This window comes from Anomaloglossus baeobatrachus, chromosome 4, assembly GCF_048569485.1.
Source record: "Anomaloglossus baeobatrachus isolate aAnoBae1 chromosome 4, aAnoBae1.hap1, whole genome shotgun sequence".
In the NCBI taxonomy this organism is placed as follows: Eukaryota; Metazoa; Chordata; class Amphibia; order Anura; family Aromobatidae; genus Anomaloglossus; species Anomaloglossus baeobatrachus.
The window spans coordinates 450930228-451052123 of record NC_134356.1 but is presented as its reverse complement, the minus strand read 5'-3'; the positions used below and the strand labels follow the sequence as shown (position 1 = coordinate 451052123).

The following is a 121896-nucleotide window of genomic DNA, read 5'->3' as shown; positions in this document are numbered from 1 at the left end:
CGTTGCGTAATATCATGCATTTACGCTGCATTTAGTAATGCAGCGTATATGAATGCGTCCTGCGTCTATGTAGATTGTGCATAATTCGTGTGCTTGTTGCTTTTTTGAACGCAGTGATTTGGATGCTAAAACTTTGACCCAAATCCATGCGTTCAAAAAATGCAGCATGTCAATTAATTTGTGCGCTTTGGATGCAGCTCCCGCTCTGTCTCCAGAGCGCATGAAATCGGCATCCATTACGCAGTGTTTCTGCAGTGATTTGAAGCAAACATGTGCTGCCAAATTGCTGCAGAAATTTCAGCACATGTTTTTTGTTCCTTTACATGCGAACAAAAATTTACAGAAATTTGTTCCTGTACATGCGAACAAGCCCTTTGACAGGATTCAAGATGGGACTGAACCAAGCCAGTTACACAAGGCAAAATGACAATGATGCAACAGCACAAAAAGGGAAAAAAACAAAAACAAAAAAAAAAACCAGTAGCAGAATCATGGTAAGCGCAGGGATTTTTTTTTTTTCCAAACTACAAGTACTCTTTAACACTAGAACTACTGGACTCGTGACACCTATATAGAAATACATGGTGCAAAGTAGTCAAAATGAGTACCTCAGTAGTTCTAGTGTTAAAAGGCTCTGTAGAGCCTGTTCTGGTCATACAGGCATTGTGTACTGCTGCAGCCAGATTGCCTGAAAAATCAAGCCTAGGAGGCTTGCTGGGGATCCGAGTAGCACTGGTTAAAAAGGTGAGTTTTTTTTTTTTTTTATAAAAAGAGAAAAAAAATAAAATTTTTCGTGACCATTCATTTCAAACTCTTTGTGAAAAATAGTGGAGACCTATCAAGCCAAATGAGCCAGAATTCAAAATAAATAAAACCAGATCACACTACTGTTTTCCATGACTTGCACCAGATTCTGTGTGTTTCAGACACTATCTGGATGATGTCAAACCACAACCCACCATAATATGTGGAGCAGGTTAAGGCATCTGTCACACGTCAGTCAGAAAAACACAAGTTTTTTCACTGACATGTTAAAGATGCATTTGGCCCTCCGTCTGCTGCAATTGTGGCACATGTGTGTTCTCAGTGTGCTATCCGTGATCGCACACGGAGTTCAGGCACTCCTATACTCACCTGTCCCTAGCGCTGCTCTCCGTGGTGCTGATATCTCCCACACTGCTGTCTCTGGCCGCCGCTGTCTCCCCTCTGCTGTTACTTCCGGGTTGCAGTGCAGTGCAGTGCAGTGCATATTCATGAGCGTAATTAGACGGCCTGGAAGCAGGAGACAGCAGCAGCCAGAGACAACATCGCTGGAGACAGTTGAGTAGCAAAATCATTTTAATTCACAGGCATGTGTTTTCTCTAGTACGTGTCATATGTATCATATCATTGTGTGGTCCGTGTGACAGTGATGCCAGAGAAAAACGGACATGTCTCCATGCGTAACAAATGGACACGCGTGTACGCCGCACAAAAACACGGTCAGTGAGAAATCACTGATGTGTGTGCAAACCTATTGATGTTATTGGGTCTCCATATGTCCGCGATTCTGGTACGTATAAAATCTAGCACATACGTACCAGAATCCCTGACGTGTGAAGAGGGCCTAAGACAGTATAGTCCAAGTGTGCACAAAGTAGATACTCAAGGGTTTTTTTGGGGGAAGAAGGGGGGGGGGGTTAATGTGACAGTTTTTTTTAAACCAAAAGTGGATGCAGCAAGATAAAGGTTAGCTTAAAAAAAACAAAAAAAAACAACAAAAACAAACACAAAAACAAAAGAATTCATGGCTAGAAAGATTTCACCATAAACTTGCAAGATATGAATGCTTAGCCGAGCCCATGTTCTCTATGGCAAGAAGACAGTAAACCACTTCAAGACACCTCTGGCAGTTACTTATCAAGAAGAACAAAAGGATCGGGTCTTAAGCTGGTGTCACACATAACGACGACGACAACGACGTCGCTGCTACGTCACCATTTTCTGTGACGTTGCAGCGACGTCCCGTCGCTGTCGCTGTGTGTGACATCCAGCAACGACCTGGCCCCTGCTGTGAGGTCGCCGGTCGTTGCTGAATGTCCAGCTTCATTTTTTGGTCGTCACTCTCACGCTGTGACACACACATCGCTGTGTGTGACAGCGAGAGAGCGACGAAATGAAGCGATCAGGAGCCGGCACTGGCAGCTGCGGTAAGCTGTAACCAGCGTAAACATCGGGTAACCAAGGGAAGACCTTTCCCTGGTTACCCGATGTTTACGCTGGTTACCAGCCTCCGCTCTTGCTGCCAGTGCCGGCTCCTGCACTGTGACATGTGGCTGCAGTATGCATCGGGTAATTAACCCGATGCATACTGTAGCAAGGAGAGCAAGGAGCCAGCGCTAAGCAGTGCGCGCGGCTCCCTGCTCTCTGCACTGTGACATGTAGCTGCAGCACACATCGGGTTAATTAACCCGATGTGTGCTGCAGGAGAGCAAGGAGCCAGCGCTAAGCGCGGCTCCCTGCTCTCTGAACATGTAACACAGCGACCTTATGATCGCTGCTTCTGCTGTGTTTGACAGCTAAGCAGCGATCATAACAGCGACTTACAAGGTCGCTGTTACGTCACCGAAAATGGTGACGTAACAGCGACGTCGTTGTCGCTGTCGTTTAGTGTGACACCAGCTTTAATTCAAACTGCGAAATCCTTATCTGTCCGGGCATGATTTCTTGGCAGAGAGTCTATAGACCACCAATATAGCTTATGTAGTTGGCCATTTCCACAAACTCTAATCTTATCTGTATGGGAGGAGTGGCGCCCTAAGAGAATACGTGACTTATTAAAACACCAATTTCTTAATAAATTAACTAAAGGCCCCGTCACACTAAGCAACATCGCTAGCAACATCGCTGCTAACGAACAACTTTTGTGACGTAGCAGCGATGTCGCTGTGTGTGACATCCAGCAACAACCTGGCCCCTGCTGTGAGGTCGTTGGTTGTTGCTGAATGTCCTGGGCCATTTTTTAGTTGTTGCTCTCCCGCTGTGAAGCACAGATCGCTGTGTGTGACAGCGAGACAGCAACAACTAAATGTGCAGGCAGCAGGAGCCGGCTTCTGCGAAGGCTGGTAACCAATGTAAACATCGGGTAACCAAGAAGCCCTGTCCTTGGTTACCCGATATTTACCTTCGATACCAGCCTCCGCCGCTCTCACTGTCAGTGCCGGCTCCTGCTCTGTGCACATGTAGCTGCAGGACACATCGGGTTAATTAGCCCGATGTGTGCTGTAGCTAGGAGAGCAGGGAGCCAGCGCTCAGTGTGCGCTGCTCCCTGCTCTCTGCACGTGTAGCTGCGTGCGCTGGTAACCAAGGTAAATATCTGGTTGGTTACCCGATATTTACCTTAGTTACCAAGCTTAGCATCTTCCATGCGGCGCTGGGGGCTGGTCACTGGTTGCTGGTGAGCTCACCAGCAACTCGTGTAGCGACGCTCCAGCGATCCCTGCCAGGTCAGGTTGCTGGTGGGATCGCTGGAGCGTCGCAGTGTGACATCTCACCAGCAACCTCCTAGCAACTTACCAGCGATCCCTATCGTTGTTGGGATCGCTGGTAAGTTGTTTAGTGTGACTGGACCTTAAGACATCAGACTGAAGAGTGAAAAAAAAAGTATCCAGACTCATTGTAGAAAATAGATTTATTTAGATTTTAACTTGTAGGCACTGTAGGGTGACAACGGTTACATTATACAAAGCTGGTGCAGTCAGTTTGTCGTCTACAGAGCAGTAATTTAGGTTTAGTTTGCAGTTATCCACTGCTTAGACATGGACATCTCCATGGTCATCTTATTCTCAGTTTTAGGATATGGAGACCATCTGGCCATTTTTCATTTGTTTTTTATTTAATTGCATGCAGTTTGTTGGCCAAAAGTCACTTTTGTCTCTAACAATGTTGCACCGTTTGGCTTCTACAGCCTCTAGGTATCACATAGAAAGCCGACTGGATTTTGTAAATGAGCGGATTCTGGCAAGGTCTGTAACACTTACCACTCTTCTCCTGAACAAACCTAAGCTGATCTAATACCAGGGGAATGGGAAAAAAGGTTACAAACTCTGGGGTCAGAACAAGATCACAGAGAATCGCTGGCTGTATACAGAGTTGTGATACATGGACACTATAGAAGACAAAAGGGTCCAAATTAATTAATGTAGCCCTTTCGAAAAAATGATTTCAGCTAACAAATGCATACATTTGAGGTTAACAAAAAAACCCCCAAAAATACAAATATTGACCCATATGGTGTCCATATTTACCATACTTAAGAAAACCTTGTAAACGAATAGCTAGCATGCCGGGATGGCCCATCATGAAAGGCAACAATTCGTGTCTTTAAATATTTAAAAAGCATCAATTCAGATACAGCCAAATGATTGAAGTGAATTGGATTTGCCATATTATAGACTAGTGAAAAACACTGGTACATAACATGGCTTCTGCAGCAAAGAAAGAAAGCCACTGACAGGGACCATGTACAAGAGGAGAAGAAGGAATCAACATATTTTACATCTCGAGCTGTTCATTACTATAGATTGTGTTTTATAGACATATAATTCATTCCACGTTCCAAATTCAGAGAAAAAAAAAAATTCAGCCTCAAATAAAAAGATCAAGCATTAAGTAAATCAGTTTTCATGTCTGAATATATATATATATAGTTATGTACATATATATGTAGAATTTCACAGTCTCTTGGTGGAAGTGGCATAATGTGGAGTGCTGGGTACAACCACCAGAGCTAGAACTTTAGAGAGATGATTAACTCTTCCCCAGAGAAGAAAACAAAGGGGACAAAGGTAATAGTCAAAATTGTAAAAAAGGCAGAAGTAATTGAATCGGGATCCTCAGTTTCCCTGGAATGCCCCCCTTGCGGCTGAGGTTGCAGCTCCGGCAGCGGCGTTTTGAACTGTGCGATTGGTAAAGATGCCCTGTGAAAACTCTTCTTGTGCTTTCTGGAAATTTGCACCCGTTCTGCGATACATTGAGTGAACCTGTGGAAAACATATGAGGATTGAAAGCTAAGTAACAAACATATTTTTGATTCATAAAAATACTCTGGGTTGTCCCACAAAATGCATTGTAATTAATGTATCTCAACAGTAAGAATGAGCTCCTCAATTGGATACTTTTGTTAAACGTATACTGACAGGACATCATGGGATTGCAGATGCTGCTTTCTGTGAGGCAAAATATTTCCTTGTTTGTTTTCAAAACGTCTTACCGCACAGAAAACAGCATTGACAATCATATGCTGTCCTGTCTGTACACTTTTTGTGTCCTCCCCTAGCCTGGAGATGTGGTATGAGAATACCATGTTGCTGTATGGTCAACTATTGGAAGTAGCAATCCTAAAAGTCAAAAGTGACCCTTAACGAGCCTTGTCATATGACTTAGGATTTATGCCAGATCAGAACCTCAATTTGCAGACACAGTATTACGGGGTGATTGCCCCTCGTCAATGCAAAGTATGAGATCTGATCTGGCTGTATGAGAAGCTATAATGGGGTCTAGGGTTTAGGATTGCTACTTGCAATAGGTAAGATTTCCCCTTAGACCCTCATGTCTCTATAATCACTACTATATTTTAAGTTGTGGGAGCTTCTAGAAACACTTCTATACAAAATAATTGAAGGCAGCACTTTTTAAAGATGCTATGCCATTTTGAATGTGGATATTTATGAAGGACGTCTGTAGCTTTTTTCCCCTGTGATGTCTTGGAGGTACCGTAATTAAGTAAGTATTTCGCATTAAATCATCCTACCCATTTTTGGTTAAACACATGCCAATATAAATATACAGAATATTGAACTTCTAATTTGGAAGAAAAAGCTGCTCCAAATCCTAGAAGATGTAAAGTTCTGGACTTGAAGCTTACATCTGTTCAGAATTCACTTTTATGACATGTTCACTCGGAACATATAATCTGGATTTCCTGCTGAATGTGCAAACATAAAATCTGCAGCATATTACAGTATTGGTGGAAAGAAATCTGCAGTAGAAATTGACCTGTGGTGTTGATTCACAATTCGCAGTATAACAATATTGCAGATTTTCTAGTTTGCAGTACATATAGTAAAGTGCAGCATGTGGACTGTGGCCTTGAAAACGACTCCTGTGCTTTTGATTGACATGGCTACGCATATTAATAAACACACTTGTTCACATAAGATCGTGCTAATCAATAAGTCTGGGCCAGAAACTCAAAATATGTTTTGCTCCCTGACGAAGAAGAGCAAAACGTACGTTGGGGTGAGGGGGGACGCACAGAGCTAGCTACTATTGGTAAGCAGTAATTTCATCATTTATACACTGGCTATACAAATACTATTTGATTAGGTACAAGCAGAAGCACTTTGCTAGTGGATAGTTTGCTATTGGTACCTTAGCTTGCTGATTATACTGGCTGTGGATGCGGTGTCGGCCCTCCTGTTTTTATATAGCACCGGCTAGTTTTAGCAGAATTTATTTGAATATGTTTTTATTCTGATTTTTAATTTTTGAATAAATAAATAATATTTTTATTGGGCATAATACTCTGTTTGGTGGCTTGTTTTGCACAACCAGGTATCTTTATTTGTTATGGCTAGGTATATGTAGCATACCCATGGTCATGTGAATCAGCAGTGTGGTGTATGGGCTTAAGAAGGTTTACAGCAGAAGAGTCAGGACACTTCTATGGTTTCAGGAACGGACAGTGCACACTTGCCTGATCATTTGTATGTGGCACATCTTTAATGCACACTAGTTGGCAACATAGTGATGTTTAAACTTGACTCCATAAGACTGCTACAGCTCTGCCGGCCATTTGGTGGGCTCAAATGTGCTGACAGATGCTCCTTAGATGTTTTCGTACAATCGTTTTCTACAGGAGCTGCAATGCTGTTTTCACAAAGAGTCCAGGCGGCCATACAGCTCAATCGCCATCACCTGAACGCTACTTTGGCCACCAGATAATATTCTGAACCCTGCTGTACACTGTCATGTTTGGTTCACTATGTGATGTAATGAGTATAACGTATTGCAGACTTACCCTCTTCAGCAGGAACAGAGATAAGGCCGCACTCACAGTGAAGAACGCTGCCACAATCATCATTATGACTGCAACTGCGGTATTAGTATTAACCATGGTTAATGCTATTATCCAGCCACTGTAATGAAGCAGAAAGATGTGACATGAGTATGAGGAATGCACTAGAGCAGAGAGCGGGGAGAAGAACGTCAGTCTCACCTGTCCCCCCAGTGAGGGATGCCAACTGCTTGTATGATATAAATGATGATCTGGCAGAAGAAGATGATGAAGAATGCAAAGAAATTGAAAGAACTGTCTGTTCTGTAAAAAAAATAAAAATTGTATTAGTTTGAGCATCTCCTAGAGCAGCCATGGTCCCAGTGATCAGGGGCATATTGTTGTACCTATAAAATAGCTGATACACAGAAAGAAAAAAGTGGTGGCTCATTTGTACACCATATTGGGAGGTTATCTCACAAATAATCACTCAAAGTCCCTTCAGGTGTACAATACAGGATCATAGGGACTCGCAGAGTTTTCGCAGTTTAGCATCACTACTGAGGACATTATGATACGCTCATCGCTCACTTTCTGCTCCACTATCCGATGTAGCATACAATTTACACCTTCTGAACTATTAAAGTGACTGTTGGCACAGAATGACTATTCACATCAAGTACAGGCGCTCAGGACATGATTGGCCTCTATCATTTAAATCCACCTTCCGGTTTTCCATCTATCTTTGCCCTTTCATGGCTCTATGAAGCCAGAGCCGTCTAGCACAAGAGGGGAGGGTGGAGATAGAGGAAAAACAAGCAGATGAGAGGGTGGATGTAAAGGATTAGCCTCGCGGCGGAGCTCAGAGCGCCTATACTTGGTTTGAACAGTCATTCTGTGCTGATAGAGACCATTTTAGGTTGTAAACATAAATATTTATCTGTTAGAACCCTGTTTTCCTGTTGTTTGGACTCAGGAGGGTCTAACAGAATCTTGCGTAGCCAAACTGTCTATTGAAATGGAGGTATCCTACACTCATGCATATGAAATTGTAAGTGGTCACCTTCCGTTCCTTCTCCCATTGCTATAGGATTCTACAAGGGAGTGACCTACATTGTCTGTTATTGCCTGGGTCAACATCAATGATCAGAAAACGTATGTAACTCTGCTACCCAACAAATAGGTGTCATTCAGACATCAGTTTTTCATTTCCATGTTCTGTCTATGGTTTTCTCAGGTAGAAAAATTACCCATTATAGTTGATGGGGCTATTTACATGTATGGGTCTTTATGCGGATCATGTGCCAATGCAAAAATCTTGGGACAGTGGTCAGTTTTTTACTGGCATCACGAATGAAAAGTGTCAACACAAGCTTGGTTTGTAAAAATCACAGACAGAACATGGATAGCATCAGTGTACCATCTGTAATTAAAATTGGAGTGTATAAAAGAAAATTTGCAATGTATTATTCATAAGTGAAAAATCACAGATTAAAAATGGATTGTAAAAACTGATGCACTGATCAAACTTGGATCAAAAACACTGATGACATGAGGACACTGATGTCTCAATGAGGCCTTGGAGAGTGATAGCACCTTTCCACCTTCTTTCTATCTCGAAATTCCTCCATCTCCGGTAAAGCCAGGGCTGTGAATTGAGGGAGCTGGAGGTAAAACAAGTAGGTGGGAAGGGGTACTGAACGCTTGGCCATGCCAAAAGTTGACCAAGGCCTTGTGCTTGGTATAAACAGTCATTTTGTGCTGACAAATTCCCTCTAAAATGTTCTTGTCTAGAGTTTATCCCCTTTATAGGTCTATACATTTTGTTGATGGCATCTTTAACAGCTTTAATACATTTTGGATGCTTTAGTTTAAAATTGCATAAAAAGCAACACTTTCTTTGTCGCTCCATTGGGAGACCCAGACAATTGGGGTGTATAGCTTCTGCCTCCGGAGGCCACACAAAGTATTACACTTAAAAGTGTAAACCCCTCCCCTCTGCCTATACACCCCCCCGTGCATCACGGGCTCCTCAGTTTTTATGCTTTGTGTTGAAGGAGGCACACATGCACGCAAGCTCCACAATTTAGTCAGCAGCAGCTGCTGACTATATCGGATGGAAGAAAGGAGGGCCCATAACAGGGCCCCCGGCATGCTCCCTTCTCACCCCACTCTGGTCAGCGGTGCTGTTAAGGTTGAGGTACCCATTGCGGGTACATAGGCAGGAGCCACATGCTGTTTTCCTTCCCCATCCCGTAGGGGCTCTGGGTGAAGTGGGATCCTAACCGGTCACCAGGCACTGGGACCGTGCTCCCTCCGCAGCCCCTGGGGGAATCTGCTGGACAGGAGACCGGGTATCGTCAGGGACAGGCCCTGCTCCTCTGAGGTACTCTGTGTCCCCTTGGGGACGGCGCATAGAGCGCCTGTGTAATGGACGCTGCAGCAGCTGCTGGGTGTGTTTGTGCGCCGGGACTACCGCGCTGACCGCGCTTGTTTGCCGGCCGCGCTTATAACTTTACTCCCCGGCTTTTGCGGCCTAGTACCGCATACTCCCGCCCCCGGGCCTGCCAGTCAGGGGTAAGGGCGGGACGCTGCACTGGACGTCAGCGCTGAGGGCTGGAGCATACTTAGTATCCTCCTCCCCCCTCACTGAGCACCGTGGGGCACCAGATTCCCGCACTTTCTGAGGCACGCCCACGGCTCCCTCCTCCTCTCAGAACGCTGGCAGCCATTCCTATCAGCACTTCTGACGCTGGAGAACTTCAGAGGGGAGACAACACCGAGCTCCACAGCTCTGGGAGGCCCAGGCAGGGAATCTGGTGGTCACACAACCGCTGAGGGCGGTCGGTAAGCCGCACCTGTTACTAGGTGCTGGCCCCCCTGGGTGCCGAAAGTGTATATTTATATGCTTATATTGTATACATTTACTCTGTACGGCCGCACTATTTGCTTTTGGCTATATACCCTCTCTGATTGCTCTAAGAGGAGACAACAGCATGTCGTCCGCAAAAAGCAAGGGTGCCAAGGCACAGGCTTACTTTGCAACCTGTACCTCATGTGCGGCTATGCTACCTGCAGGTTCCACCTACCCTCATTGTGTGCAATGCTCGGCCCCTGTGACACTCACTCAGCCGGAGCCTTTGCCACTGGTGGGACCCTCGGCCCAGGTGGAACCACCTGCTGCCACTGTCCAGGTGACAGGGACAGAGTTTGCAGTATTCGCTGACAAACTTTCTGAGTCTATGGATAAATGGTCTGCTAAGATACTAGAAGCTTTGCAGTCCAGACCGGTAACACAGGCCCCGGGCACTGTTGAATCATTGACCCCAGGCCCCCCTCGGTTGGAGCAGCAAAGTGCTCCTGGGGTGACTCATAGGTCCCACGGTGAGGACTCCGACACGGACCGCAGTCCCAGACCGGCTAAGCGGGCTCGCTGGGAGCTTCCCTCGACTTCATCACACTGTTCAGGGTCTCAGCATGAGGACTCTCTGGAGGATGAAGCGGAGGTGGCAGATCAGGGCTCTGATCCTGACGCCGCTCTCAACCTTGATACACCTGAAGGGGACGCCATAGTAAACGACCTTATAGCGTCCATCAATCAGGTGTTGGATCTTTCTCCTCCAGCTCCTCCGATTGAGGAGTCAGCTTCTCAGCAGGAGAAATTCCATTTTAGGTTTCCCAAACGTACACGGAGTGCGTTTCTTGATCACTCCGACTTCAGAGATACAGTCCAGAAACACCGAGCTTTTCCAGATAAGCGCTTTACTAAGCGCCTTAATGACACACGTTATCCCTTTCCCCCTGACGTAGTCAAGGGTTGGGCTCAGTGTCCCAAGGTGGATCCTCCAGTCTCTAGACTGGCGGCTAGATCCATAGTTGCAGTGGCAGATGGTGCATCACTCAAGGATGCCACTGACAGGCAGATAGAGCTCCTGATGAAATCCATCTATGAAGCTATCGGCGCGTCCTTTGCTCCGGCATTCGCAGCCGTATGGGCACTCCAAGCTATCTCAGCTTGTCAGTCTGAGATTAATGCAGTCACACGTGCCTCTACTCCGCAGGTTGTGTCCTTAACCTCTCAGGCGTCGGCGTTTGCGTCCTACGCCATGAATGCTGTCCTGGACTCTGCGAGCCGTACGGCGGTAGCATCCGTCAATTCGGTGGCAGTCCGCAGGGCCATGTGGCTACGTGAATGGAAGGCAGACTCTGCTTCCAAAAAGTTCTTAACCGGTTTGCCATTTTCTGGCGACCGCCTGTTTGGCGAGCGATTGGATGAAATCATTAAACAATCCAAGGGAAAGGACTCGTCCTTACCCCAGTCCAAACCAAACAGACCTCAACAACGGAAGGTACAATCGAGGTTTCGGTCCTTTCGGCCCTCAGCCAGGTCTCAATTCTCCTCGTCCAACAGGCCACAGAAGGGTCAGAGGAACTCTGATTCATGGCGGTCTAAGTCACGTCCTAAAAAGACCGCCGGAGGAACCGCTCCCAAAGCGGCCTCCTCATGACTTTCGGCCTCCCCAAACCGCATCCTCGGTCGGTGGCAGGCTCTCCCGCTTTTGCGACGCCTGGTTGCCACATGTCCAAGACCGATGGGTGAGAGACATTCGGTCTCACGGTTACAGGATAGAGTTCAGCTCTCGTCCCCCGACTCGTTTCTTCAGAACATCTCCGCCCCCCGAGCGAGCCGATGCTCTTCTTCAGGCGGTGAGCACTCTGAAGGTAGAAGGAGTGGTGATCCCTGTTCCCCTTCAGCAATGGGGTCACGGTTTTTACTCCAACTTGTTTGTGGTGCCAAAAAAGGACGGATCTTTCCGTCCCGTTCTGGACCTCAAACTGCTCAACAGACACGTGAAAACCAGGCGGTTCCGGATGGAATCTCTCCGCTCCGTCATCGCCTCGATGTCCCAAGGAGACTTCCTAGCATCAATCGACATCAGGGATGCTTATCTCCACGTGCCGATTGCACCAGAGCATCAGCGCTTCCTGCGTTTCGCCATCGGGGACGAACACCTTCAGTTCGTGGCACTGCCTTTCGGCCTGGCGACAGCCCCACGGGTCTTCACCAAGGTCATGGCAACAGTGGTAGCAGTCCTACACTCTCAGGGACACTCGGTGATCCCTTACTTAGACGATCTCCTTGTCAAGGCCCCCTCTCGGGTGGCATGCCAACACAGCCTGAACATTGCTCTGGAGACTCTCCAGAGATTCGGGTGGATCATCAATTTCCCAAAGTCAAAATTGACACCGACCCAATCGCTGACATATCTCGGGATGGAGTTTCATACTCTCTCAGCGATAGTGAAACTTCCGCTGGACAAACAGCGTTCACTACGGACAGGGGTGCAATCTCTCCTTCGAGCCCAGTCGCACCCCTTGAGGCACCTCATGCACTTCCTAGGGAAGATGGTGGCAGCAATGGAGGCAGTTCCATTTGCGCAGTTTCATCTGCGTCCACTTCAATGGGACATTCTCCGCAAATGGGACAGGAAGTCGACGTCCCTCGACAGGAACGTATCCCTTTCTCGGGCAGCCAAGGCCTCCCTTCAGTGGTGGCTTCTTCCCACTTCTTTGTCGAAGGGGAAATCATTCCTGCCCCCATTCTGGGCTGTGGTCACGACGGACGCGAGTCTGTCAGGGTGGGGAGCGGTCTTCCTCCACCACAGGGCTCAGGGTACCTGGACTCAGCCAGAGTCCTCCCTTCAGATCAATGTTCTGGAGATAAGGGCAGTGTATCTAGCCCTAAAGGCGTTCCAGCCGTGGCTGGAAGGCAGGCAGATCCGAATTCAGTCGGACAACGCCACGGCGGTGGCATACATCAACCACCAAGGCGGCACACGCAGTCGGCAAGCCTTCCAGGAAGTTCGGCGGATTCTGCTGTGGGTAGAAGCTACAGCCTCCACCATCTCCGCAGTTCACATCCCGGGCGTAGAAAACTGGGAAGCAGACTTTCTCAGTCGCCAGGGCATGGACGCAGGGGAATGGTCTCTTCACCAGGACGTGTTTCAAGAGATCTGTTGCCGCTGGGGGAAGCCGGACGTCGACCTAATGGCGTCCCGGCACAACAACAAGGTCCCGGCATTCATGGCACGGTCTCAAGATCACACAGCTCTGGCGGCAGACGCATTAGTTCAGGATTGGTCGCAGTTTCGACTGCCTTATGTATTTCCTCCTCTGGCACTGCTGCCCAGAGTGTTACGAAAGATCAGGTCCGACTGCCGCCGCGCCAATCTCATCGCCCCAGACTGGCCGAGGAGGTCGTGGTACCCGGATCTGTGGCATCTCACGGTGGGTCAACCGTGGGCACTACCAGACCGACCAGACTTACTGTCTCAAGGGCCATTTTTCCATCTGAATTCTGCGGCCCTCAACCTGACTGTGTGGCCATTGAGTCCTGGATCCTAGCGTCTTCAGGGTTATCTCAAGAGGTCATTGCCACTATGAGACAGGCCAGGAAACCAACGTCCGCCAAGATCTACCACAGGACGTGGAGGATCTTCTTATCCTGGTGCTCTGATCAGGGTTTTACTCCCTGGCCATTTGCCTTGCCCACTTTTCTGTCGTTCCTTCAATCCGGAATGGAAAAGGGTTTGTCTCTCGGCTCTCTTAAGGGACAAGTCTCGGCGCTCTCTGTGTTTCTTCAAAAGCGTCTAGCCAGGCTTCCGCAGGTACGCACGTTCCTGCAGGGGGTTTGCCACATAGTCCCCCCTTACAAGTGTCCGCTAGAACCCTGGGATCTGAACAGGGTGCTAACGGCTCTTCAGAAACCACCTTTAGAGCCAATGAGAGATATTTCTCTTTCACGCCTTTCGCAGAAGGTGGTCTTTCTAGTGGCAGTCACATTACTTCGGAGAGTGTCTGAGCTAGCTGCTCTGTCATGCAAAGCCCCCCTTCCTGGCGTTTCACCAGGATAAGGTGGTTCTGCGTCCGGTTCCGGAATTTCTCCCTAAGGTGGTATCCCCTTTTCATCTCAATCAGGATATCTCCTTACCTTCTTTTTGCCCTCATCCAGTTCACCAATGTGAAAAGGATTTGCACTTGTTAGATCTGGTGAGAGCACTCACCAGCGTAAAGGGTCGCAGGCTTCCAAGTCAACCTTGGCTCGGTGGATCAAGGAACCAATTCTTGAAGCCTACCGATCTTCTGGGCTTCCGGTTCCTTCAGGGCTGAAAGCCCATTCTACCAGAGCCGTGGGTGCGTCCTGGGCATTGCGGCACCAGGCTACGGCTCAGCAGGTGTGTCAGGCGGCTACCTGGTCGAGTCTGCACACTTTCACGAAACACTATCAGGTGCATACCTACGCTTCGGCAGATGCCAGCCTAGGTAGGCGAGTCCTTCAGGCGGCGGTTGCCCACCTGTAGGAAGGGGCCGTTTTACGGCTCTATTACCGAGGTATTCTTTACCCACCCAGGGACTGCTTTTGGACGTCCCAATTGTCTGGGTCTCCCAATGGAGCGACAAAGAAGAAGGGAATTTTGTTTACTTACCGTAAATTCCTTTTCTTCTAGCTCCTATTGGGAGACCCAGCACCCGCCCCTGTTCCCTTCGGGCTGTTGTTCTTTTGTGTACACATGTTGCTCATGTTGAATTGTTCTTTTGGTTCATGGTTTTCAGTTCTCCGAACATCCTTCGGATTGAATTTACCTTAGACCAATTTATAAGTTTCCTCCTTCCTGCTTTTGCACCAAAACTGAGGAGCCCGTGATGCACGGGGGGGTGTATAGGCAGAGGGGAGGGGTTTACACTTTTAAGTGTAATACTTTGTGTGGCCTCCGGAGGCAGAAGCTATACACCCCAATTGTCTGGGTCTCCCAATAGGAGCTAGAAGAAAAGGAATTTACGGTAAGTAAACAAAATTCCCTTCTTTTCATAGTATCATGTACAAGATACTTATTGAGCGCTATGTGTACAAGTACAGGAGGGAGCAGGAATCAATCTGGGCTGACTTTTCTCTTGGGAGTAAAGATGGCCATATATTTGAGATTTTCCATTCACAGGCCCCACAACCACTGATTCTACGGTCACAGTAAACTGGCAAAAGGGGTGTGCAGATTTCTTGTAGAAAGAATGAAAATCCAAAACTGTGACCTCTTTAGTGTCTGGAGTAATTGCTCATAACTTATCTCTGATCCTACGAAATGGCCAGGAAAAGCAATGGACTGCAATAAAGTGTATGGCCAACATAGATTGGAAAATTCTCTGTGAACAATCATAATTGGAAATGTATTTATTAGGAAAACAATAATGTCGTGTATGAAGAAAAATAGTTACCTGAATGCCTTGTAGATTGGCCGGTACCAGCATATAAAGGCACAAGGTGTAAATAAAATAAACCACAGGATGGATAAGCCAAAATCCACACCACCATTCGCAGAATCGGCGGTGAAATATGCCAAGCAAGCCAGAAGGTTAAGTAGAAGTGTGACCGCGTGAACTGGAGAAAGAAGCACAGTGTTCATTTCAGCATGTATTAACTCTTCTCATATCTACATCATGCGACATTTCAGGAGATTAGTTTCGTGCGCACACCACATGCATTCAGCACAACGTCTCTAATAAACAGATATACGGCTTGTAATCTCTCTCTGGGCCAGTAGGTATAGACAGGTAAAGAAATTACCTTCATCAGATCAACAAACATGGAAAATCGTCCTAAGACCTCGATAAATCATGACTGGTTCATTTGCATTGCTCTTTCGCTCACATACACAGAGCCGGATGTATTTATCTTAACATTTGAGTGGAAACTGTGGGGCACCATTATTCCTAGAACTATAGAGGCTTGGACTGGCCCTCACCCCTTATACATGGGCAGTAGTTGGCACAATATACTTCAACGACTGTACATACGAAAGCAGGATATCATCATTCATTTAACAAATACCCAGAGTAAGATTATATAGAAGCAGTAGTACATGAATGAAGGTAATGTGCTATTCGCATGTAGCTGAACAGTGGGCCCTTAGAGTCAACGTTCCTAGTATGCCCTTGGCACTCTAGTCTGACACAGATTCACTAGAAAACCACTTTTGCCTATTCATATCCCAGCTTTCCCTAAAATTACACAACACGCGGGTGAGATTTTCAACCCCATATTCTGCAGCATTGTACTTGGTAAAATACTACAGTGGTCAAAGTACCAAAAAAGTGCCCAGTGTGTCTGCGGCCTATAAAATTGGGAAATTTTATTCTGAGGACCATTAAAGGGGTTGTCCACTTGCAATATATTTCAAACACCTTGAAAGATATATAATCACAACTTATTAATTCACTTGACTTAACAAGGACTGTCCTGGGTCCAGCGATTCCATATTCAGTTTGGAAGATTAGAACACCTTTGATAAATACAAGTATAAATCTCTCCTATGGCATCTACAGAATCCTGAATTTAGATTTAGGCAGTATCGGCAAATGGGTTAAGCAACGCTTGGCTGTGAATACGATTGCTTGATGCTGGCCCAGATTTCCTTCTCTTTCTGAGCCATCTACCTAGATCAGATACAAAACATGTATAAAGTTGACATTTAGGTACTTACACATCCAGAGATAGTACAGCATTTTACATGTGCGCTGATAATCAGCTGGAATGTCTGCTGAGAAGTCCTGGTAGAAGCATGGTTTGATGGGACACTTCGAAGGAAGCGGGGGCCAATTGTTCTGTCTTACTGTAGGAGAGAAAGTACATCAGGTGGGTTTATTAAATTGCTTAACCCCTTTGCTTATAAGAATATCAATAAAAATCCTCCTCTGAGAGCCGCAGCCGGTCTGTTCCGATCACTGCTGCCAACCATTTTGACGCTGTTAATTACTGGCACCAGCAGTTAAATGAAGCAGTTGCCAATGCATGTGCACCAGCTGCCATTGGCCTCCTGTGATGCAGCTTTGGGGTACAGAGGTCCCCAAAACGAGATTTAAATGAAGACAAGGAGGCAAGGCAGACAGAATTATTACATTGGACTCGACCCACAAAGTCCATCACCGATGCTGAAGCCTGTGCAAAAATGACAATTTCTTAAGGCTTGTACAAGGATTATTCTGCAATCAACCTTTGGATTTCACAAATAAAAGTATCATTTTAATCAGCATCCCAGTGCCATCATGACACTGCCTCTACTTTATAGGACAAAAACCTGGTGGTTGGTTTCCTTTTAAAACACAACAGCTTTTAAAACTCTCCATTAAAGCCTAGAGAAAAAAAAAAAGTCACCCAAAAAAAACCCCAAAATAAACCCCACACTGTTTAATAGCAGCTACAAGTTTTAAGTGGGCATGCGTTTTTCATGAATTCACATCCAATTTGCTTGAACTGTTAAGTGTATCCAATTTTCCGTATCATTTATGCAACTTGGCAACATAGCCTTATGATGATGTTCTGCATAAAAAGCCACACAGGGAATCTGCAGAAAATAATCCACATGTGAACTTACTCTAACAATATAGCACATTCTATCAAATATCTGAAGTATAATAAAGAAAGAGGTGACCATTGTGTTACCGGGATCACGCACAACACTGTACAGGAGCACACAAACCTCAGCATACTTACAGTTAATATTTACATTCGTCATTTCTTTTTCTTTCCTTTCAATCTCGGCTGCTTTCCGGTCCAGCTCCTCTTGTTGCTGGAGAAGGCTGGCTTGTGCTGCCGCTGCTACTGCCTGTAGTGAGAAGAGGACAGGAGATGTGGACAGCAGCTTTACTTTATCACCGGAGTCTGATATGCAGATAATAGGCAGCCATTTACCTACTGCGAGCTGTATGCTCCCAATAGGATCTAATAGTGAAAAGACTATGTTTATGTTGGGGATTTCAAGTGGCCACCTGGGGTGTGCACGTGGCCCATATAAGCTGGATGTACAGCCCCCCCAAGCCGCAAAAGGAGGCAACATAACATGGTGCAACGCCCTGGAATAATGCTCCTACATGCCGAGGGATCTGCCCTGCTATAAATAACAAAATTGTTAATCAATTTTCTCCTCTTATAGGGAAACTACAGAACCGTTAAGGGTACTTTCACACATCCGGATTTTTGCTCTGCGGCACAATACGGCGTTCTGCAGAAAAACCGCAACCGGCTTTTGTAACGCCGATTGCGGTTTTTTTTTGCATTGACTTACATTAGTGCCGCATTGTGCCGCAGGGGCTTGCGTTCGGTCCGGTTTTTGCCGCATGCGGCAGATGTAGCCGATGCGGCGGCCGGATCGAACGTTCCCTGCAACGTTTTTTGCTCCGGCAAAAAACACCGCATCGCGCCGCATCCGGCCGCTGCGGCGCATTTTTCAATGCATCCCTATGGAGGCCGGATGCGGCGCGATGCGGAAAAAAACCGCATCCGGTCGCCGCATGCGGTATTTTCCACTGCGCATGCTCAGTAGCATGCCGCAACCGGAAAAAACCGGACCGGCCGCATGTAAAAACTTATGCAAAGGATGCGGTGTTTTCACCGCATCCGTTGCATAGTTTTCACAGCCGGATTGAGCCGCAGGGCTCAAACCGGATGTGTGAAAGTAGCCTAACAGTTGTCATTTGTCGGTACATCTAAATCCATGTATGGGCTCTTTGTATTTCCCTATGTGATTGCCAATTCCTAATTTGTTTAGTTATGTACACATAATAGCAGTCTCCTCCTCCCTCTGATAAACTGATGGGCAGATCGAGTCTGGTCCATGGTCAGGTCAGTAGTCGCTCTTTGTGAGCTCTACGAATCTCTTACCTTCCCGGAACCCCGATGTGGCTTTTGATTGGCCAGACTGGCATGACATTATTATTGCAGTATGATACACAGATGACAAGGAGCCGGCCCGGCTAGTTATAAAGCCACATCGGAGGTCTCAGAAAGTAAAGGCCCAGTCACACTAAACAACGTACCAGCGATCCCAACAACGATACAACCTGATAGGGATCGCTGGTAAGTTGCTAGGAGGTCGCTGGTGAGATATCACACTAAGCGACGCTCCAGCGATCCCACCAGCAACCTGACCTGGCAGGGATCGCTGGAGCGTCGCTACACGTGGAAGCATGCTGCGCTTGGTAACTAAGGTAAATATCGGGTAACCAACCCGATATTTACCTTGGTTACCAGCGCACACCGCTTAGCGCTGGCTCCCTGCACACCTAGCCACAGTACACATCGGGTTAATTACCCGATGTGTACTCTGCTACGTGTTCAGGCAGCAGGAGCCGGCTTCTGCGGACGCTGGTAACCACAGTAAACATCGGGTAACGAAGAAGCCCTTCCCTTGGTTACCCGATATTTACCTTCGTTACCAGCGTCCGCTGCTCTCACTACCAGTGCTGGCTCCCTGTTCCCTGCACACCTAGCCACAGTACACATCGGGTTAATTACCAGATGTGTACTGCAGCTACGGTGTGCAGAGAGCAGGGAGCCAGCACTGATAGCTAAGAGCGGCGGATGCTGGTAACGAAGGTAAATATCGGGTAACCAAGGTAAGGGCTTCTTGGTTACCCGCTGTTTACCGTGGTTACCAGCGTCCGCAAAAGCCGGCTCCTGCTGCCTGCACATTCAGTTGTTGCTCTGTCGCTGTCACACACAGTGATGTGTGCTTCACAGCGGGAAAGCACACTAAGCAACATCGCTAGCAAGTTGTGCCTCAGCAGCGATGTTGCTAGCGATGTTGCTTACTGTGGCGGTACCTTAAGGTATTCACAGATCTCCCTTTGAGTGGCCAGAGATTACCAACTTTACCCATGTACTGAACTCCCGGGAATCGATCCGACCATCACTAGTGGGGAGTCTGAAGACGACAGCATATGACATAGCTGTAGAACAAGCGCTTCTTCGGCAACCAGCTATCTCTCTTCTGACTTTCCAAGATGAAGGAAGCTGTGAGACCACCATACATATCTAATGTCTATGGGAGACATTACTGCTGGTAGACCGTAAAAACCGGAGCTGCGCTTAAAAACCCAGATGTACGCTACGTATAATACAAATATACCTGCGGAGACGGTTCTATGGACGGCTGTAGAACAGCAGGCTGAGAAGGCATCACGGGCTGAACCGGCACAGTTTTCTGATTTGTTGTCTGTAGGCAAGCATATATATGTATACATTTAAAAACTACATTAATAGACAGAAATACCAATCAGTTGGTTGTACGAAGAAACAATGGACTCCGCAGAGTTGCGTTTATCACCCAATTGTTTTTTTTTTATACATTCCAAATGGCTGTATTCAGAAATGTATATCATACGGGACCAGCTAGGTAATCTCAACACGCCTTACATTCAATAAAATTTGATACAGTGCCTTGCAAAAGTATTCAACCCCCTTGAATTTTTCAACCTTTGCCCACATTTCAGGCTTTAAACATAAAAGATAAAAATGTTATTGTTCTGGTGAACAATCAACAAGGTAGACACAATTGTGAAGTTGAACAAAATGTATTGCTTATTTTAAATTTTTGTAAAAAATAAAAAAAATGAAAATTGGGGCGTGCAATATTATTCATCCCCTTTAAGTTAATACTTTGTAGCGCCACCTTTTGCTGCGATTACAGCTGCAAGTCGCTTGGGGTATGTCTCATCAGTTTTGCACATCGAAAGACTGAAATTTTTGCCCATTCTTCCTTTGCATATAGCTTGAGCTGAGTGAGGTTGAATGTAGAGCGTTTGTGAACAGCAGTCTTCAAGGGAACCTGTCATCAGAAATTTGTCTTTCAACCTAAATGTTTCCCCCTCTGCAGCTCCTGGGCTGCATTCTAGCAAGGTTTCTATACTTTTTGTGCCCCCTTTTAAACCAAAATAAATACTTTATAAAACTGTACCTTTCGGTTTGAAAATCTTGTAAATTATCCATGGGGGCGGGCCGTGTGGCGTCCGTTGCTGTATCTTACGCCGTCCCCCATGCTCCAAATCATCCCTCAGGACGCCGCCCACTGCGCCCGAGGTTCCGTGCACGCCGGGACACCTAGTGACGTGGTCGCAGGCATGAGAGTATGGGCGGCGCTGTGATTGCATCGCAAGTGCCCGCCCATACTCTCGTGGGTGCGCTCTCCCCTCTGTACGTCGCTCAGATCCTCTCTGCTTCTCCTGTAGTGGCCTGCTCCGCTCCTCCCATCTATTTCCTGCTGCAGGGTACGATGGGAAAAAGGTGACGTCGGGCCGGCGCAGAACGCTGGAGGCAGTGGGGAAAGGGCGGGCACGAGAGTATGGGCGGGCACTTGCGATGCAATCACAGCGCCGCCCATACTCTCATGCCTGCGACCACGTCACTAGGTGTCCCGGCGTGCACAAGACCTCGGGCGCAGTGGGCGGCGTCCTGAGGGATGATTTGGAGCATGGGGGACGGCGTAAGATACAGCAACGGACACCAGACGGCCCCGCCCCCATGGAGAATTTACAAGATTTTCAAACCGAAAGGTACAGTTTTATAAAGTATTTATTTTGGTTTTAAAGGGGGCACAAAAAGTATAGAAACCTTACTAGAATGCAGCCCACGAGCTGCAGAGGGGAAACATTTAGGTTGAAAGCCAAATTTCTGATGACCGGTTCCCTTTCAGCTCTTTCCACAGATTCTCGATTGGATTCAGGTCTGGACTTTGACTTGGCCATTCTAACACCTGGAAATGTTTATTTGTTAACCATTCCATTGTAGATTTTGCTTTATGTTTTGGATCATTGTCTTGTTGAAAGACAAATCTCCGTCCCAGTCTCAAGTCTTTTGCAGACTCCAACAGGTTTTCTTCAAGAACGGTCCTGTATTTGGCTCCATCCATCTTCCCATCAATTTTAACCATCTTCCCTGTCACTGCTGAAGAAAAGCAGGCCCAAACCATGATGCTGCCACCATGTTTGACAGTGGGGATGTTGTGTTCAGGGTGATGAGCTGTGTTGCTTTTACGCCAAATATATCGTTTGGCATTGTGCCCAAAAAAGTTTTGATTTTGGTTTCATCTCACCAGAGCACCTTCTTCCACATGTTTGGTGTGTCTCCCAGGTGGCTGGTGGCAAACTTTACATGACACGTTTTATGGATAGCTTTGAAAAATGGCTCTCTCTTTGCCACTCTTCCATAAAGGTCAGATTTTTGCAGTGTACGACTGATTGTTGTCCTATGGACAGACTCTCCCACTTCAGCTGTAGATCTCTGCAGTTCATCCAGAGTGATCATGGGCCTCTTGGCTGCATCTCTGATCAGTTCTTGTTTGACATTACATTTTTGAGGGACGGCCGGGTCTTGGTAGATTTGCAGTGGTAGGATACTCGTTCCATTTAAATATGATCGCTTGCACAGTGCTTCTTGGGATGTTTAAAGTTTTGGAAATCTTTTTGCAACCAGAACCAGCTATAGGCTATGTGCGCATGTTGCATATTTGCATGCAGTTATGCTGCGATTTGCACTGCAGCGTAACTGCATTCGTCCTGCGTCCCCAGCATAATCTATGAAGATTATGCAGGAGAAGTGCGCACGTGGCGTATTAGAGCGCAGTGCTTCGGCTGCTGCCCGAAGCACGCGTTGTAAGAAGTGACATGTCACTTATTCCATGCGCTCTGCATGCATCCCCCGCTCTGTCTATGTGAGGGGCTGCACTTAGAGCGCATGGAATCGGCTTTTGTTTTTTTCATTAGGGACTCTTTCTGCAGCGATTTGAAGCGCACGTGTGCTGTTCAAATTGCTGCAGAAATTTCTGCAGGGACAGAACGCTACGTGCACACATAGCCTTAAACTTCTCCACAACAGTATCACGGACCTGCCTGTTGTGTTCCTTGGTCTTCATGATGCTCTCTGTGCTTTAAACAGAACACTGAGACTATCACAGAGCAGGTGCATTTATACGGAGACTTCATTACACACAGATGGATATTTATCATCAGTCATTTAGGACAACATTGGATCATTCAGAGATCCTCAATGAACTTCTGGAGTAAGTTTGCTGCACTGAAAGTAAAGGGGCTGAATAATATTGCATGCACCACTGTTCAGTTTTTTTTATAAAATTTTAAAATAAGCAATAAATATCATTCAGCTTCACAATTGTGTCCCACTTGTTGTTGATTCTTCACCATAAAATTAAATTTTTTTATCTTTATGTTTAAAGCCTGAAATGTGGGAAAAGAATGAAAAATTCAAGGGGGCCGAATACTTTCGCAAGGCACTGTATATATATACACGACAAATGAGCCCTGTATACAAAGAATGGCTAATTCACTGCTAACATGAAAATAATAATGTGAATGCAGAGAACCAGCTAATAATAATACAATCCTCTGCCTTGTGGCATGTGAATGAGGAGCTTAAAACAACATTACCCACCAAACGGGAATTTTCAGAAAAAGGGTTGAATTCTTCCAGGTTCCCATGGCCGCCGCTGGTGATTTGTGTGACTGCAGGATCCTAGAAGAAAAACAAATGGTATATAAAATAATAATAATGATAATTATTATTCTACTGCGCTACTGGTCAAGAAGTTATCCAATGGAGATGAAGGTGTTGAATAAAGAGCAGTTTTGTTATTTTACTTGTTTCGGAGATGAAGAAGCAACCTGATCAGGAAAAAAAAAACCCGCAATGATGAAACTGTTTGGTCAACTCTAAAATGCATAGAATAATAAAACTGCTCTTTGTTAAACACCTAATCTCCATTGGATGTCTTATTGATAAGTAGCGCAGCAGAATTCTCTGTATAGCCTTTCCATTATTGCATTTACTACTGGTTTTATTCCAGTACATGGAACAGCAGCCACTGGTATATTTACCTGCATAGGAGCAGTATCATAATATTTTTAACATTTTAATGTCTAAGTGATTCTCTATTGTACGTTTGTTGTCAGTTTTTAAACTATGCAACAACTTTGCATCGATTGGTATTGCATGCTGGAAGGGAGTGGTGAAAGTGAACAATCCCAGAGAAGGCTGTAAAGAAAAAGCACCATTGGACTGCAAGCAGAGATTTCACATAGTGCGCTCCAGAACAAACAAGTGTGAATGGCTCTACAATGGATGATGGGGTGCAAAACAGAAGAAAGCAGCAGAATCAGGGTGACTTGGAATTTTTTTTACCAGGTATTTAACAAAAAAAAAAAAATTTAAGTGATAAGTCTCTAAATCTGTATACAAATTATGATGTCAAACATTTACAGTCATATGAAAACGTTTGGGCACCCCATTAATGTGAACCTTTTTTCTTTATAACAATTTGGGTTTTTGCAACAGCTATTTCAGTTTCATATATCAAATAAATGATGGACTGAGTAATATTTCTGGATTGAAATGAGGTTTATTGTACTAACAGAAAATGTGCAATCCACATTTAAACAAAATTTGACCGGTGGAAAAGTATGGGCACCCTTATCAATTTCTTGATTTGAACACTCCTAACTACTTTTTACTGACTTCCTAAAGCACTAAATTGGTTTTGTAACCTCATTGAGCTTTGAACTTCATAGGCAGGTGTATCCAATCATGAGAAAAGGTATTTAAGGTGGCCACTTGCAAGTTGTTCTCCTATGTGAATCTCCTATGAAGAGTGGCATCATGGGCTCCTCAAAACAACTCTCAAATGATCTGAAAACAAAGATTATTCAACATAGTTGTTCAGGGGAAGGATACAAAAAGTTGTCTCAGAGATTTAAACTGTCAGTTTCCACTGTGAGGAACATAGTAAGGAAATGGAAGAACACAGGTACAGTTCTTGTTAAGCCCAGAAGTGGCAGGCCAAGAAAAATATCAGAAAGGCAGAGAAGAAGAATGGTGAGAACAGTCAAGGACAATCCACAGACCACCTCCAAAGACCTGCAGCATCATCTTGCTGCAGATGGTGTCAATGTGCATCGGTCAACAATACAGCGCACGTTGCACAAGGAGAAGCTGTATGGGAGAGTGATGTGAAAGAAGCAGTTTCTGCAAGCACGCCACAAACAGAGTCGCCTGAGGTATGCAAAAGCACATTTGGACAAGCCAGTTACATTTTGGAAGAAGGTCATGTGGACTGATGAAAAAGAGAATTTTGTTTACTTACCGTAAATTCTTTTTCTTGTAGTTCCGACATGGGAGACCCAGACCATGGGTGTATAGCTAGCGCCTCCGGAGGACACACAAAGCACTACACTCAAATGTGTAGCTCCTCCCTCCGGGCTATATACAGCCCCTGGATGACAATCTACCCAGTTCAGTGCAAAAGCTGAAGGAGGACATCCACCCATAAGTAGAGATAGAGTAAAACTCGGCAAAACCAGAACTCTGTCTACTAACAACAGCCGTGAAACACACGGAACAAAAACTGCCAACAGGCAACAGGGAGGGTGCTGGGTCTCCCATGTCGGAACTACAAGAAAAAGAATTTACGGTAAGTAAACAAAATTCTCTTTTTCTTTATCGTTCCTTCCATGGGAGACCCAGACCATGGGACGTTCCAAAGCAGTCCATGGGTGGGAAATAAACTAAACTGAGAAGTAGGCAAAACCTAACTTCACAAATGGGCGACAGCCGCCTGAAGGATGCGTCTGCCCAAGCTCGCATCTGCCGAAGCATGAGCATGCACTTGGTAGTGCTTAGAAAAAGTGTGCAGACTGGACCAAGTGGCAGCCTGACACACCTGCTGAGCCGTAGCCTGGTGTCTGAAAGCCCAGGAGGCACCGACAGCTCTGGTCGAGTGCGCCTTAATCCCCGGCGGGGGAGGCACCTGAGAACACTGGTAGGCATCGGCGATAGCCGACCTAACCCAACGAGCCAGGGTCGGTTTAGACGCCGAGAGGCCCTTGCGCTGACCCGTGGTTAGCACAAAAAGTGAGGTGCACCGCCGAAAAACGGCGGTGCGAGACACATAGATTCGGAGCGCCCGCACCAAATCCAAGGTGTGCAACGCCTTCTCAAAGCGATGCACAGGGGCCGGACAAAGAGAGGGCAATGAAATGTCCTGGTTAAGGTGGAAGGAAGACACCACCTTAGGGAGAAAGTCCGGAGTCTGACGCAGAACCACCTTGTCTTGGTGAAACACCAAAAAGGGGGATTCCGAAGAAAGCGCAGCCAAATCAGAAACTCTCCTGAGAGAAGTTATGGCTACTAGAAAGACAACTTTCTGTGAAAGTCTAGACAAAGGAACTTCCCTGAGAGGCTCAAAAGGGGGTTTCTGTAAGGCCGTGAGGACCAGATTAAGGTCCCAGGGATCCAAGGGCCGTCGGTAAGGAGGGATGATGTGAGATGCGCCCTGCATGAAGGTGCGCACCTGAGCCAGTCGGGCGATACGCCGCTGGAACAATACCGACAAAGCCGACACCTGTCCCTTAAGGGAATTGAGGGACAGACCCAACTGCAGACCTGACTGTAGAAAAGACAGGATGGTCGGCAAGGCGAACGGCCAAGGAGCATGGCCGGAAGAGCGACACCAGGACAGGAAAATTCTCCAAGTCCTGTGGTAAATCTTAGCCGAGGAAGACTTCCGAGCCTGAGTCATGGTGGAGATGACCTCAGAGGGAATGCCTGAAGCCGTCAGGATCCAGGACTCAAGAGCCACGCCGTCAATCTGAGAGCCGCAGAATTCTGGCGGAAGAACGGACCTTGAGAGAGAAGGTCTGGGCGGTCCGGGAGATGCCACGGCACCTCTACGGACAGGCGGAGCAGATCTGGGTACCAGGCTCGCCTGGGCCAGTCCGGAGCAATGAGTATGACTCGACGGCCCTCCATTCGGATCTTGCGCAGAACCCTGGGCAAGAGAGCTAGAGGGGGAAACACATAGGCCAGACTGAACTGAGACCAATCCTGAACCAGTGCGTCTGCTGCGAAGGCTTGAGGATCGTGGGAGCGAGCCACGTAAACCGGAACCTTGTTGTTGTGCCGGGAAGCCATTAGATCTACTTCCGGAGTGCCCCACTTGCGGCAGATCGATCTGAACACTGACGGATGCAGGGCCCACTCGCCGCCGTCCACGGTTTGACGGCTGAGATAATCGGCCTCCCAGTTTTCCACGCCTGGGATGTGAACTGCGGATATGGTGGACTTGGAGTCCTCCGTCCACTGGAGGATTCGTTGAACCTCCAACATCGCCAGACGGCTGTGAGTTCCGCCCTGGTGATTGATGTAGGCAACCGCTGTCGCGTTGTCCGACTGAACCCGAATGTGCTTGCCCGCCAATAGGTGGTGAAAGTCCAGGAGAGCTAGAAACACAGCTCTGATTTCCAGCACATTGATCGGGAGGGCTGATTCGGACGGAGTCCAAGTGCCCTGTGCTCGGTGATGGAGAAATACCGCTCCCCAGCCGGAGAGACTGGCATCCGTGGTGAGGATCACCCAGGACGGAGTCAGGAAGGAACGTCCCTGTGACAGGGAGAGGGGCTGAAGCCACCACTGAAGGGAGTTCCTGGCCTGTGATGACAGAGCCACCAGCCTGTCCAAGGAAGAGATCCGCTTGTCCCAACAGCGGAGAATGTCCAGCTGCAAGGGACGCAGATGGAACTGGGCAAAGGGAACCGCTTCCATGGACGCCACCATCTGACCCAGCACCTGCATGAGGTGTCTGATGGAATGACGGCGGTGCCTCAGCAGAGAGCGCACCGCCAGACGAAGGGACTGCTGTTTGACTAAGGGCAACTTGACAAGTGCCGGCAGAGTCTCGAATTGCATCCCTAGGTACAAAAGTACCCGGGTCGGGGTCAGAGTCGACTTGGGGAGGTTGACAAGCCACCCGAACTGAGTTAGCGTGGTGACAGTGAGAGAGACACTCCGCTGGCAGTCTACACTGGATGAGGCCTTGACTAGAAGGTCGTCCAGGTAAGGAATCACTGCCAATCCCTGGAGGTGCAGGACCGCAACCACTGCTGCCATGACCTTGGTGAACACTCGAGGGGCCGTGGCTAAGCCAAAGGGAAGAGCCACGAACTGGAAGTGTTCCTCTCCGATTGCAAAGCGTAGCCAGCGCTGGTGTGAGACCGCAATAGGCCCATGCAGGTAGGCATCTCTGATGTCGATGGATGCCAGAAAATCTCCCTGGGTCATTGAGGCAATGACCGATCTCAGAGATTCCATGCGAAAGTGCCGCACCTGAACATGCTTGTTGAGAAGCTTGAGATCCAGGATGGGTCGGGAGGAACCGTCCTTTTTGGGGACTAGAAAGAGGTTTGAGTAGAAACCGCTGAACCGTTCCCGGGCGGGGACCGGAACAATTACACCGTTGGCCTGCAGGGATGCCACGGCCTGAGAGAAGGCGGCGGCTTTGGAGCAGGGGGGGGTGGACAGAAAAAATCTGTTTGGCGGGCTGGAAGAAAAAGGTATCCTGTAGCCGTGGGTGATGATATCCCGCACCCACTGATCGGAGACGTGTTGCAACCACACGTCGCCAAAGTGGGAGAGCCTGCCACCGACCAAGGACTTTGCTGGCGCGGCCAGATAGTCACGAGGAGGCTGCCTTGGTGGCAGCGGCTCCTCCGGTCTTTTGAGGACGCGGCTTTGCGCGCCAGTTGGATTTACGATCCTTGGCGGTAGTGGACGAGGCCGAGGGCTTAGAGGATGACCAGTTAGAGGAACGAAAGGAACGAAACCTCGATTGGTTCCTGACCTGGGCAGGTTTCTTGGCTTTAGTTTGTGGAAAGGAAGTACTCTTCCCGCCAGTAGCCTCCTTAATTATGTCATCAAGCTGTTCCCCAAACAGCCGGGACCCAGTAAAAGGGAGACTCGCAAGGTACTTCTTAGAGGAAGCGTCCGCTTTCCACTCCCGAAGCCACAAGATCCTGCGGATCGCGAGGGAGTTAGCGGAGGCCACTGCCGTGCGGTGAGAAGCCTCCAGGATGGCAGACATGGCGTAGGATGCAAAAGCCGAAGCTTGAGAAGTTAAGGCATCCATCTCAGGAATAGAGTCCCTGGAGAGGGAATGAATCTCCGCCAGCGAGGCAGAGATAGCCTTAAGAGCCCATACTGCCGCAAAAGACGGGGAGAAGGAGGCTCCTGCCGCCTCAAATACAGACTTGGCCAGAAGGTCAACCTGGCGGTCAGTGGGGTCCTTAAGAGAAGTGCCGTCAGCCACAGCAACGACTGTGCGGGCTGAGATTCTGGACACCGGAGGGTCCACCTTTGGGGACTGGGCCCATTCCTTAACCACCTCTGGTGGAAAAGGAAAACGGTCATCTGAACTACGCTTCAGAAAGCGTTTGTCAGGACAGGCCCTGGGCTTGTTAACAGTGGTCTGAAAGCTGGAGTGGTTAAAAAACATACTCCTAGGTTTCTTAGGAGAGGTAAACTGGTGTACCTCTACCAGAGAGGGTTGTTCCTCTGACTCTTGTGGGTTGAGGTTCAGTACGGAGTTAATGGACGTTGCATCACCCTCAGACAAGTCAATGGGGTACATAGAGGCAGCGTCTGAGCCCACAGCAAGTGAATCCTCCTCGCCCTGCACCTCGGCTTGTGAATCAGAGCCGTGGGACGAGGAAGGAGAAGGGTCCGTGCGTCTCAGTTTAGGGGGACGGGGTCCTAGGACCTGCTCTGAGGGCTCTGCAGAGCTCGGAGCCGCAGAGACACCCTGAGAGGGAGGCTGATGCATAGACAGCAGCGTCCGGGACAGCTGCCCCATGGAGTCGGCAAACGACTTGGAAAGAGCTTGTGAAAAAGATGCTACCCAAGCCGGGGGTTCAGCCACCGGGGCCGGAGCAGCCGGAGGGACCCCTGCGGAGGCTCCAGGCTGAGACACAACCATATTAGCACAGGTATCACAATGTGGGTATGTGCTTGGCTCTGGCAGAATTAGCTTACAAGCAGTGCATATAGCATACATGTTTGCAGTCTTGCTCCTAGTGACAGACATGCTGCTGTGGAGGAAGTTCTGCAGCCAGATACACTCCTGTAGAAAGCCTGAGAGTGTAATAAAAAGTCCACAACCAGGGGTTGTGGCTTACCAGCCCTGCTCTCTGTGTGTCCTCCGGATTTCACCGCTCCCCTGTGAAGTGTCAGCCTTCCAGATAGTGTGCAGCTGCAGCTTCCAGCGCTTCCCAGTGTGAGAAACGCTGAGAAAATGGCGCTGGGAGAAGGAGGGGGGGCGTGTATAAGCCCAGGAGCGGGAAACACAGAGGGCAGAGAGACACAGGGAGGTAGACAGGGGAGGGGACATCTCCCTAGAGAGGAGTGCCCTCCCCTCTGCTGGTCGGGCGGTGGGCGGCGCTGTATGCAAAACATGCATAGGAAGCCGAAAACGAAACTAGGCCCAAACTGAAGCCGGGGCCTAGATTTTAAAGTGCGGCCGACGAGCAGGCACCGTCGGCGCGGTTCTCATGGAAAATTCCCAGAACCGGCCGAAATTAACAGTAACGCTAAAGCACATACTGTCCCCCTAATAAAAGTGCCCGGGACCCCTGAAAAAAACGTCTCAATACTTAGCTTTGAGACGCAGGGCCATGTCCCTGAGTGGGGGTTAACGCTCCTTCCAGCAGGGACCAGACAGGGCTGCGGATGGAGACCGGTCTTCTGCAAGCAGAGAGGACCGTGATGGCTCCCACTTCAAACAGAGCCTCGACAGAGGATGCGAAGGAGCTCGGCATGTGAAGGCTCCAGCCTTAGTAAAATCAACCTTAACAGCACCCCGCAGAGTGGAGCGTGAAGGAACATGCCGGGAGTCCAGACTGGACCCGCTTTTCTTCCAAATCTTTAAAAATTAAAATAAAAAATATCAGGAAATGAAAATGTGTGTGATCCTCCTGGAACACAAAGCGTTGAACTGGGTAGATTGTCATCCAGGGGGTGTATATAGCCCGGAGGGAGGAGCTACACATTTGAGTGTAGTGCTTTGTGTGTCCTCCGGAGGCGCTAGCTATACACCCATGGTCTGGGTCTCCCATGGAAGGAACGATAAAGAAACAAAGATTGAGTTGTTTGGTCATACAAAAAGGCGTTATGCATGGAGGCAAAAAACACAGCATTCCAAGAAAAGCACTTGCTACCCACAGTAAAATTTGGTGGAGGTTCCATCATGCTTTGGGGCTGTGTGGCCAATGCCGGCACCGGGAATCTTGTTAAAGTTGAGGGTCCATTGGATTCAACTCAGTATCAGCAGATTTTTGACAATAATGTGGAAGAATCAGTGACGAAGTTGAACTTGCGCAGGGGATGGATATTTCAGCAAGACAATGATCCAAAACACCGCTCCAAATCTACTCAAGCATTCAGGCAGAGGAACAATTACAATGTTCTGGAATGGCCATCCCAGTCCCCAGACCTGAATATCATTGAAAATCTGTGGGATGATTTGAAGCGTGCTGTCCATGCTCGGTGACCATCAAACGTAACTGAACTGGAATTGTTTTGTAAACAGGAATGGTCAAATATACCTTCATCCAGGATCCAGGAACTCATTAAAAGCTACAGGAAGCGACTAGAGGCTGTTATTTTTGGAAAAGGAGGATCTACAAAATATTAATGTCACTTTTATGTTGAGATGCCCATACTTATGCACCGGTCAAATTTTGTTTAAATGCGGATTGCACATTTTCTGTTAGTACAATAAACCTCATTTCAATCCAGAAATATTACTCAGTCCATCAGTTATTAGATATATGAAACTGAAATAGCTGTTGCAAAAACCCAAATTGTTATAAAGAAAAAAGGTTAACATTAAAATAGGGGTGCCCAAACTTTTTCATATGACTGTATATATTCAATGATAGGAGTAATTATACAAAACAATGCCAATATATCATTCATACTTCAAAGAGATACTGGTCCTGCTACAGAAGTTGATATATGAAAATGAGTGAAACCGCAAACTATTTCCTAAAATACAGAATGATAGTAGTGATATATTTGAAGTAGGGGGGAGGGGTTGGAAGGGTCAGTAAACCAAAAGAAAAGCATGTTCTGCAGCGTGCGGCCACTCCCTGCATGTTATAACAGGTTTGCCACTGGATGATTCACATGTGACCTAGTGACAATGTGGAATGGAGATATAGCACATACTGTACCTGAATTCAACACGTAATAGTATCCTGTGATCTTACATGTGTATAGATTATTAATTAAAAACATTACTTACTAAAACGTCAATACAGTATATACGATTGCAGTTTTAGTCTGACAACTCCTTTGATATTAAACTTCAATTACGTTAAGGCACCCAGCATTAATAAAGAAACAGAGCAATAAGCATTAATCCTCATTTACATAGTTTGGTCGTAGTTGCTCCCCTTTTAGGCATACAGAACTTTCCTGCCATCCACAAAACCCAAACTAGTCCCTTCAACGTGAAGGATTGTTCATCATGACGGAGCTCCACCGCACCAATGGCCGTATGCGACTGCAAACTGTTGAAATTAATCGATAAACGGACATGGGGCGCTGCGCAGGTGAGAGCTACAACGGATAGTAACCCTTCTAAAGGTGGTGTCACACACAGCGACAACGACGTCGCTGCTACGTCACCATTTTCTGTGACGTTGCAGCGACGTCCCGTCGCTGTCGCTGTGTGTGACATCCAGCAACGACCTGGCCCATGCTGTGAGGTCGCCGGTCATTGCTGAATGTCCAGCTTCATTTTTTTGTCGTCGCTCTCCCACTGTGACGCACACATCGCTGTGTGTGACAGCGAGAGAGCGACGAAATGAAGCGAGCAGGGAGCAGGAGCCGGCGTCTGGCAGCTGCGGTAAGCTGTAACCACGGTAAACATCGGGTAACCAAGGGAAGACCTTTCCCTGGTTACCCGATATTTACCTTCGTTACCAGTGTCCGCCCTAGCTGCCAGTGACGGCTCCTGCTCTGTGCACATGTGGCTGCAGTACGCATCGGGTAATTAACCCGATGTGTACTGTAGCTAGGAGAGCAGGGAGCCAGCGCTAAGCAGTGTGCGCGGCTCCCTGCTCTCTGCACATGTAGCTGCAGTAGACATTGGGTAATTAACCCGATGTGTACTGTAGCTAGGAGAGCAAGGAGCCAGCGCTAAGCGCGGCTCCCTGCTCTCTGCACATGTAGCACAGCGTCGTTATGATCGCTGCTGCTTCTGCTGTGTTTGACCGCTAAACAGCGATCATAACAGCGAATTACAAGGTCGCTGTTACGTCACAGAAAATGGTGACGTAACAGCGACGTCGTTGCTGCTGTCGCTATGTGTGAACCCAGCTTTAGGCCATGTACACACGGCAAAAATGTATTATCAGCAAATCCAGCGTGGAGTCTTTTCATCAGTGAAAACTAATCCCTGAACCATTGTAATGGTTAAAACCTATATCCGCAGATATAAAAAATGGATGTCACTAGGATGGTCGGTGTCGAGTCAGAGTCTGTTTTTCTTTCTTGCACCCACTGACTTGTATTGGCGAGTCTTGCACGATTTCGGCATTCATTCACAGCATACTGCGACTTTTTTCTCACACAGAATTTGGATGAGAAAAAAAAAGCTGATTAACTGATCTGCCTCATTGACCAACATTGGTCCGAGTGCAATGCGAGATTTTCCCTCATTGCACTCGTCCGATTCATACGCTCGTGTGAGCGAGAGTCAAGATTTAGGCTCAGATTTCTTTAGCTCTTTCCTGAAATGACTTCCTGTGGAAAGGTGGCCATGTTGACCATTAGGCTGGGGCCACACGGGGCACTAGTGCGATGCTCGCATGACACTCGGCTTGCGCTGGCAGCACAGCAGGAGCAGAGTGTCATGCGAGTATCCCTGCTACTGCGGTCCGACTGTGCGAGCAGACCTCAGCTGTGGGGGGCGGCCCGGCTCTCAGGAGGGGAGGGGCGACAGGGAGGAGGAGAGGGAGGGATTTATCTCCCTCTCTCCTCCGTAGCCGGCTATTGCGATTCTCGCTCTGCACGCGTGGTACACTGGTGTACCACGAGTGCAGTGCGATTTTTCTCTCGCCCCATTCCCTTGAATGGGTGCGAGAGAAAAGAGTCTCGCATTACAATCGCAGCATGCTGCGATTGTTTTCTCGGTCCGATTAGGGCTTAGAAAATAATCGCTCATGTGCGCTGACACACAGGATAAAATTGGTCCGAGTGGAATGCCATGTTTTATCGCACTCCACTCGCACAGATTTTCTCGCAGTGTGGCTTAGGCCTTAGGACAAGGACACACTGCGAGTAAAATAGCCTGAGTGGAATGCAATAAAAAAAAAAATAAGTAATCGCATTCCACTGAGACCCATGTTACTCTATGGGGCCATTCACCTCTTTGATTATTTTCTCAGTCCTAATCGGACAGAGAAAACAAATTGCAGAATGCTGCGGGTGGAATCCGACCCGTATTCACTCGCACCCATACAAGTCTATGGGTACGAATGAAACATCACACTGCACTCAGATGAAACCAGAGTGCAGTGTGATAATATCATCAGCTCATAATGGAGGAGATAGGGAGATTAATCCCTCCCTCTCTTCTGCAGCTGTGCTGCGATCTCCTGATCGGATCACAGTGGCATGACCCTGCTTACATTGGCAGCAGAGTGGGAGTCGGGGGTCATTAGTCTAACGCATCCGATGCCCTTGCATCATATGCCATATGCTCGTGTGGCCCTAGCCTTAATCTTTGCCTCTGGAGGTGCATTTCAGCCATATTATAATGTGTTATATAATAGAATAATCCGCTATAAATATGATGAATGTTATTTCCAGTGTAAATTTTACAATAAAAATAAAATAGAAGTTAGATATTAGTACCTTGTTAGTGCATTAAAAATATTACATCCAAAATATATTAAATATATTTTTGGGGATTAAAATATTAAAAGCACAGGCCTAGAAAAAGACTAAAGATCAAAAACAAAAAAAAAAAAACCAAACAAAAAACAAAACTTATCGGTTTTAAGGCCCCGTCACACACAGAGATAAATCTTTGGCAGATCTGTGGTTGCAGTGAAATCATGGACATATTGTTCCATTTGTACACAGCCACAAACCTGGCACTGATTGTCCACAATTTCACTGCAACCACAGATCTGCCAAAGATTTATCTCTGTGTGTGACAGGGCCTTTAGATTTCTATTTTATAGCTGTTAGATCAGATATCATGTGAATGTTATGGCCAGAGTACAGACTCTACCCGAAGACCTTATCACTCCATGTAATGTTTACTCACTTGGGCGACAGTGTGATGACTTCATGTGCTAAACTTACATGATAGATAAAATGGCTGGGTACATGTACGCATCCGGGGAAAGTGTGTGTTGTACCAGCTAAGGCTCATTTATAAGTTTTATTTTTCAATTAAAAACAAAAAAAAAAAAAAAATCTCCGAGCTTGTCCTACCCATTAGCCAATGAAAACCACACAGCTTTATACAACACAACTTATCAAAAAAATAAACTAATTTTTATGGACACATTGGGAATGGATAATAAATCAGTACAATTGCAAAAGTGATTAAAGTCCACAGCCCATAATTCTGATATGAAGACATCAGCTGCATTCCCTGCAAACTGTAAGATAGGGAGAATTGCAATTAACTGTAGAAGGGTCTTCAGCCTCAAACAAAATCACAGACACCTTAAAATTCGGGGGGTTATTTCTTACAGACAAGGCAAAAAGTGCCCGTCCGGGAATTTCTGGACGGTTGGAAGCCCTGGTGAACTGCTGTTAGAGGACTGATATTATGGTTTATTACCATAGCAAAATCCAGAAAAGATGGCAGCATGATAACTCAGTGGTTAGCACTACAGTCTTACAGCGCTGGGGTCCTGGGTTCAAATCCCACTCATCTGCAAGGAGTTTGTATGATCTCCCCGTGTTTGCATGGGTTTCCTCCAGTTTCTTTGGTTTCATCCCACACTCCAAAGACACAAAGATAGGGAATTTAGATTGTGAGCCCCAATGGGGACTGTGTTGCTGATATATGTAAAGTGCTGCGGAATATGTTGGCGCTATATAAAATAAAGATTATTATTTTAAAATTAATTTACATTTAGTGTTCCTAGCATATAAAAACATCTATATAGCCCCTGTACTGCTGGTGACGCTATTCTATACGGCATGGTTCAAAGCAAGAGCTGTCCCCGTCCCCCTATGGCAGCTGAGAATATAATCCCCTCTTATTTTACATGCAGATCTGTAACATGGAATCCAGTTTAGTGAAGATATATGCTGTGCGACTTCCAAGATATGCACTCCTAGTCTTGAGACATTGGTTGTCATTTTTGGCCCCAAATACATCAAAATGGTGAAAACAATTTATGAATTTGGTGCAGTCTCAAGAATGGGCTTCCTTCCTGTCTCAACACCAAAGGGGAACTAGAGCAAAGCTGTGCCAAATTTTGCACTTTTAAAAAAGTCGCAGTTGATGAATCAGGCGAAAACACTTGAAACTGCTGGACTTCATCCACAAAAGTGGGAAAAAAAAAAAATCAGGCGGACACATACAAAATAAACGTCAAAAAGGAACAAATGGAATAATGAATAGGGTGCAAACAAAAAGGCACAAAACTAGACAAAAAAAAAAAAAAAGTTGTAAAGACAAAGATGAATTAGGGCCTTAGGGGGCCATGTGCAGCGTCCATATCATTATGTAGATACTGAGCATGGTGACCAGCAGCGCTCGGCACACAGGGGCACACACATGGCTGTACCCGGAGCATCAGGTGGCACCATACTGTGGTAGCAAATGTCATAACTCATTTCATTTAACAGTAAGGTAAACAAATTGTAAAAAAATTTTTTTTATAATATATACAATAAATGGAATATTTGTGGGTCAACCATATTCTAATTGGAAATAGTTATCTTCTGGGAAATGGGTGTCAAGCTTTGCCGGGGTAGACTAAACGCCTATTTAAAAAGCACACTTGCTATTCTTGGACTCTCTGGGAAGAAGAATGCAGTTTCTGACCTTTGCGTTTGATGAAGCAGAAAATAAACTTTCGGAGTACATGTAGACAAAGGCTTTACCTAAAGTACCGGGGTGGGGCGTAACCAGGATGTTGCTTCAGTATGGCTTCAGTCTGCTCAATCGCAGGACTGTTAAAAGGACTCGTTTAGGCTAGGATCATTAGACCTACTGTCCGCTGAACACTGTCGGGTTGGCAGTTGTAATACCCAAAAAACAGAATTCTGACCCAAACACAGATTAAGTGTTTATTATTATGAAGCTGTCGGAATATCTTGACATGGTCTGGCTTCCATCCAGGTACGGTGATCTTTATCAGACGTGCTCAAAAACATGGCAGACCAGATTCAGAGAGAGCAATAAAAACTTTAAAGAATGAATCTAGCCCCACAGAGAGAACAGATTGTGTGGCATCAAGAGACTGCCATTATTGTGGATAATTGAGAGGAGGAGCTGTGGAGAAAATAAAGCGCAATCGAGATTTGATGTTGTTTCTATGGTCCTGAGGAAGGGAGCAGAGCTCCTGAAACGCGTAGACCTGTGCTACAATAAAGCCACATCAATCCTGATCTCCATTTTGTGATCATTGGCGCGGTATAGAAAACCTCTTTTTTTCTACAATTGTTCTCTATTATTGTGGATAATGCATGCAAGATTTTTTTTGTAAAGACCATCGCATAAATAAAGAATATATGTTTAAAAAAAAAAAAAAAAAAAAAATAGTGATCAGTGAAAACGTACTCATGAAACACTGATGGTAAAAACTAACAAAAAATAAAAATCAAGTTCTTCCGTAACCTGAGCTGCCCTTCTGGTCACACGATCTGTGGCTGAATATCCTCCGACCTCCTGTGATGTCACGTCAGACTCTCCCAGAGATCGTGGCTCTCGGAACTGAAGGGCGTGCAGGGCTCCCGGCAAGACACAGCTCCCCCCGTATCTCCATGTATACAGTAGGGTATATACATAAATTCTCTAAGTGACACACTCAGATTTGGATTTCTGTTTAATTGTAGCAGATCAAATCCACTGTATGTACAGCTAAGAACTTGCATGGGTATGTTACATTTCAGTACTACTACAAAGTCATAACACAAACTGTGCCTTGCTCCCTCAGATAAAGGAAATATTTTTCACGTAGAAACATATACATTGTAATACAGTACCATACAAATATCTAGTAACAATGTATATATATGGCCTTAAAGGGGATCTGTCAGTAGGATCCACCCTTTTAGATTCACATTTCCACTATTTAGTATCCTTCACAATCCGCCGCTTTGAGAAACAACGCAATCCGTTTGGCGGATTCCGTTGTTTCCCATAGACTTGTATGAGCGGCAGACTGTGACTGATGATCTTGCGTCTATATGTCCTGCATCCGTGGCACACAAAAAAAAAATAATAAATAAACGTTTATACTCACCTTTCCTCGCTCCATGCAGCATGGCTCCTCCGTTTGTACCGGCAGCGCTGTGTGGAGCCGGCCACGATCCCTGCAGCATCACAATGTCCTCTTGTCTGTGCCGGCGCAGCTGTGTGGACACGTGCGCACAGCGATGACGTCATCGCTGTGAGCACCACTAGTCTCCACACAGCGCGGCCGGCAGACAGGAGGACGAGCGATGCTGCAGGGGGAACGGCAAGTGATTCACTGCACCCCGCGCTGATGATGATGCGTGGGGAGCAGTGAATACAGCCGCACATGATCACTCCAGGCTGTAGTTGCCAGGGGTGATCATGCGGCCGGCTGTTTAGTAAGCACGCATCCCCCGCCCACCTGTCAGCGCCGGCTTCAGCGCTGAGAGATGATGGGCGTGCATATGTAATGAGCAGGCCCACGTGGTCACGGCAGGCGCTGCTGACCCGCTCCACCCCCATTCCCCATAGCCCTACATTCAGACCTTAAGACGCACCCCCCACTTTCCCCCAACATTTGGGGGGGCGGGGGGGAGTGCATCTTATAGTCCGAAAAATACGGTATTCAAATCAATGTCTTTCTCGGCGGCCGGCTGCTGTGAACGATCAGCTGATGAAACTGCTACTGTGAGCGATCAGCTGATCGCCCGGCGGCCGGCTACTGTGAGCGATCAGCTGATCACCCGGCTACCGTGAGCAATCAGCTGATCACCCGGCGGCCAGCTACCGTGAGCAATCAGCTGATCACCCGGCGGCCGGCTACCGTGAGCAATCAGCTGATCACCCGGCGGCCGGCTACCGTGAGCAATCAGCTGAGCCACCCGACGGCCGGTTAAACAATAAACAACGAATTGTTGTTTTGCAGCATCAGTCACATCAGTTGTATCACTAACTGCAACGCATCCGTTGCATCAGTCACACAACTGATTGTGACGGATGCAAAACAACGGAAGTATGAACATAGCCTAAGTTGCTTATATGGACACGAAGGTCATAGGAAGCTGAATAAAGTGATATCTTGATATTTGTGATCCGATGTTTATTTTTAATAAAATCTGGAGTTACCAATCTAAGACATGTAACTAACACAGAACAAAACAACTGAAGTTTGTCTTAGGCCCCCTTCTTAAGTTTGTTTAAATTAAAACGCATGAGTGGCACGTTCAGTTTTGACCAACCGTGTGACACATATCGGGAAAAAAAAGAAAACGCATGACACTGAAATTAATGTTTTTTTTGTGTGTGTTTAAAATGTGCAAAGATAGATTTATTTTGCAGGTATTAGCCAAATAAATAAACAAACATTGTAGGGTCCCCCTGTTTTTGATACCCAGTCAAGGTAAAAAGCAGATAGCTGCGAGCTGATATCATCAGGCTGGGAAGGTCATGGTTATTGGACTCTTTACAAATCTGATATTCTTAAACTGGGAAGGGCCCAATAACTATGGGCCTTCCCAGCCTTACAATAACAGCACGCAGCTGTCTGATTTACCTGCATTGGTTATTAAAAATGAGGGGGGGGACCCTACATTTTTTTCTTTACAAAGCTACCGTGTTTCCCCGAAAGTAGGACCCCCCCGAAAGTAAGGCAGGGTGGGGGTTTCGGGGGGGTCCGCCAATGTAGGGCACCCCCCGATTGTAAGGCAGGGTAGCGGGGGCCCGGGAATGTAAGGCCGCCTATGGGTGGTGGTCGCGGCGTAATGTAATGTAAGGCCGCATATCTCACCGGCCTGCGGCGCGTCCCGGGTCACCGCTCTTCCTGCTCGCAGCTGATTGGCCGATCAGCCTGTAAGTCACAGGCTCCCTGCTGGCCATCAGCTCGAGCTGTGATTGGCCAGTCAGCCGGCTCGCAGCTGATTGGCCGAATCAGCCGCGACGTCACCGCCTGCAGGCGCTCGCTCCGATTGGTCCAGCGTCCCCGGCATCAGATACGTCAGCCCGGCACCGCAGAGGAGATCGAAGGAAAGTAACGGTAAGTTCCGAAACTCTGTGTGTGTGTGTGTGTGTGTGTGTGTGTGTGTGTGTGTGTGTGTGTGTGTGTGTGTGTACGGTATGTGTACGGTATGTGTATGGGTGCCGTATGGGGCTGTATGTGTCAGTGTGTGTGTGTGTGTGTACGGTACCGGTACGATATGTGTGTGGGTGCCGTGTGGGGCTGTACCGGTACCGTATGTGTCAGTGTGTGTGGTGGCAGAGTGGGGGGCAGAACCACTGTATGGGGAGGCTGCAGGGGGGAGGATGGGGTGGATGCCGGATTATGAAACAATGGGGAGGCTGCAGGGGGGAGGATGGGGTGGATGCCGGATTATGAAACAATGGGGAGGCTGCAGGGGGGAGGATGGGGTGGATGCCGGATTATGAAACAATGGGGAGGCTGCAGGGGGGAGGATGGGGTGGATGCCGGATTATTATTTTTTCCAATGTAAGGCCTCCCCCGAAAGTAAGGCAGGGTGGGACTTTTGGGGGTAAAATTAATGTAAGACAGGGCCTTACTTTCGGGGAAACACGGTATTAACCAAACAAATTTAATCTACCACTCCATCATCCTCTCCCCCTCATCTTTAAACACTTAAAATTCAGTAATTCATTGAATGCATTTAATTCTGGTATGTTTCACACGGATGTCATCTGTTCGTTTAAGTGTTTTTCATAGACCCATAGACTTCTATTGGAACCGGTCATCCATACATATGATAAAAAACAGACACGTCTCCATGTGGATCACAAGGACAAACATGTGATTCACATGGACACATGGTTTGTGTGAAAACACGGAGGTGTGAAAATAAACACCTATTTAATGAGTATGTGAGTAACCAAAGTTCCAGTTTGTGTGAAAATGGACACACGTAAGAAAGGGGCCTTGCTAACACATTGCTGCAGCTCTCACAGCTCTGCTGTATTACAACAATATTTTAACACTGTCTGCCTATCAGATGGAGGCTGAAGCTCAGAGGAACCTGCAGATATGTCCGTCATTATGGCTACTTTCACACATCCGGTTTTTGCTCTGCGGCACAATATGGCGCTGTGCAGAAAAACCGCAACTGGTTTTTTTGCCGCCGGTTGCGGGTTTTTTTGCATAGACTTTCTTTAGTGCCATATTGTGCCGCATGGGCTTGCGTTCGGTCCGGTTTTTGCCGTATGCGACAGATTTAGCAGATGCCGGGGCCGGATGGAACGTTGCCTGGAACGTTTTTTGCTCCGGCAAAATAACCGCATCGCGCCGCATCCGGCCGCTGCGGCGCATTTTTCAATGCATGCCTATGGACGCCGGATGCGGCAAAAACCGCATCCGTCTGCCGCATGCGGTTTCTTCCACTGCGCATGCTCAGTAGCATGCCGCAACCGGAAAAAAACGGACGGGCCGCATGTAAAAACTTATGCAAAGGATGCAGTGTTTTCGCCGCATCCGTTGCATAGGTTTCACAGCCGGATTGAGCCGCCTGATCGAACCGGATGTGTGAAAGTAGCCTATCACACACAGCTATGCAGTGAGAGCAGAGAGCGGCCATCACACTGGTAACGGCCTCTTCTATTTAAAATAAGCTCTGGAGGCAGATTCTCATACAGATCAGTGTCCGGCCCATAGCCTGGAACAGCGGCACTCTTATCTCACTGCAGAGCTGTGTGTGATATAACTGACACTTCTGAAGGTTCTTCTAAGCTTCAGCCTCCATCTCACAGGCGGCCAGTGCTGCAATATAGCAGAGTTGTGAGAGCTGCAGCAAGTGTGTTTGTAAATCCTGTGACGCACAAGACTGACATAATCCAAAAATATTTAAATAAGTATAATATTTGTTAAGAAAAAATTGCTAAAACTACTTTATAGTGCTAAATATTATATACACATTCTGCGTCAAAAACTCCAAACAAATTTGTGGTCATTCTACAGGAAAACCAAAAGAAGGTGCAAGAGACATGAAGCAGGGGGGACAAGCTCCTACCTTTACCCCATAATAACAATATAAGCTGCCATGTAAGAGCCTTTAAAATACACATTATTTTACCTTGCTTCAAATGTTTGGTGCTATAAAAACTAAATTATCAGCTCCTGGAAATACTCCAGGTCCTGAAATTAAAAGCACAGCTGGAAGCGATGGCAGACTGGTGACAAACTCCTACCGAAGTGTGACAAGTAAATATTTAGCTACTCATGGGGAACTGTAAAGTAATAACAGGCGGCAATTCTGCTGAGGCATGGACTCTCAACCAAGTGTTTCATTACAGAGATGGCCTGTCTACAGACGCTACAAGGCTGCGGTCCCAAGTATGGAGAAGAGCATGGACCGAGATGAAAAATGCAAAAAAGAAATGAGTAAAAGATCTGTATGTATATGCCAACCTCACACCACCTCTTAATGTATTCACAGATGTCACATTCGGATGTCTCTGGCAGTCTCAAACCAGTATTCCCCCACTACAGTCTTCAAGATCCACCAACTGTGCATGCTTTCAGGATTTCCTTAGCATTGCATAGGTGATGGAATTATAATCTGTGCAATGCTAAGGAAATCCTGAAAACATGCACTGTTGATGGTTCTTGAGAACTGGGGAGGGGATAACTGCCAAAGACCTCCTTTGTTGCCGGCTATTGCCATTGCACTTGTGGTATACCGGTGTAATGCGAGTGCAGTGCAATTTTTTTCTCGCCCCATACACTTGAATGCGAGAGAAAACATGATCGCATTACAATCGCAGCATGCTTGGATTGTTTTCTCGGTCCAATTAGGGCTGAGAAAATAATCGCTCATGTGCGCTGACACACAGGCCAATATTGGTCCGAGTGGAATGCCATGTTTTATCGCACTCCACTCGCACCGATTTTCATGCCGCGTGCCTTAGGCCTTACCTTTAGTCCAGGTGCAGAGGAATATGAAAAATTAACTAAGTTTCATTCAAAAAACGAATGACACACAGTGAAAATCGTTCGTGTTACCATATTTTTATGTCCGTGTGTAATCTGTTTTCATACGTTTACATAAGTGTACATGATCAAATACAGTTTCCTAGGATTATAATAGACATGTATCAGTAAAAATTGTATGCTATATGAATGTTGTGTGTGGGATCTGATTTTTGTTTACGCAGTCGTAGACTTGAATGGAGGGGAGGAGAAAAAAAAAAATATCACTCATATCTCCGGCTTGTACGCATATCATGAGACTTTATGGCAAGGAGAGATCCGGCCGTGAGTCGTTCGCTCTGAAACTGCACTGTCTGTACTTTGTCTAAGATTAAAAAATAAACAAAATAAATAAATGGACGGCTTTGAAAAACCGCACCCCACCTACCAGGCTTCTAAGGACAAACTCTTTTTGCAGTGGATGACTAATGTGGACATGCAGAAGAAAGAAAAAAAAAAAAATCTTGTACAAATTTGGTGTGCAAATAACCCGTGGATTTTTTGAATGAAAAATAAGAAAAATGTCCACATAAGCTTTAGTTTTAATATTTGTTTGCTTTTTTTTTTTTTACCATGCAAGGTACTTTTACAGGAGCAGCATTAACAAATAGGTGTTTATGAATATAATCTTGCATGCCATGCGTGAAAAGAATCCTAAGGGGTTTGTTTTTTTTAGAAAGAGCACTGAAAATCTGCAATGAACACGTGAGTGCCAATTCATCAAAGCCAATGTGAACAACAGGGCGTGCAGGCGTCAAAGGGCATAGGCACCTCATCTCACATCTTACTCGAGTCTCACCGGATTAAGATTTGTGGCATAAAGCTCGCCGCAGTGTCCTGGGTTACATCAGTGGGCGTCACCACTACCCCGACCCACCAAACTCTGCCCATTTTGGTGGAGATGAACGAAAATGGAATATAAATGCCAAAAGTCACAATTTTTTGCATAGCTCTGCATTGCACAATAATTGATTAGATGAATGAAGGCCATGGACTTTCTTCTCTAAAGGCCCCGTTACACGCAGCAATATCGCTAGCGTGCGTACCCACCCCCGTCGTTTGTGCGTCACGGGCAAATCGCTGCCTGTGGCGCACAATATCGTTAGCAGCCGTCACACATACTTACTTGCCTAGCGACGTCGCTGTGGCCGGCGAACCGCCTCCTTTATAAGGGGTCTGTTCGTTCGGCGTCACAGCGGCGTCACTAAGCGGCCGCCCAATAGAAGCAGATGGGCGGAGAGGAGCGGGATGTAACATCCCGCCCACCTCCTTCCTTCCTCATTGCCGGCGGCCACAGGTAAGCTGTTGCTGCCTCGGAACGACGAACAACCTGCATCCTCCACAATCAACGTTTTTTTGAAAAGGAATGACGTTGTCAACGATGGACAATAAGGTGAGTATTTTCCATCGTTAACGCTCGTTCGTTGGTGTCACAAGCAACGACGTCGCTAATGATGCCGGATGTGCATCACGGAATCAGTGACCCCGGCGATATATCGTTAGACACGTCGTTGAGTGTAACAGAGCCTTACATTCTAATGCTTATGCTCACATATGTGGGAATTGTTCCACCTGAAACTTGGATCCATATTTATGAAAGGGGTCGTTTCTGCACCATGAGCATGGATTTAAGGACGCTCAGGTCTGAGATATGGAACAAAACCTTAAATCTGACATAGAGACACAGATCCTTCCCCCTCTCCCCATGGCTTCATGCAAAATCCATAAGTAGAAAAATTGGAACATGTCCTACTAAATGGCATAGTAAGGAGGTACTCTGGACATAAGTGAGAGTAATAACTCAAAGTGATCCGTCTAATTTATACTGGTAAAAATGACAATATAGTTTATTTTCTTTTGGTAGCGAGGTAGGGATTAGTGATGTTGTGGTTATGAAGTCACATACACATTGTGTGTCTCCGGCTCAGCACATAATTATATAACCCTATAATTACTTCCACGTAGCCATAAGCTGCATACAACGCTCAGGAAAAGGGAAAAACTAAAACTACCATTACTGATATTACTGGCCTCTTAAGACTCTGGACGCTGTGTTAATACGGATTCACTGCGGTAACATTGTCTTCTATACCAAACATTAGAAAAAGCTGCAGTAATAGGACATGTCATCCAGGACAAGGTGAATCAGTAAATGCAGGGATGTGAAATGGGAATGCAAGAGCCAGGGTCAAACACTCATTACATTCTGGACACATCAAAGCCGTACTATATAAGTGGCACTTAATGGCAGGCTCCAGTGATGCGCATGGTTGCACTTGTAGTCCCTCCACCATTACATCACTCGGTGCGGCAGTGCGATGGCTGCCGTGGGCAGAGCTGGGCGTGACCTCTGCTGGCTCTAAGGTTTCAGAACAAGTTTTTCCTGCGCAGCCATTTATGCATGTCTCAGACCTGTGTACTTCAAAGAATAAGATATTAGACATTTTTTCTTTACCATTTGCTGTTTTGTTGAATCCAGTCTCTTCACTGTTATCAGCCATTTCAGGACAGGGAGCTTAAAGGGTTATTCCCATCTCCAAGGTCATATCCCAATATGAATGAGGTGTAAAAATAATAATTATTATTATTATTAATTGCACATACCTACAAATAGAAAGTTAGAGCAATTCTCCTGATATAGCCATGTCTCTTACCTCATGTGCAGGGCATTGCAGCTTAGGTATCCATGGTTACGACCAAGTAACTGACTGTCACTCTAGTGGTCATAACCATAGATACCCAAGCTGCACATGAGGTAAGGGACATGGCTAAATCAGGAGAACTATACTACATTTCTAATTGGAGGGATTTGCTATCATTACTGCTACTGCTTACAGATCTGGCAAAAATTAAGAGATCACTGCAAAATTTTCAGTCTTTCTGGTTTTTCTCTTTATAGGTATATTTTTGAGTAAAACGTAATTTTTTTTTATTCTATAAACTACTGGCAACGTCTCCGAATTTCCAAGCAATACATTTTGTATTTATTTTCTGAAAATGAGAAATGGTCAAAATAACAAAACAATGCATTGCTTTCAGAAGACAAGTTCCTAATCATTTAGAAACAACAATACTAATAATGTTTTAACTCAGGAAGAGTTCAGAAATCAATATGTTGTGGAATATCGATGATTTTTAATCACAGCTTTCCATGGCATGCTTTCCACCAGTCTATCACACTGCTTTTGGGTAACCTTATGCCACTCCTGTCGCAAAAATGTAAGCAGTTCTTTGTTTGATGGCTTGTGACTATCCATCTTCCTCTTGATTACATTCCAGAGGTTTTCAATGGGGCTCAGGTCTGGAGATTGGGCTAGCCATGACTGTGACCTACAAAAGGAATGGCAAATGGCAGCTGGGGTGAAGCGCATGGCAAGAACAGTTTGTAAGAGGCTCCTAGAGGCAGGGCTCAAGTCATGTAAAGCTAGAAAAAAGCCTTTCATCAATAAGAAGCAAAGGAGAGCCAGGCTGAAGTTTGCCAAAGACCATAAAGATTGGAGCATCGAGGACTAGAGTAAGGTAATCTTCTCTGATGAGTCTAATTTTCAGCTTTGTCCAACACCTGGTCGTCTAATGGTTAGAAATGGTTAAAATAAAAAAATGTGCTACTCAGGGGAGAAGTGGGGAGCTAAAACTGGCCGCAGTTGACCCGTGACAGGTCCTGTTTAATATGGATATAGAAGCCACACATTGTGATGGACAGGCCATAATGTCTAGATCTACTCTAGTGTGCTACTATAGGACTATACAACAGCTCAGCATGTGAACTTGGCTGTACACACACATCTTATTCCAGAAATAGATACAGCATGAGATGTATTAATGTCTTCACTTTCAGCCCTGGACTATAAACAGGGGATCCATGTGACACGACTTCAACTGTGAAAAGCACTTGGAATAGGACAAACTCTAATTAGATTACACACATACTTCCCAAGGTCCTCCTTTTATCTCAATATATGAACTGCGGGCTGTGTGTCACCGGACTGGGCGCAGCCATATTCTGCATTCCAGCAAGTTAACTAAATAAGCGTTAGTTTGCCTGTGACACAGCACATGACAGTGACGGGGCACAGCCACATTAACGCCCAATCACCCTATGAAGAAGAAAAATCTATCATATGTACCGTTTTAAACACAAACCCTTTAAATTTGGTTTCATTATGTAGCATTTTTATATAAACTAAGGCGGTCGCTTGATCCAAAGCGGCTATAATAAGCCAACAGCTAAGCCCAACTTGTTGCTTCCGTCTGTTCTCTAATTTTATGTTCTGGAAACGTAAAACATTTTACACAGTCCTCTGAAATTAACAGGGTTTGTCAAAACACAGATATGCCACGGATGATCTTATGAGTTCAGCTCGTGAAAAATGGGAGTAAAGACAAAAGTGTTGGTTATATTTTAATTAAGTAGAATAGATACATATATTCCTTTTAATACAACACAAACTAAAAGATATTAGCTGAACGTTTGCCAACGTAGAAATTCAGTTTCCAAAATGATTGGATTAATTCTACTACTTGATGACCCCGGCTTAATCTATCAGGACCCTAAATAAAGACATACTATACTTGCCTCCTGCAGGGGAACGGTTCACGTGTTGTCAGCGCCGCTGGTCCCAAAGTGTCACATGACTGGTCGCCTGCAGGCAATGTGTGGCTGCTTGTCAGCGTTAGGCTACTGTCACACATCAGTTTTTTGGCATGAGGCACAATCTGGCGTGTGCCTGATGCAACGGATCCGGCACAGAATATGTAAAAACGGATGAGCCGGATCATTTTTTTTTTTAATGGATCCGGTGCATCCACTTCGTCCGTTTATTTGCCGGATCCATTTCTTACAATAAATTGGAGCATGCTCAGTTTTAAAAAAAAAAAAAAAGCCAAAAAAAAAAAAACGGATCCAGCGGCCGCATCCGTATTATGCCGGATCCGGCGTCCATAGGCTTCCATTGTAAATCACGCCGTATAGTGCCGGATCCGACGCGATGCCTTTTTTTGTCAGAGACAAAAACGTTACAAGAGACGTTCCATCCGGCCGCCGCATTAGCCAATTACGACGGATCCGGCAAAAGCCGGATGCAACGCAAGGCCATCCAGCACAATCAGGCGCTAATACAAATCAATGGGAATAAAACGGATCCTGTGCCGGATCCGTTTTTTTCCAGATTGTGCCTGATGGAAAAAAACGGATGTGTGAACGTAGCCTTACTATTCCGTGAGAGTGGATATTCGCCCTGATGGAAAACTGATAAGCTCCAGCCTTCGTGTGACACTACAATGTCACATCACCACTGGAAACAGTGACACCAATAACAATTAAATGGCACGCAGGTGGCAGGACAGAATACACACTATTTTATATGGGGTTCTGAATTAAAGAGAACCTGTTGCCAGGATTTTATACCCCATAACAAGGACATGTATGTAAGCGTGGTTTAAAGGGTTATTCCCATCTGCAAGGTTTCTGAACAAGTTTTTCCTGTGCAGCCATTTACGCAATAGGAAGTCTCAAACCGGTGTACTTCAAAGGATAATTAGACACTTTTTTTTCTTTGCTGTTTTGTTAAATCCAATCTCTTCTCAGTTATCGGCCATTTGAGGACAGAAAGCTTAAAATGGGTACTCCCATCTCAGAGATCATATCCCAATATGCAGGAGTAATAATAATAATAATATACGCAAATCCCTCCAATTAAAAATGTAGTATAGTTCTCCTGCTATAGCCATGTGTCTTACCTCATGGTCAGGGCATTACACCTTGAGGATCCATGGTTACGTTCACTCAAATAGCGAGTTAGTTGCTCATGGTCATAACCATGGATACCTACCTGCAATACCCTTCTCATGAGGTAAGAGACATGGCTATATCAGGAGAACTATACTACATTTCTAATTGGAGGCATTTTCTATTATTATGCCTACTCCATATTGGGATAGGATCTTGGTAATAGAAATACCCTGGTAATGTAGAAATCAGTTTTGCGGTTTTAGAGAAATCCATATATAAAATTGTATACTAATGAGTTGCAAGTGCAGTGGGTGGGACAATGCACTTGCAGTTTTCCTGTCTGTCTCCCTATTCATCACTCACTGAGTGACAGGACACTAAAACATCAGTGATTTAAGGTACCGTCACACTAAGCGACGCTCCAGCGATTCCACCAGCAACCTGACCTGGCAGGGATCGCTGGAGCGTCGCTACACGGGTTGCTGGTGAGCTGTCACACAGGCAGATCTCACCAGCAACCAGCCCCCAGCCAGCAGCGACACGTGGAAGCGATGCTGCGCTTGGTAAATAAAGTAAATATCGAGTAACCAACCCGATATTTACCTTGGTTACCAGCGCACACCGCTTAGCGAGGGCTCCCTGCACTTCTAGCCAGAGTACACATCGGGTTAATTACCCGATGTGTAGTCTGGCTAGGTGTGCAGGGAGCCGAGCACTGACAGCGTGAGAGCGGCGGACGCTGGTAACGAAGGTAAATATCGGGTAACCAAGGGAAGGGCTCCTTGGTTACCCGATATTTACATTGGTTACCAGCCTCCGCAGAAGCCAGCTCCTGCTGCCTGCACATTTAGTTGTTGCTCTGTCACTGTCACACACAGCGATCTGTGCTTCACAGCGGGAGAGCAACAACTAAAAAATGGCCCAGGACATTCAGCAACAACCAACGACCTCACAGCAGGGGCCAGGTTGTTGCTGGATGTCACACACAGCAACATCGCTAGCAAGTTGTGCCTCAGCAGCGATGTTGCTTAGTGTGACGGTACCTTTAGATAACGGAGGCAGGTAGCAGGTAACGAAAACGGGGAGAGGCAGGCGAGCTGTGGGTTCAGTGCCCACCCCACTACACTTGCAATATATTTGCATACACTTTCAACTATGGATTTCTGCCAGAAAGGGAAGGATGTGCTCCGCATTATAGCACCTTGACATATCTGCTGTTAGTTTGGGCTGCAAAATCCTTATGACGGGTTCTCTTTAGGATGGGGTTATCCAGTAGTAGACAACCCCTTTTAAGAGTAACTAAATTAAATTTTTTTGCTGATTCCATTGAAAATTTCTAAGCCATTCTATTAAGTGATCTGGCTTTATTGATGTACATACATACATGGCAGCTAAGTGGCCTCCATTCTAGAGATGAGCAGACCCCTGGAAGTTCGGTTCGGCGGGTTCAGCAGGACTTTATCTAAAGTTTAGTTTCAGATCTAGACTTGACCTGAACCCCAATGGAAGTCACTGATTGGGCAGAACGGATCTCTGTCCACATACAGCAAGCCATAAACAGATCACTTCTGGGGGTGGGTTTTTTTTTGGGGGAGCACACTACATCCGATCACGCATGGTATTACCCCCAGTGTGAGCCGTTCAAATACAGCAAGCAGCTCATACTGGGATGAGCACTGAGTGTACCTGAGCACTGCGATGCTCGCACGAGTGGGGTTTATTAAAAAAAAAAAAAAAAAAAAAAAAAAACACCTTACTCTATTTTTTAATTTTCTTTTTGTAAAGTCTGTGTTTGCTACAAACACCAAACCTGGGGTAAGTGTAGTTGCTCCCATTGCAGGATACGTTGTGATTATGCAGGACATGGTGCGGTCCTGAGCACAGACACGAAATCTGCACTGAATATCCTGCAATGGGAGCAACTACACTTCTAGAATACCCTCTACCAGAGGTCATGCTCCCATTGCATGGCAATGGAGTACAGGACAGCCAGATAAGTAGACTAGGCAGTAAGTAGTGGTGTGGAGGATACAAAGGCTGCTTTCACACATCCGTTTTTTTTCTGTGCAGCACAATCCGGCGCTTTGCAGAAAAAACGCAACCGTTTTTTCTTGCCGTCGGTTGCGGTTTTTTTGCATAAACTTACATTAGTGCCGTTATTGTACCGCATGGGCTTGCGCTCCGTCCGGTTTTTGCCGCATGTGGCAGATTTAGCCAATGCGGCAGCCGGATGGAACGTTGCCTGGCACGTTTTTTTGTCCGGCAAAAAAAACTGCATCGCGCCGCATGCGATTTTTGTCCACTGCGCATGCTCAGTAGCCTGCCGCAAGCGGCAAAAACCGGACGGGCCGCATGTTAAAAACTTATGCAAAGGATGCGGTTTTTTCGCCGCATCCGTTGCATAGGTTTTAGAGCCGGACTGGCCGGCTCTGCTAAAGCCGGAGGTGTGAAAGCAGCCTTAGGTGGACTGAAGCCAAGTTGCTTAATAAAGTGATTTGCAGAGTGAGTTGGATAAAATCAGCCCAACATTTTTTAACTCCCCAGCGCATCTGGCGTCAGACTTTTGGTGGCAGCACATGTCATGCAGTGCAATGTCACCAATAGATGCAAAACAAATGAACAAAAAAAAATAAATATTTTCTTGCAGAGCCCCTCTGTAAAAAAGAGAACTCAGCCTGTTTGATACTGGAGAAAAAAGGTATGCAGACATATACCAGCTCAACAGAAGCCATAAAGAAGCTTTTTTTGGGCTCCATTGGGTGAATATCCTAAGTGTGCACAAAGCCTAACCTCTAACTGGTGGATAGCGTGGAGCTGTATGTGGAGTTTGGGGAACCCAGTTTGAGCCACGTTTTAAATCCTCTACACCGAGTGCTATGGTTATTGTAGACAGGTTAGGGTTGACCAAGAAGTGTATAGGACCCTTAATTTACTATTGAATGTTTTTTCTGTAGGATTCAATAAGGCCAAGCAGGATTCCATATCAGGTTTTGTAGCATTGCTAATTGGGGGAGGCGAAGCATGTCTCCAAATACACCACCTAACAGTCTATATGGAAGCACACAAAATGTGTTTAGTTCCATGCAGTGCCTTCACTCATGGTGACCTCCAAGAGCCCATATGCATGGCATAATACGCCCACCATATGAATAAGAACACTGATTAAATACCTTTTCCTCATTAAAGGGAATCTGTCAGCTGGGGCTTGCTAACTCAACTGACAGCAACATAATGTAGACGCAAGGAGATTCTGAATCCAAAAGGTATCACATAGATTACTGGCTGAAGCCTTCAGAAACAATCAAAGAATTTAGAGTCAGAAGAGCTGAGGTAGCTGACCAACCCACACCAGGCTTTCACTAGAGATTATGCATTGACTGTGAGGAGTCAATCACAGCAGGGGGCGCCGGACTGCTGTGCGCCCTAGTTTCTAGTCCTGTAATGATAATCACAAGGTAATAAACCCTTTGATTACTTAACAATAGTACACACACTGATAAGAGAAGCACAGTTGCTTTCTGTTTTTTTTTTGTTTTTATCACACTTCGGGTACGTTCACACAGTGAGTTTTTCGCGGCGTTTTTGCATGTTTTTCCAGGGGGGTGGGATGGGGGGGGGGGTTTGCTCAAAAAACTGCATGACTTTGCTTCACCAGCAAAATCTAAGAGTTCTCATTTTTGCTGTCTGCACACAGCGTTTTTTTTTAGCTGCGTTTTTGTGGTGCCCACACAAACGCAGCATGTCAATTATTTTTGCGTTTTTCGCTGCGTTTTCCACCCATTGAGTTCAATGAGATGTTCAAAAATGCAATGAAAAACGCAAATTGCAAATATAGCTGCGTTTTAGTGCGTTTCTATGACTAAACGCAGCTATAAACGCAAGGGGTGGGTAGTAAAGTGACATGTACAGGAAGAGGATTCCTTCTGTCAGTAAACACAGAAGCGTGAATCCTCCCGGTACCGCCACCGCTGCCTCCACCTCCCGTAGGGTGCCATGTCCGCTCCCGTGCGGCGCCATGTCCAGGCGGGAGGTGGAAGCAGCTACGAAATCAAAAGTGAACAGTAGAAAAAAAAAAATTGTCATACGCACCTGTCTGCAGACTCCCGGTGCCATGTCCGCTCCGGCTGTGTGCAGACTTCCGATAGCTGCAGGACCTGGCAGTGATCACCTGATGCGGTCACCTGATGCAGCACCTGACACATGAGCTGATCGCAAGTCTCGCGGTGACGCCGGCTTTTTACCGCCCGGCTTAAACTATCAGCTGATGCTTTCAGGAGACCGCTTCACTGATTACTGGCAGCTCCTGGAGCGATCGGACAGGAGTCAGCACAGACGTGTGTAGTTTTTTATTTTTTTAACTGATGCATCAGTTGATTGTATAAACGGCTTTTATACAATCAGCTGATGTGTGATGTGATTCAGGCCCTTGAACCTGACACATCATCTGATCGGTATGCCTTCCAGCAAACCGATCAGATGATATTGGATCCGGATCGGACGGCGCGGGACCCTTCACCCAGGATTACTGTGGGAGGTGGGGGGTGTGTTTCTTTATCAGGGCTGTGGAGTTGGAGCTCATTTTGGTGGAGTCGGTATAAAATGCACCGACTCCGAAAATATATAATAAATTAGGGACAGTAGTGCAATGCAGAATGTGCTGAATATTTTACTAAATAAATATAAGCATTATACTAAGTGTTATTAAGTGAAAAATGTATTGTAGTACAATGTGAACATTAGACATTTTTATGATACAGCAATCAAGATATTTAGATACAACATAAAATATATTTATTGGAATACAACTTCAGAACACAAAAAACTGATAAATTGTAAATATGTAATACAATAATATATATTTATTACACACACACACACAAGATATATATGTAATCTACTGTATATTACATAGTGTATTACATATTTACAATTTATTAGTTTTTCGTGTTCTAAAGTTGTATTCCAATAAATATATTTTATGTTCTATCCAAATATCTTGATTATTGTATCATAAAAATTATTAAATGTCTGATGTTCATCTATTACAATACATTTTTCACCTAACTATAAGCAATATATGTAGGAGTCGGTGCAAGAGAAATTGAGAAGTCAAAGTCGGAGTCGAAGTTTTGGTTTACCGACTCCACAGCCCTGTTCTTTATTTCAATAAAGATGGAGTCACTAATTGTGTTGTGTTTTATTGCAAATAAAAATATTTTTCTGTGTGTTGTGTATTTTTTTTATCTTTACCAGAAATTCATTCATGGTGGCCATGTCTAATATTGGCGTGACACCATAAATTTCGGGCCTAGGGCCAGCTGATATTATACAGCTAGCCGTAACCCCAACCACATTATTACCCAGCGAGCCACCTGGGGTGGCTGCGGACTGCAATTCGCAGCAGGGGTGCCCAGAAAGCTTGGGCACCCTGCACTGGGAATCCAATCCCCAGCTGTCTAGTTGTACCTGGCCGGACTCAAAAATTGGGCGAAGCCCACGTCATTTTTTTTTTAAATTATTTTATGAAATTCATGATATAAATTTAAAAAAAAAAAAAAAAGGGCTTCCCTATATTTTTGGTTCCCAGCCGGGTACAAATAGGCAGCTGGGGGTTGGGCGCAGCCCGTACCTGCCTGCTGTACCTGGTTAGCATACAAAAATATGGCGAAGCCCACGTACTTTTTTTTGGGGGGTGGGCAAAAAAAACTCCTGCATACAGTCCTGGATATAGTATGCTGAGCCTTGTAGTTCTGCAGCTGCTGTGTGCTTGTATGGAGGAGAGCAGACAGCAGCTGAACTACAAGGCTCAGCATGCTCCATTCACTAGTGTATGCAGGAGAGCAGACAGCAGCTGCAGAAGTACAAGGCTCAGCATACTCCATCCTGGACTGTATGTAGGATTTTTTTGACCCCCCCCCCCCCCCAAAAAATGATGTGGGCTTCGCCATATTTTTGTATGCTAGCCAGGTACAGCAGGCAGTTACAGGGGGGGGGGGGGGGGGGTAAAGAACGTCTGCATACAGCAGTCCTGGAAGGAACATGCTGAGTCTTGTAGTTCTGCAGCTGCTGTCTGCTCTCCTGCCGCCTCTCCCTCCAGCATACAGTCCTGGATGGAACATGCTGAGCCTTATAGTTCTGCAGCTGTCTGCTCTCCTGCATACACTAGTGGAGAATGAAGAACATATTGAAGAAGGAAATGACATCAGACCTTTTTTTTTTCCCAATAAACTTTAATGGCATTGTTCACTGATAAAAAAAAAAAAAAACGCAAAAAAACGCAGTGAGCAGAAACGCAGCAAAAGACGCACCAAAACGCATGCATCTCTGCCACTTTTTTTGCCGCGGGTGCAGTTTTTGTGGCAAAAAAGGCACAAAACCGCAGCGTCAAAAAAAAAAAACGCAGTGTGTGAACTTACCCTTTCACAGCATGCTGTCCTCCGCTTACAAAACAAAAACCTGCTGACAGTTTCCCTTTAAAGCTTAATCAATTCTGGGCACCAAATAAAAAACACATGCATACTATAATCTATATCTCCATCTACCTATAAAGCTATATATCATATATACACCCACCTTTCTCAGTGGTGTAATTCCAACAATATGAAATTATTTCAAGTCAGCGGCCGCCGATTGGCTGCAGCATTTACTATTTTGTCAGAGCAGACACAGGTCTAATAGAATATTAATGAGATGCAGCCAGTCAGCTGCCACTGATTCTGTGATGTGACCGACTGCTGCAGCCAATGTCACATCATCTACTGAAATCAGTTGCGTCCGCTTTGCTGGAATGGCACTATGGTGGGAGGTGAGTATTGGGAATCTGTCAACACAACGCTGGCCCTAAACTGTTTTATATGGTCATCCATGCCTTTATTAATACAATCAGTTGCTCATTTATGAAAATCCATATGAAAATGACACCAAAGTGCTTTAGACCTACCAACGCACTGTCTCTATGTCACCTACTTCTACATCAGGAGGCGCTCAGGGCATAGAGCTAGGTAGGAAGAGGCTCGGGAAGTGCTTTGGCATGCTAAAAGCACTTTGGTATGATTTGCATATGCATAAAACAGCATTTTGTTGTTTTTTTTTTCCATTCTATTGCACAAAAAAATAACATGGCCATAAACAGCTTGGGGCATTGGATCGTGCTGACAGATTTCCATTATGACAGCCCCAGGGACAGGCAAATTCAAGATATAAATCATGTATTTCACAGAATAATGTAAAAGGATAGAGGAAGAAAAAGACACCGCAGAACAGATCGCCGCGGTGCGATTACAAATGACAGCTTCCTTTTCAAACTCTTATCTCCCTATTACAACAGCAGCTGCAGACATGGAGCATGTGATTGGCAGGCACATGAATACAGAAGATATGGTATTTCCATAATATCGAACATTCATACAAAACCCTCCATTTCAATTTAACTTTAGTATTGTCTATTGAGGAAAACCAGAGGATCACTCTCCCTTAGGCACAATACTGAACGTATCTAAAGAGGTTCTTCAGCATTCTGCCAGCAGAGCGCCAATCCAGCTGATACATGTCTGGAATGCCCATGTACAGCCACCCATCTATTCAGTCACACCTGGGCTACAGTGACCATTGGCCACCTCACCATCCTGAACATGGGTCGGGAAACTCTTAAGGCCCCGTTACACGCAACGACGTATCTAACTATATATCGCCAGGGTCACTGATTCCCTGACACACATGCGGCATCGTTACCGACGTCATTGCGTGTGACACAAGGAGCGGCCGTTAACGATGGAAAATACTCACCAAATCGTCTATCGTTGACACGTCGTTCATTTTCAAAAAATCGTTGACTGTTGAGGTTGCAGGTTGTTCGGCATTCCCGAGGCAGCACACATCACTATGTATGACACCTCGGGAACGACGAACTGCAGCTTACCTGCGTTCGCCAGCAATGAGGAAGGAAGGAGGTGGGCGATATGTTACGGCCTCTCATCTCCGCTTCTATTGGGCGGCCGCTTAGTGACACCGCACAAACCGCCCTCTTAGAAAGGAGGCGGTTTGTTGGCAACAGCGACGTCGCTAGGCAGGTGTGTCCGTGTAAGGTGTAAGTCCGTGTGACGGGTCCTAGCGATATTGTGCGCCACGGGCAGCGATTTGCCTGTGACGCACGACCGACGGGGGCAGGTACGCTCGCTAGCGATCTCGCTGCGTGTAAAGCCCCCTTTAGGCTACATTCCACCATCCATATCCATTGAGTGCTTTACACTGCAGAAATTCTGCACCATCTCCACACCTTAATTTACTTACTTAATCCCATCCACTTTGCAGTGAAAATAAGAGGCAAAAATGAGAGTAAAACTCATCGTGGCCACGTACCCTTATCCTTCTAACAGATTTAGGACCTAGATGTGTTACCTGCACAAATCATACAATTAGTTTGGGACCACATGGTGACTTTGGGAGCGACATCCATCATGCATCCGAAGTTCTCTATGCGTCAATGTTACTTCAATGGATTAGCGTTGCGACCACGAGTGTGCAGTGACAAGCAAGTCACCATAAGGCTATGTTCCCACGTGTGCGCTCTGCACCGCAGCTAAAAGGTGCGCTTCAGAGCGCAGCTGAAAAGCTCCGTTCTGAAGCGCATGGTGCCGGCAGAGAACATGCGCTCTGCATGCTGCCTCTCCCTATAGACAGCATGCAAACCGCACGGAAGAAGTGACATGTCACTTCTTAGAACGCAGCGATTCGGGCAGCAGCCTAATCGCTGCGTTCTAATATGCCACATGCGCACGGCTCCTGCACAATCTCCATAGACTGTGCAGGGGACGCAGGACGCATGCAGTTACGCTGCGCTGCAGATCGCAGTGTAACTGCATGAAAACACGCAACGTGGGCACATAGCCTAAACCTGACACAATTGGTCTTGTGATTTGCTTGTTTCTGTACCCTCAAGGTCTCAATATAACTCCATTCACTTGTACTGTATGGCAATGTAGCAGCACCACCAAGCAAACTTTGGTCATGTGGATGGTTTTGCAAACTCGACGTATAGCCCCAAACATGAGTACGTATGCACAGGGCATTGTTGCAAACCCATATGGACCTCAGACCACTTTATGGTGTATACAAGTAGCACAATATTCTTCGCCAGCTTTTGGCAGAAAATATTGCGTAATGCTATTATATATGCTATTACACGGCGCAACAATTTTTCCTTGCACTATTTAGTAGAAATATATATAAAAAAGAAGACACAAAAGGGATGATTTTTCAAAGTATTCACAACAAAAACTGGAGTGGAACATTTGGAAAAGTCACAACATGTTTTGCACAATGTGGAGATGCACAAAAATGTGCGGAGCTTCGGACGGAGAGTGGCTATACCACAGACAGTTCTTTAGGCTGCTTTCACACATCCGGTTTTTGCTGAGCGGCACAATACGGCGCTTTGCAGAAAAACGCAACCGTTTTTTTTTGCCGCCGGTTGTGTTTTTTCCCGCATAGACTTGCATTAGCACCGTATTGTGCTGCATGGCCTTGCGTTGCATCTGTTTTTTGCCGGATGCGCCATATTTAGCCCATGCAGCGGCCAGATGGAACGTAGCCTGGCACTTTTTTTTGTGCGGCGAAAAAAGCGCATCACGCCGGTTCCGGCGCGATTTACAATGCAAACCTATGGACGTCAGATGCGGTTTTTTTGCACTGTGCATGCTCAGTATCAAGCCGCATCCGTCAAAAAACGGACGGGCCGCATGGAAAAACTTATGCAACGGATCCCGTCTCAAAGTTGTGCCTCCCCCACTGCAGGCCCAGGAGAGGGGGGGGACCAGGAGGGTCGGGGGCTGGAGGAGGAGGACCAGGAGGGTCGGGGGCTGGAGGAGGAGGACCAGGAGGGTCGGGGGCTGGAGGAGGAGGACCAGGAGGGTCGGGGGCTGGAGGAGGAGGACCAGGAGGGTCGGGGGCTGGAGGAGGAGGACCAGGAGGGTCGGGGGCTGGAAGAGGAGGACCAGGAGGGTCGGGGGCTGGAAGAGGAGGACCAGGAGGGTCGGGGGCTGGAAGAGGAGGACCAGGAGGGTCGGGGGCTGGAAGAGGAGGACCAGGAGGGTCGGGGGCTGGAAGAGGAGGACCAGGAGGGTCGGGGGCTGGAGGAGGAGGACCAGGAGGGTCGGGGGCTGGAGGAGGAGGACCAGGAGGGTCGGGGGCTGGAGGAGGAGGACCAGGAGGGTCGGGGGCTGGAGGAGGAGGACCAGGAGGGTCGGGGGCTGGAGGAGGAGGACCAGGAGGGTCGGGGGCTGGAGGAGGAGGACCAGGAGGGTCGGGGGCTGGAGGAGGAGGACCAGGAGGGTCGGGGGCTGGAGGAGGAGGACCAGGAGGGTCGGGGGCTGGAGGAGGAGGACCAGGAGGGTCGGGGGCTGGAGGAGGAGGACCAGGAGGGTCGGGGGCTGGAGGAGGAGGACCAGGAGGGTCGGGGGCTGGAGGAGGAGGACCAGGAGGGTCGGGGGCTGGAGGAGGAGGACCAGGAGGGTCGGGGGCTGGAGGAGGAGGACCAGGAGGGTCGGGGGCTGGAGGAGGAGGACCAGGAGGGTCGGGGGCTGGAGGAGGAGGACCAGGAGGGTCGGGGGCTGGAGGAGGAGGACCAGGAGGGTCGGGGGCTGGAGGAGGAGGACCAGTAGGCGGAAGATTGGGAGAGTCCAGGGAGAGTCTGCGGGACTGTGGGGGTAGGGAGTATATAAACACTTCACCCTCCACTGCTGGGTGGTCCTGGCCCACATTACTCCCCCCAGAACCCGGGGCAGAAGGCTCCGCCCGGCTCCACCTGCTGAGCTTTCACCCGCCGCGCCACTTCCTGCAGTGTAGACATGTCATTACCCCACTTGCGTGCATTGCACGGGGGACACGTTATACAGTCAGGGAAATACATCATCGTTACCTGGAAAGGGTTAACGTCCACCGGGTCCGCAAATGGGTTGGTGTCGTAGCCGGCCATGGCTCCTTCCTAAAGGGGCAAAGTGTAGAGCTGGATCCTCCAGCCGAGACTCCTCCTTGGACAGGTACCTCCTGGATGTGACGGGGCAGACTTCTCAGGGCGTGGCTTCCGCGTGTGACGAAAGTATGAAAACCAATAGGCGAGCAGAAGGATTGTACAGTTGTTTGGGAGCCAATCATCTAGCGAGTTTCTGCCAGAAGAGGCGGGACTTGCACTGCTGTATTCGTTGAGGATTGCCGCACGATCAAAGAGGCGGGACTAAATGAGACAATATTTTTCTGATATCCGGGAGGGGCGTGTCCTACCTGTAGGCAGGTAACAGGTGAGACTGTGACGTCGAGGAGGGCGGTCCATAGCTCGCGCTGCCTGTCAGTCACCGCCGCAGTACACGGGGAGCTGGGCTTTCTGGCGGGGATGACCGGTAGCTGTGGTTTTGCTATAAAGCTGTTTGTAATTACAGTAGCTGATTCTCGTGGTTTCCTCCCGCCGGTCCCGCGCACCAATGTGATTAGGCCGTTGTGCCTAGTCGGAAGTCACCGGCTGAGTGCAGACTACAGTTCCCGGCATGCTTTGCGGCGTGAGGTGGCTGCGCACTGCTAGCAGAGACAGGGTGGAAGTGGGGGAATGATGGCTGAACCCAGAGGTGAGCGGAGGACGCCGGAGCGGGGCGGACGGTGGGAGAAGGTAGTGCTCGGGAAGAGAGGGGTGGTCCGAGTAGTGGAGAGCCCCTTAACATTTCCTGTGTGTGTGTGTGTGTGTGTGTGTGTGTGTGTGTGTGATATACAGTACTGACCAAAAGTTTGGACACACCTCATCTCTGGTTTAACTATTAAGAGGAGACTGTGCAGCAGGCCTTCATGGTAAAATAGCTGCTAGGAAACCACTGCTAAGGACAGGCAACAAGCAGAAGAGACTTGTTTGGGCTAAAGAACACAAGGAATGGACATTAGACCAGTGGAAATCTGTGCTTTGGTCTGATGAGTCCAAATTTGAGATCTTTAGATCCAACCACCATGTCTTTGTAGAAAAGGTGAACAGATGGACTCTACATGCCTGGTTCCCACCGTGAAGCATGGATGGAGGAGGAGGTGTGATGGTGTGGGGGTGCTTTGCTGGTGACACTGTTGGGGATTTATTCAAAATTGAAGGCATACAGAACCAGCATAGCTACCACAGCATCTTGCAGCGGCGTGCTATTCCATCCGGTTTCCGTTTAGTTGGACCATCATTTATTTTTCAACAGGACAATGACCCCAAACACACCTCCAGGCTGTGTAATGGCTATCTGACTAAGAAGGAGAGTGATGGGGTGCTACGCCAGATGACCAGGTCTCTACATTCACTAGACCTGAACCCAATCGAGATGATTTGGGGTGAGCTGGACCGCAGAGTGAAGGCAAAAGGGCCAACAAGTGCTAAGCATCTCTGGGAACTTCAAGACTGTTGGAAGACCATTTCCGATGACCACCTCTTGAAGCTCATCAAGAGAATGCCAAGTGTGCAAAGCAGTAATCAAAGTAAAAGGTGGCTACTTTGAAGAACCTAGAATATAAGACATACTTTCAGTTGTTTCACACCTTTTTTTTTTTTTTTTTTTTTTTTTTTAAGTATTTCATTCCACGTGTTTTAATTTATAGTTTTGACGCCTTCAATGTGAATCTATAATTTTTAGAGTCATGAAAATAAAGAAAACTCTTTGAATGAGGTGTGTCCAAACTTTTGGTGTGTGTGTGTGTGTAATTTATTTATATATAATGTGTGTGTGTGTGTGTGTATGTGTAAAATATATAATATTTCTCTAATATATAAAGCTGAGTGTATGTATGTGTCCGCTAAAGGAATCTGGACCATCGCATTTACAATCACAAAATTTTGCACAGACTCCTCATGTGACTCAGGGAACGTCGTAGACTGTTTTGACAGGAAAATTTAACCCCGCGCTTTAGTTACTCTCCAAAAAACATGCATCCATTAAAGTAAATGGAGCCTGGAACTACTGGTTTTAATAGCAGCTGTGATTGGTTGCTATAGGAACAAAGGACGATGTTAGTATAAGAAGCTTATGTGTGAGGCAATAAGATGTCGGTGGGGAGACAGAAAGAGACAGACAGACATAGACACAGAGTAAGAGGCACACAAGGAAAGAAAGAGACAGAGATATAGAGACAGGCTGACGGACGGGGAAAGAGACAGACAAAAAAAACAGACCTGGGGCATGAGTCAGACCTAGGGCAAGAAAGAGACAGACTGATATAAAGACAGACAGAGAGAGAACTAGACAGACAGTGACATAGACAAGGAAAGAGACAGACAGCGACACACAGACTGGGAGAGAGACAGTTATTATCTCAGGCAACGCCCGGGTACTACAGTTAATATATATATATATATGTGTATGTATGTGACTCTTCAGCTCTGTTTTATACCATGCCTGATGGAGACCGGAGTAGTCTGGGGCTGCTAGTCGTAATCACCTTTTCAGTTAGCCATTAAAAAATGTCACCCTCTGAGGACTCAGTTTTTAGAACTACGGTATCTAGAAGGTAACACAGTGAAGAGATACAGATTTTTCCTGTCGGTGTAGGACCAAGCTCAGACCAACATATGTCTGGGCCGTGTGTATAACAGACTTCACATGTTCCCCTATACGTTAGTGCCCATGGATTATATTCATCACAGACCTGAGGTCCTAGTGGAAAACCCAGCATGTGCTAATGTGGTCCGATGAGCTGACCAGCCGAGTGCATGCACATAGCAGAGGCTCCTGCAGTGGTCCGCAGTGCAGAGGCACACCGATACCATCAGCTCCCAAAGTTGCAGACGTGGCCGATTCACAAATTTCAGCTTTTGTCTGATCTTGAATGGTTATTAAAACAAAAAAAATCACATTATCCCCTATTCGTATGAAAAGAGATAATGTGCTGATAGCTGTAGATCAGAGACCCCCATCAATCCCTTATTTGGGGGTCTGCAGCCCTCTCATGAGTAGAGGGGAGATGCCCAGCCTCCGCTCCATGCATTATCTATGGGGCTGCCGGAGCGCTGTACATGGTAGTTTAAAGCCCCACTACAGCCGCTTTTATTACTGCTGGAGTGGTGCTTTCAATGCAAGTCCCCTTCCTTCTACTCACCTGCCGCCGTCTTCATATTTCTCTAGTCCCTTCCACGACAGCATAGGAGGTTGTCTCTCCACGCCCTAATTGGGACAGGAAGTTCAAGAGGTTTAAAAGGACCCTCCCACCTCCCACAGCCAGTGTCTTTCCTGTCCCCATGGGGCATGGAGAGGTTTTTATTTTTCTCCTATGCTGTGGTGGCCGGCGAACTACAGTATAATATTTTTTTTTTCCCCTGTTACCTTAAGCCGGACAGCATCGGTCGGGCCTTCACCGCTCCTCCCTTGCTGTTCCCTCACGCTGTGGGGGACCGCTGCTCCAGCCTTCCGGAGCCTCCTTAGGGGTGATGCAGGCTGTTGAGCTCCCCGGCCGGCGTCCTCCCTGAGCCGCCGGCCGCTTCCTGCATGCACGCTGCCGGAGCGATCCGGAAGTGCTCCCGGGGGCGGGACTTCCGGTCTTGCGGAACGTCCGGTTGAGCGCTTCCGGTTTGCGGAGGCAGCGTGGAGGACACGCCGACTGTGACACGGCCTGTCCAGGACCGGATGCGGGAGGCGGGGAACGTTTGCCGTCACTGGGGGGGCAGGCCCTTTTGCATAAGGGCTGCCGTGAAGACGTCAGATCATGGTAAGCAACCGTGCTCCCTGTCATGTCTTCCGCTGCAGCTGCATCTGCAGAACCCAGTGTGCCCCCTGCTACTGTAAGTATGGAGGGGAATGGTCCCTCGGACATAGGTCTCAGTCAGATGATTTATGGCTCTCTGGTCTGTGTTTTCTAGGAGGACAAGGCCACCAAGAAAACTGACAGAAATGAAAAGTCAGAGAAGCCTGAGAAGTCAGAGAAGCCTGAGAAGTCAGAGAAGGCTGACAAGTCCGATAAGCCGGATAGACCTGACAGATTTGAAAAATGTCCTATCTGTATAAAGAAGCTCCCTGCAGTATGGGATAAAAAGCTTTGCCAAATTATTAGGGCCGAACAACCGTCCCTGATAGAAGAGTTGCGGTCCATGATGAAACAGGAGATTAGGGCCTCACTGGCCTCCCTTCCTGCTCCTGGCCCTGCTCCTGGACCCTCTCCTCCAAAGAAGAGGAGACTCCAGTCGACCCCGTCTGATCAGTAGGACGCTGATTCCACCTCTGAGGGTCCTGATGAAGGATTTCCCTCTGGGGGGTCTGACCAGTCCTTTCTGTTTCCCTCAGAAGATTTGGGGGATCTTATTGGGGCAGTTCGGAGCACTATGGGAGGAAGTGCAGTCTCTTCCCTCAATCCAGGATGAAATGTTTGCTGGCCTGAAATCAGTCAAACAGTTAGGATTTCCAGTTCATGCCAATATTCTGGATATTGTCTCTCAGGAATGGGAATTTCCTGAGAGGCGGGTACGGAGTGACCCTAGACGCCGGTTTCCTCTAGAACCTTCTGGATTACATTGGGAGGTCCCAAGAGTAGACGTTCAGGTGGCTAGGGTAGCTAAACAAACGGCTCTTCCCTTTGAAGATACTTCCCAACTGAAGGATCAGATGGATAGGAAGGTAGAAGGCGTGATGAAGCGATCCTGGGAGGCATCGTCTTCTTCTATTCAGGCTAACATTGCCTCCACTTGTGTATCCAGGTCCCTAATTAGGTGGTTAGACCAGTTGGAGGCTCATATTTCCCAGGGGACCCCTAGGGAGGAATTACTGGAATCCCTTCCCTTGCTTAGGAAGGCTACCAGTTTTTTGGCAGATACCTCTGTGGAATCTGTCCGCCTGGCGGCCAGGACCTCGGTTCTTTCTAACTCTGCCAGACGTGCCCTCTGGCTTAAGGCCTGGAGCGGAGACTCCACCTCCAAAATGAGGCTTTGCTCCCTTCCGTTTAAAGGGGATTTGGTGTTTGGGCCTGCCCTGGATGATATTCTGGACAAGGCGACCGATCGTAAGGCCTTGCCCGATCCTAGACCCACCAGGAAGCGGTCCTTTCGTCCCTCGATGCCTCAGGCCTCCCAGCCCAGAGGGAAAGGGAAGGCAGGCAGGTGGAGCTATCCTAAGGGTAGAGGGAGAAACATCCTCATCCTCCCCATCAACAACGTCCTCAGCAGGACAAACAGTGACTCGGCCCGGGTGGGGGGACGACTCTCAGCGTTTCTTCCCCAGTGGCGGTCCATAACCACTTGCCAATGGGTTCTGAAGATCGTCTCGGAAGGTCTCCTCATAGAATTCCTCTCCCCCCCTCGTCCGGGTCTCCGAGTCACTGCTCTGGCGTCGCAGGTTTCACAGGCTCTGTTGTACGCAAAGATTATAGAGCTAATGCACTCGGGGGTCGTTTCCCCAGTCCCGAGTCGGGAAGAAGGGGTAGGACACTACTCCCGCCTCTTCCTTGTCAAGAAGCCGTCTGGCGACGTCCGAATAATAATCAATTTAAAACGTCTAAACCGTCAGGTCAGGTACCGGCGGTTCAAGATGGAGTCAGTAAAATCAGCTATTCCCCTGATAGGTCTACACCACCAGATGGCCTCTATAGACTTGAAGGATGCCTACTTCCATGTGCCTGTCCATCCGGGTCACAGGCAATACCTCAGGTTTGCGATTCTGCACGGGGAGGAAGTGCTTCATTTCCAATTCAATGTACTTCCCTTCGGGATCTCCTCGGCTCCAAGGATCTTTTCGAAGATCATGGCAGAGGTGGTCGCCTTCATAAGATTGCAGGGTATCTGTCTGGTTCCATATTTGGACGACTTTCTTCTCATGGCTCCATCTGCTCCAACCCTCCGGAGCCATGTGGAAAAGTCTTTGGGAATCCTTCGGTCCCTGGGATGGATTCCCAATCTCAAAAAATCACAGTTAACCCCCTCCTCCACTCGGCAGTTTCTCGGAGTGCTGCTGGACTCCGACAGACAGGCATCTTTTCTCCCAGAGGGCCACAAGGTAGCTCTGTTAGCCAAAATATCAAAGCTTCGCAGGCAGGCTCGCCCGACGCTTCGAGCGGCTATGTCAGCTCTGGGTTCCATGACATCCCGCTTTCCCTCAGTCAGGTGGGCTCAGGCCCATTCTCGGTGTCTCCAGGATCATATCCTGGCACATTGGGACAGACTCCCGTCATCCCTAAACAAGACGGTTTCGCCTCTCGGGGCCCGTCTCCTCATCCCTTCTCTGGTGGCTGCGTCCCACCAACCTGCAGGTGGGGGTTGCCTGGACTCAGGCACCCCTGGTTACACTGACCACAGATGCCAGCCTGCGAGGATGGGGTGCAATGGTGGCAAACTCCCCATTTCAAGGGGTCTGGAGTCCTTACGTCAGCTCCCAATCCTCCAACTACCGGGAGCTCAGGGCAGTCGGGGAAGCCCTCCTTGCGGCTCAGGACCTCGTCCGGGACTCTCACGTCCTGGTGTATTCAGACAATGTCACAACAGTGGCACATCTCCGCCATCAGGGCAGTACACGCTCAGGCGCCCTGAAGTCAGTGTCCTCCCGAATCTTTCAATGGGCGGAACAATCTCTGCTATCCCTTTCTGCGGTCCATCTGAAGGGCTCCCTAAATCTTCAGACGGATTTCCTGAGTCGTCGGGATGTTCATCCGGGGGAATGGAGTCTGGATCAGGCGGTGTTCTGCTCTCTGGTGGCAAGGTGGGGTGCTCCAGAGGTGGACCTCTTTGCTTCGGCAGGGAATCGCAAGGTCGCAACATATTTCTCCCTGAACCCACGGGACAAGGCGTTAGGGGTAGACGCTTTCTGCCACAATTGGTCCTTTCGCCTCGCTTACGCGTTCCCCCCCCTCTTCGTCTTCTCGCAAGGGCCCTGAGGAAGATCAGAGACGAGGGGGTCCCAACTATACTGGTAGCCCCGCTGTGGCCTCGGAGGAGTTGGTACAGCCTGGTCATGACGCTAGGAATCGACGGCCCAGTCCTCTTGGGTTCGGACCCCAGCTTACTGTCCCAGGGTCCGATTTTCCATCCGGCTCCCCAGAAACTCAACTTGGCTGCCTGGCTTCTGAGGCCCGGGCACTGAAGGCCCAAGGGCTTTCTGACAAAGTTGTGGCTACCCTACAGAAGAACCGTAAACCAGTGACTAATAGTATTTACAACAAAATCTGGAAGAGATTTTCCTCCTGGTGTGATTCTCGGCCTCCTGACCCACTTCGGCCTAATATTGCGCAGATTCTGGACTTCCTCCAGAGTGGATTGGACTTGGGCCTTAGGCCTAGCACCCTGAAGGTTCAGGTGTCAGCCCTCAGTGCAGTCTTTGACACGGCTCTGGCAGATCATCGTTGGATCCGTCGGTTCTTTGTGTCCGCTAGTAGACTCTGTCCATGTCAGAGGGTCCTGACGCCTCGCTGGGATCTCAATGTGGTCCTTACCGGACTATCTCAGTCACCATTTGAACCTCTGTGCTCTTGTAACATTCGTTCTCTTTCTCACAAGACTGCTTTTCTTGTGGCTATTACGTCTGCTCGCAGAGTCGGAGAACTTCAGGCTTTGTCTATTCGGGAACCTTACCTGACCGTCAGAGATGACAGCATTGTTTTTCAGCTGGACCCTTCCTTCCTTCCCAAGGTGGTTTCGGATTTTCACCGTTCTCAGTCCATCGTCCTGCCTTCCTTCTGTCAGAATCCTCGGACTCCGGGTGAGGAAGTGTTTCACTCTTTGGATGTCCGTCGGACAGTGTTGCACTACCTGGAGGTTACTGCTTCTTGGCGCCTTGATTCTAACCTGTTCATCCAGCCCTTTGGCCGCAATAAGGGCAGGAAGGTGGCTAAGAGTACCGTCGCCAACTGGATTGTGCGGGCAATTAGAGATGCCTACCTCGCTCAGCATCTCTCTCCACCTACTGGATTCACGGCGCACTCCACCAGGGCTACCTCTGTCTCCTGGGCTGAAAGGGCAGGGGCTTCCCCTGAGCAGATCTGCAAGGCGGCTACGTGGTCTTCGCTCCATACTTTCACGAAGCATTATCGTCTGGATCTGGATTCCAACAGGGATTTGGCCTTTGGCAGGAAGGTCCTGCAGGCTGTGGTCCCCCCCCTAGGTATCAATTCTTTGGTATTCCTCCTATGCTGTCGTGGAAGGGACTAGAGAAATAAGAATTATTCTTACCGATAATTCGGTTTCTAGGACCTTCCACGACAGCAGGTAATTCCCTCCCCTTTGTATTCATATATTCCTGAATGTGTGGTACTTCTCATATGCTATGGATTCTTTGTAAGACACTGGCTGTGGGAGGTGGGAGGGTCCTTTTAAACCTCTTGAACTTCCTGTCCCAATTAGGGCGTGGAGAGACAACCTCCTATGCTGTCGTGGAAGGTCCTAGAAACCGAATTATCGGTAATAATTCTTATTTTTCCAGCATCGCCCCTGTCGCTCTCCTGCATTATGTGACCACAAGCTTCAGTGTTTCATGGAAAAATGAATGCAACTCTGAGAGAATCGTTCTGGCCCTCATAGACTTGCATTCAGAGCCTGCAACTTAACGTCTGACTACCGGCCAGTCAGAAGTTACAGCATAAGATGGAACCACAAGACCGGAGTGGCGCTGAAAAACAATGAAAAAGGTGGAGGGCAACTATAAGGACAGGGAACGTGCATGTAAAGTGCCACTCCAGTGCCCAAAACAAAACACCGGAGTGGTGCTTTTCGTAGACAGGGAATGGAACCGAGCCATGCACACCTCCATTCCACCCAGGTACAAGACGGAGTGGCCCCATTCTTGGGGTTATAAACTTATCTTTTGTCCTATGGATAACTTGATTTTTTGGGAATAACCCACTACTACATACTCTGGCCTGTATGGCATTATTATGCCCTAAAGCTTTTAGGCCCTGTGCCCACGCTGCGGATTTTGACGCAGATTTTCAGAATTTGCAGCAAAATCTGCATGTCCATTGTGAAGCCAGAAAGGTCTATAGAAGTGCTGTGCCCACGTTGAGTATTTTTCCCTTGTGTACTTGTTGCAGATTTGGTGCAGAAAAAAAATCTGCAACAAATACGCAAGGGCAAAAAAAAGCATCGTGAGCACAGCACTTCTATAGACTTTTCTGGCTTCACAATGGACATGCAGATTTTGCTGCAAATTTCTGAAAATACGTGTCAAAACTACAGTGTGGGCACTGAGCCTTATAGTAAACAGTTGGCAGCTACACTTACGTCCTGTTACAGTGAGAAATTCAGCAGCACTAGTTGCACCTAAAGAGTTAAACTGTCAAAATTGGAGATCTCCCTGATCCCAGCAGATGCGGCAGAGCATCCATGTAATATACTGCTGACAATAGCCCGAACAGTGCGTGTTTTCAAAGGGTTAAGAATATAGCTTCTGTCAGACTCCTGTAATTGTTAATAATAAATGCTTGCTAAGCCGTCTGCTTTCTTCTGTTTAAAACCCTCTGAAAATATCCACCTTCATGTTTCCGGGATCATGATCCTACAATCCCACCCCCAGGATGTATATTTCTATATGGGTTTTTTGTCTTAATACTATAAACTATACGTCGTGCCTCTGGGAGTAGTGGCCGACACTTCCAGCCTGCTTATTTTAGTAGCATCAGCTGGTAATTTAATGAAAACCTGTGTGGTGATCAGATACATAAAACGTCCCTAAATTCACCTGACTCTGCCTATGGTCTGCAGAGAACTGCCTTGGATGAGGCAAATGTTATCCACGTCCACCTCCTAAACTCCACTAGCGAGATCATGACCACTCGTCAAAGACAACGCGGAGCAGCACAGTTCAGAATCTGGGAAAGTCCTCGCCCCATCCACGCCTAATGTGAAAAGGTGGCAGAAAGCCCAACCAGCACACGTCAGACTTATGTACATAAAGCGCCATCATTATATAATGAAATGTTGCGTAACTTCCTATTGTTTCAATTCTTGGCCGTTTAGTTCACAGGTGAAGAAATCCACTGAGCAGCAGACTTGTGCTCCTATCCTACCAGTAATTCCAAGCTGCTATCTCTGACCATACTGAAGCGTTGTAACAAGCCCAGTAGTTGAGAGCGTTGCATTGGGTCATGTGTTTTAAGTTTCCATTTACTGTATAGACATGTACATCGCACTGCACATGGCCTGTGACCTGAGCCGCATTGCTTGTGCACATGTGCAACTTTATACCGGGGCTCCTTCATAGCCACAATTATCAGAACATGACAAGTCCATGAACCAAAACGGTCACCTGAATGCAGCCTTGATGAGAACTAAGGGGTACTTCACACACAGCGAGATCGCTACTCAGATCGCTGCTGAGTCACGGTTTTTGTGACGCATCAGTGACCTCCTTAGCGATCTCGCTGTGTGTGACACTGAGCAGCGATCTGGCCCATGCTGTGAGATCGCTGCTCGTTACACACAGCCCTGGTTCACTTTTTTATTGTTGCTCTCCCGCTGATAAGCACACATCGCTGTGTGTGACAGCGAGAGAGCAACAATCCTGAATGTGCAGGGAGCAGGAGCCGGAGTCTGACAGCCTGCGGTAAAGGTACCGTCACACTTTGGCGACACAGCAGCGATCCCACCAGCGATCTGACCTGGTCAGGATCGCTGCTGCGTCGCTACATGGTCGCTGGTGAGCTGTCAAGCAGGCAGATCTCACCAGTGACCAGCCCCCAGCGACGTGCAAGCGACGCTGCGCTTGCACGGAGCCGGCGTCTGGAAGCTGCGGACACTGGTAACTAAGGTAAACATCGGGTATGGTTACCAGATGTTTACCTTAGTTACCAGCGCACACCGCTTAGCGCTGACTCCCTGCACTCGTAGCCACAACACACATCGGGTTAATAAGCAAACCTTTGCTTATTTACCCGATGTGTCCTCTGGCTACGTGTGCATGGAGCAGGGAGCCGGCACTGGCAGCGTGGGAGCTGCAGACGCTGGTAACGAAGGTAAATATCGGGTAACCACCTTGGTTACCCGATGTTTACCTTGGTTACAGCTTACCGCAGGCTGTCAGACGCCGGCTCCTGCTCCCTGCAAATTCAGGATTGTTGCTCTCTCGCTGTCACACACAGCGATGTGTGCTTATCAGCGGGAGAGCAACAATAAAAAAAAATGAACCAGGGCTGTGTGTAACGAGCAGCGATCTCACAGCAGGGGCCAGATTGTTGCTCAGTGTCACACAGCGAGATCGCTAATGAGGTCACTGCTGCGTCACAAAAACCGTGACTCAGCAGCGATCTCAGTAGCGATCTCGCTGTGTTTGAAGTACCCCTAAGCTGTAACCAAGGTAAACATCGGGTAACCAAGGTGGTTACCCGATATTTACCTTCGTTACCAGCGTCTGCAGCTCTCACACTGCCAGTGCCGGCTCCCTGCACACGTAGCCGGAGGACACATCGGGTAAATAAGCAAAGGTTTGCTTATTAACCCAATGTGTGCTGTGGCTACGAGTGCAGGGAGCCAGCGCTAAGCGGTGTGCGCTGGTAACTAAGGTAAACATCGGGTAACCATATCCGATGTTTACCTTAGTTACCAGTGTCCGCAGCTTCCAGACGCCGGCTCCCTGCAAGCGCAGCGTCTCTTCCACGTCGCTGCTGGCTGGGGACTGGTCACTGGTCGCTGGTGAGATCTGCCTGTTTGACAGCTCACCAGCGACCATGTAGCGATGCAGCAGCGATCCTGACCAGGTCAGATCGCTGGTGGGATCGCTGCTGCTTCGCTAAAGTGTGACTGTACCTTAAAGGTGGTGTCACACACAGCGACAACGACGTCGCTGCTACGTCACCATTTTCTGTGACGTTGCAGCAACGTCCCGTCGCTGTGTGTGACATCCAGCAACGAGCTGGCCCCTGCTGTGAGGTCGTTGCTCGTTGCTGAATGTCCTGCTTCATTTTTTCGTCGTCACTCTCCCGCTGTGAAGCACACATCGCTGTGTGTGACAGCGAGAGAGCGACGAAATGAAGGGAGCAGGAGCCGGCGTCTGGCAGCTGCGGAAAGCTGTAACCACTGTAAACATCGGGTAACCAAGGGAAGACCTTTCCCTGGTTACCCGATATTTACCTTCGTTACCAGCCTCCCCCGCTCTTGCTGCTAGTGCCGGCTCCTGCTCTGTGCACATGTAGCTGCAGTACACATCGGGTAATTAACCCGATGTGTACTGTAGCTAGGAGAGCAAGGAGCCAGCGCTAAGCAGTGTGCGCGGCTCCCTGCTCTCTGCAAATGTAGTAACGTTATGATCGCTGCTGCGTCGCTGTGTTTTGACAGCTAAGCAGCGATCACAACAGCGACTTACAAGGTCGCTGTTACGTCACAGAAAATGGTGACGTAACAGCGATGTCGCTGTCGCTATGTGTGAACCCAGCTTAACTTGCACCATTATCCTGAATGTTATCTGTGTTTACTTAAGGGGGGTTTTCTCTTTTCTTTCTTTAGAAGTTTACCACCACTCCTATGACTTATGGCTTCTGCTTGCGAGGATGCAGCATAGCCCTAAATATTGACATTTCAGATCCTTGGCATGGTCCCGCTGTTAGTCTAAATCAGAGGTCTCAAACATGCATGCCGCATGCGGCCCCTCAGGCTGCTTCTTGCGGGCCGCAGGCACGTACCCCTCTTTGATGATCGCAGCTGGTGCAGGGGGCCACAGCTTTACTTCAGATGACTGTTTTACCGGCGCTGAGTGAAGTGCTCTCTGCACTGTTCCAATGGCAGCCACTGGCCAATCAGAGGCGAGCAGCTGATGCATATTACATCACCTGCTTTCATCTGATTGGCTGGCAGCTGCTATTGGAATGGTGCAGAGAGAGCTTGATTCTGCACGATGATTGCCAAGGGGGACTCGTGCCTGCAGGCCGCAAGAAGCAGGGAAGAGGAAGCCGAGGGAGTGGAGGACAGATGAGGAGAATGTTTTTGTGCGTGTAGCATGGCACAAGAGGGGAAAAGGATGGAACATTGCTACAAGAAGAGGACCTGCATGGGCACATTAGTAAAAGGGAATAAGGAGAGGACACATTACTACAGGATGGGGTACATTACTATAGGATGGAGGACATTACTACAGGATGGGAATGTTACTACAGGATTGGGGACAAGGATGGGCACATTACTACAGGATGTGGAGCAGGATGGGAACTTTTACTTTAGGATGGAGGACATTACTAAAAGATGTTGGCTAAAATTATGTATGTAAACAAAAAAAGTGCAGGTTTGTTATAATAAATGAGCAAAACTTGTTCAAAAACAATGATTCGAAGGTGTAGCGAAATAAAAAAAATTATGGTACCAATAAAAATGTCACTTTGACCTGCAATCAATGCGGCCCCCCCAAATTATTTTTTTTCTATGTGTGACCTATACACTCAGCCGAGTGTGAGACCTCTGGTGTAAACTGCAGTCTCCCATGATGCAAACATAGGCGGCTTTGCCCCTGCAGCATTAGAGGAAGGCAGGCGGCCTGAGGCTGGCCGGACCCAACGTGTATTGAAGGATGAAATTTATGGTGAAATTTTGCAGCTTTTCCGGAACAAAATTTGCCATACTGCGGATCTAATCACTAGAGTTGAGCGCGGTTCGAGGTTCTCCAGTTCGCGGCTCGAGTGATTTTTGGGGGCTGTTCTAGATCGAACTAGAACTTGAGCTTTTTTGCTAAAGCTCGATAGTTCTAGATACGTTCGAGAACGGTTCTAGCAGCAAAAAGACCAGCTAATTACTAGCTGGCTTTCCGCTGTAATAGTGTAAGTCACTCTGTGACTCACACTATTATGACATTTCAGTGTATAGTGTGCGGGAACAGTGCATTCAGATCACTGCTGTATGGATAATGGCGATCGCCTTTTTTTTTTTTTTTTTTTTTTTCTTGTCTTCCTTCCCTAAGCGCGCGCATGTTGTGGGGCGGGCCAGCATGTCAGCCAATCCCAGACACACACACAGCTAAGTGGACTTTTAGCCAGAGAAGCAACGGCATGTGTGATAGGATGTCCATGTCACATGTCCCTGCATTATAAAACCGGACATTTTCCTCCAGCACGCCATTATCTGCCTTCTGCGTCCTTGGTGTCAGTCATCACTGGCGCAGCTCCTATCTCCGATACTGCTGTGTACACTCTATACACAGCGCTGTACAGCATAGGGATAGCACTTTCGATCAGTCCTTTTAAGGGCTAATACCGGCAGGGTCAGAGCCATAGGTGACAGGTCCGTGAAAATAGAGTTTAACAGCTACACAAGATGACCGCGTCTGTGTAGCTAAGGTCAGGGATTTCCTCGCTGCATTTCCCCATTAGGAGGGATAGAAAGGCAGGCTTCCTTTCCTCTACCCAGAGACCCACAACCCTGCCACTGTACCCTCCTGCCCTTTGCACACTCAAACTCATTGTTACTAAGCCATTATACTAGCAAACACTGAGTGAACTTAGTGGCATCCTAAACGTGGCTGTTGGATTCTGTATTGTCCCAGTAGTGCAAAGATATTTGCAGCACGTCTGCCTGCATTGCACACTCAAACTCATTGTTACTAAGCCATTATAGTAGCAAACACTGAGTGAACTTAGTGGCATCCTAAACGTGGCTGTTGGATTCTGTATTGTCCCAGTAGTGCAAAGATATTTGCAGCACGTCTGCCTGCATTGCACACTCAAACTCATTGTTACTAAGCCATTATAGTAGCAAACACTGAGTGAACTTAGTGGCATCCTAAACGTGGCTGTTGGACTTCTGTATTGTCCCAGTAGTGCAAAGATATTTGCAGCACGTCTGCAATGAACATCCAAGCTCATTGTTACAAAGCTATTATACTAGCAATTTATGCTGCCAGTTTAAGGGCCGTAGTTGCATTGTCAGGGATAATTATTCTTTATTATTCTGCTGTTAATAAAGCTAGACCACCGCTGCAATCTACACCACCTCTCAATTTTTACTACCACATTTTAAGTGCACAATCTTGTCGCAATCAACATGAGTGGCAAAATGACAGATGCTGGTGGAAAGGGGAAGAGGCGTGTTGGAAAAGGAAAAAAAGGGTTTGTCCGTGGGGAAGGTGGCAAAGCTCCATTATCATCTGCTGAAGATAGACCATCTACCAGCAAAAGTAAGATGTCTACTATTTACCGTGGACAATCCGATGTGCTCCCTTTTTTTACGGACACGAACAACAGGAACAAAGGTAGATGATGGCCGAAAAAGGAAAATGCTTGAATGGATCTCAAGTGGTCCAACAAGTGCCCTCAGCCACCTCAACTACCGCATCCAAAAAACACCAGTCCTCTGAGTTGTCATCCCAATCAAACTTGCTTTCTCGCAGCTCTGAAGTCTCCATCAGCCCTGCACAGTATGGTGGAACTGAGATGGCTGAGTCTGCAGAGCTGTTCAGTCACACTATAGCCTGGGAATCAGAGGTCTGCTCCCAAGCTACAGTGAGTACAGACCAGGAAATGGTCTGCAGTGATGCCCAGAACCTTTGTGACTCTGATTCAGGCCGTGAGGACCAAGTTTCTGAGCATAATGTTGACCCTTTGTCACAAACTGTAACACCTGTGGTTATAGACAATGAGGAACATACTGATGACGATGAGACGCAGATACCAGATTGGGATGACAACTTAAATATTCGGTCAGGGCAAGAAGAGGCTCGATCTGAGGGTGAGGGGAGTGCAAACACAACAATTGATGATGAAATTCTAGATCCCACCTACTGTCAACCCACAGTCAGGCACTCGAGGAGGTCAACAGAGGCGGTGGAGGAGGATGCAACCGACGACGAAGTTACCTTGCGCTTTCCTGGACAGTCGGAGCACTGGTAGCACGTCTACAACTGCATCCTCAGCCACCACTCTGCCTCTGAGCACTAGTCGGGGGGGGGGGGGGGCTCAGCAGGTCGCATGCCCTCTAAGCCTTGCCTAGCCTGGTCCTTTTTTTGACATAGAAAAAGATCGCCCAAATTATGTGATCTGTAAAATTTGTCGTGATTCTGTTAGTAGAGGTCAAAACCTCAGCAGTTTGACAACTTCTTCCATGAATCGTCACATGAATAAATATCATATGTCCCAGTGGGAAGCTCACCGTGCTGCAATGCGGCCTAGCGGAGCGAACCATCCACGGCCTGCCCCTTCCAGTGCATCCGCGCGCTCTTCATCTTCTAGGACTGTGGGGACAGCTGTCACACCTGGTTTTCCACGCACAACTTCCACCACTGTAACCGCAACAGGCAGTTTGCTTGGTAGGTCGTCAGTTGGTTTGGAAGGGGAAACAAGTGCGTGTGTACAGCTCTCTCAGACATCGATAGCACCAACGTTGGATGAAGGCAACATCATGTCTCCGCCTGCACTTTCCTCACAAACCTGCATTTTTCCAGGGACACCCTACTCAACACCGTCTACACACAGCAGCCAGATCTCTGTCCCTCAGATGTGGACAAATAAAAGGCCATTTCCTGCGACCCATGACAAAGCTAAGAGGTTGACTTTATCCCTCTGTAAGCTCTGGGCTACCGAAATGCTGCCTTTCCGCCTGGTGGACACACAGGATTTTAGAGACCTTATGTCTGTCTCTGTGCCCCAGTACCAGATGCCCAGTCGCCACTACTTCTCTAAGAAAGGTGTGCCCGCGCTACACCAGCATGTCGCACACAACATCACCGCTTCCTTGAGAAACTGTGTGTCAACGGGTGCATTTCACCACCGATACTTGGACCAGTAAGCATGGATAGGGACATTACATGTCGCTGACTGGGCACTGGGTAACTATGGTGATAGATGGTGAAGGGTCTGCTGCACAAGTCTTGCCATTCCCACGACTTGTGTGTCAATCCTCTGTCTGTCCAAGTTCCGCCACTGCTTCTGCCTCCTCCACCTCATCTGTGTCCTCCACCTCCGCCCCAAGCTTGCCTGGTCAGGCCACCAGTGTTCGCACTGCGCAGAAGGAGTCACGCACCCCTCATTACTATGCTGGCAGCAGAGCGCAACGGCATCAGGCGGTCTTTAGCTTGACATGTCTTGGGAATAAGAGTCACACAGATGAGGAGTTGTGGTCAGCTCTGCGGTCCGAGTTTAATAAATGGTTGTCTCCACTCAACCTGCAGCCTGGTAAGGCCGTGTGCGACAATGCTGCAAACCTGGGTGCGGCCCTTTGCCTGGGCAAGGTGACACACGTGCCTTGTATGGCTCACGTGTTGAACCTTGTTGTCCAGCAATTTTTAACACACTATCCCGGCCTAGATGGCCTTCTGACCAGGGCACGAAAACTGTCTGCATCGCTCCAGAAGTCTTTCGGCCTGCCGGTTCATCGCCTGAAATGCGATGTGCCGACACGCTGGAACTCGATAAACCACATGTTACAGCGACTGTGGCAGTACCGCCGAGCCCTGGTGCAATACGTCATGACGTATAGCCTGGGCCAACGAGATGCAGAGGTGGGGCAGATCACCCTGATGGAGTGGTCTCAGATCAAGGACCTATGCACCCTTCTGCACAGTTTCGACATGGCGACGAATATGTTTAGCGCTGACAATGCCATTATCAGCATGACAATTCCAGTCATTTACATGCTGGAGCACACGCTAAACACTATTCGGAGTCAGGGGGTGGGACAACAGGAAGGGGAGGAACTACAGGAGGATTCATATGCGCAAGACACAACAACATCACCAAGGTCCAGACGTTCATCATCACCAACGCGGCAGGCATGGGACCATGGGGGACAGGGATCAACAAGGGCGCATGGTAGCAGGCGAAATGTTGAGGAAGGTGCAGGAGAACATGAAGAAATGGAGGACGAACTGTCCATGGACATGGAAGACTCAGCAGATGAGGGAGACCTTGGTCAAATTTCAGTTGAAAGATGTTGGGGGGAGATGTCAGAGGAAGAAAGAACGGGTAGCACCTCTATGCCACAAACACAGCGTGGACTTGGTCCGCATGGCTGCGCAAGACACATGAGCGCCTTCTTGCTGCACTACCTCCAACATGACCCTCGTATTGTCAAAATTAGAAGTGATGATGACTACTGGCTTGCCACACTATTAGATCCCCGGTACAAGTCCAAATTTTGTGACATAATTCCAGCCATAGAAAGGGACGCACGTATGCAGGAGTATCAGCAGAAGCTGTTACTCGATCTTAGCTCGGCTTTTCCACCAAACAACCGTGCAGGTGCAGGGAGTGAATCTCCCAGTTGTAACTTGACAAACATGGGACGGTCTCGTCATCTTCAACAGTCTACCCGTACCAGTAGCACCGTATCTGGTGCTGGTAACAGCAATTTTATGGAATCTTTTCATAATTTTTTTTAGACCCTCCTTTGCAAGGCCACCAGAGACAACAAGTCTGACACATAGTCAATGGCTGGAGAGGATGATACAGGAGTATTTCCAAATGAATATCGATGCCATTACTTTGCAAATGGAGCCTTGCTCATTTTGGGCTTCAAATCATGAAAAATGGCCAGAGCTCTCCAGTTACGCCTTGGAGATTTTGTCGTGTCCAGCTGCCAGCGTTGTCTCTGAACGTGTCTTCAGTGCTGCTGGGTGTGTGCTGACAGATAAGCGCACGCGTCTGTCCAGTGACAATGTGTTCAGACTGACGTTCATCAAAATGAACAAGTCATGGATCCACAAGGAATTTACTACCCCTGTGTCATCCTGGGGAGAGTAAATGCTTGTGGATTTGGAATGTGCTTGATGCAAATCAAAACATCCTGTTTGCAACTAGGGCACAAGTGCTGCCACTGAAGGGGTGGGTGTGTGTGTGGCCCAATTTTTGGAAAAAAGGGAGACTCCGCTTGGAGTCACCCTTGCTTGCTGTGTTTTTTAAAAGGAGCCAAGATGCACAAGTCATGGTTCAGCAAAGACTTTATCTACCTACCCCGGTGTCATCCTGGGGACGGTTAGGTATGGCGTATTTTTGAATGTGCTTGATGCAAATCTAGCTGTGAAGTGTACAACTGGGGCACAACTGCTGCCACTGAAGGGGTGGGTGTGTGTGGGGCACAATTTTTGGAAAAAAGGGAGACTCCGCTTGGAGTCACCTTGCGGTGTTTTACATGATTTTAGAAGGGCATGCCATGCCTATATCTGTGTCTCCTCCTCTTTTTCCTTGTCCAGCTCTTTTGTTTTCGCATGAGTATATGTCCTTGTCACTTTCCCATGTGTTTGTGTTGTGAGTTGTTTGTCACCTTTTGGACACCTTTTGAAGGTGTTTTCTAGGTGTTTTTATGTGTTTGTGATTGCCTGCCATTGTTTCCTATGCAGTTCGAGTTCGGTTCGTCGAACGTTTGACGAACCGAACTCGAACGGGACCTCCGTTCGGCGAACCGAACTTGAGCTGAACCACGGCCGGTTCGCTCATCTCCTCTAATCACTGTGCAGGGAAAAGACTTGGCAGCGAGAATTCTATGTAAATTCATTATTTATCTGGTGACGTGTTTCAACCTCAGTTGCATTAAATATTTTTTTATTTTATTTAACACATATATGAGTACAATAAATGCGCAGGAAGAACATAGATTTTGAGACCAATCGGGGGCAGTGATGATCACATCTGTAAAGCTACTATTTCCACAGCGCTTTTCAGACATCATCATCGCTGTCCCCATTGGGGCTCACAATCTAAATTCCCTATCAGTTTGTCTTTGGGATGTCGGAGGAAACCCACACAAACACAGGGCGAACATACACTCCTTGCAGATGTTGTCTTGGTGGGATTTGAACCCAGGACCCCAACATTGCAAGACTGCAGTGCTAACCACTGAGCCACCATACAGTGCTAACCATTGAGTCACTGTGCTGCCTTGAATATCCATTTAACAGGCAGGATATACTCACTTTGGGGACATGTTACAGGTGTTCTGTCAATAGTTATGACCTCAAACCTGCTGACAGGGCTATTTAGTGATGAGCGGTTTGATACCTATCTTGCGCAGGGACCTGCAGATTGCATGGCTGAGTAATCTCAATTTTTATCCCCCCCCCCTCCGTGCTGACACAAGTGTGCATTGGGTGGTCCCTTCATCTGCAGTGTCCTGCGCTTTCTCACTAGATGCATGCTAACACCTCCCCCCTGCTCTGAGTGACAGGTGTAAGATCCAATAAGGAGAAAGGAGACCACATCCTTCACTCAAAGTGGAGTGGGGGGACATCCTGTGCAAGGACACTGCAGCTGATGGGACCACCTCCATTATAATTGTGGTTTCAGCATGAGGGGCTTAAAAATTTAGACTTGTTTCCACTGCTGTCCGTTACCTGTGTTGTGATGTCAGCAGCTTTGATCTCTCAAATGCACTAATATTTAAGGGGTTTTAAAGGGAATCTGTCACCAGGTTTTTGCCACCTAATCTGAGAGCAGCATAATGTAGGGGCAGATATCCTGATTCCAGCGATGTCGCTCACTGGGCTGCTGAAGTTTTGATAAAAATTACTGTTTTATTGGCAGTAGATTATTACTCGAGGACAAGAAACTTGCTGCCAAGTAGTCCTCCATATTAGAAGCTTACTTGCCTCTTCACAATGTAAACAGAAAGTGGTCAGTCAGCGGTTTTGGTGGGGTTATAAAGAGCTCAGCATTCAGAGACTTCCTAGATTTCCTCTTTCACACGTCCGTGTCTCCGGTACGTGTTTTCTCCATTTCCTCACGTACCGGAGACATGGGCACACGTAGACCCATTAAAATCAATGGGTCTGCGCTCACGTGCGTGTTCAGCCATGGACCGTGTGTAGCATACGTGTGCCCGTGTGCTCCACACGTAGACATGTCAGTTTTTCTCCGGCATCACGGGTGTCACACGGAACACAAACGGACCACACCGACGTGTTCCGTGTGACACGCACCGGAGAAAACACACGTGTCTGAGAAAAAAACTGTAATCAGCTTCTCCAGCCCTGCTGTCTCTGCCGCTGCTGTCACTTGCTTCCGACCGCCGCTCATTGCATATTCACTTCACTGCGGGCCGGAAGCAGCAGCAGCGGGGAGTCTGAGTCGGCAGGACCGGAGACCGAAGATCAGCACCACGGACAGCGAAGCCAGGGACAGGTGAGCAGAAAGTTCCCGTTCTCCGCGTATTATCACGGAGAACATACTTCTGCCATAAGCACGGCTCACGGAGGTAAATACGCACCTTTACACGTTTGTGAAAAACGTTCGTGATTGTTACGGATGTGTAAAAGAGGCCCGAAGCGGAGAAAACAGATTTAATCAAAACTGCAGCAAGCAGCCCAGTAAGTGACATGTCTGGAATCCGGGTCTGTGTATCTACATAATTCTAATCACAGATGGGGTAGCAAAAATCTGGTGACAGATTCATTATTCATTTTAAGAAAAACAAGTGATTTGGTTTCTCTAAATTGTATAAATTGGCTTTATTCTGAGTGGCTTTTTTTTATCATATGCAGTGTTTCTTCTGTCCTGTACGGTGCAAGACTATGCATGGGGCAAACTTGGAGGAGACAGCGAAGTCGCCCAGCTATGGGCTAGTGGTGACTCCGGGCGGAAAATCGAGCCAAATAAACCATATGCAGAGGTAAGAAAGAAATGATTTAAGAATATTGACAGCAATTCATTAAAGGGAACCTGTCATCAGAAATGTACCTGTAAACCTAAGTTTCCCCCTCTGCAGGTCCTGGGCGGCATTCTAGGAAGCTTCCTAAAGTTTTTGTGGCCCCTTTTATACCAAAATAAATACTTTATAAACTTGTACCTTTTTCGTATATAAATTTTAAAAATTATCCATGGGGGCGGGCTGCCAGGTGTCGGTTGTTGTCCTCCTGCCGATTTACGCCGCCCCCGAACGCTGAATTTCAAACCTCAGGACGCCGCCCCTGGGCGCCCATGGTCCCGCGCATGCGCTGTGCGACTGCAGCGGTGCCGTGCACTGTGTGCACGTGTGACCGCTGGTGACGCTTTGCGCGGGCACAAGGTTATGGGCGGTGCTGTGAGTGTCATCAGCAAGTGCCGCCCATAACCTCGTGACCGCACTTTCCCCTTTGCCTCCTGCGTTCTGCGCAAGCGTCTCCTCGTAACCTGTGGTGGCCTGATCCGCTCCTCCCATCTATTTCCTGCTGCAGGGCAAGATGGGAAAGGTGACGTCGGATCATTTGGCCAGCGCTTGCGCAGAACGCAGGAGGCAAAGGGAAGAGCGCGGCCACGGTATTATGGGCGGGCACTTGTGATGCATTCACAGCGCCGCCCATAATATCGTGCCTGCGACCACGTCACCAGCAGTCCTCGCGTGCACGGGACCTCGGGCGCAGTGGGCGGCGTCCTGATCTATGAAATGAAGCAATGGGGGACGGCGTAAACCAGAAGGAGGGACAGTAACGGACACCAGACAGCCCGCCCCCATGGAGAATTTACAAGAATTGCAGACAAAAAGGTACAACTTTATAAAGTGTTTAATTTGGTTGAAAAGGGGCCACAAAAAGTACAGGAACCTGCTAGAATGCAGCCCAGGAGCTGCAGAGGGGGAAACATTTAGGTTTAAAGCTCAATTTCTGATGACAGGTTCCCTTTTAAATGGATATTATTAATATTAAACTGAAGTCTTGTCCAAAAACTGTCCTCAAAAATAACACACTGTTTATTTCCATTTTTATGTTAAATGTTTTATGTTCTTTCGTTTTTTTCTTTGGTAATGTTTTTATCTTTGAAATCTCGAGCTACTTTAAAATAAAATGAGAAATCTTGTAATCTTCACATTGCCATTCTAGATTCATACATGCCATTCTTTCCCGAAATCCATGTCTTTAAAAAAAAAATAAATAAATAAATAATTCTTGTCCATCAATTTGAGCACTCAGATCTGCCCTACAGTTTAGAACAGCTTAGGAAATAAATAGTGATGGGCGAATAGTAACTATTTCTGTTCAGATGGTTACCAAATACCGGGTACTATTCTAGTATTTGTCACAAGAAAATGCACAGGTTCCCCACTGACTTGCATTAGGTTGTTATTCGTGACGAATACCGGAATAGTACTTTGGGATTCGTTACGAATAATCCGAACACGAATAGTTACTATTCGCCCATCACTAGAAATAAACTTCCACTCTAAGAAATCTGCATCTTTTCAACTTTGTTTTAGCAGCAGACCCTAATTTTTGTATTGAATCATGTAATGAGGGTGTGTGAAGGAAAGGGTGCAGGGTCGGGAGCGACAACACATGTAAGTGGTGGATCCCGTGTAATCAGCTGTGTGTAGAGGTTTTACCAACCATTGTAATCCTGTCTGTGATGATAATGAGACTTTTGAAAAGTCTTTTGTAAAGAATAGGAAAAGGGGATTTTGGGTACTCACCGTAAAATATTTCTTGGAGCCTTCATTGGGAACATAAGAAACCATGGGTGTATGCTGCTGCCACTATTCTAGGACAAAAAAAAGGTAGCTCCTCCTTCAGTAGTATAGACCCACTGATCGGAGCTGTGCTGATTATTTAGTGTGAAAGCAGTAGAAGTAACCTGAAATAAAATACAGACTGGCCCAACAGAGAACATTTAGAAATGGGCGGGTGCTGTGTCCCCCAATGCCTGCCTGTCCCTCTGTGTGGATGCCCCAAATGCTCTTGAAGTGTTGTGGGGAGAGAGTAAGGTCCGGCCAGACAGACACGGAGGACAACATTACTGGCGGACAGACCCCTCACTGTGCAACTGGTCTCCAGGTGGGAGAGCAGGGTGAGCATTTACACCCTGTCGCCCGATGAGCTGTATCTGAAAAAGGGAAACATTAATAACAAACATGAGGTAGAAATGGGGCTGAGAGCAGACCTATGTCTGCCTCCTACAGACACTAAGCTTAAACTGATCAGATCGCCTCCGGTCGGTGGGTGTATACTGCTGAGGAGGAGCTAACTTTTTTTTGCATAGTGTCGCCTCCTAGCGTCAGCCACCCTTGGTATCCTGTGTCCCCCAATGAAGTGATGGAGAGATATGAATTCTGAATTCACTTTCTGATGAGACATTCTTTTAAAGTTTGGCTTCCTAGTTCTGAAACCTGAATGCTGCAATGTGCTGAAAAACTGCCAAAGTGTTACCTTATGTACTGCTATATAAAAAAGTTTCCGAAAAGAATGAATTCTATACAATTGAATAGTGTTATTATATGTGCATTAATTTCTGCAAGTCCTAATCAGATGAATGGGACAGTCACCGAATTCTCCATCAGCAACTGCTCTCCACGTGCAGCCTCGCTGGGTGCTCCTGGGACTGCTTTACCTCCAAAAGAAATAAGGAATCAGATGAGTTAAAATTCTATGATATATTCTAAAAATGTGTAAAACGAGCAATATAAACACTGCACAAAAGTCAAATCCATGTCTTCCTAAAATGAGACTTTGAGTCAGTCACTGATCCTTACAAGCCCCAGGTGACTCGTAAGAAGACACCTATCAATGAAAGACAAATCAATGTGACAAAAATATTAATTCCTGACCCCTACTTATAGTGGAGACTATCCCTCTCTCCTCATCCCACATTACAGTACCTTGCACTAATTTTAGTAAATCTCTATTTTGTATTGACCGTTATCAGTCCCTGATCTTAATATTTTTCTTCATAGTTGTGGATGGGAACTCACCCCAAAGGCGATGCACTGATCACAGACAACCGTGTTAACCAGAAGACCTTGGGACAGTGGATTGCATCCCATCCAGATTGTCTGGGGTCGAAGGTCAGAGAAGCTTTCCAGGATCAGCTGCCTTTTCTGTTTAAAGTTCTATCTGTGAGGCTGGCACTGTCCATCCAGGCTCATCCAGATAAGGTAAGAAGAAATGATTAAGCCTACAAAGAGTGGCTCTTGTCTTTTATATATATAATACTCAAAATAATGTTTTCCTATATACTGGGAGTTATTGACTTTTCTGCAATACGAGGGGCTGCTGATAAGTCTTTGGCTTTACCCAGAAAGAAACGAGGTAGGATGATGAAACTTTACATTTATTCCACAAACTCTCCACTGATGTCATCACACTTCTTACATTCAAGTTCTGTAAGCCTAGCAAAAAAGAAGGATTTTGGTTGTGCCTCAAACCAGGCACCTGTAGCAGGGATAGCATCCGAAATGGTGTGAAATTTGGTATCCTTGAGGTGTTTCTTCAGGTTTGGAAATGGATGATAGTCAGAGGGAGCTAGATCTAGTGAATAAGGTGGGTGGTCAACTCTCTCAGCTCTGCCAGTTTTGCCGTGGTCGCTTGTACATTGAGCGGAGGCATTGTCTTGCAGGAACAAGATTCCTTTGGACAGCTTGCCGAGCCTTTGGTCCTTCAGAGTTGTGTTCAATTGGTCCAAAAGTTCAATGTCATACCTTGAGTTGATGCAGGAACCCTTTTGAAGGTAAAGGTAGTCTACTAGCAGCATGCCCTCCTTCTACCAGAACACAGACGCCATCACCTTAGTGGCTGATTTTTGCACCCTGAACTTCTTTGGATGAGGAGAACCACGGTGCCTCCACTCTTTTGACTGCTCTTTGTTTTCAGGGTCATACAAATAAATCCAGGTCTCATGCATAGTGACCAGTCAATCCAAGAAGTTCTTATCAGTCTGGAAACGCTGACAAATGGACTGGACAGTTTTCATCCGCACGCTTCTTTGATCTGTTGTCAAACATTTGGGGGCAAACTTTGCAGATAGCTTCCTCATGTCCAAATGTTCATGGATAATGACACAAACACGTTCATGGGAAATCCCCATGATGTCTGCTATTGCTTTAGCTGAAAGTCGTTGTTTCTCCAGTATGAGGTTGTGCACAACATCGACGATTTCCGGAACAACAACAACAACTCTCGGTTGTCCAGGACGTTCCTCATCATTGGGGCTGAAGTGGCCGTTTTAAATTTGGCAACCCAGTTCTTAACGGTGGAATATGAAGGGCATTGATCCCCCAATGTCTGTGACATATCACCATGAATATACTTTGCGGACTTTCCTTGCAGAAACAAGAATTTTATCACTCCTCTGCTCTCAGTTGCTGTGAATTTCGCATTAGACTCTGCCATTTTGTTTTCGTGCGTACAACACTTGGTATAAGCAACACACAAAATTTTGAAAACCTATACAGTATCAGACATATACAGTGTAAGGCTTTCATGTGATGTAACATTCGTTACCAAAGAAACAAAAAAAAAATCACAAAGCCAAAGACTTATCAGCAGCCCCTCGTAGCTAACAAAATGCAGTTGTAATTATTAGTGATGAGAAAGCACAATCGTTCTCGGGTGCTCTATACTCGTAATGAACAGTTGGACGCTTGTATGGGCGCAACTCAAGCACCCGTGTATAATGGAAGTCAATGGAGAACTCGAGCATTTTTCTGAGAAATGTTACAAAAAATGCTCGACTTCCACATTGACTTCCATTGTACTTTAGTCGCACCCATCCGAGCATCAGCTGTTTGTTACTAGTACCGAGCACTCGATCATGGTAGTGCTCGTTCATCACTAGTAATTATCAATATGGCAATGTGTTGGGGTAGCCTGAAGGCAGGAAATGTGTTTAAAATATGAATTGCTCATCTATTTAATCCCCAACCGCTTAAGTGACCTCATTAGTGGTCCCCATTGGTCCTGCAACAATGTCATCATGTCAATCATTCACATATCTGGCCTCAGTGATCACACTTGCATGTATAGAACATGACTGCAGAGGCAAATGATTATCTGCAGCAGTCATCTGAATGACTGGCATGAATTGCAAAGTAGGACCAGTGGTCATTAAAGGAAAGGTGTCGCGTTTTTTTATTTTTGTATTAATAGTAGTGATTATGAAATAAAGTATTTTAATACAAAATTAAATTCACTGTTTTAGTTTTTTTTTTTAATTCTAGTTTTCCTTAAACACTGGGGCTGCCATCTTGGATTTGCTGTGTGTACCGACAGTTACCTCAAATACAACAGCCCCTGTGCATAAGTGACAGTTGTCGGGCTCCGACCCTATACTTTACACAGTGACCTCTTCTACTGTGATCTGGACATGCTGCATGGGCTGTCCCAATAACAGCAGAGGGAGGAGATCACCGCCATCTTTATGGAGCTCACAGCGTTTGCTGTGTGCTTCACTTTCCCCCTGTCTACCCTCTCATCTCCCCGCCGCTCCCACCGTTCTCATGTGCTCACCTTCGGACCTCCGCTCCTAGCAGCTCATTGGAGCACAGTATACTGATGAGTGCAGTATACTGCGGAGCGCCGTGGCGCACTATGCCAGTGGTCCTCGGTGATACTTTAGACATTAGGAATACCTTTTGCGGTCACCAACAAAATGGCTCCGCACTGTGATCCTAAACTTCATCTTGCCTTATCCTGTTCGAAACACCCAGATTGGGAGAGGAAGGTGTGACATCACACACAGGAGAGCAGATTCTGCCCACTTTTACTGCAGTTGTAATGTGAGCTAGTTCTACAGTAGGATTTCAGCAGCTGCTCGCCCTAGTGTTTAAGAGCCAAACAAAATCAAACTTTTAATTTTGCTCAATTAAAAAATATTTAAACAAATCATTAATACTTTACGTTTTTTCAGTTATTGAATTTCTTCTCTTAGCTTTTTTTTTTGTTCTAAATCCGAGACCACCTCTGCAAAAGGAACAGTGATCATCAAGTAAATGGGGCCAAGCTGTAAACAAACACAAAAATCCATGGAAAAAGGAGACTTTCTTTAAAAGAATCGTGTAATATGAAAGTGATCTTTGATTTCAATAAGGGTTTATGTTTAAAATAAAAAAAAAATAAATTCTACTTTTGCATAATATGATATACCATATATTTATTTTTCATCTAATATATGTGTGTGTCCGTGTGTGTGTGTGTGTCCGCTAAAGGAATCCGCACCGTTGCATTTACAATCACAAAATTTTGCACACACTCCATGTGACTTAGGGAACGTCATAGACCATGTTTGCAAAACAAGAATGCTGCGGAGACACCATCACATGTTTCTCAACACTGGCAGGAATCTAGCCAGGTCTTTCACCGGGAAGGAACGAACACGGGAAGGGCAGTCTCCAGTCAAGGAAACCGCCTATGCCAAACATGGTATCCATCCACAGACAGCTGTTTCGGGGTATTTGCCCCTCAAAGACTATGTTTGGGCGGGAAAATTTAACCCCGCGCTTTAGTTACACTCCAAAAATCCTGCATCCATTAAACTGAATGGAGGTGGGAGCTACAGGCTATTAATAGCAACTGTCAGTGGTTGATATAGGAACAAAATAAACTGTTAGTATAAGAAGCTTATGTGTGAGGTAATAAGATGTCGGTGGGGAGACAGAAAGTGGTAGCCCTGGAAAGGGGCAGCCCTGGAAAGGGACAGCCAGAACAACACACACATAGACAGACACAGAGATGGAGACAGACTGATACAAATACAGACAGAGACACACAGACAGACAAGGAAAGAGACAGAGCGACAGTTACTATCCCGGGCAATGCCCGTGTACTACAGCTAGTATATAATATATATTAAACTGGCCTCTATAAGGTTAACCTGTTCTTGACTGCCCAATGTAAATAAATGTCAGCTTCTGCTGGACTTTGTGCAGCAGCAAAGTTTTTCAATGGTCAGGAGGGGATAAGGACCCCCAGAGCCCCGCAGGCGCCAGAATTCATGTGCAGAGCGGTAGTTCTGATCGGAGACATCATCTGGACCTGAATGGCTCATTTAGTCAGATCTCAATGATGTTAACCCTTTGCTATCTTCTATATGCCGTGATCCATAGCGCTCGCGGCATATAGTAGTGTGTGAGAGGGAGTGCGCTCCTTCTCTCACCCCTCCGGCACCCTCGTAACCTGATTACTGGGATATTGAGGGTTGACATGGCAGATGGAAGCCAAATGATGTCCTGCGGCTCTTCCAAGTTCGGTGGCATGTCAGACCAAGCTAGCAGAAAGTGCAGTACTGACAGGTATAATGTATTGCCATGCTTGTGCCCGACAGTACATTACACCAGGCATCAGACTAATAAAGTTAAAGTCCCATAGGGAAACTAAATAAAAAAAAAAAATCCCAAAATAAATAACAAAAAAGTGAAAAATAAAATTCTACCAATACATTTATTTATGTAAAAGCAAAAATGTACATATTTGATATTGCCATGGCTTGACCGATCTGATCTATAAAACTATAACATAACTTAACGACTTTTGTGAACGCTGTAATAATAAATAATGTGGCAAAAAAACATGCTTTTTCATCATCTTGCCGAAAAAATAAAAAAAAGGTTGATCAAATTCCTGAACGTAAATAAAATTGTATAGCGGAAAACGTCATCTTGTCCCATACAAAGCAAGCCGCCATACGACTGTCGGCATTAAATTAATATGCTATAGCTTGAAGAATATAGCAATGCGAAAACATTTTAATTTTTTCTCTCTAAAATTGTTTTTGTGTAAAAGTGCCAAAACTATAATCTTACTGACTTAAAGATTAAAGCTAGGGCCACACTAGCGTATAGCATCTGATGCGAGAACATCTGATGCGATATTCTAATAACCCCCGACTCCCGCTCTGCTGCGAATGTAAGCAGAGCGTCATTATACTGTGATCCGATCTTTTGATCAGATCACAGCTTCAGAGGAGATGTCATCCGAGTACAGTCCGATGGCTCACTCACACCCATAGACTTGTATAGGTGCGAGTGACACATCTCTCGCTGACACGCGCAACATGCTATGATTGTTTTCTCGGTCCGATTAGGGCTGAGAAAAAAAAAAATCGCCAGTCGGATCAGTCCCGTAGAGTAGCATTGGGCCAAGTGGAATGTGATTTTTTTTTTTTTTTTTTTTTTTTTTTTTTTTACGCATCGTGTTCTAGGTCTAAACCTGTCATTACTTGTACCAAACAGTGAACAGCGTGTTTAAAAAGAAACAAATCCTGAATTGCTGTGTCATTCTGGCTCCCAAAAATCGGAATAAAACACGATCCAAAAATATGTGACCAAAAAATGGTACAGATAAAAACGTCAACTCGTCCTGCAAACAAAACAAGCTTTCACATGACTGTTAAAAGAAATAAAGAAAAATTATAGCTCTCAAAATATGATGATGCAAAAACTTTATTTTTTTTCCAACAAAAAAAAATTTTTTTTAATGTTTGTGATAGTTGCCAACCATAAAAAAAAACAAAACAATGTAAATCTGGTATCACTGTAATGGCAACGACCGGAAAAATAAAGGTGTCTAATAACTTATACCACACGGTGAATGGTGCGATTCTTGACTTTCTGTTGATTAATTAATTCTTCCTCCCAAACATCAGTAAGGCTCAGCTCACATTTATCCTGTGCTCTACACCGAGCAGCAGGGTATACATGTAAATCTCTGAAATGTGTGATTCAGATGAACACCACTGACAGAACATTCCATATAATGAGGCCAAGGGAGTCATTTTGGACTGTCTGCTTATGATCCGGCAGTTTCCATCTTTTCAATGGTGTATAAAAGCGTGGTCGGCCACGGTTTTGTGCACTTGTGATGAGGATACTGCTGAACAAAGGCTAGATGGAGTCCAGAGTAACTCTGCTGCCTCATTCTAGTGACTGGATCTATTGGAGGTGTTATCGGAATTCTTTCATTCAGAGATTTCGATGAAAACCGTGATGTAAGTACTCAGCATAGAGCACAGGATAAATGTGATCCAAAATGTTGAAATGTTCAGAATAACCTCTTCAACTTGGTAAACAAAAACAAATCACCACTCGGGTCTGTCATCTAACAATGGAAATATAGGGGGTTGTCTCTTTACTGGTAGCACAAAGGCTCTGAAATGGTGCTATGGCTCCCCCAAAAGAAATCCAGCAAAACTTACGCTTCCAAATCCAAATGCCCGCGTGTCTCTGCGTTCAGGTGGCTTTGTCAGGGCGGCGACTCGCGTTGGGTTACATAGCCTCCATCCCCAGCCTGTCATTGACCTCCTTACAGCCTTCTGCCCTTGCTAAGGGTAACATCAATGTCTGCATGCCCTAATTTGGGAGTTCTAACCTCGGGTATAGTATTTCCTGACCCTGGGCTGACTCCGACCTGTCTCTACCACACAATAGTTTCTTCATACTACTTTGTAGTGGATTGGGTTTCCTATTGAGGGTGATTTACATCACTATTACATACATAACTATTGTGATGTTCCATTATTATATTGTGGTTTTTGAGGCCACTATCATCTCCCTTGTGAGACACGTGTGTGTGTGTGTGTGTGTGTGTGTGTGTGTGTGTGTGTGTGTGTGTGTGTGTGTGTGTATGTATATATATATATATATATATATATGTTTTCTGCTGCTGTATTTTGCTATTCATTGCTGTAGGGGTCTATACTGTATAACTGCACTGTCAATTGTGGTTATTACTTATGGCAATTATGTCCTACATTGGGGGTTTAGGGGGCTTATTTGTGTCATTTTAAATGTTTTTAACCTTGTTTGTTGTGTTTGACATTTAATAAAGTTTCATAATTTTAAAGGGAACCACAGGGGCGTGCTACCATTCTATGTGGGCCAACTAGCTAAGGTGAGAAACGCCCTTGGGACTAGTCCCCTCGCTCATTAGCATAAGATATAAGATCTTTAGAAATACTTTTTCTAAAGCTCTCTTTATCTATGCTAGTGTATACAGGGACGGTTAAGCAGGGATTAGAAATATACACCCAGAGCTGCTCGTGGTTCTGGGTGCATATTGCATCTGACAGGTTCCCTTTAAAGGGGGTCTCCTGTAAAGAGAAGTTACATGTCCGTAGGATAGGTGTTCTCTTACTAATAGGTGGCAGTCCTACTGCTGGGAACATTTAGCAGACTGAGGCTCTTTTATCCTCTTCAGAATGTTTGTCCAACACGCTCTTCATTCTCTGAGAATTCTGGAGTAAACCAAGAGCTGCCATTGACAGCCCCATAGAGAATGAATGGAGCGTCCGTCCGGCATGTGCACTGCTGCTCCAATGTAATATGGAATAACAGGTTCCTCGTTCAGCTGATCAGTGGGGGTCCCAGCAGTCAGCCCCTCACAAATCTAGCAGTTATTGATAACTTTACTTGACAGCCCTCTTTAATGGATCTAATTTGTATTTTTCTTGTCTTTCTAACATGAATGTTTTCCATTCTCCTGTTTGTTTTTGTCCATATTACTTTCTTCTTTCTGCTTTATCATTTGTTGTTCTAACCCCTCAGTCTTCTCTTTTTCCCCTCTCATTTTCTTTATACCTAGGCGCTGGCCAAGAAGCTGCATGCTGAATTTCCTCAGCATTATCCTGATGACAACCACAAGCCAGAGATGGCCATTGCTCTCACCCCTTTCCGGGGTCTTTGTGGATTCAGACCTATATCTGAGATTGTAGGGTTCTTGCAGGGTACGCATTTTACACCGGTGATGGTCACCATTACACTGTGCAGATATTTTGGGAGTCTTGTATTGTAATAGAATACAATATATATATCTATATCTCATCTTTATGGATGGATATTATCAGACAGTGGTTGTAGAAACGAGCACTTTTACAGTTGTATGCTTCATAAAATATGCAGCTGATCTTAAGCCGATCTGCACCGCAGCGTAACTGCATGCATCCTGCATCCCCAGCACAATCTATGAAGATTATGCAGGAGATGTGCGCCCGTGGCGTATTAGAGCGCAGCGCTTCAGCTGCTGCCCGAAGCGTGCGTTCTAAGAATGACATGTCACTTCTTCCGTGCGCTTTGCCTGCATCGCCCGCTCTGTCTATGGGAGGGGCTGCACTCAGAGTGCATGAAATCGGCTTTTTTTTTTTTTTCTTTCATTATGGACTCTTTCTGCAGCGATTTGAAGCGCACGTGTGCTGTTCAAATCGCTGCAGAAATTTCTGCAGGGACAGAAAACAACGTGCGCACATAGCCTAAGACTTTTTTTTCCCCACTTGATTACAGCTTGTTACCCAAGAGACCGGCCACGGCTGCAGTCTAGTTTGTATGCATTGCGCTGAAGCTAGCCAGGATTAGGAGAACTGCGTTCTCTAGTTTCAGAACAGTGCTTACAAGTACAATAGAAAGTTTTCTGTAAGCATAAAGGGAATCTGTCAGCAGGTTTTTGCCACATAATTTGAGAGTAGCATAATATAGGGGCAGAAATCCTGATTCCAGCGATGTGTCACTTACTGGACTGCTTAGTGTAGTTTGGATAATCTACTGTTGAGTAAACAGTGATTTTATCATTAGCAGACTTTTTGCCATGCTGCCAGGTAGTTCAGCATATTCATGAGCTCTGTATAACTGCTAGATCTGCAGCAGAGAAAACATTGATTTTATAAACATGACGCAAACAGCGCAGCAAGTGACACATCACTGGAATCAGGGTCTCTGTCTCTACATTATGCTGCTCCCAGATTAGGGACAAAAACCTGATGACAGATTCTCTTTTAGCATGTTCTGCTGTCTAGCAGCGGTGGTCGGTCTCCATGGAAACAAGCACGTAAAGAAGTGTTAATATTCAAGAACGACTGAAAATTCTATTAAGCAGTAAATTTCAAAATTGCTTTCATTTTAAGCACTATCCATCTATGAACATTGGAATAAATCCTTGGACTGTACCACAGGTATTCCAGAAAAAAAAGGAATAGAACGTGCGGAATTAGGAAACCTACCCAAATAAAACGTCTTTACACATGGGCAAAACATGAAAATTGCATTTTCTCATTGATGGCTGCATCTCCGCTTAAAGGCTTTCCCTCCGTTACTTACTAGGGATTCCAGAGTTTCGCACACTTATTGGTCAGGACGCTGCACGACAGCTGGAGTCCAGCGCAGAAGATCCCAGTAAGGCCGCAGAGCAGCGGAAAGCGCTGCAGCGATGCTTCACCTGCATGATGCAGAGCGGCAGGAAAGAATGTGCAGAACAACTTAACCTGCTGGTGCAGCGTGTAACGCAGCAAGGTACGGAGACTAGGCAAACATGGCCGGCTGGATTCCCGCATGCTGTAACAAGTGCCACTTTGATGGCATGGTTTATGCCGGGCAGTGAGGCTACTGCGGTGTGGCATGTAACTGTGGGTGTGTTATGTAAGTTATTCCTGCCAGGATGCATTAGGCCCATTCTGTATGTATCACTTTGCATTCTATCATATCATTACTAATTATTCCTTCTTACACAACGGTTCATATTTCAGTTCAAAGAGCAGAAGATGTGTCGTTCTGTATTGGGGATCTGCTCCTCACCCTGCACTCGCAGTTCCCTGGAGATATAGGCTGCTTCGCCATCTATTTTCTCAATGTGGTGACTCTTCAGCCTGGGGAGGCCATGTACCTAGGAGCCAATGAACCCCATGCGTATCTGGAGGGAGGTGAGTAACTACAATAACCTACTTCTTACATGGAAAACCGCCATAGACAGCGATTTTGCTGCACATAAATGTTATTGTTTTGTTTTTGTACAATTTTGTTTCAATGTTTCAGGTAATTTTCTGAAAACTGCAATGACTATTCTATATAATAATAATAAACTTAGAGGATTCCCGCAAAAGTAAAGTGTATTATGTCTTATTTACCTGTAGATATAATGCTTGTATGGGAAACATTAACCTGAGTCAGAAAAAATGGTGCCATTTCTGCAAAATTGTCAAAATGAGGCAGATTGCACAATATATCTGCAGCTACTAGTTCAGTATATCAGATTAATTGTCCTGTCATTTTGTCAGTTTATGGATGGAACACGTCTACACCAAAATTCTGCCCAAAAAGGAACAGTGTAAATGATTCCTTTCACCAAGTCTCATTCAATAGATTTCTAACTCGCATACCGTGCCTCTCGCCACAAATCAGAACACACAATGTGAAGAGCTACTCGTGGTTCTATAGACTAGCAGCAATCATCTGGACTCCTAATTCATGTCTAATTCTGTCCAATTGCTAATTGGTGGTAAAAATAATGTCAGAATTAAGCTCACACATTGTAAAATAAAATGTTAGGGTATGTGCCCACGATCAGATTTTGCAGCTTTTTGGACGCAGCATTCTTCAGCTGCATCTTAACCTGCTGCGGTGTACAGTACAAGCAGAGTGGATGGGATTCCTAGAATTCCCGTGCCCATTGTGCTTGTTTTTTCTGCAGCAAACACTGACCTGTGGTGCGTTTTTCCAAACCGCATGTCAATTGTTTGTTGTCGAATTGCTTGCATCCTCCATAGGAAGAACACAAGTGAGAGACAGCAGAGCACTGAACCCTGATCGTGGGCATGAGTAGCTGCGGTCTCCTGGGTTCTCCTGCGGAGGAGACGCGCGGCCCTGCAGGTCAGGACCCACTGTGTTCTGATCACAGCGAGTCCTGATCGTGGGCACACACCCTTATAGTTCTGCATTTAGAATACCTCCAAACCGCTAAAGAAGATAAAGCAATGAGGCTTCAAATTTTCGGACCTTTTTCCTGTCATATTGTCTATATGTCAAGTAGGAATTACATGGGTAAAGCAACCCAGAAAATTAAAGCTGCTGCAGTGCAAGGGTTAGAAAATAAATATAGTGCCAAGTAGGAATAAATGTCGGTACTCTCCACAGCTGATGAAGATCTAAAAGAAGATTGAAGGAACATGATTGGTAGTGACGCGGTTTATTTTCAATGCGTTTCAAAGTCGTCTGACATTTTCATCAGTTTTTGTTCCTGATGAAGTCATCGGATGACTTTGAAACGTGTTGATAACAAACCGCATCACTACCAATCCTGTTCCTTAAATCTTCCTTTAGATCTTCATCAGCAGCAGAGAGTACCCACATTTATTCCCACTTGGCACTTTATCGTTTGGTTTTTTTTGGTTTTTTTTTAATACCCCTGTTGCTGTAGCAGCTTTCATTTTCTTGGTTCTTTAAGGCTACATGCGCACACTGCAGTTTTTTATGCACACAAACTGCAACTAAAACTGCAAAGAAAACTGCATCTTGTCAGAGAGCCTGGAAAGGTAAAAAAAAAAAAAAACGCTTGTAATGTAGGTGGGTTTTTGTTGTTGCGTTTTTTAAAGGAGAAACAAAATATGATAGAATAATGGATAGAAAAAAAAAATAGAAAGAATAGCTAGATGGATAGATTGATAACAAAAACAAATAGATTAGATAATAAGAAAGAACAGAATACACAGAAATAACAGAATAGCTTGATAGAGGGATAGGCAGCTTGGCTAGCTTGTTTTTGTTTTTTTTTGTTTTTTTTTGGGGGGGGGTAAAAAAAATGATTTGGGGTCCCCCCTTTTTCATATCCAGCACAGAAACAGCTGCAGCCTGCAACCCTCAGCTGTGTGCTATACCTTGGCTGGTTATGAAAACTAGAGGGGATCCCACACTTTTTTTTTTTTTTTTTTTTTTTTTTTTTAAATTATTTGATTAATTAAAAAAAAAAAAAAAAAATTGTCTTGGTGTCCTCCCCCTATTTTTCTAATACCAGGCAAGGTACAGCAGAAAACTGGGTTCTGGATCCAGCTCTTCCCGATTGCCCTGGTGCGGTGGCAATCGGGGTAATAAGGAGTTAATAGCAGCCCATAGCTGCCAATAAGCACTAGGTTAGTGTGATGTCAGGTGTCTGAGATACCTGCATCACTAATCTGTAAGTGAAAGTAAATAACCAAAAACAGTAAAAAAAATCCTTTTATTTGAAATAAAATATAAAGCCACCCTATTTCACCACTTTATTAACCCCCAAACACCCCTCCAGGTCCAAAGTAATCCACACTAGGTCCCATGACACTTCCAGCACTACTACATCCTTGTCCTGTCACAGCGAGCAGCCATACAGCATGGCTGCCAGCTGTGAGTGCAGACAGAACTGCAGCGATCAGAATGAACTAGGGTGAACCCCTGACATCACAGCTACGGATCCCGCAGTAGGGCGTGTGTCGCAACAATGACGTCACAGGTTCACTGCCGTGAGTTTCAGGCAGCTACTGAAGTGAGCCTCGCGATCGGCGGTGCCGTACCTTACTTGAGTCCTCCAGCTGCGGCTCACTTCAGTCATGGCCTGATTTGCGGTCACAGGTGGAGGTCTCCAGCTGTGACCGCAAATCACCTGAGTGATGGCACCACTGATCATGCAGCTCATGTCAGTCACTCGAGTGATTTGCTGTCACAGGTGGAGGACTTCATCTGTGACAGCGGCTAACCTGAGTGATGGGCACAGCTGATAGTGACTCACTTTACTGGTGCTGTAGCATGTAGACACTCCACCCGTGGCTGTGATTGGTTGCAGTCTGACAGCTGTCACTCAGCATAGGGGTGCGTCTGACTGCAATCAATCACAGACGTGGGGAGGAGTGAATATGTATGAGGCTAATGAGCGGGTCCAGAAGATGATGAGAGACAGCCGGTGATCGGTGGGTATGTAGTTAGAGAGAGAGAGCGAGTGAGAGAGACACCCGATATGCCAAAATCATTCCAGCATTTTTGTCAAGTTGGTGAGCTGCGTTTTTGTTGACAAAACCGCATGCAAAACGCACCAATTTGATATCATGCGTTTTTTATGCCCTCATTGATGTCAATGCGTGACAAAAACGCAAGAAAGAATGAACAAACTTTTATAAAAAAAAAAAAAAAAACCTGACAAACTGCAATGTGCGCATAGCAAATCTGACTTCTCATAGACTTTGCTGGGAGGTCAGATGTCAAAGTTCTGACAACAAAACTGCACCAAAATACACAGCGCGCGCATGTAGCCTTACATGTTGTGTACTACACAGCTGAGCCAGGTGATCACTACCGTTTACCAGTATTGTCATTGGTCATCGGATAAATCTCTTTGTGCTATTTTGTTCCTTAGTTTTAGCTCCATTTTGAGTGTTCTGGCATATGAAAAGGTTACCACTATACCCCCACTACGCTTGTCATTTCTTCCCTTATGATTACTAGAACATAATCCGAATGTGGAAAGAAAAATATGTACAAGTTAACCATACTGCCTCAGATATGACTGCAGGCTAAGGCCCCTTGCACACGTCAGTGATTCTGGTACATTTGTGCTTTTTTTTAAACATACCAGAATCACTGACATACGCAGACCCATTATAATGAATGGGTCTGCTCACACATCAGTGATTTTTCACTGTACCCACGTGTGCGTGATTGCCGCACGGAGACCTGTCCATTTTTTTCTGGCATCACTGATGTTCCACGGACCACGCAGTGGTGTGGTCCGTGAAACACGTGCCAGAAAAAAACATGCTTTTAAAATAAAAATCATTTTTACTCACCTGGCTCCAGCGACGCTCTCTGCAGCCTGTTCTCCCTGCTGCTTCTGAGCCGGCTCATTACTGTCGCGCATATTCATTATGCACGACACAGCCGACCCGGAAGCAGCTGCTGCGGGGGTCAGCGCCGACCGGATGCTACACCGCGGGAGCAATCAGCACCATGGACAGCGGGAGCGGGCACAGGTGAGTTGATTTCTAAATGCAATCACGGACCACGGAGAACGGAGCCCGGATTGCACTTAGACAACCCACGTGTGCCGTGATTCACGGCACACGGAGGGACATGTGCGTGTTTTACACGCCAGTGAAAAACGTCAGGGTTTTTCACTGACGTGTGAAACGGGCCTTAGGCTGAGTATTATTACCATTACTTAACTGATAAGGTGAGTGTGTGATAGATAGGTAGGTACATACAGTACAGACCAAAAGTTTGGACACACCTTCTCATTCAAAGACTTTTTCTTTTTTTTCAGGACTTTTTTTTTTTTTTATCAGATACTTTTTTATTAAAACAGAATACATACAACAGAATAACAAATCGGCATCCAAATTAAATTTATCACATCTATTACCCCTTTAACTCCCCCTCCCCCACCCCGGCAGCAACACTTCTCCCCGATACTACATCCCATTTAGTACACACTTAGAATACCCTCCAACTGCAGTATAGCAACCCTCCCCTTCACCCCGATGTGCAGGAGGAACAACTAGTAACACAAATAAAACAAAACACACACATCAGAGGTCTCCGACGGCTATCCCGATCCCAGACCAGTTTACTGGTCCATCACTCGTCCTATCCGCATTGCAGCCAAGGAGACCATAGCTTCTCAAACATTTTAACATTCCCCCTTCTTTCATACACTCCCTGTTCCAGCTGAAGAATACATTTCACCCTTTTAATGTACTCTCCCCTAGTGGGGGGGGTCTTTTTTTAATCCAGGACCTGGCGATCAGCTTTCTTGCCGCATACAGCAGCCTAGCAATGGCAATTTTCATAGTATTTTCCTCCCCAAGCTCCTCAACATATCCCAATATGCATATCAATGGTTCCCTGGGAAGGACACACCCATATGTTCTTCCTATCTTGTGGATAACCTTAGTCCAAAAGGAGACCAGTCTCGGACAAGACCACATCATATGAAAAATACCTGTGTCAGATCCCCGACACCTTGGACACTCCGAATTCCTTTTCAACCCCATTTTAAACATCAGTAAAGGAGACCTATATACCCGGTGAATCACGTATAGGTGAGACAGTCTGGCTGGTTCGCTCATGGAAAGTTTAGGGACATACTCTAAGATACTCTCCCACACCTCCTCTGTTATCGGCCCAACTTCCTCCTCCCATTTAGATTTAGTTTTAATTGGGTAGTCTAAAAGAAAGGTATGTAATATATCTTTCTTTTTCGCTCCTAATTGGGAGACCCAGACAGTGGGTGTATAGCTACTGCCTCTGGAGGCCGCACAAAGAACTACACTTAAAAGTGTAAGGCCCCTCCCCTTCTGGCTATACACCCTCCCGTAGGAGTACGGATTCCTCAGTTTTAGCTTTGTGCGAAGGAGGTCAGACACGCACGCATAGCTCCATTGTTTTTAGTCAGCAGCAGCTGCTGACTATGTCGGATGGAAGAAAAGAGGGCCCATACAGGGCTCCCAGCATGCTCCCTTCTCACCCCACTGTATGTCGGAGGTGTTTGTAAGGTTGAGGTACCCATTGCGGGTACGGCGGCAGGAGCCCACATGCTGATTCCTTCCCCATCCCTTTTTACAGGGCTCTGGGTGAAGTGGGATTTACTGGTCTCCAGGCACTGAGACCGTGCTCCATCTACAGCCCCTGGAGAAGATGCTGGATGGAGCGGAGTACATCAGGGACATGGCCCTGCTTCCTCAAGGTACTCTGTGTCCCCGTGCATTTGGCGCTCACACCGCAGCATGCTGGGTGTTGTAGTGCGCCGGGGACATCAGCGCTGCGGCGCTTGTGCCATGGCCTCATTCAGCTTCGCTGAAGCAGGCACACTTCTGGGAATCGGTCGCGCCGGCCGCTGGGACTGCGGCGCGGCTGGCACTTGTGGTGCGCCGGGGACTTCAGCGCGGGCCGCGCTTTTACGGCGGCCGCGCTGATAACTCGAGTCCCCGGCTTTTGCGGCCTGCTTCCGTTCGTTCCCGCCCCCAGACCTGCCAGTCAGGAGAGGGGCGGGACGCTGGTCAGTGCATCAGCGCCGAGGGCTGGAGTCGTTTTTACATACTCCAGCCCTCACAATAGGCACAGAGGGGACACTGTTTCCCGCACTTTTGTTTAGGAACTCCCACGGACCGCCCCTCTCCACAGACGCCGGCAGCCATTCCTGCTGACACGCTGAGCTGCAGAGGGGAGCCGGGGAGACCCAGACAAGGAATTCTGCGCCTCTTACCCGCTATTCAGCGGGCGGTAAGCAGCCCTCAGGGCTCACCCCCTCTTGTGCCAGTAGTATTCTTAGTATTTTGTTTCTACAAATACTTTGTATTGCATAGCGCTGGTCGCCCTTTGGCTATAGACTCTCTCACATTGCAGAGAGCCAGCAGCATGTCGTCCGTAAAACGCAAGGGTGCCAAGGCACAGACATTATATGCTTCCTGCACCGCATGTGGGACTTTTCTACCGGCAGGCTCCACGGACCCCCATTGTGTGCAGTGCTCGGCCCCTGCGGCGCTTGCACAGTCGGGACCTCTGCTGGACGTGACCCAGGGTGTACCACCTGTGAATGCTGTCCAGGTGACAGGAACTGAGTTTGCAGCTTTTGCTGACAGAATGTCTCTCACTATGTCACAAATTCTTGACACATTGCGAGCTAGGCCTGTACTTCAGGCCACGGACACTGTGCAATCATTGCCCCCTGGTCCCCCTCAGCTGAATTACCTCCAAGCTCCGGGACGGGCACATACACCTCAGGGTGAAGACTCTGACTCGGACGATGGCCCCGGGCAGCCTAAGCGGGCTCGCTATGACGGGCCTTCACATTCATCTCAATGGTCAGGATCCCAGCGAGATGAATCTATGGGTGATGAGGCGGACGTAACTGATCAGGATTCTGATCCTGGGACCGCTCTCAATCTAGATACACCAGATGGTGACGCCATAGTTAATGATCTTATATTTAACATCAATAAGATGTTAAATATTTCCCCACCAGCTCCTCTTGTAGAGGAGTCAGCTTCGCAGCACGAGAGAATCCATTTCAGATACCCTAAGCGTACATTAAGCACTTTTCTGGACCACGCTGACTTTAGAGACGCAATCCAGAAACCCCACGCTTATCCTGAAAGGCGTTTTTCTAAACGGCTTAAAGATACACGCTATCCTTTTCCCCCTGAGGTGGTCAAGGGTTGGACCCAGTGTCCAAAAGTGGATCCTCCAATTTCCAGGCTTGCAGCTAGATCCTTGGTTGCAGTTGAAGATGGAGCGGCACTTAAAGATGCCACTGACAGGCAGATGGAGCTCTGGCTGAAATCCATCTATGAAGCGATTGGAGCGTCGTTAGCGCCATCTTTTGCGGCCGTATGGGCACTCCAAGCTATCTCAGCCGGGCTTGCGCAAGTCGACTCAGTCACACGTGCATTTGCCCCGCAGGTAGCACCATTGACCTCGCAAATGGCGGCATTCGCGTCGTACGCGATTAATGCTGTTCTTGACGCTACAAGCCGCACGGCAGTGGCGTCAGCCAACTCCGTTGTTTTGCGTAGGGCCCTGTGGTTGAGACATTGGAAAGCAGATTCTCATTCCAAGAAGTGCTTAACCAATTTGCCTTTTTCTCGTGACCGATTGTTTGGAGAGCGTTTGGATGAAATCATCAAACACTCCAAGGGTAAGGACTCATCCTTACCGCAACACAGACAAAACAAACCCCAACAGAGGAAGGGTCAGTCTGGTTATCGGTCCTTTCGAGGACCGGGCAGGTCCCAATTCGCCTCGTCAAAAAAGACTCAAAAAGACCAGAGACGCTCAGATTCTTAGAGGTCTCAGTCACGCCCAAAAAGGACAGCCGGAGGAACCGTTGCCAAGACGGCGTCCTCCTGACTTGCAGTCTCCGATTCCCACACCCGCGGTCGGTGGGAGGCTTTCCCACTTTGGCGACATTTGGCTGTCACGCGTCAAAGACCGTTGGGTGAGGGATATTCTGTCTCACGGGTACAGGATAGAGTTCAGTTCTCGTCCGCCAACTCGTTTCTTCAGAACTTCTCCACCATCAGCGTTTCCTACGCTTCGTCATACACGACGAACACCTGCAGTTCGTAGCGTTACCTTTCGGTCTGGCAACAGCCCCCCGGGTCTTCACCAAAGTCATGGCAGCAGTAGTAGCTGTTCTGCACTCGCAGGGTCACTCGGTCATCCCGTATCTAGACGACCTGCTTATAAAGGCACCCTCTCAAGAGGCATGCCAGCACAGTCTGAAGGTGGCACTAGACACTCTCCAGAGTTTCGGGTGGATTATCAACTTTCCAAAGTCTCATCTAACCCCGACCCAATCTCTGACTTATCTTGGCATGGAGTTTCATACTCTCTCAGCGATAGTGAAGCTTCCACTGGACAAGCAGTGCTCGCTACGGACTGGAGTGCAATCTCTCCTTCAGAGCCAGTCGCACTCACTGAGGCGCCTCATGCATTTCCTAGGAAAGATGGTAGCAGCAATGGAGGCAGTCCCGTTCGCGCAGTTTCATCTGCGCCCTCTACAATGGGACATTCTACGCCAAGGGAATGGGAAATCGACGTCCCTCGACAGGACTGTCTCCCTCTCTCAGACTGCCAAGGACTCTCTGCGTTGGTGGCTTCTCCCCACCTCATTGTCACAGGGAAAGTCGTTCCTTCCCCCGTCCTGGGCAGTGGTCACGACGGATGCGAGCCTATCAGGGTGGGGAGCGGTGTTTCTCCACCACAGGGCTCAGGGGACGTGGACTCAGGAAGAGTCCACCCTGCAGATCAATGTTCTGGAAATCAGAGCAATCTATCTTGCCCTGCGAGCCTTCCAACAATGGCTGGAAGGCAAGCAGATTCGGATTCAGTCGGACAATTCCACGGCGGTGGCGTACATCAACCACCAAGGGGGAACACGCAGTCGCCAAGCTTTTCAAGAAGTCCAGCGGATTTTGACGTGGGTGGAAAGCAGAGCGTCCACCATATCCGCAGTTCACATCCCAGGCGTGGAAAACTGGGAAGCAGACTTTCTCAGTCGCCAGGGCATGGACGCAGGAGAATGGTCCCTTCACCCGGACGTGTTTCAGCAGATCTGTTGCCGCTGGGGGACGCCGGACGTCGATCTGATGGCGTCACGGCACAACAACAAGGTCCCAGTTTTCATGGCACGGTCTCACGATCACCGAGCACTGGCGGCAGACGCCTTGGTTCAGGATTGGTCGCAATTCCGACTCCCCTATGTGTTTCCACCTCTAGCATTGTTACCCGGAGTTCTCCGGAAAATCAGGTCCGACTGCCATCGAGCCATACTCGTCGCTCCAGATTGGCCAAGAAGGTCGTGGTACCCGGATCTGTGGCATCTCACGGTAGGCCAACCGTGGACACTACCAGACCGTCCAGATTTGCTGTCTCAAGGGCCGTTTTTCCATCTGAATTCTGCGGCCCTGAACCTGACTGTGTGGCCATTGAGTCCTGGATCCTAGCGGCCTCAGGTTTATCTCATGAAGTTGTTGCCACAATGAGACAGGCTAGAAAACCATCCTCAGCTAAGATCTATCACAGGACGTGGAAGATATTCTTAGCGTGGTGCTTGGCTCAAGGGTTTTCTCCCTGGCCATTTGCATTGCCAATTTTTCTTTCCTTCCTGCAGTCTGGGTTGGAAAAAGGTTTGTCGCTTAGCTCTCTTAAGGGTCAAGTCTCCGCGCTATCCGTATTCTTTCAGAAGCGCTTGGCACGGCTTTCTAAAGTACGCACGTTTCTCCAAGGAGTTCGTCATATCGTTCCTCCTTACAGACGGCCATTGGAACCCTGGGATCTGAACAAGGTTCTCATTGCTCTCCAGAAGCCGCCTTTCGAGCCTTTGAAAGAGGTTTCCCTTTCTCGGCTTTCACAAAAGGTAGTTTTTCTTGTGGCGGTCACGTCTCTTCGAAGAGTGTCCGAGCTAGCGGCGTTATCTTGCAAATCTCCCTTCCTGGTGTTTCACCAAGACAAGGTAGTACTGCGTCCAATTCCAGAGTTTTCTCCCAAGGTGGTTTCTTCCTTTCATCTCAATCAGGATATCACTTTGCCATCTTTGTGTCCGCATCCAGTTCACCAATTTGAAAAGGGTTTACATCTGTTGGACCTGGTGAGAGCACTCAGGATTTACATTTCTCGCACGGCGTCTCTACGCCGTTCTGATGCGCTCTTTGTCCTAGTCGCTGGTCAGCATAAGGGATCGCAAGCTTCCAAATCCACCCTGGCGCGGTGGATCAAGGAACCAATTCTTCACACATACCGTTCTGCTGGGCTTCCGATTCCATCTGGACTGAAGGCCCATTCTACCAGAGCCGTGGGTGCGTCCTGGGCATTGCGGCATCAGGCTACGGCTCAGCAAGTGTGCCAGGCGGCTACCTGGTCGAGTCTGCACACGTTTACCAAACACTATCAAGTGCATACCTACGCTTCGGCAGATGCCAGCCTAGGTAGACAGGTCCTTCAGGCGGCGGTGGCCCACCTGTAGGAAGAGGCTGTCTGACAGCCCGTTCATGTGGTATCTTTTTACCCACCCAGGGACTGCTTTTGGACGTCCCACTGTCTGGGTCTCCCAATTAGGAGCGAAAAAGAAGAAGGGAATTTTGTTTACTTACCGTAAATTCCTTTTCTTCTAGCTCCAATTGGGAGACCCAGCACCCGCCCTATTTGTTCTTAGGGTTTCGTTTTTTCGGGTGCACATGTTGTTCATGTTGTTTCTTAAGTTCTCCGATCTTGTTATCGGATTGAATTTGTTTTTGAAACTGTTATTGGCTTTCCTCCTTCTTGCTTTGGTACTAAAACTGAGGAATCCGTACTCCTACGGGAGGGTGTATAGCCAGAAGGGGAGGGGCCTTACACTTTTAAGTGTAGTTCTTTGTGCGGCCTCCAGAGGCAGTAGCTATACACCCACTGTCTGGGTCTCCCAATTGGAGCTAGAAGAAAAGGAATTTACGGTAAGTAAACAAAATTCCCTTCTTATACGTGTCAGAAATGATCCCTTTAGTGCTTCCTCCCCCCTTACACACATACTCCAGTACCAGGTCAGTCTGTATGGCCACACTTTTTTTTTAGCCGCTTGGGCTTCAATCGCATGTTTTAATTGACTGTAGTAGAGCCATCCAGACGCCGGCAACTGAAACTCACTCTGTAACTGCGGGAACGATTTCACAATTCCTCCATCCAATATCTGATGCATGTATATTACACCCTTGCATCTCCATTCCTCAATATTCCCCATTTTCTGAATCTCCAGGAGATTACTGTTATCCCAGATAGGGGTGACCCGGTTAACTAAGTTTACACCTATCACCCTTTTCAGCCTATCCCAGGTCTTGTTTATAAGTGCCATTGTAGGAGACGTTCCATCCAGGATCCCCACCGCACCATCCTGTAGTCCCATTACCAATGGACTTCTACCCACTATGTATTCCAGCACTTCTTTAATGCCCCCATCTTTCTCTCGATCAGACCAGCCCCTGAGGTGTTGACATTGCGCCGCCATATAATACAATTCCGGATTTGGGATTGCTAGACCCCCTCATCTTTCGGCCTTTGTAAAGTCTCTAATCTCACCCTAGGCTGCTTTTTACCCCACACCAGGCCCCTAAACAGCGAGTTTATCCCTTTAAATCTTTTCTTTGAAATACAAGCAGGGGCATTGTGCAGTATGTATAGGAGTTTAGGCATTACTACCATCTTTAGTAAATTAACCCTTCCAACAACTGACAAATGTAGCTTGTTCCAGGCATCCACTTTGGCTCTCAATTTTTTAAGAAGCGGCCATAAGTTCACCTGTATGTATTTTTCTACTAGCAGAGATATCTGGATACCTAGATATTTAAATTCGTCCAAACTCTTTTTTTCAGGACTCTGAAAATTGTAGATTCACATTGAAGCCATTAAAACTATGAATTAAAACATGTGGAATGAAATACTTAACAAAAAAGTGTGAAACAACTGAAAATATGTCTTATATTCTAGGTTCTTCAAAGTAGCCACCTTTTTGCTTTGATTACTGCTTTGCACACTCTTGGCATTCTCTTGATGAGCTTCAAGAGGTAGTCTCCGGAAATGGTCTTCCAACAGTCTTGAAGGAGTTCCCAGAGATGCTTAGCACTTGTTGGCCCTTTTGCCTTCACTCTGCGGTCCAGCTCACCCCAAACTATCTCGATTGGGTTCAGGTCTGGTGACTGTGGAGGTCAGGTCATATGGCATAGCACCCAATCACTCTCCTTCTTAGTCAAATAGCCCTTACACAGCCTGGAGGTGTGTTTGGGGTCATTGTCCTGTTGAAAAATAAATGATGGTCCAACTAAACCCCAACCGGATGGAATAGCACGCCGCTGCAAGATGCTGTGGTAGACATGCTGGTAAAACACTGTTTTACAAGAAGTGCTGTAACATAGGACATATCGCAACAAATGCTAATGTATTAATGTAAACCTCTTCTCTTTTTTTTTTTTTGTCTTTTTACCCAGATTGCGTGGAATGTATGGCTTGCTCTGATAACACAGTCCGTGCTGGACTCACCCCTAAATATATAGATGTGGACACTCTGTGTGCAATGCTGACCTACATACCAGCTCCTGCTGCTGACAAGCTGTTCACCCCATCACCAGTTAGTGGAGACTCCCACGCCCTCCTCTACAACCCTCCTATACCAGATTTCTCAGTCATCAAAATTGAGGTAAATTAGCAGCATATTGCACCAAGACTTGGGTGACAATAATGAGAGGTCAATCTTTTCTATGTACATGACCTCACATAAACAATCTAGTAATAATATATCTGAAAATATATAAGCATCAGTTTTAGCATGTTTTCTAATATATCCTAAAACTTCCGTTTTGCAGAGATATGTGACATGGTAATAATATATAGTGTACAGTATATAAAAAAATAATTTACTTGCTATCCTGATTATATATTTCAAAGCACATCTATCAGGGTTATCAGATTTAAGGGCTTCCCGAGGAATAGAGAAAATACACTGAACAATATAAGCACAACACTCTTGTTTTTGCTCCCATTTTTAATGATCTGAACTCAAAGATCCAAGACTTTTTCTATGTACACAAAAGGATTTTTTCTTTCAAATATGAGCTTTTCTACGTTAGAGAGAAACCATCCACCTCACAGTTGTGGCATATCAAGATGCTGATTAGACAGTATGATTATTGCACAGGTGTGCCTTAGGCTGGCCACAATAGGTCATTCTAAAATGTGCAGTTTTATTGCAGCCTAATGTGACAAATATTGCAAGTTTTGAGGCACCGTGCAATTGGCATGCTTATTGCAGGAATGTTCAGAGATGTTGCTTGTGAATTAAGTGTTAATTTCTATGTCATAAGCCATCTCCAAAGCCGTTTCTGAGAGTTTGACAGTACAACCAACCGGCCTCACAACCACAGACCATGTGTAACCACAGTTAAAATCTTCATCTTTATTTGGTTATTTTTAAAACATCATGATGGTTGAATTATAGTCTCAAGATAGACTATAATTCAACCATCATGTTTTAAAATAACCAATCTTGAGACTATAATTCAACCATCATGATGTTTTAAAATAACCAAATAAAGATGAAGATTTTAATTATGGGACTCGCCACTTCATCCTCTTTTTGAGCAGCTTTGGAGTCTAAGCTGTGGTTGGAGACCCAGAAAAATAAGCGGACTACATAAATTAATAAGACATGGTGAGGCATGTTTTTTCTTCATTGCATATGTAACCACACCAGCCCAGGATCTCCACATCTAGCATCTTCATCTCCAAGATCGTCTGAGACCGGCCACCCGAATAACTAAGCAGAGGGGATAGGAAGCCACCGGGACAGCTAAGCAGAGGGGATGGGAAGCCACCGGGACAGCTAAGCAGAGGGGCTGAGAGGCCACCGGGACAGCTAAGCAGAGGGGTTGAGAGGCCACCGGGCCAGCTAAGCAGAGGGGTTGAGAGGCCACCGGGCCAGCTAAGCAGAGGGGCTGAGAGGCCACCGGGCCAGCTAAGCAGAGGGGCTGAGAAGCCGCCTGGACAGCTAAGCAGAGGGGCTGAGAGGCCACCGGGACAGCTAAGCAGAGGGGTTGAGAGGCCTCCGGGACAGCTAAGCAGAGGGGCTGAGAGGCCACCGGGACAGCTAAGCAGAGGGACTGAGAGGCCACCGGGCCAGCTAAGCAGAGGGGCTGAGAGGCCACCGGGCCAGCTAAGCAGAGGGGCTGAGAGGCCACCGGGCCAGCTAAGCAGAGGGGCTGAGAGGCCACCGGGCCAGCTAAGCAGAGGGGCTGAGAGGCCACCGGGCCAGCTAAGCAGAGGGGTTGAGAGGCCACCGGGCCAGCTAAGCAGAGGGGTTGAGAGGCCACCGGGACAGCTAAGCAGAGGGGCTGAGAGGCCACCGGGCCAGTTAAGCAGAGGGGATGAGAAGCCGCCTGGACAGCTGCTGCAATGATCGGTGCATAACCAAAGAATTTCTGCACAAACTGTCAGAAATTGTCTCAGGGAAGCTCCTCTGCATGCTTGTCATACTTATTAGAGTCTCCATGTGACTGCAGTTTGTTACCTAACCAACTTGAGTGGGCAAATGCTGACATTCAATGGTGTTTGGCTCGTTGGAGAGGTGTTCTCTTCATGGATGAATCCTAGTTTAGACTGTAAAGGTTAGATGGCAGACTAGAAAATGGTGGTCACATTAGATACTGACTGATTTTTTTTTTTTGTTTGTTTTTTTGACCCCCTCTCCACTCCAATACTATAAGACTGCACATTTTAGTGGCCTTTTATTGTGGCCAGCCTAAGACACAGTGTTCAATAATCATGGTGTCTAATCAGCATCTTAATATCCCACACCTGTGAGGTGAATGGATTATCCCCCTCAAGGGAGAGGTTCTCACTAAGGCCGGTGTCCCACTTGCGATTACCGCGCGTATTTCACAGTGCAACACCCGTCACAGACTCACGCGCTGCTCACAGGAGTGGGTCGGCTGCATAGAGATGCATGCAACCGACCCGCTCCTGTGAGCAGCGTGTGAGTCTGTGACGGGTGTTGCACCGTGAAACACGCGCGAGATATACGCGCGGTAATCGCAAATGGGACACCGGCCTAACACATATTTAGACAAATTTGTGAACAATATTTGAGAGAAAAAGGCCTTTTCTGTACATAGAAAAAGTCTTAGATCTTTGAGTTCAGCTCATGAAAAATGGGAACAAAAATAAGTGTTGCATTTATATTTTTGTTCAGTAGAAGTAACCTAATGGAAATGTCTTTTATAAAAATAAAAAAATTAAATGAGTACTTAAATTAGGTTAACCAGATTAGTTTTGTCCAGGCAGCTAATCACTATAGATTTAAAAATGACTGTTTCCTTGTCTTGGGCTTCATACACATGTTGAGTATTTAGTGAAGGTTTTTTTTGTTTTTTTTTACCTCATTTTTTGTAATCCAAAACCAAGAGTGGAATAATCAGGAGAAAATTATAATAAATGCAGATACTGAGATGAAGCACTGACCAAATACTAAACGTGATCTAAAAATGGTAACTGGACAGGCGCCTGTGAGCATGTGCAGTAGGAGGTTCTGCTGCTGTGTCCTGGACCAGAGGCCCAGTGTAATAGAACGAGAGTGATGGTGTGATGTATAAAGTGCTGATGGTTTTTACTGTAACTATATTCCGCATTGGTATGACCTTCTTGCCTACACTTAATACAAGACCTAGAGTTAGCAATAGTTAAGGATGTCTATATATAATAATTTATTTTATCCTTCCAGGTTCCATCTTCTGTATCACAGTACCAAGTCTCACCATTAGATTCTGCTAGCATTCTCCTGCTTGTACGAGGCCGGGCCTCAAGCCAAGGAATCCATGGAGAATTAAGTCTTCGTGCTGGCTCCGTTCTCTTTATCTCCGCTAATGAACGTATAACTCTGACTGTGGAGCCGTCCAGCAATCTCCTTTTATTCAGGGCTTGTTGTCTGTTGTAATGATGGTTTGGTGTAATGCTGTTACACAATCCCGCTCCAGTTCCTACACCGGCAGTATTGACTTGGACAACCTTACACAATATTTTTTAAATCTTAACTGAATTTACTAGTAAAAAGATGAGCTGATTTGAATAGAGACGGTCTTTTCAAATTATATGCAAATTTCATCTTTACAAGAGGGTGTTATAGGAAAAAAAGTAAATACCTAACTCTAAGACATTGCCCAATCCTAAGACGTCGGCATGATACAGGCTTTTTAAGTGTGATCTGGTGAGACTTGATGTCTCAATTGATCACACTGACCACTCATCACTCCTATCACTTCCTGTGATTACAGTGCTGTGAGAGAAGAGCTGCAGCATGTGAGGAACGGTTGTCACATACAATACTCAGGATCAGTCCCAGGAATTGGGGAATAATGCTCAGATACCTGTGTTAAATGTCACATATGCTGCTCCCATGATGTGCTCGCAGCCTGCAAATCTCTCCTCCCAGCTCTGTAATGACAACTGCGACTGGAGTCATTGTGATCTGGGGAGACTGATGTGAAAAGTCTGTCCTGACCTTCTCTGTGGCCATTTCTTGCCCCCCCTGTGTCTTAAGGCTATGTTCACACGTGACATCTTTTTTGTCAGTGCATCTTTAAAATGCACCAGAAACGCAATGTGTTTTTACCACGTTTTTGACGCGTTTTGCCCAATGCGTTTTTTAAGTCAAATCTATTGACTGGAGGGCTCAAAAACGCGGTAAAAACGCAAAAAGAATTGACATACTGCATCTTGAAAAACGCAGCCAACAAAAGATGCAGTGTGTAGACAGCAAAATAGAAATCTCATTGACTTTGCTGGGAGAGGGGAATGCGTGCATCTAGGTGCATCTTTGTGATCTCAAAAATGCAGCAAAAGATGCTCGGTCTGAACTTGGCCTAAAAGACTGTCTTCTCATGATTAGACCACAGTAAATGCCCCCAGAGAAGAATCTCTACCACCACTCTGGCTGAAGGGGAAACGTGTATATAAAGTTCAAAAGCCATCATCTCCGCAATGCTATGGAGGCAATAAACCACAGACTAATTGTAATGAATCCTGATGCCCCATCATATGTATACGGTTTATAAATAATATATTGTGAAAAGTCCTCCTTAAAATATTACACATTTAAGAATCAGGGACATTAACTACACTGGAAGCTGTGGCTGTTCATATGAAACTGTTATTTTTGCAATGTGGGGGCAAAATAAAAAGAATGCTATGAAAATGTTGTGTTCTTGCTCTAATTGCCCTTATTTATAATTTTGTATGGCCTGAGATTTTACAATCTCACTCCAGTGCTTTTAGTAGGAATTTTGTGCATGTATTTACAGTACATGGTACAGTTACATATTGTACTTTCAATGCACATGAGGTCACAATGACTTGTACTAAGAAATATTTAGGTCCCAGAGTCAAAATTGTTAAAGGGAACGACGTGTCAATAGATATATGCAGTTTGTACTACGGACTGCGTTACTCTGTGCTTGGCTGTGCAAATGCAGCAAGATACGTTTTACGCTGTAACACTCAGCATTTCAGAGAGAACATGGTATGAAGAGCCGGCTGTGAACTGTATGGAGAGGCCGGACTAGTCTGATGTGGTCCCTGGCTGGGTTTTCCCCTACCTAAGGTAATGGACAGGTTTTTTGCGGTTTTGGTTTTGTTTTGTTTTTTTTGTGGGGTTTTGCTTTTTAGGGGTTTTGGTTTTTTTTTTTGGTTTTTTTAGGTTTAAATTTAAGTTGCTTTGTTTTTAATACATCCTGGTATCTAGCTGTGACAGAACTTTTATGGATAGTTGTGCGTTTTTCATTGATACAGAAACACACTAAAAACGCATGGGTTTTTTTAACGGTAGACTTTCTGCATCTAATACAATTTTATGAGGGGAAAATCCATACATAAAACTGTGTACCCTCAAAACAAATTGACACGTTGCAGATTTGAGACACATCACAGGTCAGTTTGGGGGCAAGACTTTTTTTATTTTTTATTTTTTTTTATTATTATTATAAATCAAATTTTATTGATTTTAAAAGGGCATCTCCAAATCATGGAACAGTTATGGACATCTATGAACATTTAACAAGGAGAAACAATACTCCCCTTATATAAAAATTTCAACAGATGTCTCTATTATTCACACTGAATATCCATATCCAAATATTAAACAACTTCCACATTAAACAGTTCTGTGCTAAATTTGCAGAACTTTATACAAAAATCACATTATTAGACAAATAGAAAAAGCAAAAAAAGGGAAGGGAAAGAAGAGAAAAATGTAAGGGACAGTGTAGATGGAAAGGTAAAGGGAGAATAAAAAAAAAAAAGAGAAAGAAGTAGAGTCTAGTCCGGATGACCACCCCAATCCAAGCCAACACAAGACCTTCTGAAAAAGAGTTCTACTGACAAGAGGAGAGTCCAGCTATCCGACCTCTGAGTTCAGCCATTCAGCCATGTCTGGGGAGTTCCGGAACATAATCTAGGGCGTCTACGTATCAAATATCTTGTCAGACCTACCAGAGGTCTTTCCTATCATATCTTCCATCCTGAATATGTTGTTAATTTCCAACACTAGTTCAGCATATGACGGAGACTTCTCCTGTATCCAGGATCTCTGAATCAGCCTCCTAGCCACAGACAATATATGTCTAAGTAAGCGCTTCTTGTACCTGAACACAGAGAACTCCCCTAGGGATAGCATTACCAGCTCCGGTGTCGGTGCCACAGGAAACAGTTTGTTGGCTAGATTAATGGCTCCATCCCAAAAACGTTTTATTGGCGGACATGACCACCACTCGTGCAGATATGTGCCCTTCTCCTTTAAGCATATCCAGCATACGTCCGAGGCCAAAGGAAACATGGGGCTGATGGCCTCGGGGCACCTGTAACTTCTTGTAATGAACCTTGAGAGAGAGGGGAGCCAGCACGAACCTTGTAATTTCTCTCCTGTGACACTGTACAAGGGGAGGACTTTTGAATAAACTGATATATTTTGGCACACTCCTCCACAGAGAAGCTTCTAAGTCCCGTTCCCATCTAGTCAAGAAGGGCCGATTATCGCTGTTTGCCCCAGGTATACCCTCCCAAAGCATCTTGTACAGTAGCGACATGATATGGTCTGGAGGGTCCTGTCAGAGACACAGCTTCTCAAATGCAGTATGCGGGCAAAAAAACCGCTTTCTTTGTCGCTCCATTGGGAGACCCAGACAATTGGGTGTATAGCTTCTGCCTCCGGAGGCCACACAAAGTATTACACTTAAAAGTGTAAACCCCTCCCCTCTGCCTATACACCCCCCCGTGCATCACGGGCTCCTCAGTTTTTATGCTTTGTGTTGAAGGAGGCACACATGCACGCAAGCTCCACATTTTAGTCAGCAGCAGCTGCTGACTTTATCGGATGGAAGAAAAGAGGGCCCATAACAGGGCCCCCGGCATGCTCCCTTCTCACCCCACTCTGGTCGGCGGTGCGGTTAAGGTTGAGGTACCCATTGCGGGTACAAAGGCTGGAGCCACATGCCGTTTTCCTTCCCCATCCCTTAGGGGCTCTGGGTGAAGTGGGATCCTAACTGGTCACCATGCACTGGGACGAGTGCTCCCTCCGCAGCCCCTGGGGGAATCTGACGGACAGGAGACCGGGTATCGTCAGGGACAGGGCCCTGCTCCTCTGAGGTACTCTGTGTCCCCTTGGGGACGGCGCATAGAGCGCCTGTGTAACGGACGCTGCAGCACCTGCCGGGTGTTTGGCGTCGCCGGGACTACCGCGCCGACCGCGCTTGTTTGGCGGCCGCGCTAATAACTTTAGTCCCCGGCTTTTGCGGCCTAGTACCGCAAACTCCCGCCCCCGGGCCTGCCAGTCAGGGGTGAGGGCGGGACGCTAGACTGCATGTCAGCGGTGAGGGCTGGAGCATACAGGAGTATCCTCCTCCCCCCTCACTAAGCACTGCGGGGCACCAGATTCCCGCACTTTCTGAGGCACGCCCACGGCTCCCTCCTCCTCTCAGAACGCTGGCAGCCATTCCTATCAGCACTTCTGACGCTGGAGAACTTCAGGGGGAGACAACACCGAGCTCCACAGCTCTGGGAGGCCCAGGCAGGGAATCTGGTGGTCACACAACCGCTGAGGGCGGTCGGTAAGCCGCACCTGTTACTAGGTGCTGGCCCCCCTGGGTGCCGAACTGTATATTTATATGCTGATATTGTATACATTTACTCTGTACGGCCGCACTATTGCTTTTGGCTATATACCCTGTGAGACTGTGACCGGGGTTATCTATGACGGCCGGTATGTCTCGCCCCGGCTGTGCTCCCTCCATGATAGAAAGTAAATCCACTCCAGGGTTAATGCTGTTTCCCTACAGGCTGAAGGAAGGGTTAAATGGAAACAGGAACGAGGGCAGGTGTGCCGGGTGTGAGGGAGTGAACAGAACTTCCTGAGTTCTCTGCTGGAGAGGCACATGTATATTGTTGTGGACTTTTGTTTTGGATTAAACCGTGTGCTGTGAACCTTAATGCCTGGATCCCGTGTCTTCTGCTGCGCAGCCGACCGTGCTACCTCACATATGGTGGAGAATCGGCGGGCATGACAGCCGGTGAGGTGTAGCATCCATCCCTGGTGACCCAGCAGCACATGTCCTGGATTCGAGCAGCTATACTACAGCCCAAACCCGGCGACGCCATGGAGGAAATACTAAGGCAGCAGCAACAGACTAATGCACAGCTGCAAGAGGCTAATGCACAGCAGCAACAGACCAATGCACACCTGCTCCGGGCGTTGGAACGTCAGCAGCAATCCTTACAAGCGCAGGAAAAAAGGCACCAAGAACAGATGGTTCTCCTGGCCAAGTCGATCCGTGCCGGACCGGCAGCAACAACCCCGGGACCGGGTGACGACGGCAGCGTCCGGAAAGCGGTGAGACAAGCGTTGCAAAAGATGACCCCGGGGGATGATGTGGAAGCGTTCCTGGCGGTGTTTGAGCGGGTGGCCGAGCGGGAAAAGCTGCCGACCCCCCAGTGGACTGAGGTATTGTCGCCCTATCTGACGGGGGAACCCCAAAAAGTGTACCTGGACCTCTGTACCGAGGACGCCATTGACTATGTGACCCTGAAAGCCGAAATACTGGCTCAGTTGGGGGTGAATACCTATGTACGGGCTCAGCGGGTAAATCAGTGGTTCTATGAGGAAGCCAAACCCGTACGCTCCCAGGCCTATGACTTGTTGCATCTTGTAAAAAAGTGGTTGCAGCCTGACACTCTGAGCCCGGCGCAAATGGTGGAAAGGGTAGTAGTGGATCGTTTTGTGCGCACTTTACCCGTCACCGTTCAACGGTGGGTAGGACAGGGTGACCCGAGTACCCTGGACCAATTAGTGTCCCTGGTAGAGCGGCATGTGGCTACGCAGGACTTGATACGGGACACTGAGACTTTGCGTACCGCACGTCGGTCCGGCCCCTCCAAGCCTAGGGCCAAGGACCCACCGCTGACAACGGTGCAGGAGTCCCCTACCGTCCCGTCTGAGGCCGCGCCCACCATTCCTGAGGTCCGGAAGGTTCTGTACCCTAAACGACAACCCGTCAAGGGGGTTTCCGTCCCCATTAGATGTCGGCGGTGCCAGCGGGTGGGACATATGGAAGCCCAGTGTCCACTCACCACGGAGCCCATGGATTGTGGGGTTACCCGGCGGGGTTCAATGTATGCTCAGGTGGTGTGTACCGCTGACCTGGTCTCCCCAGATACTGAGCCCCACTTGTGCCAAATACAGGTGAATGGATGTCCGGTTACAGGATTGTTGGATTCCGGAAGCTTAGTGACCCTGGTGCGATCCACCTTGAGGGCTAAAGTAAAGGCCACAGGACGTACCGTGGGGGTGGTTTGCATACATGGGGACCGCCGAGACTATCCCACGGGGATTGTCACCATCACAGCACCTTGCGGTCAGGTGCAACATGAGGTGGGACTTCTTAACACTCTTCCCTATGACGTGATCCTAGGAAGGGATCTGCCCTATTTTTGGACTTTATGCAAGGGACCCCCTAAGTCTCCTCAGATATTGGTCAGTCCGGGACCTGAGCCCTACAATCCTGAATCCGGGACACCTGCCGTAGGGGTCCCCATGATAGGGACAGAATGTGAACCCGATAGGTCTCCCCTAGAGGTATTGGCAGGAGAGGCTGAGACGGTCGAACCCATCCCGGAGTTGGAGGCGTCCCCGGATACGTTTGGGACAGCCCAACTCCAGGACCCTACATTAATACATGCCCGGAGTCGGGTGACAGTAATTGACGGGGTGGCACAGCTGCCCGGTGCCCAGGTAAGGTACCCCCATTTCGCTCTTAAGCAGGATTTACTCTACCGGGTAGATGAAATACGGGGCGTGGGGGTAGAGCAGTTGGTGGTGCCCCAGCCGCATCGTCGGCGGGTCCTCGACTTGGCTCATAAACACCTGATGAGTGGCCACCTAGGGGTCAAGAAAACGCAGGAGCGAATATTGCAAAGGTTCTATTGGCCCGGGTCTTTGGGGAGGTAAAACTGTTCTGCGAAACCTGCCCGGAGTGTCAGCTTACCGCACCCCTGACCCATTTTCGCAGTCCGTTGGTACCGTTACCCATTATAGAAGTCCCTTTTGAACGGATAGGGATGGATCTGGTGGGGCCCCTCGTAAAGTCCGCTCGAGGGCACCAACACATCCTAGTGATCGTTGACTATGCCACCCGGTACCCCGAGGCGATACCTCTCAGACATACTGCAGCAAAGCTTATAGCTCGGGAGTTGTTTGCTGTGTTCTGCCGGGTGTGGTTGCCCAAGGAGATCCTTACGGATCAGGGGACCCCATTCATGTCTAAAGTGACCAAAGAGCTATGCCGGCTACTCCAGATCAAGCAGTTGCGTACGTCTGTGTATCATCCTCAAACGGACGGTTTAGTCGAGCGTTTCAATAAAACCCTGAAAACCATGCTCAAAAGGGTGATTTCCAAAGACGGGAAAGACTGGGATATGATGCTTCCCTATTTGATGTTTGCCATACGAGAGGTGCCACAGGCATCCACGGGGTTTTCGCCTTTTGAATTGTTATACGGGCGACATCCCCGGGGATTGTTGGACCTGGCAAAGGAAACATGGGAGCAAGAGCCCACCCCCCATAAAAGTGTGATTGAACACATTTTGGGTATGCAGAACCGCATAAGCGCGGTCATGCCAATTGTGAAGGAGCATTTACAGGAGGCTCAGGCCGTGCAAAGCGGCCGCTACAATAGACAAGCTACCGTGCGGACCTTTAACCCCGGGGATCGGGTGTTGGTATTAATCCCCACGGCGGAGAGTAAATTCCTGGCTCAGTGGCAAGGCCCCTACGAGATAAAGGAAAGAGTCGGGGTGGTTAACTATAAAGTATTGCAGCCCGGTAGGCGGAAACCTGAACAAATATACCATGTCAACCTATTAAAACCTTGGCAGGAACGGGAAAGCCTGATGGCTGTTTTTTCCCCATCTCCCTCCTCTTCGGGTCGTTCACCTCCGGCTCCAGCGACCTCCGGAGAGGATGAACCGGAAGTAAGGATTGGAGAAGCCCTCACCAAGACTCAGAGGCGAGAGGCCAGACGGTTGGTTCAGCAGAACCCCGATGTCTTCTCCGAGCTGCCTGGTAGGACCAGTCTGATACGACATGACATTGTCACCGAGCCTCACCTGAAGGTACGCCTGAAGTCATACCGGGTACCGGAGGCTCGACGACAAGCCATATCGGAGGAAGTAAAGACAATGTTACGCCTGGGGGTCATCGAAAAATCCCGGAGTGAATGGGCTAGTCCGATTGTCCTAATACCAAAACCCGATGGCTCCTTAAGGTTCTGCAATGACTTTAGGAGATTGAACGAAATATCCAAGTTCGATCTCTACCCCATGCCCCGGGTGGATGAGCTGATTGATAGGTTGGGACAGGCGCGATATTTTACCACGCTCGACCTGACCAAGGGGTACTGGCAGGTGCCACTGACGGAGTCCGCCAAGGAGAAAACCGCTTTTGTTACGCCGGAGGGTCTCTTCCACTATGTTGTCTTGCCTTTTGGGTTACATGGCGCTCCGGCCACGTTCCAGAGGTTGATGGACTTAGTGCTGGAACCCCACCAGGCGTATGCATCAGCGTACCTTGATGACATCATTATTTACAGCTCCGATTGGCAGACCCACTTGGGACAGGTACAAGCGGTGGTGGACGCGCTTCGAACAGCCGGATTGACAGCCAATCCCAAGAAATGTGCGTTGGGACTCACGGAAGCCCGCTACTTGGGCTACGTGATAGGCCAAGGAGTGATTAAGCCCCAAATTAACAAGGTTGAGGCGATCCAGAAGTGGCCTAGACCCCTGACCACGAAGCAGGTTAGGGCCTTCCTGGGTATCGTGGGGTACTACAGGAGGTTTGTAAAGGATTTTGCGGGACTATCAGCCCCCTTGACGGACCTTCTCAAAGGCAAGAAGTCCGTCATGGTGCGCTGGACTCCGCAGGCCGAGGACTCCTTCCGGGCCTTGAAGGGGGTCCTGTGCGGACAGCCCGTTCTTGTACACCCTGATTTCCGGAAGGAGTTCATAGTACAGACTGACGCCTCAGAGGTCGGCCTGGGGGCAGTGTTGTCTCAGGTGGTTCAGGGGGAGGAACACCCCGTCACCTTCTTAAGTAGGAAGCTCACCCCTCCCGAGCGGAATTATAGCGTAGTGGAGAAGGAGTGCCTGGCGATCAAGTGGGCCTTGGAGTCCCTACGCTATTACCTGCTGGGACGGCAGTTTCGCTTGGTGACGGATCACTCTCCACTGGTCTGGATGAGGTCCGCCAAGGAACGGAATGCCCGGGTTACCCGGTGGTTCCTTTCTCTGCAGAACTTCCGGTTTACGGTTGAACATAGGGCCGGTGGGTTGCAGGGCAACGCCGATGCCTTGTCCCGCGGCCCGTGTTTGATGGCGAGAGTTCAACCCCGCACGATTGAACTGAGGGGGGGGGTATGTGAGACTGTGACCGGGGTTATCTATGACGGCCGGTATGTCTCGCCCCGGCTGTGCTCCCTCCATGATAGAAAGTAAATCCACTCCAGGGTTAATGCTGTTTCCCTACAGGCTGAAGGAAGGGTTAAATGGAAACGGGAACGAGGGCAGGTGTGCCGGGTGTGAGGGAGTGAACAGAACTTCCTGAGTTCTCTGCTGGAGAGGCACATGTATATTGTTGTGGACTTTTGTTTTGGATTAAACCGTGTGCTGTGAACCTTAATGCCTGGATCCCGTGTCTTCTGCTGCGCAGCCGACCGTGCTACCTCACAACCCTCACTGATTGCTCTAAGAGGAGACAACAGCATGTCGTCCGCAAAAAGCAAGGGTGCCAAGGCACAGGCTTATTTTGCAACCTGTACCTCATGTGCGGCTATGCTACCTGCAGGTTCCACCTACTCTCATTGTGTGCAATGCTCGGCCCCTGTGACACTCACTCAGCCGGAGCCTCAGCCACTGGTGGGACCCTCGGCCCAGGTGGAACCACCTGCTGCCACTGTCCAGGTGACAGGGACAGAGTTTGCAGTGTTTGCTGACAAACTTTGAGTCAATTTCTCAATCCATGGCCCAGTCTATGGATAGATGGTCTGCTAAGATACTAGAAGCTTTGCAGTCCAGACCGGTAACACAGGCCCCGGGCACTGTTGAATCATTGCCCTCAGACCCCCCTCGGTCGGCGCAGCAAAGTGCTCCTGGGGAGACTCATAGGTCCCACGGTGAGGACTCCGACACGGACCGCAGTCCCAGACCGGCTAAGCGGGCTCGCTGGGAGATTCCCTCGACTTCATCCCACTGCTCAGGGCTCTGATCCTGACGCCGCTCTCAACCTTGATACACCTGAAGGGGACGCCATAGTAAACGACCTTATAGCGTCCATCAATCAGGTGTTAGAACTTTCTCCTCCAACTCCTCAGATTGAGGAGTCAGCTTCTCAGCAGGAGAAATTCCAATTTAGGTTTCCCAAATGTACACGGAGTGCGTTTCTTGATCACTCCAACTTCAGAGATACAGTCCAGAAACACCGAGCTTTTCCGGATAAGCGCTTTACTAAGCGCCTTAATGACACACGTTACCCCTTCCCCCTGACGTAGTTAAGGGTTGGGCTCAGTGTCCTAAGGTGGATCCTCCAGTCTCTAGACTGGCGGCTAGATCCATAGTTGCAGTGGCAGATGGTTCATCGCTCAAAGATGCCACTGACAGGCAGATAGAGCTCCTGATGAAATCCATCTATGAAGCTATAAGCGCGTCTTTTGCTCCGGCATTCGCAGCCGTATGGGCACTCCAAGCTATATCAGCTTGTCAGGCTGAGATTAATGCAGTCACACATGCCTCTACTCCGCAGGTTGTGTCTTTAACCTCTCAGGCGTCGGCTTTTGCGTCCTACGCCATGAATGCTGTCCTGGACTCTGCGAGCCGTACGGCGGTAGCATCCGCCAATTCGGTGGCAGTCCGCAGGGCCATTTGGCTACGTGAATGGAAGGCAGACTCTGCTTCCAAGAAGTTCTTAACCGGTTTGCCATTTTCTGGCGACCACCTGTTTGGCGAGCAATTGGATGAAATCATTAAACAATCCAAGGGAAAGGACTCGTCCTTACCCCAGTCCAAACCAAACAGACCTCAACAACGGAAGATACAATCGAGGTTTCGGTCCTTTCGGCCCTCAGCCAGGTCTCAATTCTCCTCGCCCAACAGGCCACAGAAGGGCCAGAGGAACTCGGATTCATGGCGGTCTAAGTCACGTCCTAAAAAGACCGCCGGAGGAACCGCTCCCAAAGCGGCCTCCTCATGACTTTCGGCCTCCTCAAACCGCATCCTCGGTCGGTGGCAGGCTCTCCCGCTTTTGCGACGCCTGGTTGCCACATGTCCAAGACCGATGGGTGAGAGACATTCTGTCTCACGGTTACAGGATAGAGCTCAGCTCTCGTCCTCCGACTCGTTTCTTCAGAACATCTCCGCCCCCCGAGCGAACCGATGCTCTTCTTCAGGCGGTGAGCACTCTGAAAGCAGAAGGAGTGGTGATCCCTGTTCCCCTTCAGGAATGGGGTCGCGGTTTTTACTCCAACTTGTTTGTGGTGCCAAAAAAGGACGGATCTTTCCGTCCCGTTCTGGACCTCAAACTGCTCAACAGACACGTGAAAACCAGGCGGTTCCGGATGGAATCTCTCCGCTCCGTCATCGCCTCGATGTCCCAAGGAGACTTCCTAGCATCAATCGACATCAGGGATGCATATCTCCACGTGCCGATTGCACCAGAGCATCAGCGCTTCCTGCGTTTCGCTATCGGGGACGAACACCTTCAGTTCGTGGCACTGCCTTTCGGCCTGGCGACAGCCCCACGGGTCTTCACCAAGGTCATGGCAACAGTGGTAGCAGTCCTTCACTCTCAGGGACACTCGGTGATCCCTTACTTGGACGATCTTCTAGTCAAGGCCCCCTCTCGGGTGGCATGCCAACACAGCCTGAACATTGCCCTGGAGACTCTCCAGAGATTCGGGTGGATCATCAATTTCCCAAAGTCAAAATTGACACCGACCCAATCGCTGACATATCTCGGGATGGAGTTTCATAGTCTCTCAGCGTTAGTGAAACTTCCGCTGGACAAACAGCGTTCACTACAGACAGGGGTGCAATCTCTCCTTCGAGCCCAGTCGCACCCCTTGAGGCGCCTCATGCACTTCCTAGGGAAGATGGTGGCAGCAATGGAGGCAGTTCCATTTGCGCAGT

General features: G+C 47.3%; 2 protein-coding genes across 4 annotated transcripts; one reads left to right on the top strand and one right to left on the bottom strand.

Moving 5' to 3' along the window:
* Positions 1 to 3652: 3652 nt before the first annotated feature.
* Positions 3653 to 60099, bottom strand: SCAMP2 (secretory carrier membrane protein 2). The gene is made up of 9 exons (XM_075345602.1): positions 59752 to 60099; positions 23313 to 23393; positions 19996 to 20082; positions 17583 to 17694; positions 16573 to 16701; positions 15308 to 15470; positions 7259 to 7360; positions 7061 to 7178; positions 3653 to 5021 (listed from the first exon to the last, which is right to left on the bottom strand). Exons 1-9 carry the CDS (start codon positions 59806 to 59808, stop codon positions 4875 to 4877), a joined length of 996 nt encoding a protein of 331 aa, XP_075201717.1. The 5' UTR covers positions 59809 to 60099; the 3' UTR covers positions 3653 to 4874.
* MPI (mannose phosphate isomerase) lies at positions 60016 to 111360 on the top strand. Of its 3 annotated transcripts, none has more exons than XM_075345600.1 (8): positions 60016 to 60130; positions 81191 to 81318; positions 84349 to 84549; positions 91967 to 92108; positions 93475 to 93663; positions 93897 to 94070; positions 106617 to 106825; positions 109901 to 111360. In XM_075345600.1, exons 3-8 carry the CDS (start codon positions 84355 to 84357, stop codon positions 110111 to 110113), a joined length of 1122 nt encoding a protein of 373 aa, XP_075201715.1. In that variant the 5' UTR covers positions 60016 to 60130; positions 81191 to 81318; positions 84349 to 84354; the 3' UTR covers positions 110114 to 111360. The 3 variants fall into 3 exon arrangements, with proteins under 3 accessions (XP_075201715.1, XP_075201714.1, XP_075201716.1); XM_075345599.1 differs by lacking the exon at positions 60016 to 60130 and adding an exon at positions 60177 to 60451; XM_075345601.1 differs by lacking the exon at positions 60016 to 60130 and adding an exon at positions 60177 to 60492.
* Positions 111361 to 121896: the final 10536 nt, after the last annotated feature.

Bases quoted from the DNA above. Each gene is read 5' to 3' on its own strand.
- MPI (XM_075345599.1), top strand. The intron at 81,319-84,348 runs GTAAGAAAGAAA...TTTTCTTCATAG, and splicing joins CAAATAAACCATATGCAGAG to TTGTGGATGGGAACTCACCC. The intron at 84,550-91,966 runs GTAAGAAGAAAT...CTTTATACCTAG, and splicing joins TCCAGGCTCATCCAGATAAG to GCGCTGGCCAAGAAGCTGCA.
- SCAMP2 (XM_075345602.1), bottom strand. From the start codon at position 59,808: ATGGCCGGCTACGACACCAACCCATTTGCGGACCCGGTGGACGTTAAC. The intron at 23,394-59,751 runs GTAACGATGATG...TTTTTCTTCTAG, and splicing joins TGGACGTTAACCCTTTCCAG to GATCCTGCAGTCACACAAAT. The intron at 5,022-7,060 runs GTAAGTCTGCAA...TGTTTTCCACAG, and splicing joins CTCTGTTCCTGCTGAAGAGG to GTTCACTCAATGTATCGCAG.